Source organism: Hirundo rustica, chromosome 1 (genome assembly GCF_015227805.2).
Source record: "Hirundo rustica isolate bHirRus1 chromosome 1, bHirRus1.pri.v3, whole genome shotgun sequence".
NCBI classification, from domain to species: Eukaryota; Metazoa; Chordata; class Aves; order Passeriformes; family Hirundinidae; genus Hirundo; species Hirundo rustica.
The window spans coordinates 7,135,627-7,279,805 of NC_053450.1; the positions used below are offsets into that span (position 1 = coordinate 7,135,627).

The 144,179-nt window shown below is 43.3% G+C and overlaps 1 protein-coding gene and 1 long non-coding RNA gene across 4 annotated transcripts; both read left to right on the top strand.

Moving 5' to 3' along the window:
• The first annotated feature begins 30,530 nt into the window (after positions 1–30,530).
• ST3GAL1 (ST3 beta-galactoside alpha-2,3-sialyltransferase 1) lies at positions 30,531–104,831 on the top strand. 3 transcript variants are annotated; one of them, XM_040082151.2, is made up of 8 exons: positions 30,531–30,659; positions 43,992–44,132; positions 80,587–81,399; positions 91,413–91,609; positions 94,836–95,015; positions 99,782–99,827; positions 102,014–102,133; positions 103,540–104,831. In XM_040082151.2, the coding sequence occupies exons 3-8, from the start codon at positions 81,088–81,090 to the stop codon at positions 103,711–103,713; spliced, it is 1,029 nt and encodes a 342-aa protein (XP_039938085.1). In that variant the 5' UTR covers positions 30,531–30,659; positions 43,992–44,132; positions 80,587–81,087; the 3' UTR covers positions 103,714–104,831. The 3 variants fall into 3 exon arrangements, with proteins under 3 accessions (XP_039938085.1, XP_039938095.1, XP_039938105.1); XM_040082161.2 differs by lacking the exon at positions 43,992–44,132 and having other exon boundaries at positions 30,558–30,659; XM_040082171.2 differs by lacking the exons at positions 30,531–30,659; positions 43,992–44,132 and adding an exon at positions 80,296–80,382.
• Positions 104,832–135,454: 30,623 nt separating this feature from the next.
• LOC131378615 (uncharacterized) lies at positions 135,455–140,883 on the top strand. The gene is made up of 3 exons (XR_009208180.1): positions 135,455–135,899; positions 138,238–139,732; positions 140,682–140,883. It is a non-coding gene; the product is annotated as an uncharacterized LOC131378615 (long non-coding RNA).
• Positions 140,884–144,179: the final 3,296 nt, after the last annotated feature.

Below are 144,179 nucleotides of genomic sequence, written 5' to 3' on the forward strand. Positions count from 1 at the left end.
ATAAAATTGGACTTAGGACTAGAGGCATTTTCTTTATATTTTGAAATGCTTATGTATGAGCTGTGTGGGACATGTATCTAATGAAGGGAAGAGGGAATTTGCATAGTGATTTAAAAAATGAGCATGAACACTATACATCTGCAAGATGGAAACCACATTGCTGTCCCAAGTTCACCTATAAACTAAGACAATGATTTCACTGTCCCTGATTTGAGACTTCTCAGCACCAGATCAGCAGCAATGTCTGTAACCTTTGAGCAGTGGATGCACATGATCCAATCACTGAAACGGGGAAGGGTTATAGGACCTCATCCATTGACTTCAGGGGGCTTAGGAAAAACCCTCTCCAGCTTGTGTATGATTTTTTTTTTTTCTCCTAATTAAATTCCATGACAGATAAGATTTAGGATAATGAAAAAACTTAGTCTTCCACCCCCAAAGGATTATATATGACCCCACATATACATCAGTTTCAATTAATGTTACCAGGAAAGGCAAGCCCTTCTGAAAAACTGGCTCCGGAGTACTGATTTCTCCATAATGGGTAATGACCATGAAAGAACTCAGAGCTTACAAAATTGAAACAGCTCTTTTTCTAAGAGAAATATTTACAAAGTTCCTGCAGCTTTTAAGCCATGCAGGCATTGAGTGATAGCATTGATATCTTTGTTTCTCATGTCTACTAATCTTGCTTGCCTCTATCTGAGCCCCAAGATTATTACCAAAGGCACCAATGACACAAGATTTGGTGGGAGAGTAGCCTGAGCCACCACTTCAGGTAACAGAAAAGTGCTACCTACCTCCTTGTAGATCCTATAGACGATGAAAAAGTAGGAAAGCTTAAAACAATTCTCACTGTCACGATAAAATACGAAGCAGTCATCACATGCAGTACAATCCTTCCTTGAAGGTTATCAATCCAAGGTGATATTTTAAGAAGACCAGCTACAGAGAAACATTAGGTGTATTATTTCATCAGAACAGACTTCCACCCTAAGGGAGGTGTATTGTTACCAGTTGTTTGAGGAAAGAATAGCTTAATGCAAAAATAAATACTCGAAGGCCTTTTAATATACGAACATGAAATGAAGCTTCATCCTGCAATACTCTGAGTAAACACCAAACCATTTTCATTCCCTGTGCCCTCCAGTGAGAACTGAGGGCCTCAATTTCCTTGAGGAGCTTAGTGTGCATACAGAGGAAGGTTGCCAGTGTGAAAATGGATGTGCTCAAAACTGAATTTTGTTTCTCAAAAGCAGAACTTTTCCTACACAAGCAGGATTTACTTTGATCATGATTTGAAACCCACAAAGCAAATGCCAGTGAGATAAACTGGGAAGTTCTGTCTTTCAGTGGGACTTGCACATCTCACTGTAGGAAGAAGGGTGATATTTTGAGTGGCATGAAACTGCCTACAGACCTCAGATATACTTCTTTTTCACTGCATTATAATTTGTCTAGAACTGTTCAATTCAAGGAGTCACTTCACCATGCATAAGAACAGAGTGGTATAAATCAGGTTGCTTCAGGAGCAGGTCTGATGTGAAACTATGCTTGAGACCTGGGCAACAGGCAGGATGGCTTCTTAAAGCAATTGCAAATACTTAGAAACTATCCAAAGAAGAAAATTTACACTGGTGAGTACAAGTTGGCTGCATAGCAATCTTATTGCAGGCCTTTCTATGCAGAGCCCAGGCATTTGGTGAAGATCTATATGAAAACATCTGGCATCTGAGAAGAAACCTGCAGTAATCCAAGGCAGGGGGCTCAGCCCAGCAGGTCTCTATGTCCCTGTAATTCTGAACACACAAAACTCAAATTTATTTATTTTTTTCACTGCATCTGATCTTTGGTGTGAACCTCACAAAGATATTAGTCTCGTGGCAAGCAAGAGATTGGAAGGCTTCTAGTTTCAGAAATCATGGTTTTAATCCTAGCAGGAGCCAAACACAGTAAAAGCAATCCCAAAGCAGTTATAGCCAACAGGAAATTCCAATCATCCTTTGGCTATATCTATCAGCTCCTCAGGGGTCATAACCCAGACCCTGTGTGTATGTAACAACTCTAGTTGTCATCTTCCAAATAATTAGCACAGGATTTATGTGTTTTGCTCGTTTATGGGGACTTGCATTCATGATAAGCATTTTGTAAACTCTTAGAGTTTTAACTACCAAATTTAGAACTGAATTGAAGTTAATTCAAGACTGAAGGTTCCTAATATAATCAAATTGCTTTAGGGTCTGTATCTGTTTGATTTTAATACAAATGATTCCCTTTAGATTTTGCTCTCAGTGAGACTTTTAGCGCCAGATTTACATGAGAGTCTAAGGGATTCAGAGGGTGAACTCCTCAGTCTGTTGTTCTATTAATACAGTCCCTACAAAAACACAAAAGGAATGTAGAATGGAAAAGTAAGATGCATTCCTGCCTTCACCACTTATCATTAGTGCTTCTTTGAGGTGAGAATAGCACCTTACTTGTGCTATGCCAGAGAAAGGTGTGAAGCAATTACCAAAAGAAAGATCTTGTAAAATAGGACCATGCCATCTCCTTGCTAACATCTCCCCCAAAATCTCTTCCCCTGGTCTTGTTTCTCGGGAACACATCCTGATACAAGTACACCAACTGGCAACCTATTTACTTGGCACTGGCCACTCAATCCTCTTTTCTGTATATTTTCCCACCTTTGTTCCTACTTTAACCGGTTATAGCCTTCCCTTTCCCTGTCTTTGGTTTTTCCCCCAGCCTATCCCGTGACAGGTCTTGTGGAATCTCCAGCTGCTCTTCCTCCATATCCTATCATGTGTCCCATGCCCAGGCAGGGATGCCTCTCCCAGCTGTGAGGTGAGCTAGGGAGCTGTTTCCCCTGGGAAGAATGTTACCTCCTGCTCGTGAAGCTGATGCTCTCCTGGAACAGCCCCAGCCCAGTTTGGAATCTTGTGTCTCTGACTGGGATATTATAGTTCCCTGGCTTTTCCTTCTGCCTCTCTGTGTGTATAGATGAGTCTTTAATCACACAGCCTAATACAGTTCTTCCAAAATGCATCGCATAAGATGGAAGAAGATCCCAGGGACAATCCTCTGGCTCTGCATCTGTGCCTTGCAGCTTTTCTGTATAGTTTTGAATAAAACACTTTTTGGCCTGTACTATGGGACATAACACACTGGGTGAAGAGGAGGAGGGTGATGATGTTGGGCACTTTTTTAATGGTTGTGAGATACTGCCAAAGACTTGGTTGAGAAAAGGTTTTAAAAAGGGAACACAGAGGGCTGTACTTCATCCAGACTATGTTTGAAATGGAAAGGAAAGAGAGAAACAGGACTGTTCTGAGAGAAGGATGCTTTGTGGACACTTGGGACAGCCGTATTAATTTAAAGAGCACTGGAAAATCTTGGCTGTATAGAAGTGATCTGCACTCTCTGCATCATGGAATAAGCTTCCATGGGGACATGGGACAGGAGAAAAACAGAACTCTGGACCTGTGTTACCTTGTGCTACCACACATCCTTTATCCCATTCTGCACAATTTCCAACACCAGCCTTGCTGCCCTAGAGGGCTATAGTCTGTCCATCTTCCTCATCTGGGGCATTAAATGAAGGTATTAATGCTTGTTTCATCTTCTCCCTTGAGGCCAAGATAAAGCACTACTACACTTGCTGAATTCATCACTTTGTGCAAACTACATTTATATGACATATAATCTATATAACTTTCCTGTGTCCATTTACTCTGTTGTTCAGCTGTCAAGAAAAGGCAGCCCATCAGGTCCTTGCCAAAGGGCTCAGTAACTACCTCTTTCTCCTGGCTCAGTAGATTCTTGCCCTACATGAAGCCAGATACCAGAGCAGAAGCCTCCTTTAGATATTTCCTCCAAGATGAAACATAAACATAAACATAAACATAAACATAAACATAAATCAACAACAACAACAAAACCCACACAGATCTCTCTTCTACAGTCTGGTTCCTCTTTATATTTCCTCTTTTCTATAAGCCATAAACATGGCTTATGGAAATAACGAGGAAAATCAAAGGAATGGAAGAGGAAGATGAGTCCCAATGAGTCCCAAGAACAGGTACCAATGTGAGGGAGGGAAAATCTTGGTCTATCTGTGCCTTGTTCTCAGTCATGAGATGATGACAAAACATCACTGTGAAAATGGGCTTTGAGCCTAATGCTGTCTTCACAGGGCAATGGAAATAAAAGTTGCCCCAGAATAGAAATCTAAGAATGCCTGATAGGTCTAGATTGAGAAGAAGTCTGGTGGATCTCATATTAGACACCAAAGACACTCCTTTTCCTAGGGGATTTGCAATATCCTGGAAGATTTTCTAATTTCTGTAGTTGTTGGTGACTTTGGTCTTTCCATACCATAACAGAGACTCCAGAAGGATATGGCTTAGTGTTTTAAATCGGAAGACAATAAAGACAATGCAGTTTGTAGAAGTGACTTTTGTTAGAAAATGCTGATTTGAAATATCCATGGGAATGTATTCACTGCCATAATCTTCCATTAAACTCTAAACTTGCATGGTACCTTTGAGTTTGGGAGCCATAGGGGGTCCCAAGGCTATCCACTCTACTATTAGGTATAAGGATCTGTAACCAAGTATCAGTTCCCAAGTAGTCCCAAATCTTTAAAAACTTCATCTTGGATTTTGGTACCAGTCCCTGTCATAAAAGTTTGGAAATTATGGGCACCCCAGGCTTACAGGGGATTTTCAGCCCTTCTGTGTCATCTGAGGTGGATGGAGGAATCTGGAAACTAAGAGACAATATTCCAATGGGAAAGATCAGCAGCAAAATCCAATCAGGCTGAAGTTGATTAACCTGGACATTACCCTAATATTTACTTTTTTTTTTTTTTTTAATGAGGCATAACATTGCTGGACACTACATTGCTAAATCCATCCTATGCATAGATTGGAGTTATTTGAAACAGTTAATTTAATTATAATTCAGTAAGCATATCTTCACAATTTTTCTAGTACCGCTTTAAGGGAAAAGATGTTGGCAGGACAGTAGATGTTTGGTTGTGGAGTGAAAATGAACAGATGTGACCCAGCAGGCTGCTGATCCCTTTTTCCACTCCTTGTTATCTTGCCCGCGTCTCACAGCTCAGCAAAGAAATCCCACATGGATGAAATGAGGCAGAATTTTACTGGTGGCCAAATCTCTTCTTATGCAATGAGGAAGACTCAGAGACAGCTTTTTAAAGTTTTTTCTTCAGTGCAAATTTATTATCTAAACATCCTGAAAATTTGTCATAAGCTAGTGTGAAAAATGAGCCTTAGTCAATCTAAGTGTTAATTTTGGCTTGCTGCAACACACAAGGGAATAGCTGTAGGCTCCAGTTTTAAACAAAACAATACAGGAGTCCCCAAACCTCAGCTCTGCTCACAGTGTCCTCTTTACTCCTGGGTTTCCCATTCCACCCATTTTCATGATTAATTTTCTCCACTCACCTCACAACACTGTCAGGTGCTGGGAGGAAGCACATTTGCAGAAAGGCTACACAACACTGAAAGATGACAGCCCTAGTCGTCTGAGACCCAACAGTAGTGTGGAGGCTGCATGGGTTGGGACAGTCAGACCCTTCCCTAAAGCCCTTATGATTAATGAAAAATTTTTAGAATGTGTAAGCATGGTTTTTGTTGCTGTTGTTGCTGGTTTTGTTTGGGGTTTTTTTTTGTTTGTTTGGGGGTCTTTTTGTGTTTTTGGTTCTTTGTATTTCATCTCGGATTTACCATTATGGTGACCCATGAGCAATGCAGAATCACCATGCCAGGACACCCCATTCTTGCCTTCTTCCAGCCCATCCTTGTAACTATTATATGGCAAAAACCTCATTTCCACACCCACAGGAGGCACAAGGAATGTGGGGGAGCCCCAATACCCCAGTCAGAGGCAGGAACACCTGCCATGGCTGTCCAAAAAGAGTTTTAGCTCCATAGAGTGGCACCCCTGCTGGGGTCAGCAGCTCTCTGGGTCTCCTCATTGATTGAGGAGGGTCTCTGCATGGGAATGCATGGGAACAACATATTTGGATTGTGCAAGGCTTGTTAAGGGGTGGTGAGGGTATAACCAAAGCCAGGGAAAAGAAAGCATTAGCAAGGATTAGGAAGGAACAAACAATGGAAAATAGAGGGATAAGAGGATAAAGTGGCTGGTCAAGTGTAAACAGGTTGCTGGACACTATGCTTACTTGGCCATGCTCTGTGCCTCATGAATGATATCTGTCCTGTCTTCTCAATAAACACCATTTCAAACCTCATTTAAACCCCTTTTCCTGTGTGAGAGGCTATCTACTCTCAGCTCCAAGTGCAGCAACTGGAACAGGGCCAGGAGCCATGGGATCCCCATGTCGGTGGTGCAGTGGTCAGAATCTGTGCTCACCAGTGAAGCTGGAGCTGGACCAGCCAGGGAGTAGGTGACATGGCCTGGGAGCAAGGGGGTCAGCAAGCCTCTGAAGTCACGACCAAAGGAGGCTGGAGAGACAGGGGGGGTCCCAGAGAGCTTTCTGTGTGAGCAAGCTGATCTGTAATAACAACTGACATGGGGCAGTGATCGCAGGGACTGGCATCTCCAAGTGCCAGCACTGGTGCTTACTGTGTTCATGTGTGCGCTCTGTCTGCATTTATGTGTGTGTAGTGTCCAGGATTTATGCAGGTGTGTAAATATGTGGTTTGTAGGTGTGCCCTTTGTGTGTGAGTGTGCCTGCAGGGAATGCGTGCTCAGCCTGGATGCTGCTGGAACCCGGGGCATGGAGCTGCTCCAAACTCTCCTCCCTCTGCTGGATCCAGCCTCCCCCAAGAGCAACCACTGCCACTGCCATGACACCTCTAGGTACAGGTGGGAAATAATTTCCTACTCTGTCAGCCCAACATGACTGTCCCGGCAAAAAAGGCCAAGGAAAGAAGGAAAGGGAGAGCACAGCTATAAACCCCAGGATGTGGTAGCAGCTGTATTCATCAGTCAAGAGTCTGTCTGATCTGCGGATTCCATAGCCCCTCTTCCCTTCCTATCTCCTCCATTTACATCCCACCAATCTCGTCTCTTCTGAAGGGAAAATACGTAATTACTTCTCAAATCTAGCCAACGCATTGCTGCCTCCCTCACTCCTGCCTTCTCAAACCTAATCTGTGATCAAATCCACCCACCAAAGTCAAATGTCTTTCCAGGGATGAACTTTCACACAATCTTGGGAGCAGTTTTCTAGTTTTGTGGTTGGTGAGAATAAAAAATTAATGTGGGGTTTTGGGGTTTTTTCCATGTAGAAGCATCTGTCACGCATTGTGTGCACACTAAATTCACAGGGTCATAGAAATTAGAGACTGTACAGCCCAGGGGAGAGAACTGCTCCAGCTAAGGAGCTGTGCAAAATTGTTCTCTTCATTGCATTAAGGCGAGGAAGGTCTTTGAGCATTCCTGAACTGTCGTGTCATCCTTGTTTTCTTGTCACCTTCTTCCTGAAACACAGGTGTTGGCATTGTCTTTCCCAGAGAAAGTAGCTTATTAATTTTAATGAGCAAGGAAGATATGTGCTGTTGAGGAACAAGCTCAAATTAAAGTATTATTATTATGTAATCAAAAAATGGGCCTTTCACAGTGACATTTAAGGAGCCATGTCCTTATTTTTAGTTAAAACATTCTCTGAGCTGGCTTATGATCCATCAACAGCCCTGTCTGAGGATCTGACCCATATTAGATTTATTTGATTTTATTCTCAGGCTATTATGTACTCTCTCATTATGGATTGAGTCTTAATGCCAATCAAATGGTGTTGGAAAACCTCCAAATGGTTTCAGCTGTGTGAGAATGGCCCTGTTCAGACCATGCGCTTAAGGTCAGTGTCTGCTCTCAGGTATAAATCCAGCAGAATGTCACTGAAATCAATTGAGATATAGCTGATTTATGGAGATGACACTGGCAGTAGCAATTGACTGCCTCCAAGAACCTGTCTGTGGCCTCAGCTCAGCCCCAAGCTCTCAGGATCCTCACACAGGTGCTGAAGTCAATGCACTAGAGGACCTGCTGTCTAGTTATCTTCTGACTCATTTCTGAAAAGACAGACATTGGATGCACTGATTCTGGGGTGGAATATCATGATGTGATTGAAAAATGTCAGTTTTGATGTAAATTCATTGTCATATGTTCACCTATCCCTGTGCAAATGGGAGCAACAAGAAGAAAGTGTCCTCCTTTCCCCTGCCACCTCAGCTGAGGGGCAGCCAAAACATCCCTGAATTTCTGTGTGGAAACCAGGACTTACCCTGTGCTGTGCTGCTCCCACCATCCCACATCCTCCTTCAACCCCTGCAGAGGTCCTGGAGGTGCCCTCAGAAATTCCATCTAGTATGATGCTTCCTCCAGACTTCCCAGCATGGGGAGTGACTTTGCTGCTCACCTTGATCACATCCTGGATTCACCCCCCACTTTTAAAAAAGTTCAGCAAAAGGGCAGCCCTATACAAAGATTTAGAGGGTTCCTAAGATACTGCTGCAACAAATCTCTTACTCCCACTCCAAGCAGTGGAGGTCTGGACATAAGAAGAAATGCACAAGGAGGAAGAAAAAACCATTTTCATTAGCAGTGACTTGCTGACGATGTGGTTTCTCTGTCAAAACTTGTGACCTGAATTATCACTGCCTGTGCTGCCGGAGGGTTTATTGGAAAATGTATAGCTTTGCAGGGAAAAGAAATCAGGCTGGTGGACATGACATTTTTTTTTAAATAAAAGAAAATAAACCCACTTCCTTATACTGCATATAAGCAAAGAGGACATGATCAGAATACTCTTGATGATGAATCAGGCTGCAGCATTCATCTGGTCCATGTGAATCACAGGTCAGTGATGTTTCAAATGACCTTCGTGCCCTCTGCAGCTAGAGCACCCCAAAATGCATTGAGTTTCCAGTAAGCTGAAAAATAATCCCAACAAGCACTCAAAGAAATGTCATGGCTGAGGGTTGTCCTCACACCAGCTCCCATTTTGTATGAACATCATTCTAGTGGAGTTCTGCAGCCAGCAGAGGCTTAAGCCCTCCAGAGAGTGAAGCCTTCATTCTGATGATGTTCTCTACTCACTGTCAAAATACCAGGGGTGGAGGAGCTTCTTGGGGAGCTGTCAGTATAACAGCTGCCCAAGAATAGGATAATGGGGTATCCTGCCCCAGTTCTGGATGAATGCATTGGCAGGAGGACAGAGAAGAGGCTCAGCTATACAATCCCTTTGGTGGTCTAAAGGACAGACTTGCATAAACTCCTGGACAAACTCAAAAACAAGACAACACAGGGTGGCCAACAAGGCCAGGTGCAAGGTCCTGCACATGAGTCAAGGCAATCACAAGCACAAACACAGGCTGGGAGAAGCGTGGATTGAGAGCAGTCCTGAGGAGAAGGGCTTGGGTATGTTGATTGTTGGAAAGCTTGTTGTGAGCTAGAAATGTGCTGCAGCAGCCCGGGAAAGCAACTGTGCCCTGGTCTGCACCCCAGGCAGTGTAGGCAACAGGTCAAAGGAGGTGATTTTCTCCTTCTACTCCCCACCTGCAGTGCTGCATCCAGCTCCAGGGTCCCCAGCCAAAAAAGGGTGTGGACTTCTTGGAGTAAGCCCTGAGGGTGAAGGTCAGAGGCTGGAGCACCTCTGCCTATGGATAAAGACTAATATAGTTGGGGCTGTTGAGACTGGATATGAGAAGGTTCTCAAGGGACCTTAAAACACCTACCAAAGGAGGCCTACAGGAGAGCTGGAGAGGGACTTTTTCCATGGGTAGATGGAGATAAGATAAGCAGCAACATCTTTGAACTAAAGGAGAGTAGGTTAAATTAGACATTTTCAAAAGGTTCTTCCTTGTGAGAGTGGTAAGGCACTGGAACAAGTTGCCCAGAGAAGTTGTGGATGCCCCATCTCTGGAACCGCTGCCATCTTCAGAATATTTATTATTAATGCCAATACTTCTGTGTATCTTAATTCTTCTCAATGTTGGCTGAACACCAGGTGCCCATGAAGCCACTCTATCACTCCATCTTCTCAGCAGATTGAAAATAAGATGGAAAATAACTTACTGGTTGTGATAAGGTAATTTACTAAAGCAAAAGCAAAAGTTTACATTCACTGAAGCAAAGAGGAAAAAAAAAAAAAAATATTCTCTACTTCCCATCAGAAAGTGATGTTCAGCCACTTCCCAGGAAGCCAGATTTCAGCATGTGTGGCAGATTTTTCAGACAGCAAGTACTGTAAATAAGAAAAACACCATTCGTCCTCCATTTCTTAGGTTTTATTCCAGAGCTGACGAACAGTACGGAATATCCCTTTGGTGAATTTGGGTCAGCTGGCCTGCTTGTATTCCTTCCCAGGATCTTGCCCACTCCTAGCCCCTTGATGGGGGAATTCTGGGGAGACAGTGCTGATGCTGTGCCAGCTCTGCTCTGCAGGAGTCAAACACTGCTGTGTTACCAGCACCTTTCCCGCTATCAGTGCCCAGCAAAGCACTGTGAGGGCTGCTAAGGGAGAATGAACTCAATCTTAGACAGACCCAGTATAAATGCTTTGCTTCCTTCTGACTCCAGACTTCCTGAATTAGTCAGATTCTCCTTTTTTATAGTACTTCTGCAAACATATGACTAAAGGGGAAGTCAACGCCTGGCAGACAAAGATGAGTTTAGGCAGTCAGAGTGGCCAACAAGCCAAGTGCTTGATCGCTCCCCGCCCAGCCAGCCTGTGTTTAAGTCAGCTTGGATGAACCAGAACTTTGTACCAGTGTTTGCCCCTGGTGGGTATTTTTTGTTTCATTTTTTAAAGAAGAGTGGGTGGGCTTTTGGCAACAAAATGGGAATCCCAGCCCATCTTAGGTCAGTTCTTGCTTTCCTCATAAAGAAAAACTCATTCCCTCTCTATCAATATACAAAAGCTCCTAAACAAACATCACCAGTCAGCAAGGGAATACTCAAACCTGCTAGATTTTTGTATAGCAACCTCAGTTTTTGAAAATGTGCATGTTACTGTAGAATTTTTTCATACTTCTGGTTGGTCCTACTTGGCTCAACATTGAGTTGTATACATATACCCAAGTCATGTCTGAAAACATAATGTCAAATACAGAAAGCAGGCTAATCATATTAATGGAATCTTCCAACCAGACAATCAGTCCTCCTGAAAAGCAGGATAAAGAAGCCAGGAAAGTCTGGCTGCTTCATTCGGGACTGTTGCAGTTTCTTTGTGTGCTCTTGCACTGCTCTGCATAAATACCCCTTGCCTTACAAGCTTCATTTATTTGCTGAAATTAACGCAACAGCATGCAGTTTCTATGGTGATGTGGGCTCCCTGACTATCTTAAGCTGAATCCATACCCACGTGTGAGCTGGTTCTTGCAGTGCCTGAAGTTTGCTGGCTCTGGAGTACAACCAGACTGGAAGCCAAGGTGTGTCACCGAGACACACAAAGCAATCACACGCAGACAAGAGATTTTCGCAGAGGTTCTTCTGATCCAGCTCCCAGCTGAAAGAGTGGAGAGAAGAGAAACCCCTTTGTTTATTTTTTTACTTTTTATGCATTTGTGGGTCTAGCAGAAGACTGGCTTTTTGGGGTTTCCACCCCTCAGCCTCAGTGGCCAGACGAATTGTCAGTTACAATTGTTTTCAGGTTAGAAATATGCAAACAAAGGGCAGAGAATGAAAAACAAAGGATTTGTTTATATTACATCTGTGGGAAAGGTAGAAAACTGCTCTAATATTCTACAGTAACTAAAAGATCTGACTCCATTTATGAAAATCAAAAAGCTAATAAAGAAACTCAGAGAAACCAGGGTAACAAATGTGTAGGAATGCCTGGGTGACCAGGGAATGTGGATATCACTCACAAAAAGATACTGGTTCTGCAGCAGCTATGGACTTTGTTTGGGTGTCTCAATGTCCCTACAAGCTCCATGCATGGAGGGGAAAAGCACAGATGACCTTTAATATTGATGAAGAAAGCAATGACACAATTCATGTCTCCCAGCCTTGTTGCTCGTGTACTCTGCATGATGCTTTCCTTTTGCCAGGCTCCTGCCTTTAGAGACATGTGATAAGCATAGTTCTGCTTTATTCTCTTGATTGCAAATGACAAGACTTCAAAAGTAGGTGGAATTCATGTAGTGACAAGGTCCTCAAAATCTCTGAAATACCTTGAATGCTGTGACATCCTCTATTTCCAGGGCTTCAGGGCATTTCACAGATGCACAGTTCTCTCTCTGGTCTTCTGCATAAAGGGCTCCTTTTGCAATTACTAGAAGCAAGTATGGAACTTCCAAGAGCTTTATCAATTTCTCTGCAGCTGAAAAAGGGGCGCACTTAATCAAAGCTATGGTTTGCTGTGAATTACCCACTCATATGTTGATGGTGACTGGCTTTACCCTGCTGCTTGTTCGTGTTCGCTGGAGCCTCAGATACCTCTATGCTGCCATGATGATTTTATCTTGTTCAACCTTTTCTTTGGGAATAAATCTGTGCCCAGTGGTGTCTCAGTGGGCAGCTTTGTCTGCCTGGTGCAGCTCCCCATGGCACACAAAGTTGTGCTGTAGCATACTCTGGGAAAGAACAAAGTTGCTCAGATGTGCTATAACAAAGATGGTTTCCCTGCTAGGGTGGCACAGAAATGTTTGCTCTGTTGTGAGATCAAAGAACATCTGCAGAGTTTTCTGCTGACAGGAATGTGTCACCTCACAGCTGGTTGTTTGCATAAGTACCCTGTCATTACCCAAGCACCCTGTCTGCAGCTGCATGGTGCCCAGGGAAGGAAAGAGAAGTGGGCTCATTGCACAGTCTTCCTGGCAGATGACTTACCTACTGCTTGGAGCACTAATCAATGTCAGAACAATATGGACTACCAGGCTGGAAACGTGTATGGGTAGATTTCACAGAGTGTCTGTAGATGCAGAAATTTTGGCAAAATTAGGGGGGGAAAAAAGGAAGAAAAAAAGAAAATGGGAAAAAAAAAAAAAATAGAAAAAAAAAAAAAATAAAAAAAAAAATAAAAAAAAAAAAAGAAAAAAAAAAAAAACAAAAAAATAAAAAATAAAAAAAAAAATAAATAAAAATAAAAAAAAAAAAGAGGACGACTCAGGGAAAAGGGAATTTATTTGCCTAAGAAGTTGGGGATCTTAAAGCTCCGATTTTCTTAAGTAACTTTAAAAAGCACAACTGAGATCCATGGATGTATTTGAGCTCTTTATCTATGGAGGGTTGTATCTTTGGATGTTCTTTCCGTTCCCTCTGAGTCTGAAGCTCTTCAGGAGGTGTCTAACACCTGATGCAGAGAGAGGAGGGGGCTGTGAGCTGCAGAGATAGCTCTTCACAGAGACCTGTGAGGCTGACAAAATGCTCATCTATGGGTATTGTGAAGAAGAGTGCGTGTCTCAAGCTGTATGATGCCTTGAGAGGCTACTTAAAACACAGGCTAGACTGTTAAAGGAATAAAGTAAGTATTTACTAAAAAGGCCTTCAAAGGATATTCCTTGGGCAGTACAAGAACCTGGCTGAGGCTACACCCAAAATAGACAACAGGTCACACGTTTTTACACTTTTATAAGTTCTGGTGCATTTACATATTGGGGTTAATTGTCCAATTACATCTTCAGGTTACGAAGTCCCATCCTCCCAGATTGCTCTCCTGAATTCACTGTTATTTGCAGGTTTGGGGCCTGAAGCTGCAATGGTGTCCTTGGTTCTTGGGCTGGAAAAGGATTATTTTGTCTAACTAAACTGTGAAGAGAACTTGATAACACTTTATATGATGTTCAGAGTTATATACTAATGAAGTAGAGAATCTGGAAAATATGAAAGCTAAAAATTAAGGCATCAGTTTCAAAGGTCTTTCCTGGAGATGAGAGAACCATGAGAAAGTAGAAAGACTGCAAGAAGAGAGACTTCAACGTATCAAGTTCTCTAGAAACATCGAGGCAACAGCTTTAGAATAAATTTGCAGATTGTTTTAACCAGTCTAAAGCAGCACAGCTATCATGCAACAACAAGCCCAGTGGGACAGGCACTGATGCATCTGAGCTTTCAGCTCTGTGACACCTCTGCATTTTGAAGAGGACAGTCTCCCATGAAACTTCCATTGCAGAGGACAGCACAGACCCAGATGGTTAACGTCATGTTCCCTCACGCAGACTTTCCTCTTATCCTTCCTTGGTTTGTTTTTCTTGCAAGGAAAGAATTAATTTTAATGCCATTTAAGCTGAAGGAATCTGGCTGCTGTTACTGTGCACTGCAATTCTGGTGCCCTTCTGGCAGAGCACAGCCCTTCCTTCTCCATGGCAGCTAAAGGAAAAGGCAAGGGGAATGAGATCTGGGCTACACTGAGGTGATTATTTTAAAAAACTCACTGAGCAGGCAATTTGGCAATACAGATATCATCTGACATTAAAATGGGAAATGAATTTGCTCTTCTCTCTAGCACACAGCAGTGGGTTTTGCCTCACTGGAATGTAATCCAGGTAACTGCCCCATTCAGGATGTACTTCCAACCCTGCAGTTTGGGAGTTACAGTTCTGTTTGACTCCTTAGGTAAACGAAAACAATAAATTGTTCCCCAAAATAAATAGGAAGCAGAAGACTGTGCCTCAAAGCTAAAAAACATCCTGTGTAACTACGCAATGCCTCTCCCCTGATCTCTGTATGTCCACATTATCTTCATGTGATGTGCACAATCACCAGTCCACATCACCAGCACAGTGAATTGGGTAGCTGTGGTTTTTTTGTGTGCACTGGCCAGCTCAACCCACCCACATCAGAGAAGAAAACAAAGAGAGGAATTGGTCATTCAAAATACTTCATAGCCATGACAGTCTGAAATTAAATGGAAATGCTTTTCAAGGTGCAGGAACTAGACTACAGCTAGCAAGCAAGTAGTTAAAACCCAGATCCAGGCAGTTTTAAGGCTTTTCAAGGGTGCGATGCTTGAGAAACTAAGGTCAGAGGAGCCCTGTGTCGGTGAAGGCTTAGATGCTAGCAGGCATTATGCAGGCCAAAAGAGGGTAAATAGTGGATGCAAGGTCAGCAGGAGCCTTCGTGGTCATCTCTGCTGAACTCCTGCATAATGTCCAGCAGTGTTCCCTCAGTGCTTCCCACCAGCTCCTGCCTGAGCACGAGTCCCTTTACAAGAGCAGAAAGCCAGCCTAAACTCTCAGTCTTGGGTACAGATATCAAGGGATGGATAACACCTCACTGCCCTCAAGAAGGAGATGTTAGAGGAGGAGTTTGGATTTGGCCTGGAAAACCTCTCATCCCACTGCTCTCATGTTGTAACTAGGACTAACAGGCTCTAGGCCCAAAAATTGGCCTGGTTGCTTCCTCAGAGGGCAGATGTTAGGCCTTGAGCTTGTTCAGAAGTTGAGCTGTTGATGTCTCTTAGCTGAGAGAAAAGATTTCACACAGGGAACAAACCTCATCTCCAAGGAGTTAATCCTCTTGGAGGAGCATGTTCCAGAGGGGCAGCAGCTGATGGCCTCCTCTCACAGCTGCAAGGAGCTGAGTGCTTGTGTGGGTCACTGTCAGCATCAAAAGTGGGACGAAAGCTCCTTGGTGTTTACTTTGACCTTCCGGTGAAGCACTGCTCTCCTTTTTCTGAAGAGTTTCCAAGTCTCATGGGGGTGAGAGTGCTAAAACCAGCATCCAAAGATGCTTAAGTGCTGAGTGAAATATGAATCAGGACCCACCCTCTGTCCCAAAGGCAGCTTTAGCTGGCAGCACACCTCCCTTGTTTGTGCTGCTTACTCATTGGCCTTCTTGTGATGAACTTTCACCTTACAAATATATTTATATTATATTTATAAATATTAATTATATTTTCAGACACCATCTCTCATTGGATACAGTGAACTTGGAGTTGTGCATAGGAAGTATAAGGCAAGTTGTAACTCCAAAATACCCCATACCTGCAAAAGGTTGGTCAAAGGTGAATTCAAGAGCTCCATGGCAAAATCAGTTTGGGCTGCAGAAGCGTGAGGTACTTAGAACCCTGTGCTTTGTCTGGTTTCTGCTTCTTGACTTTTAACTGAGCATCTGAAGCCTCTCCTTAGACCTTCAACATGCTGTGATTTGCAAGCACAGAAACCTGCCTGTCCCATGGGAGCCCCAGTCAGCCCACATAGCTCCCAAATGCACTCAAGAGATCCTCTTTGATTTTCACAACAGTGCAAAATTCAAAACAGGTGAACAAGATCATCCCCAAATCCCCAAATCAATATTTAAATAGCATTCAATGTTGTAATAAAGTTTTACGTTACATTCTGATTTCTGAACTTTCAGGGCACATTCAGTACATGTTCCTAGCAAAATCTGAAATAGTATAAATATAAATTAGAATACAATTAATATACATATACATTTACATTTACATTATATTTAAGTATTACTATATAAACATCTAAGTACATAAATGTTAATGTAATTCATCAAAGCTAAAAATATTATTTAGAAATACTATTTTTCAAAATCATAAGATATTCCCTTGTTTATTTTTTTCTTGTGATAGTGTTAATTTTCTTTATAGCAGCTCATATGGTGTTGCTGGGGTTTGGATTTGTGCGGAAAGGCAATGTTTTCATTACTGCTGAGCAGAGCGGACACAGAGTCAAGGGCTTTTCTGCTCCTCACGCCACCAGGGAGGAGGCTGAGAGGGGAACAAGGAGTTGGGAGGGGACACAGCAGGGACAGCTGACCCCAACTGATCCAAGGGATATTCCAGAACATTTGGGGTCATGCTCAGTGTACAAAGCTGGGGGAGAAGAAGGAAGAGGGTATATTCAGAGTGATGGTGTTTGCCTTCCCAGATAGGGAGATGGATCCTGGCTTTCCCGGGGATGGATGAACACCTGCCTGCTCATGGGAAGTGGGGAATGAATTCCTTTGCTTGGGCATGCTGTTTTTGCTCTACCTTTTAAACTGTTTTTAACTCAACCCACAGATCTTCTCACTTTTAGCCTCCCCCTTCTCCCCTATCTCACAAGAGGAGATGAGCTGACTATCAGGGTTAAACCACAACACCCTCAAAAAAGCTATTTCCAGAAACGGGGGATTTCAGTGGAACAGCAACACTTCTGTGCACTGTGTTTGCTCAAATAGTGGCAGTGATTTTTCTCCCCTTTGGATTTTGTTAGGGATGAAGACTTAGCACAGATCAGTTCTAGAATTGCCACACAAATATTGCTTGTTACAGCCATAATTTGAATGCTGGGTATTCAGAAATGACAATTCAGCTTTCTAAAACTGAGCACTGAAAAGTAAAAGCTATTTCCAAAAGTCCATGAGTAACTTGCTTATGCAATCACATCCACAATTCCAGTGTCAGTGTTAAACTTTGAATTCCACAGACTTTAACTTGCAGAAACACAGTCTCTGCATATGCTACCTTGGGAGATGAAGATCCATCTGAAAAAGTCTATAAATTTAAAAAATAACTCTCATAAAAACTAACGTGATTTATGTAAGCACATTAACGGGAAAATACCCTGAACAGTTGGTTTAAGTGCTTAGACTTCTTTAACTTAGTATTTCCATATGGTTACTTTGTAATTTTAGATTTTTGTTATTGTTGTTGCTTCATACTCTTCTTTGTTAATTTTGAGAAACAAATCAAAGTACTGGCACAAAGAAATTAAGCAACAAAGATGCCTGCAATGAGTGCTTGATTGTTCCCATAGGAAACAATGATTCTTTCTACAAATTCCCTCAATCCTCAAGGAAACATCATTCCAATTGTCATGGGGTTGTTTGTGAACAGACAATTATATTTTTTTTTTAAATATAAAAAGCAGAAAAATAAGTGAAGAAATGAACTACACTTATTTATTTATTTATTTATTTATTAAAAAAAAAAAAAAAAAAAAAAAAAAAAAAAAAAAAAAAAAAAGAGGCAGGGTTACATTAGCTAAGTAAAGATTACTTTCAAAATGCCAGACATGGTTTGAATTCTTAGTGAATTGTTTCATGTTTTTTAACACTTTCACATTTATCCCACAAGATTTTGACTTTTGCCTAGGCTTTACTACCCCTGCAATGATCTTCCACTAAAAATACTCAGTTTATCTGGAGCTCTCAAACTGGCTTATGTGCTGTTTTTTTAAGTACAGCTTCCAATGATTATTGAAAATGATCATTTAAACCAGCACAACACATTGTGTAAACCTTCTCAAACAATGCAAGCCCACATTATATTGATTTAACTGAAGTTGATTCCTACCAACTAAAACTAAATGGATACAAATCGCTTTTAGAGCAACATGGAGCTGCAGGGGAGTGGTGTGACCTCACCTGCACATCTCAGCTCACTGACTGCAATATTTTACAGCAAAATTCAACATGAAAAATCTTCTCCACTGCAATTCATTTTTCCTGTCCCAAAAGAACATGGTAAGAGCAAGTGAGAAGACAAACTAATGCCATAATAAATTTGCTTTCATTATCTGTGTTGGACCAATTTATGGGTAAAGAGGAGGTTGATGTTCAGATGACAGAGCAAGTGTCGGCTAAAACTTGGTTCTCCAGCATGGCTTGAACATCTGTGGGGGCACAGACAGGACAAAGCAAAAATGTCAACACTTGTCCAAAAGTGCTGTTCATTTTCCTGAAAGTATCTGCAATCAGAACTAGTAAGCATGATGGGTAAAAAGACGGGGATGGAGAGAAAGAATGGCCAAAACAGAGGGGAGAGGGAAATATAGGGATAGGACTCAGCTGAGCTGCTCCTGCAGCTTGTGGTGGAAGGCCTCCCTAAGGAACAGCAGGATTCTCTTGGGAAAACTCCTTATTTCTCCCAGCCAGAAAGACTGGACAAGTTCCCCCTCAGCCCTACATGCCACCCATGCCAGTAAGCAATATATAAATACATCAATCATATTTATCATGTGAGAACATTCCAACCAGCCATTTTTAACACAGGTATAAGATGCTGGGCAGGAGAAAGGATTTTAATTACATTTCTTTCCTTCAGACCTAATAAGCCACAATGGATTGATGGTCAACACCCCAACACCTAACACACTTTGTATGAATAAAGAGAACCTGCTGAGATACACAAATCTTTCAGTATTTGTTGCAGAGTATGTAGTTCTTAGCATGTCTTCTTCAAGTGACAGAGGAAAAAAAAGTCATCAAGAATGGATTCATTGCTCTCTGCTTTATAATTTGACAGATGTAAGAATTTATTTAACAACAAAACACGTGGCAGCTGTCTGGCAGGGCTAGTGGCTGAACCTGGTACAAGTAGGTACAGCTGAATGGCTAATGCTGGAAACCAGGCTGGATGGGAGGAGCTGAAACCTGTGATGTGGCAATGCTTTTTAGTATCAGAAAAAGGGAAAACAGTTATGGAACAAAAATATCAAGATCAATAGTTACATAATCTGCTCTTTTTCCAAGGGACCATAATAATTAAGGCATTTTCTCATCTGAGCCATATGCAACTCATTAAAAAGGTGCAATCAATAGCAAGCACAGATTGTGGACAGCATAAGTATTGAAATCCAGCTCTATCTCCATAACCAGATTTTCAGTGAACTGCCCCTGTGTGCACCCCCAGCACTTGAGTGTGAGTCCTCTCATACACAGGCAATAACACTGTGCATCTGCAGGAGATCTGCAAAGCCTCATCAGTGTGAGGTGCAGAGGAAGATGCCAAGGAAATGATTCAAACCTTGGAAAATGCCTTAGCCCAAAAGTCAGATTCATCTTGCCTAAATAGAGAAGCCTGTAACTTAGGCTGTGATATGAGAGGTAGCCAGCACAGGGTTCCTTGATTGTTGCTAGAGAGAAATAGGAATGCTGTGAGGGGCATTTATCCTGTCCATTTTAAAGATTCACTTTGGAATGAGATGAACTTCACGGTGACAGGGCTCATTGCTCTGAGCTGACTCCAAGGGGATGGTGACTAGTGCTGTACAGCCATCTGTTGGGTAGTAGTGCACATCTGGCCAGATATATCCGTGTGAGAGACTGAAAAAGTTCCATCTACTTTATTCTTCAGAAGCAGATCACAGTCACAACATATCAAGGAGACCTTCATGTAAAGACAGTTTTGTTTCCAATGGGCATTGTAAACAGCAGACAGAAACAGGAATTAACAGGTGCAGGCTGAAGCCAGGTATGTGCAAAGAATTATAAACTGAAGGGTTTTGTACACTGAATGAAGCAAGCCACTGCTCAAGAGTAGAAGAGGTGGCTTCTTGATCTCTGGAAGCTTCCAATGTCTTCATGAAACTTCAGTGCTCCAGTTCCACTTAATGGGGATTAAAGTAATAAACCTATTAACCTGAATAAAACTGTGTTGCTCCATAAATCAGACCAGATCAGATTACTTCAGAACGCCTGGCTGGTCTCTGCCTCACATTTGCATAACTTTCTATACCTAACACTCTTATCCTCTGTTCTTCAGGGGAAATAAATAAACACATAGAAATACAGTAGGCTCTTTTGTCTTCAAAAGAGAGATAATCCTTTTCAAAAATAACTGTGTTCTACACAGTCATGGAAGTGAGCACAAGGATTTCATCTGCACAGACAGGAACAATTGTGCAAGCCAAATAGAACAAGTCACCTGAGCCGCTGCCCCCAGAATCAATGGTTCTTCAGTCTTGTACTTATTCCAAGTGACAAATGTAGGTTAGAGGGGCTAAGTTTGTTCTGCCCCCCTCTGGGTGGTACTGGTGTCCATAAGCACCTGGTTTCTGAGATAATGAGAAATAATATTGCCCTGAGCTCTGCATTGCTGGCTCAGTTTAGATCTTAGAGAATTCAGTAGAACATGTTCTATTGCCTCACATGAACTGCTGCCAGCTTCTCTGACTCCTTTGTGAAGCAGAGTTAGAAGATCACAGGGGCATCTGGGAGGTGATGTGTGCACTGTGCTGTGTTCACGTGTCTGTACAGGCATTGTTTCTTGCTTTGCACATTTTCCTTGCTGTAAAACAAGAAATAGTTTTGTGGAAACATGAAGCTACCATTTTTTATACAAGGAAGTGTAGGTCTAATGTATTAAGGCAGGTTATTTTCTCAAACAGGAAACCACATAACAAATTTGTTAGGAATGCATCAGGCCCCATATGCAAACTTCAGAGAATTTGTTCTTCCTGGAGGCTTTCTTGCATATTTTTGACTTTTGTTATAATGGTTGCCAACATTATTTTAATTAACAGCCTGAATACATTCACCTGCACATGATACTCTCTTCTCCTTCATCTGCTATACATCCCCCCCTTCCCTAGCATTTACTTCCCTATCAACCGACAGCAATAGGATCCCACCTCAGCTTTCCTTTCACAAGGCTGAGGAAATCTCATTCACCCATTTCAGGGCTTCATCCTGCCAGTGGCTTAAAGTCATCATCTCATCACAATCTTTCCCCTCCTGCACTGGAAGCAAGTAAAGAGCTCTTATCCCAAGGCAGATTGTTTTATAAATCTCTAAGGATGAGGTTCACTCAGTTACCTTGCCCTAAAGAACATCTTGACAGCTCCCTCAAATGTGTTGACTGCCTTCCAGCAGTTAATCTCTCAGTGCAGGTAACTCCTCCTACATGAATCTTGGAGATAGTTTCCAATCTTAATGATTCCATGGTCCTGTGCTTTATTTGGATACCTTCTCTTCCTGAGTGGTGGGCTTACCTATTATCTGGGGTGACGTCTCACCCTGCCTCATGGAGGTGTGCTATGCAGCACTTTGAGCTACACTGGATGTGAACCTTACTCCAGGGGCCTGTTTCTGCACCCTGGCTGCAGGCACAGCCCTGGAGATCAGTTGGGCTGCTGCAGTGGTGAAGGTGAACACCTCAACATCAAGAGAAAAACAATACATCCAATGAGATGGTAAGAGATTGGGAAATGTTCCCATGTATCTTTAGGAAAATATTTTGAATCCATCTTCACTAAAAGCACCAAAGGCTCTGTCTGCACCTTCATAGAATCATAGTTTGGGTTTGACTGGAAGGGAGCACCATCTAATTCCAACCCACCTGCCATGAGCAGGTGGCCCTACACCTCTCACTAGTTTAGGTTGCTCAGATCCCCATCCAACCTGGACTTGGACACTTCCTGGGATGGGGCATCTACCACTTCTCTGGACAACCTATTCCAGTGCCTCACTACCCTCACAGAAAACAATTCCCTTGTAATACACAATCTAGATCTACTTTGTCTCATTTCAAAGCCATTCTTCCTTGTCTTATCACTACATGACATTAGAAATAGTCCCTCTCCAGCTCTCTTGTAGCTCCTTTAGGTCCCCAAATATTACGTGAGGTCATTGGTCAGAGACACACAAACAACACAAACTCACTGAGGGTCATCTGCAAACAGCCTGTTTTATTGTTTGGAACTTCTTTCTATGGGGGTTTGAATTTCCCAGGTTTTAATAGCTGATTGGTTGGGATCTCTGCACCACTCAGATCTCTGGGCAGTCTACATTTATGGTTGCATTGGATTGGCTGGGGTCTCTGTTTGAGTTCAAATCCCTCCTATCATTGCTCACCCAGCAACTTATTTTATTTCTAGGCTGGTTGAGTTTGGGGGCAGGCTTCAGACCAGCTGCACTGTGACACCCAAAGGTGCTGTAAATTCTTTAAGCTGACTTTTCATGTTGGGGACCCCAGAGCTGGATGCAGTACACCAGGTGGGATCTCAGCAGAGCAGAACAGAGGGGTAGAATCCCCTCCCTCACCTGCTGCCCACGAGGCATTGGATGCAGCCCAGGACACTTTTGGTTTCTGGGCTGCCAGAGAATATTGCTGGGTCATGTTCAGCTTCCCATCCATGAGCACCTCTAAGTCCTTCTCCTCAGGGCTGCTTTAGGTCTGTTCATCCCCCAGTCTGTTTGTGCTTGGGATTGCCTCAACCCAGGTGCAGGATAGACCACGCTTAGCACAGATGAACTCTGCACTCCCAGTTTGATTCTACCCTTTGCCCCCAGTAACACAGCCGATTATCTGGGTATCCCTATTCTGCTTAATTAAAGTCAGATAAACACAACAATATTATATTGTTTCTTTTATCAATAAACTTACAAGGCAATCTTGTTTACCGTCTCTCTGACAAACACAGATTTGCATTCTCTGGTTTACTAAATATTTTTTTTTTCCCAATTTCTTAGATGTAGGTTATGCACTGAATGCAGCACCTGTCTGGTTTACACTAAGACCATTTTCAAGTCTTTGAAATCTTTTGTCCAGATCTCATACCTAATCTGTAAAACAATTCCTTAGTTTACACAATTTTGCTCTTCTGCCATTGGGGTTGTATACTCCAAAGTGGCTTTTGATGATAATATTTTCTCTAAAATGATTTGTTGATTTGTTAATATCTGATCTAAAACAGCACTGTGGATGACCTAGTGTTGCTTTAGTGAAGAATTCCTCTAGCTTTTGCACACAGAAATAATGTGACCTAAGTATTTTCCAGACAACATCTGGAGAATTGATTTGTAAACTCTTTTAGATTTTTTTTTTTCTTTAGCAGCATCTCAGCTGATCTGTCCTGTGTTGAGCTCCAAGCTGTGGGTTAACAGGAGATCTCCAGAATTATCCCTGCACAAGCACTCACCATCCCTCCTCTGAGGGATTCTGCTCATACTCTTTATCCCTTCCCAGCCCATCTCAATAGCTGGAATGGACTAAAAATTTATTTTAACCTATATATCTGGCAAGAAAGAAAAAACGTACAAACTTTTCTATCCTACCTGGGTTATTATATTTCTTTTCTACCATTCCTACCATTCCATTTCTACCAGGTGTGCTTCAGTGTTTTATTCACAATTTTCCCTGGGGTTGAATTCCACCTGCAATTACCATTTTGTGTTATTTGTGTTTAAGTTAATACAGAATGTACAGCGCCTGGTATGTGTGTGATGTCCTTTGAGGAAAAGAATTTATCTTGAGAATTACATGGTGGCACAGCTCGTGTACTTCTGTTATATTCAGGAGAGATGAAACTGTTAGCTGGTGCTGATCAGACAAGAACATAAGCCTGACTTTTAAAAGGTTCTTCTGCGTTACTATATTTATTTCGTTGGAGCCACAGAAAAATGCGTTCTTGTCAAAATGTGTCTTTAACAGGCTTTGCTTGCCATTCTTCTTGTGGGCTGGAAACTTAAACAGAAGCCTAATAGACACTTCAACCTAATCAACAACATTTATTTTCTGGGTCTAATTTCACCTTCTGGTTTATTCCTGACTGTCCTGAGGGACAAGTGAAATGAAATAAAATTACATGATGCTAATAACTTCACAATCACTTAATGCACATATTTTCAAGTCTGTGCTTGGGAATAGATGGTACTCAAGGCGCTGTGAGGTCCAGATGGCCAAAGGTAAATTAGTTTTATTTTACTTTTGTGATGTTCTGTAGCTGACATGTAAACTGCAAAGAAGGGTCATTTATATTGGAGAGATTGAAAATGCTACATGGTCAATCTGTGAAACACACAGAAAGTACACATGGCTGTCTCACTTTGCCAGGTAGTTGCTTACTTTTATCTTCATTTTAGGTGCTTATGCTATTTCTTCCTTCTGCAGTAAAATATTTATGGCCAATTGTTTTAATATTATTTTAATCTTCCTGTATCCTGACAGAGGTAGAATTATAGAATCATTAAGGTTGGAAAAGACCTCTGAGATCATCAAGTCCAACCTTTGAGCCTGCCCACCAAGCCATATTCCCAAAGTGCCATGTTCACTTGTTTCTTGAACATTTTCCAAGGACGGTGATTCTACTCCTACCTATGTTATGGGGTTTTTTTTGTTTTTGTTTTTGTTTTTGTTTTCTACTTTCATATCACATCAGTGCCTTTTTAATTTTTTTATAAGTGTTTATTATTCCTCTCAGGCTTTATACTGTCCTTATAGCAAAACTTGCATTTTCCTAAGAGTACAAAAGTGAAGAAGTATTTCATAACACAGAGAGGTTTTTATGAGAGTTTGTGCGAGCTCCAGGTTTGCTGCATATTTCTGCAATCCAGCTTTTGGTGTTTAGTGTGTGTTTTTATGTGCTGCAATACTGAAAGGTTTCTCTGACTTTCCCAGACATTTATTGAGAGCAGATTGTACCAAATCACAACCTTTACACATTTATAGCCAATGTCCCTACACTGGGGCACTAATGAGTCCTAGCAGGTAAAAACACATCTCTGTGTAATAGCTTGGCCTCACAAGAAATTTTTCCCTGATGTCACTGCTGTGCCTGATGTGGGCCCACACCCAGGTCCTGCGAAAAAGATGTTGAGACCACTGACTGCATGTCAGTACCACTGAGAACTTGCAACTCCTCGCCATTTAAATTCCAAGAGAAAACAAGCAAGGATGTTGTTTATTGTTTCTCTTCTCTTTGCTTTTAATGCACCTTGGTGTGAAGCTTGGATGCTGAGGATGTGATCTAAAAGCTGCTTTAAGCCTGCACTCTTAGCACTTGCTTTCAGAAGACTCTGGATCAGGGGAAGCCGTTACAGTCCTGTGACATCTGTCAGAAGTGTAGAGTGTGGTTTGAAAAAAAAAAAAAAAAAAAAAACACCACAGTGAGAAGACCAAGCCAGACATGTAAAAACTGAGTCAGGTAAGTCTAAGACCACCAAATAGCCTTATCATGTTTGTTAGCACAGTGTATAAAGTGCTCCTGTTGCAAGTTACACAAAATAAGGGCAGTGACTCTTACACATTTGAATACAGAACACAATGCACCTCTTCAGTGGAAGTAAGGTAGGTATACATATATCATCTGTCATGTGGATGGATATACATACATGATCTGTCTCTTCTGCCGGTCAGAATAAATAAATAGTGTACAGTACTTCTGTGGACAATCTTCTTAGTTTCACATCTATAACATTTGGAAGTATTTATTCTCTTTCACATTTAGTCATACTGATCAATAGGTGTGTTTTTGTATGGTGTAAAATAAACATGAATCATTAGCTAATATATAGATTACCAGTAAATCACTTTTAAAGAGAACTACCTGTGTGGAGCTTGGTCCTGACCTGGGGGCATAACCAGGAAGGTCAGTAACCCCTCCTGCTCAGTGGACAGGGACTATCCAGTGGCATTTTGGCCTGTGCAGAGAACAGTCCCATTCAACAGAAGGAGCAGGAGAAGCTGGAGATGGGGCACTAGCTGGCCACAACCCTGGACCCTCTCCTCTTTCCTCCCACTGGGAGCACAGTGCAGTGTAGCACTTAGCACATCTTTTAGAGCAAGCCAACCATTTTTGAATGACAATTTATTTACACAGGCAAGGAGATACAGCTTCTTGGCAACTGTGTACATGCCAAATGCTGATTTTCTATTTTAACTTCTAGACACAATGGCAATTGGCTTGTTTGAAAGATGATGGATTATGAACTGAAGGGAGAGCTAATGAGGGGGGAGCAAATATGAGCCCAAATCTGCATTTTCCCAGTGCACTGCCTCAATTTACACCCCGGTGAAACACTCAAATTGGGTTTGGGCCCAAGGAGCTTTTGAAATAACCAAACCAATTTATTTTTAGCTGCAAATATTTTATATTTTAAAATAGAAGAAAAATTTTAAAATGAAAAGCTGGAAAAGCCAGGAAAACAAGGAAGAGTGTGGGAACCAGTTGATAAGGTTGAAACCTAGGCTGCCTTTGAGCATCTTCAGGGTAGATGCTGCCTCCTTTTCTTGATGCAAGCAGTCAGGTAGGGACAAGAAATGAAATCCATACAAGGCTGTTATTCACCAGCAATTAGCTTTGCCTCTTAAAACTGTCAAGAATTACTCAGATGGCATTCCTAGCACAATATTTAGGGAGTTAACAGGAGGTTGTCAAAAAAATACTCCAGTCATCCCTCAAAAAATAACCCAAAGACAACATGTCTCATGGCTCCTTCTCCAGAACCACCTGGGTCCATCCCTTTTGCAGCCTTAAAGCAAACAAATCATAGCTCCTCTACCTTGGGATGAGGCTTCTTAAGACGGGAGAGTCATAGTTCTGCCCACATCTGTTTTAACAGTGTGTGTAAGAGGAAAAAACATGCTGCAATTACTTTATTTCTCCCCTTTTCTGATCAGTGCTGGTGATAATGGTTTCCTTGTTATGGCTTGTAGACTCCAGCATGCTGCTCTGTTGAAGCATAGGAGGGCTCAAATCTGACTCTCAAATAAAGAAAGGTTTTGGTTCCAGCACAGCATGTTTGTAAAATATCCACTGACAAGTCAAAAACTGTTCCACATGGCCTGTAAAGCATATGTTAAAAATTATGTATCATAGACCAGCTTTAAATTATTCATTTTTAATTCCTTCAGCCTTGAAGGGCCTTTAAACATTGACTGCTGAGAAACAATCCTGCCACTGAGGGAACAGCTATAAAATAAAAAACTGGCTACTTAAAAATACAGAGAAAAGTGCTTTACCTAGGCACAGTTTCTGAATTTTAAAATATGAGTAAAGGTCTGGATCCCCACGTGGTAAAAGCTGATACAGCTCCTTTGAAGTCTGCATAACTATCCCCCACCAGCAGTTGAAAGCCCTGGCCCAGACTTTAGAATAGATATAGTTTCTCTACATAAGACGACAAGCAAGATTTGCATGGTTAGTTCAAGCTATTCCATATTCACTGAGCTGTTGAGGAAATACTGTCTGTGAAACAAATGCTGGATTCTTTCCCAAAACCATCTAAACGACACTTGCTAGTGAAATGCTACAGCATGAGGGGGCTCAGATCCCACATGCTGGGCTGGACCCTGCTGTAATTCTGATGGCATTACCAGAGAACACTTGTTACCTCCACGCTCCTCGGGGTGCAGCAGGGAAGTTGAGAGCATCTGAAGGAATTGAGTGTAATGCTGATATAAAAAGGAGAAATAGGCTCCACACTCACTGTTTCAGGCACATTTGGTCTTGTTCTCTGCTCTTGGCTCAGCCAGGTGCTGGCAGAGACCTGTGGGTCTTCTCCATGCTCTGCACTTCTCCAGGCTACACCCGTATCACTGTGTCATGCCTCACTGAGGCATCCCTGGGGCAAACACGCTCCTCTTCCACCTTGCTTTACAGAAAGGAGCCTTTCTGAGCAAACCCAGCCACTGCAGAGCTCACTTCCATATCTCCTCCTTACAACTTGTGACCAAAGTTCATGTGACTGGAGGGGAGCACCATATCTTATTTCTTGTGTGCTCCAGAGAAATGGTGCAGAGACAGGACTGAAAACACAGAAAAATATATATCTATATCTATTTTTTAGAGAGAGAGAAAAAAATCCTTTCTTCAGTCACAGAACCGCAGAACAGTTTGAGTTGGAAGGGATCTTAAAGATCATCTCATCTCAACCCCCCTGCCATGGTCAGGGACACCTTCCACTAGACCAGGTTGCTTAAAGCCACATCCAGCCCAGCCTTGAACATTGCCAGGAATGGGGCATCCACAGCTTCTCTGGGTAACCTGTGTCAAATTGATTAACTATTAATAATTAGGACATTCTTGGCTGCTGGGTTAAGCTTTTCTTGATACAATCTAGTGAAACTTTATATGTTGTATGATGATAAATCAGCTGTTGTACTAGATACATACTTTCTTTTCTGTTGAACTCATTGCCAGACCAGGTGTGATACAACAGGTAGTGAAATGCAGAGTGCTCAGACTCCTCTTTCTCATCACTCTCACTCCCTCTTTCCTCCTGGAAATGCTTGGGAGAAATCTCCAAACCTGGTGCACAACCCGATTACTGGTGAGCTGATCCCCACAGATTCTTTTTCGTAAACAGTCCCACTAACCCACTATTATTGTGAAGCAAATAAAGCATCAAATTTAACCAGTTTGCCTGAAAGTATGAGTGTGTCAAGGCAAAAAGGTAACAGAGATGCTAACAGACAATCAAATTGGAGCTCCTCATCCCACCTCCAGCAAAGTGTCAAACAGCTCCTGCAAAAAAAAACCAGTGAACAGCTATTTAATAGATTGTTTCCACCACACAGTAATTCCTTGTATTGATACATTCCTCATAAAAGAGGACTAATGTGGTCATTTTTTAGTGCTCATTATTGTAAATTAAATCCCTTCCAAACCTTCTTTATGAGGGATATAGCACTATGCTGCTCTTCAGCATCCAGAGGCCGGATTTAGAGATGGGATGAGTCCCTCAAAGGGCTCATATGGGTTTATGCTCCCTAAGCAGAAAGCTCAGGCTGTCACAGGTGCTCTCACCCGCACGCAAACCTCTGCACAGTGTGGTACATGATGTGACGCCAGACTAAGTCCACACTCAAGCTTTTACTAATATAACTCTATGGAAACAAGCTCAGTGGTGATTGATGAACTACAGCTCCTACACAGCAGGTTACAGTTTCCAATGGAAGTACTTTGTGCTGGATTTAATAAACCAACAAGGTGGGCAGCTTCAGTAACTAGATTAATCACCTGTAAACTCATCTTGCTTCACAAAGGGAGCTGTGCACTGGCTGTCCAGTGTTACGGAACATGTTTTTCAGAGCTCAGGAATGCATTCTTCTCTCTGACATGTGCTGTGCATGTCCACTGTGCATGTTCACCTGCCCACGGAAGGGTGGAGGAGAGAAGATCAGAGATCATTTGCTTCGTTGGAGGTACTATAATCCCCCACTTCTAGTCATGGCACCAGCCTTTGCACATCTCATGGCTCCAGTCTTTACACATTGACACATTATGTTGTTAATAGTTTTAGCTGATACTTTATCACTTGAATGTATCTGTCTGGGGGATTCCTTAATGATGGTGGTTTTTTGTTGTTTTCCACACCCCCCCCCCCCCCCAAAGGGAATGTAGTGATAGGACAAGGGGGAATGGCTTTTAAATGAAAGAGAGTAGGTTAAATTAGATATTCAGAAGAATTCTTTCCTATGAGGGTGATGAGACAGGGGACCAGGTTGCCCAGACCAGTTGTGGATGACCCATCTATCAAAGTGTTAAAGCCCAGGCTGGATGGAGCTCTGAGCAACCTGGTCTAATACAAGGTTTCCCTCTCCGTAGCAGGGGGGTTGAAACTACATTCTCTTTAAGGTCTCTTCCAACCAAAACCATTCTATGACTCTAAATATCGACTATACAATATTTTTATTAGGGATGCCACATAGACATTCTGCCCTGAGAAGCACCGAATTTCTTTCCACTTTCCCTGCTGCGATCACCTTTGGGATCCACACAGCCCAATTTCAGACACAGCAGTTTGGGGTCTGTGGGGAGGACAGACATTCTTGGGAGGTGACCCTTTAGGGAGGACCCGACGAGAGCCGAATTACATCGCCGAGGCGCTTGGGAAGAGTCCGGGTTCGCATCGCACCTCTTCGCCGCGCAGCTCCGCTCAGCGGCCCGGGGGAGGGTGATGGGAGGAGAATGGGGGGAGATGGGGGGTGATGGGGGGGGGGTAATGACGGAGGGTGATGAGGGGGTGTTGGTGGGGGTCCGCCCCTCCCGGCCCGGCCCCGAGGAGGAGCCGGCGGGGCCCCGCGCCGTCCACGTGGCCGAGGGCGCGCTATATGAGCGGGCAGGAAGCGCCGGGGAGGGAGCGAGGGGAGGGACGGGGCGCCCGGAGCGGCTCGGCGGGCAGGGCTGACAGACGGACACACAGACAGCGCGGCGGCAGCCACAGCAGCGACCGTCCGTCCGTCGCCCCGGCCATGGGGCTCGGCCGGACCCCCGCACGCCGCCGTGAGTACCGCCGGACCCCCTCCCTCTCTCCCTGCCGCCCTCCTTCCTACCCGCTTACCTACAAATGCCCCGCTCCCCGCTGCTGCAGCGGGCGCGGTGGGAGCCTCCCAGCCTCCTGACTCCTCGTTCGACTGTCGAGTTGTTGGGGTTTTTTAAAAAATTATTTCTGTTATTTAGAAGCAGGGGTGGCCCCGGCGCTGGCGGAGCTCGCAGCATCCTCCGGTTCGGTGCCCCGGCACTCGGGAGCGGGGAGGCTTCTCCCCATCCAGCCGGGATTTCCCCACTGGAGGGAGGCAGAGGGGAGGCGGCGGGTGCCGGGGTGGGCTCCGGAGCAAGGGGACACCTTCGGGCGATGCTCGGGGGGCGGCAGCGCCGGGGAACCCCCTCCAGCTGCCCCGCGGGGGACCTGTCCTGCCCAGCACCGCCGCCGGGAGGGAGCAGCCCGGCGGAGACCTGCACCCTGGTGGTTTTGTGTTATTTCTTTCTCCCCTGGGCAGGCTGTGTGCCGAAAGAGTAAAGCCAGCCTTACTCCGTTAGAGGGCAAAAAACAGACTAGCTGTCTTAGGTATCCGCTCGCTCGTTCCTCCTCGCAGAATTATTTTCTAGAGGAGCATAAATAACTGATCTTCGAGGTCAGCAGTTTGTTTTGATGGTACTTGGTATATTTATCTCTGTAGCAAACATCCATCCCAGGTCCTTAGTGTGACTGTGTGTAGTCTTGTCACAAATGAAAGCAAGCTAGTAGGAGAGAGAAAAAAGAAAAAAAAAAAAAAAAAAAAAAAAAAAAAAAAAAAAAAAGCCTTGATGTATATTTACTCATTTGAGGCTCACAAGATTTTTCAACTCTTTGTAGCGGTTGGGCTTGTATGTATCCAATATACTGAAATAACTCGTTCACGTAATTGTAAGTCTGAATTATATATTTGTCTGCTGGGCACATATGTTGAAGGAAAAACCTCACTAATTATGGATCTTTCAGAGAGATTGGAAGGGTGACAAAGCCCTTGTAATCTTTTGGGTCAATTTTCATAAGCTCCAAAAGCTCTCTTTGAAAAGGAAATTAAATTTCAGTGTACAAAAGAGACTGAAGATTCAAGGATATAAAAAAAGAGTCTCTTATTCTACTTTGATCTTGTCCTCGGGAGTTTATTTACTTTGGTGCTCTTCAGTGACACAAGTTAAAATTAAGAGTTGCCTTTAACTGGAGTCTTCCTGCCTCTTGGCATTTTGGGAGGTACTCAATTAGCAGCACACCCCCCTCCTGTTTATTATTTACACAGCTCCAGCGGGAGGGGTGACTCTTTGGGAAGCATCTGCTTGGAAGCACTTGGCTTGTTACATGCACAGCATCCTGTGCCACCCATGCCAGCCAGTCCCTTCCACAAGACAGTGTGTTCATCCTCCTCAGTTCTGTCCCAGTCCAGAGCCGATGGCGCTCTGCCTGCTGTGTGGGACGTCTCGACAGAGCTGCTCTCTCGTGTTAGAAGAGTGGCCCTGGGTTCCCTTTCCTGCTCTCAGCAGAGGCAGAATGTTATCTGCAGGGCATGGCTGTGCTTAAGGTCCTTTCTGGGCTTATCTGGGAACCTGACAGTTTTTAATCTGCTTGAGCACATGTCCAGTTGGTAGCTGGGGGTAAAGGAGGGAATGATTGGATGTGAATAAAAAAATTGGAATTGGTTGTGAGTTAAGAGCATGTGTTTTCTTGATTATCCTGAGAATAACAAAGCCCCAGCATAGGTCTGTGGTGAACTTGGTACTCTGTTCCTCTGCTGATTTCTCACTTTGTCTGCTCTGTTTTGGTGTTGCTGTAGGGTAACATTTCCATGTCAGGAGGTTTAAATCCTGTGCCTCAACAAAGTCCCAGTCTATGGTTCTGCCAAATCAGCTTTAAAGTTACCACTAAGTTATTAAACTACAGTTCTGCTAATACATGTTTATTTTACCTTTTTGCTTAGCTGTGAGTATAGAAGCATTGTCTCTGAAAGTGCAAATGGAGAGAGAAATTGTATTACCTGTTCTTTTAGCTCACTCACTTGGTGCACAGTCTGATTCTGCAGGGGAGACAGCGAGTTGCCCTGTTTGTATGAGTTTGTCACACATCCCAGCCAGAAAAGAACTTGAAACCTTCTTTGCAGCTTTTCTTCCAAACTTGATTATGCTGCTAATGGTAACAGCCTCTCAATTGAGGAAGGTTGCTTTTCAAACTAAACATAATTTTATGTAAAACTTGGTATGTGCTTATCAATTTTCTTTTTTGTTTATGTAAAACTGGAAGCAACTTGAGAGGAAATTAAGGTCATGCAGGTGGCAGTTCCATCTTCTAGGTTATAAAAACATCTTTTATGTCAAGTGAGTTGCAAATGCTGCTGTTAAATGATAGTAGAAATAAATTTTTACTTGGAACATCTTTTGCACCTATTTTCAAAAGCGTACTGAAGCAGAAACCTGCTTTTAAAAAGCAAAGGAGAGAGAGCAAACTCAGCTCCACAGCATATTTCAAGTGCTGTTAATCCCACCACCTGGTGGAGCTTTTCATGGCTCCGGCTGAGGGAACTCTGAAAACGATGCATTTTTTGTCTTCTTTCAGCACTGTCACGTGCCACATATGGAGTTTCTTCAACTTTTTTCTTTTTCATACCAGACTTAATTAATTTTCTATGTCTTTTGTATCTTTTATACTTTGCAAAAAGCAGTATAGGACTATTGGTATCTCATCTGAAGCAGCAGATAGATGAATTGATGAAGTAGGGGATAAAGTTTCCACCTACTAGTACTTCTTAAGTGGAAGAATTATTTTTAATAACTCTCCCCTCTGCTGAGATACTCTGGTGGAACCTTTCAGTGCAAGCCCAGTTAGCTTTGTACTAATAATTTTTATATTTTTATATAAATATTACTATAAAATATTTTTATTTACTGTAAAATATTTGCTGAACAGCCTGTATTCAATCAAGCTTGCAGGGAGCAGAGAGGCAGATATATTTTGAACTGATCTGAGTTTCCTGATGTAGGTTATTAAAACATGGGAATGAATTCCAGGCATTAAGGTGAAGTATAGCAGACATACTTTGGCCCCTTCTGCCACAGTCTTGCCTGACTGCATCAAAGCCTGTCTGTTATGTTTATGGTGTGCCTCCTAACTGATAAATGAAAATCTAACTCACAGGTATGCAAGCTGAAAGGAAGCTCTGGGGTTATCTGTCAGCTCACAATTCAGAGGAATTGCTTACAACAGCGAGAAAGCTCCTTGACCCATACAGACATTTCCTGTGCAAGACGTGCAGCCTTGCGGGCAAAATGCCGCTGTGAATGTCTGTGTTGCTCTTTTTGCCACAGTGCCTGTGGCAGCAGCCAGCACACCAGTGGAGGCCATGGCTAGCCTAGGAATGTGACAGCTCCCATCTGCCTCTCCAGTCCCAGCAGGAATGGTGTACCTGGTGCCACTGGTGGGATGGGCAGCTGCCTTTGCAGCCCATCCAGAGCATGTCTGTATCCCTCTCTGGGCTAGCTTGGTGTCTGATTCATTGTCCAGTTCGTATCTGCTCCAGGGAGCTGGGAATCTCCTACCACCTTCACAGATCTTGGCTTCTCAGCCATAGTCTCTTAGCGCTGTTGGAACCGCCCTGGACTATCTGTCCTTGTCTTCTGGTGCCAGTACAGAAAGGTGTGGCTGTCTGACACCTGGTGTTGTATTTGAGACTTCAGGAGGGTGGGTTTGATGTCTGAGTGAAGAGAGATGATTTCTCTTCAGAGCAGTGAGAGGTTTTGTTGTTTCATGCTATTCATTTTTTTGTGTTTGTGGGTACTTTGTTTATTAAATAAATAGTTTTTTTCCACTTCTCTCTAAGGAGATGATTTTTTTTTCCTGGACCAACTGGGGTGAGGGGCCGTTTGGGTTTGCTTCCCGGATGGACCCCATTTGGAGGTTTCCTCCCAAATTTACCTTAAACCAGGACAGGTATCTTCAGTGGCACCTAAAATGTGTTTGGCAACTGAATTGACCCTGTGGGAGGTATGTGTGTTTTCTGGGCACAAACCTCTCTTATGAAATAGATAACCTTATCAACATAAGTGGCCTCTATTCAGGGTGTATGTCTGTTAGTTGTTCAAAGTTGTCACTTCTCGTAACCCCTCTTGTCCTGATAAGGGCTCTGGGCTGACCTGGCACTAATTAACAGCAGCCACAGAGGAACTGCTGTCACCCTTCTGGTCACCTTTCCCACTCTTACCCCAACCTCCTCTTCCCACTGGTGCCAAGCGTTCCATGCTCTGGTTTGTAAGTAACAAACTCAAGTCGCTTTGTGTAAAATGTCCTAAAAAACTTTGAAAAGCTCTTTTAAGTCAGGGCTGCACAACCCCCTCAAGCTGTGAAATAGCTGTGTAATGTGCAAAATGGGAGTCTTGACAGACAGGGAGCTCTTTTTAAAAGAAACTCCCCATAGTATTGGTATAAGCTTGCTCTGAAGCATGAGTTACAATTACGAATTTCATCAATTGTAAAGACTGTAGTAATTGTTAAAATACAGTTCTAGGGGAAAGGAGGGTGGAAAGCAATTCTTTCCTGGCTTTGCTTCACTTTGCACTGGCTGTGGTTTAATTGCTTCATTTGGACTGACATGCACATCCTTCCTCGGGGAGAGGAAGATTTGTGATGACCAAACCTTTGAGCAGAGAGGAGTTGTACTATTTCAGGAAGCCTGTTAACCTCATCAAGCCACATCTGTTTCTCTGGCCAGTCCCACAGCTCTTTCTGCCAAACAATTTCAAGGTATCTTAGAATGCAAAAGAGACACAACATAAGTGGTTGAAACCTGCACCTGGTGACAGTTGCTTGAAGTGTAACACGGTCTTTCTCTGAGGACATCATCTCAACAGAACTTTTTTGGGTGTTTTTAATTTTTTGTTTTGTTTTGTTTTAGAGCTTTGGTACACCTATACAAAACAAAGGTTTTTCCTTTTAAAGGATACTTCATTATTTTTAGATGCTGGATCTTCAATCAATGACTTAATCTTACTTATCTGAAATACTTTGTGTGCCGACACATCACAGTGCTGTACCAGCTTGAAAAAGAAATCTATTTCTATCAAATCTGCCAGCTCAGTTAATGTGACCCTGCCAGGGAAGCATAAGGCATCACCTGAGTTCTTTTAGGAAGGTATCAGATTCCCACTGCCAGCTCAAATTCGAAGCAGAGTGCACGTGGCCAGGTTTGGATTTTAAAAAAAAAAAAAAAAGAAAAAGTCTAAGGTACTTTTTGCATCCCGGCATGCAGAACCACAGATCAAATTGGGAGATGTCATCTGAATATTTGGGTTGAAACATAGCAGTTTGAGTCTTACTGACAGTCATTTGGGATTAGTCTTGAAGCAGAGACCTGTGTTACTTCACCCTGAGACTTCTACAGACTCGTGTGTAAAGAATGTGGTGTAGGGCTACCTGCAGCTGGAGTCAGAGCTGACCTGACAGTTTTTGTCAGTTTTTTGACACGCTAGGGTGCATCCAAAGCTGAGGGTGTAATAAGGACACCTGTGTGTGTATCTTAAATTGCTTTAGCCTGATGGGATATGATGATGCCTTCTATGGAAACTGCAGCCTGCATTACTGCAAGGCTTTCACTGCAAATGTTGTTGCTCCATGCATCTAATGCTTTCTCTTATGAGAGCTGCACAGTTTGTGCAAATTATCTGGCTTAGGTGTTTTTGGTGACAACACTGAGAAAAATACTCATTGCATTAAATTGAAGCAATTTTTAGTTAAGCAAAGACAGGTCAAAGTAATTATGGTTTTGAGAAAGTGATGCATTGTTGCTTTTAGATTTATTTTGTCTTAATTCCAAGTCCTTTTCAAACCTCTTAGGTAGTCAAAATTACTCATTTTGAAAGAACCAAATTAATTTAAAAAAATTAATTCAAATTTCAAAAGAAATCCCAGCCAAAACCAGAAGAGTTCTTCTTTTGAACATTCTTCCCCAAATTCTCCTTGCTCAAAAAGAACAGACCCTTTCTGCAGTACCAACCCCCTTCCTCTCCCATGCTTTGTTCTCTGCGTGCCAGGATCAGAATGAACCAAGACAGCAGGAGAGCCAGCGACACTTAAATTTTGCATCTGAGGATAAGTGTGTGGTGTTGGGAGGACACACTTATGGCAGAGAACTTGGAGTGAAGGACTGCCCCTTCTCAGCTCCCTGCTCCAGACTTTCCAGCTGCAAAGGACAGTATTGCAGTTTCCTAGGGGTTTAATTCAGCTTGTGAATGGTTGGAGATTCTAGTAAAGATGTAAACATTGCCCTTTTGACCAACAGCTTGATTTTTGAACTCCAAAAGTAAAGAGAAATCTACCACATGGAGAAAAGAGCTTTAGAGAAGGGATTCACTCTCTGCCACTCCATTGAGTGGTGCAGTCATCAAAGAAGTGCAAAAGCACCCCTGATGCAATATAAATCTTCTCTATTTCTGTTTTATTTACTACAATGAGGTTATCACCATAGTGCTACAAGGGTTGTGCAATTTGGTGCTTTATCCATGTTCATGAACTGCTTTTCCTTGCCTGGAACCTAAGACCTCACAGAGCAACATAGTGTCATTGACTCACTGTGGCTGTCACTGCAGATTTTCTGTTAAAAAGTATGCAAAAGTAAAAATTGCTTCAGACATGGAGTTATCAAGAAAAAGCCTGTATTGTGGTGGCAGGATGTGTGAAATGGCAGCAGCTTCACAACTTTGTGATAAAACTATGAGGATGCTGGAGCGCAGCTGTCCTGCATCCTGCTGTTAAATCCATGTGTCTCCAGTACAAAGACAAGGATGTTGTGTGGGACAGTGTGTCAAATGCTGTGTACAAGTCCATGTAGATGATGCCAATGGCTCTTCCCTCATGCCGTAGCATTGTAAGACCCTTGTATGCTCATTGTAGAAGGCCACCAGATTTGCCAGGAACAATTTGACATAACGCTCACAATTCAGACAGTTAATTACACTGACAAGTGTTGGGTGTTAATGTCCAGGTAAGACACTGATATTTGTTTCTCCAAAAGCTCTGTAACTATGTTGTGTAAAATGCCTAATGCTTCAGACAGAAATTACCTCAAGCAACTACGTAACTTGTTGTTAGGCCAAAGACGGAGGAGCAGGGTATGGATACTGGCTGTTGAAAAATACAAGGTTATTGAAAAACAAAAGGTGATACAGTAATTGCAGAAGTGGCTAAAACTCTTGGAAGTCACAGTGAAACAAAGGAGTTTAGGATAAGCTGCTTCTCCTCAAGGCCAAAGTATCCTGTCGATGCTGAGTTGAGTGTTGGCAGAGGATGTTGCTGTGTAATTGCAGTTGTTGAATTGCAATTCATTTTGGAATGTTTTTAATAGAGGAAAACAATGGAGGTCTGTATGTAAAAGAATCAGTAGGTTAGAATTACAAATCAACCCCCTTTGGAGGGGGGTGTCTCTGTTTCACAGAGCACCAGAAGAGGCTGCTTGTTTCTTCCTCTGTTGCCACCTGACCCACTGCTTCTGTGGGAGAGGGACTCATTTGCTGAGCTTTGTTTCTGCTGTCTTGGGAGGGTACACATTTTTCTTTGCCTGTAAAAGGTCTGGATGCAATTGAGTTGAAAAAGATGTCTAAGATCATCAAGTCCAACCATTTACCTAGCACCAACACCACATTCACCATTAAACCATGTCCTCAAGTGCCACATCCACAAGTTTTTTTGGGTTTTTTTTAACAATTGCAGGGATGGTGACTCCAGCACTCCCCTGGGTGGCCAGTTCCAATGCCTTACAACTCATTTCATGGAGAAAAAAAAAAAAAAAAATCCCAATGTTAAATTCTAACTTCTCCTGATTAAACTTGAAGCCATTTCCTCTCATCTTGTCACTTTTACTTGGGAGAAGAGACCAACCTCCATCTGGCTATAACCTCCCATCTCCCTCAACTGGTCCTCATAAGACTTGTATTCTAGTCCCTTCACCAGCTATATACAGCTAAAATTTTACCAGATTAAGGGAGATGTGCTCCCTGTGGCCACTGTCTACTTTTCCTTGGAGAAAAGCTTCCCACACTCCAGTGACAGTAGCCCTTTTTCTTAAAATACCCAAGTCCTGTCTGTGGTGACTGTCATCGCACTAATTGAGAAACAATGCTAAGAAATTTGCCCCATTTTCAAGTTTTTATCTTGCAAGAAGGATAGTTGTCTTGTGGAACAAACTGGACCAAGGGTTGTATCTTGGTGCAGCAGAAAGCAGTCCTTAGATCTTCCTCAGGCAAGCTGCCAGAGACTCACACACCCAACTTTTCTTCTTTTGTGTGTGTGAGTTTTTAAAGAACCATTGCTCAAAATGTCCTTTTTTTCTGACTTATCTTACCCCATGCAAACTTAGAAATTCTCTGTATTTTATGAAATAAAACCACCCGGCACAGCTCCATTTTGGAAGACAGCTTTTCATTGAGGCATAACTCTCCCTGCTGTGATAAACGCCTTGCTCTGAGCCGTCAGCCTTACTTTTGACATGTCCCTGAACTTGGAAATTTGTATAGTGAGTCTGGCTGTTGTCTGCCAGTACAATTTTTACACCATTACTGTCTTGCTTGGAAGTTTAGTGGCTCTGATATGCAGAAGATACCAGTGTGTATCTTCAGTGAGGAGCTTCTCATGGAACAGACTGGAGCTGGAACCAAACCCCAGGCAACTTGATGCACTCGCTATGGGAGTTTCGGGGTTGCTTGGCAGAAGGACACACCCAGAGGGTGGGATTATTAGGGTGGCATGTAACCCTTCCCACTCTTGAAAGAGACCAGCTGGCTTTACAAGATGCCTCTTCCACAGGGTGAAACTTGGTGCCATTGGGACTGGTGCCGCCTGCTGTGCTGCTGGCAGCCTCCTCGCTTAAACAGCAAGACATGGCACACTGCCACCCTGGCCCAAGGCTTAAATTAAGGGCAAAACCAGGAGAGATTTGCTTATTTTGAAAAGTATCTCTTTCACAGTGCCTCAGCTCTACAAAGGGAACCCACCCAAATTTGCCTTTGTTACTTTTGTATCTGATCAGGCTTCAGTTGGCAACTCTAGTTCTTGGAGCTGGAAGTGGTGTTATTAGGGCACTGACACTTTTCTGAAAATTAAAAGCCTCTTGCTTTTATAGCTGTCAGAATCAATCTTTCAGATCTCCCCCTCTGCTGCTGTGCTCTCTTGTGAGCTGATTGCTATTGCTGGGCAGGTAAGTGTTGGCATTGTTTTGCCTGGCACAAACAAGATTGACTTCCAAGGAAAGGAGGGTGTGTCTGCATCTCCTGTGTTTTGTTTACGATACTCTCTACTGCCAGAAAAAAATGCTGCATAACATTTTCCCCTTTCTCCAAGAGAAAATAGGGTCATGCTCAGTAACCTTGAGTACAGACTTGTCATATCTAGTGAGCTCATTAGAGCTTGATCTGCTCATTACATGGAGACTGTTGAAGGCAAGACCAAAATATTTCAGAAGTCAGCAAGGGCAGCATGCTTCCCTCTGAGTGAGCATGGGAATGTTGTTCAACACACGCATTTGAGTTGATTGCTAAAGCTGACATCTGCTTACTGTGGTTTACAAAACTTGTGGCTTCTCATAATCTGTAAAACACATGGCATTTGTATGAACTTGTCAATGGCAGTTCCCTTATCCAAAGCCAACAGGACTCTTCCATCTGTATAGCAGAGCCCTTTCCTTAGAGGCATCAGTCACCATTATCTAACAGTCTAGCCAAAAGTGAGTAAAAATAAAATTTTCTTTCTTACTCTTCCCTTCCCCAAGGAAATTCTTTCATAGGTGTGACAGCCTTTCCCAGTCCATTTACAGCTCCTATTGAATTTTAACTTCCTGTCCAAAATTGCTGGGATGTGAGATGGTTAAGAAGATGTTCTTCCTCAAAGGCCAAAGGACAAGGGCTCCTTATCAACAGTATATGGTGAAATATTTCAAACCTGGTGAGTGATCTTTAGGGCATGAAGCAGGCACCCAGAGAGTGTCTTGGGTGTTGAGAGAGTTAAAATTGCTTTGGATTTTTTTCAGGAGGTGCAGAACAAAGCCACAGCACTGGCATTAGCATTAAAGATGTCCTTCGGCCTGCCCAGGCTATTTAAGGAGGCATGAGTGACGTAAACATCATGGCAGAGAGACTAAAACACTTGCTGTGGTTTAACCGCAGCCAGCAACTAAGCACCACTCTCTCACTCCCCCACCAGTGGGACTGGGGGAAAAATTGGAAGGTTAAAAGCTGGAAAACTCATGGGCTGTGATAAAGACTGCTTAATAGAGGAAAGCAAAAGCTATGCAAACAAACAAAGCAAGGAAATAATTTCCTGCTTCCCACGGGCAGGCAAGTGTTCAGCCATCCCCAGGAGAGCAGTGCCCCATCACACGTAATGGTGACTTAAGAAGACAATTGACATCACCCCAAATGCCTCCCCTTCCTCCTTGTTCCCCCTACTTTATATACTGAGCATGATGTCACATGGTCTGGAGTATTCCTTGGGTCAGTTGGGGTCACCTGTCCTGGCTGTGTCTCCTCCCAACTTCCCATGGACTCCCAGCTTCTCGCCACCATGGCAGTATGAAAACCACCCAAAACACAGCCCCGTGCTGGCCCAAATCAGACACCACTCCATACCAAATGGGGGAGTGTTTGTGCAGGATCATGCTATCCTTCTCAGTGGGTAACTTCATAGTTCCCCATCACTTGTGGGATTTGTATCTTTATCTAAGCAGGATGGAGATTTGTCACTTGGCTTCTTTCACCAGGATTCTCTAGGTGCACACTAAAAACCAATATGTTGGGAGGTGCGCACCATAGCATCATGAATGGCAAAAGTGGCATCCTTTTGGTTTAGTTGAACAGAGATAAGCCTTTCATTGGTTTCTGAGCTTACCCAAAAATAAACAAGGTACTGACTGGCATGGTTTTATTTTCATTGCTTGACCTATCAGAGGAAACGGTGTCAGGGAAAGGACGCGAGTAACTTTCAGATGAGTTTGCATTAATTTGTGGCAATGCTGGAATTTCCATTGAGATGCTTCCTAAGGATGTTGCAGCCATCTGGCAAAGACTCTGCTTGTTCTTTCCTTTGATATATGCCCAGAACCAGAGACAGATAATGTTAAATGGAGTAATTATATGTGTTGATTTCTTGTAAAAAATGGTTGCTGTAGTTCATTTCATAGTTTGGGGATAAGGGGAATCTTTAAACATTCTTCACTCTGCTTGTGTAATTTGAAGGTGGCCTTTTTTTTTTTTTTGTGTTGGTTTGTGGAGGGTTTTTTGGGTTGGGTTTCATTTTTTTTTTCTTTTTAAAGCACATGGCTTATTTAAGAACTTTGTAGGCAAAAGTATTTTGCGATGCCAAACATCTTCTGTTGTGTGTTCAGAGCAAGACTTTCTTTGCCCTTCAGCTCAGAGTGCTTTAGACAGAATGGGAGAAGGACACGAAGGAGAATTGTGTTGTACTTAGCAGAATTAGAATAAGCCCACAAGCACATGGTTTGTGCTTGTTAATTCTGAGAGCCTGAATCTGATCTAACTCCTACTAATCTCTAAAGGGATTATTCCTGATTTACACCATCCTGAGTGAAATCAGAATCTGGTCCTGAAAGCCTGTTTGTACTTCAGACATTGTCTCTAGGCAGCTCACCTGCAAATATGAAAAGGAGCCCTGAGTTCCTGTGGGTTAACTGTTTACATTTGTCAGGTTAAGTCAACTACAGCTTGTTTAGCAGGAAAATGTTACTGCAAAACTTCAGGCTAGAACCCATTTACCTCTATTGGACTAATAGGAGGTAATCAGAGGATCCTCTTTGGCACAACACAGTGCTCTGTATTTGCATAGCACCTTTCATCTGAGGATATTAAATAACTACTTCATTGCACTTCTGGAAGCTGTTCAGCCAGACAAATCTCTTTAATGGCCTGCTGCGACTCTGGTTGCTAGCAGTGAAGCAAAAATAAGTTAGTACATTGAGTCTCTGGTCATGAGTGGCATCTGTAAGAAGAAGTCTGAACCTAGAACAGTGTGAAGCTGTTAGCTGAAAATACTGGGGTTTCTGGAGAAAAGGCTACATCATACTTAGGTGCTGAGAAGCAAACTGATTTTTATTAGCACAGGTTCAGTTAGTGTTCACTGAGACAGGTATCAAAAGCAAATAATCAGTTTCAGGGTGGGAAAGCACAGGTTGCCTTTAAGTCATCATGCCAACTCCTTTAGGGCTCCACACTAATATTCTCTTTGTTTATGGCTGTCGACATGCTCACTTTAAAGGCTGTGTTTACATTGCCATTAAGGGAAAGTTGAAAACACCTTTTCACGGGGCTGCTCTAAAGGAAACTGGTATATTATTATATACCTGTGCATATTCTCAAGTGACCATGTTTGTCATTCTGCAAAGCACAACTTTGGTGTGCACAATGTTTGAACATATTAAATGCAGCCGTACAATGGGAACCAGATGGGTAGCCTCATGCAGTAGCCCACCCATTTCCTTTTAGATTTTGTTCTTGAATTCTGTTATCAGCTCAGATTTCTTAGTAACTGTCTCTTTGCCGTGTCAATTTGAGATGCTCCAAGCTTTAGGCTACGGTAGTTGGATGACTGAGGAGGGTCCTGACTTTATGGACTGTAGGGTGCCTACTTCCCATGATTCACCCAACACACTGGACACTGAACTCTGGGACACTTACCAAAAAGGCCCAGTATAGGAAGAATTTGCTCACACTGGTTCAGTTACCCCATACAAACATCTGCTCCTGCTGTGGAGCTGAGCCGCTTTTTCCTTTCCAACCTAAAAGCATGGTTATGGTTGTAAACATATTGAACCAAATTTGACATGCAGAGTCATTTGCCTGGAAAATACCCTTAATTTTCCTTACCATAAGTAAGAAAGTCTTCTACTTCCTCAAAGGTGTATTCAGTTTTATTGCTAGTCACTCCAAGTTGTTAGCCATGGCTGATGTAAATCCTGCCTGTCTATCAGCAGAGACTGGATGAGCTAATGGCTGTATTCCTGGAGGTGAGACTTCATTGATTCAAGCTGAAACAGCTGTTGAGTGATGATCTGAGGAGCTGGCATTAGAATAAAAAGCCCCGTTGGCTTTGTGTCTATATGAGTAACCCAGAAAACTCTGTAGTGAGATCTCTGCATTTTTCTGTTTTCCACAATATAATCATCATCTCAGGTCCACATCTCTCTATTTTTCTATATTTACTTGATATAAACCATAGTAAGTGCCATATAAGCAAATGTGGGATTTACTGGGGGAATGAGAACTCCTGGTTAATCCCACACTCTTCAGCAAAGCTCTCCTTTCCTTCAGTTTCGCCTCTGCAGCAGTGTGTGCATCAACCTGGGTCCTCTTCAGTGAAAAAGAGTGATACTGGATCTTCCTTGGAAGCTTTTGCTGTTTTATTGAATCAAATTCTCTAAAAATTCTCTCCATCTATATTTCCACTATAAGGTAAGAGACATTTTTCCCTGTTTGTCTCTGCTCTCAGCTGGTCCCACATCTGTTGCCACAGCAGATGTGAAGGTAGAGAAATTTTAAAATACACCACATACCAGATATAAAATCTACTGTCTTGCTGAACTGGTTAATGTTGCTTAGCTGACTTTTCTGCAGTGTGGGAAAAGCTGCATATTACTGGCCAAGTGCTTTGTAATTTTCTGTTATTTCTAAAATGGGTGCGAGCAATTGGAAATATTGAGTAATTTTTAATTGAAGTGATATGATCAGGGGGTGATTAGTTTTTGGAGTGCCTTGGATACATGCTATGTTGTAGAGACAAGCCATCTGGAGCAGGGCTGTGGTTTAGCTGCTGTAATGAGTACCCATGGACTGCAGTGCCAAAATGACCAGGTTTATTACATCAATGAAGATCTTGAGTAGTTCAATTCATTTTCTCAGAACTAAATGAACTAAAATGAGAACATAATTTGGCCTGAAGTTTTAGTTTGATGCTCTTAATTATTAAACCAAGGATCATCAATGCATTTTCCACTATGCTTAAAATAACCAGCCACAGCAAATCAGGCTGTTGAATTCCTTCCTCTGCCTGCAGCTTTTACCAAATTTACCATGGCCAGGATTTCACCACATTTTGACTGGATGGCCAGTGTGTCTTCATTGGTGCTTCTTGTATTTGCTGCTCCTCTGACCTGCAAGCATCACATTCTGCCTCTGACCTTGGGGATAGGCTGACAGGGGAGAAGAATCATAGAACGACAGAATGATTTGTGTGGGAAAAGACCTTTAGAAGTCATCTAGTCCCACCCCCAGCAACATGCAGGGGCACCTTCCACTACATCAGAGCCCTGTCTATGCTGGCCTTGAATGTTTCTAGGTGTGGAGAACCCTGCTGCTCTGGGCAGCTGTTGCAGTAATACTCTCACTACTGGGGATTACTGGGCAGAGGAGTCCCACCGTAAATCAGCGTTAGTCACAAAGCTTGCAGCTTACATTGCTGCAGGGTACCTGCAGCAGCCCTGTTTGTGTTGCCAGGCTTGTGTAGCTGTTGGACTTAACTACTCTAAAACAGACTGATTTGTGGTATCACACCAAAATTAATCCTCCCTCTTCCTGAAATTTTCATTACGCAGTCTTTGTGCTGAAGTCTGATCAGTCATGGTGATGTACAGCCCTGAAACTTGAGTCTGAAGTGCTGCCTTGTATTCAATGTACCAAGGGGTGTTTGGAGCAGTGAGAGTTATTGGAGGAAGTGACTGGAAGTGGCTGAAAGACAAAAAAAAAAAAAAAAAAAAAAAAAAACAAAAAAAAACCACAAAAAAACACCAAGCAATCTCAGAGAATGCTTTGATCTGAAATCAAATATCTGCACCAAGGAGGCAGTGTATTTTTAGGAAGAGGGCACAGGCTGCATGTAAGTAGATGCATTCTATTTGATGTGCCGAGATCAAGGTGTCGGAGTCTTTAACTGCTCATCTGGCCATCTTATCTTCTGTTTTCCCTCTTAATTTTTCCCTTGTGTTTTAAAATTATTTTTCCCACTTGTTCTGTGAGACATTCTTATGCAAAGCCAAGTCTCCTGAAATTCAAGCAAGCTTGCTTGTAGCACAACAAGAGCAAAGAGGTGTCAGAGTTTTGGTTTTTGAATAAAAACACATCACTTATTTCCTTTTTTTTTTTTTAATTTCTCCCCAAGCTTGTTATTAAATGAGCAGTACTTAAATGAAGCATTTAATGGAGAAAACAAAACAACTTATATATCCTCTATATCGTTCCCAAATCCCTGAATGAAAAATTATTTAGAGATTAAAGCCCTTGCTGTTTCCTGTGTCATTGCAAAGCAATAATGAGCAGAACTTGAAAAGCTCTGGTCTCTCCTGGTTTGGAGTACCAGCCTCTATCACAGCATCAAACAGCCAAACACTTTTTCATGGCACCAGATGATTAAGTTTCATAGCAGATTCTCCCCCAGTTTAATGCTGCTAATGACTATGTGAATGAGACTTACAGTATAAGCACAAGTTTGAAATCTCAGCTTCAGCACTGGAGCTTAAACAATCTGTACAGGAAGAGGCTGTTGTGAATGTAAGCATCGGTTTAAAATTGTCAAGTTTTCCAATTTTTATTGCAATTTCCCCAAAGCCACACAGTCCACAGCAGACCCAGGAATAAATTGCAGGAATCAGGTTCTTGCTGTAAGCAGGGACAAGTGGCGTGCCCTGAGCACTGGCACATGAGGAACAAGGCAGTGGTCTCTCTCTCAGCAAGAGGTGAGTCACTTGTGTAATTCCTGTTTTAAACAGCACAACTGGATTCATGCTTCAAGCAGCCTCAGTCAGCCGAAGAGGAATAAACTTCAGGTTAAAACCTTGTGGTTTGTGTCATCACCTTCTCCTTCCTTTTTACCCCTGCAATGACAGTGTATCAGAGGGTAACAATGGAAAGGGGAGCTTTGCTGCGTTTGGGAATAATAAAAACCAACAAGGTCTCCACTGTGAGGTCCCAATCTGCAACAAGAGAAATAGAGCACTTGTCTTGCCTTCTGATGTGCAGGAAAGAAAAACAGAGGCAGGGTTTAGATGGAATTTTAACAAAATGGTTTAGATTTTGCAAGCTACAACCTTGTAGCCTTTATTGTACTGGATGAGAAGAGTGAGGGCTTTGTTTAGTGTGAGGGTGGTGAGACACTGGAAAAGGCTGCCCAGAGAAACTGTGGATGTCCCATTCCTGGGAGAGTTCAAGGCCGGGTTGGGTGGGGCTGTGACTAGCTCACTCTAATGGCAGGTGTCTGGAGCAGGAAGATCTCAAATGTCCCTTCCACCTCAAGCCATTCTGTTATTAACAGCTCTTGATACGTAGCAGACATGATTACAGATGACAGTATGTGATTGACAGTGAGCTGAGAGTAGATGGCCCTTGGCAGGATTTGCTGTCAGCGTGGCGAAGATGTGGGACACAGTTCGAGGTGTTATCCAGGTGGGGTGCTGCTGCCTGCCTGCCATGGGAGCAGAGGTGACATCCAGCCACCATGACCCTTGAGCAGAGAAGGGTGCATTGGTGCAGGAATGAATCAGCCCAGGTGCACAGCAGTGCTCCATGGGGTGGGAGTTTGGAGAGCTGCCAGGCCCAAAGTAGCTGCAAAGGTGTCATCCTTTTAAGAGGAAAGTCTTGGTGGCCCGAGGAATATCTGCTGCCTCCGTAACCCGAGGTGCTGTACGCTCTGCAGTGACTCTGGTGACCACTCAGAGATGTTAATCTCCTACTGTACTTGTCATGCAGTGATGGAGAGTGGAGGGAGCTTCCACTGTGGAACTCCTCTTCTCTGGCAGGATGATGCCTGTCACTGTTTTATCTCTGTCTCCTCTTGGTCCCAGTGTTGGGAAGGGGGGTTGAAATGTGCCAGTTACACCTGTGCCAGGGAAGGTGGTTTTAGGTTTTCAGGGCTTCCTGGACATTGTAGCTCCAGTGCATTTTGTCCCAGACATATCTTTATTCTTCATTTCTGTGACTTTTCAGGCAAGGTGGCTCAGAGCACTGTCCTCCCGGGTGTCCTGGGCTGGTGGCGAGGACAGAAAGGGACAGGAGAAAGCTGTCAGTTGGAGCCAGGGGTTAGAGGGGCCAAGAAAACAAACAGCTAGGGAAAACACCTGGCTTCTGGGACTTATTTCCTTAAGAAGCAAAGTGGAGAGCAAAAACATGTGGGATGACTATGATATGAAGGAAAAGCAATCTCATGTCTGGAGACAAGCCCTGCCTTTCAGCACTGACGGTAGAGCTTGGTTTCTCCAACTTGCTCCAGGGCTAGTAGATGTGTGGCTCTCATGGACAAGACTCCCAGTCCATCTGCCCCTTCTCCTGCCTGCTGGCTGAGAGAGCCACTGGCAGAACCAATACTGGGAATAATACCCTGCAGCTACCCCACAATGGAAAAACAATCTTGCAGAAATGAGTCTTGGAGGGAATAGGATCTTAATTTTCTTTTAAGTATACTCCAGTTTCTCTCAATCAGGAGAAAACTGCTCTCCTTGTGAAGTGAAAGGCAGTGAGTGCACGGAGGACAGGCATGGTACAAGTGAAAGCAGTTCATGTTCCTTTTGGAACAGGGAGAGTTTTCCTTTGCTAGGACTTTCCTAGAGTGCAGATCAGTGTTTGCTACATCTAACAGGGCACAAGCATCTGTGAAGCATCTGCTGCTGTCAGACCTGGTGATCTGTCCTCCTTTTATGTGTCACAGTGAAAAATAGATACTTTAATATGTCATTTGTGTCATTTAGAGGAGGTATTGGAAAAACAGGCTCTGGAGGTGGGACTTCCTCTGTGCTGACAGTTAAAGAAGGCTCGATGACTTGCTCTGGCAAGGTCGAGGTGTGAAGTGAGATCAGATGGGTTCTGCCCCAGCACAGCTGGGAGTGAAATCCTATTAACCTCTTAGCTGGGGATGCAAGTGCCAGAGGGCAGAGGCTGGGGTGTCTAAATGAGGGAGCTAATGCTGGGTCTGTGGTTACATTGTGTGGAGACCTGAAGCACCAAGGTAATGCCCATCTGGCCGCCTGATGGGAGACATTTGGAGCCCAAACAGCACGGAGTTGCCTGCACCTTAATGAAAGTCAGTGAGGACCATGCTGCCTTGCTTCTTGTATGTCACTAAAAACCCCCAAACCAACAAAAAACTGTATATGTGTGTGTGAAAAATATCTAATACACAGGTGTTCCTTTTAGAGGAATGTGGAAGAGATGGAGAACCTTCCTTATGGCCCAAAATGAACAGGATCTACTCTGCTTCCTGTAGGAAGAAATTTAAAAAAAAAAAAAAAAAATCACTGGCCTGGTTGACTGAGGTGTTCTGCAGAACTGAGGAGTCAGACTCTTTTTCATAAAACCTTAATACGTGAAACAGAGTCAAAACCCAAATACTCAACTGTGGTTAGATCCACGGCTCAGCTGAAAACTGGTTAGTGCCTTCCTGCTGCCTACACCCCCTGTACACTATCATGGATAGTTGGTCCAGGCTGACCCCATCCCAAGTGCCCACACATGCAGTGAGTGAACCCTTTTCAAAGTGTTGTTTTTTGATTTTTTCCCACATAAGTAAACAGCTTCCTCAAGTATTTATTACTTTGCCTTGTCCCCTGGTTGAAAGGGTGCTGTGAGCTCTCTGCACAGGGGAAATGTTAGGGTGTTCTTTTCCTCAAATGAAAGAATAGCAGCATTCAAGTTTCAGTGGAGCAGCGATGCTTCATCAAAGTCTAGCTGACCCTGAAACTTGCTATAGTGCTATGGTTTTGAGTAAGCCAGGAGAGCAGGGTTTCTGATACACCAGGTGCTGTGTCTCGTGTTTGGGCTGTATTGCTGCCTCCATAGGGTCAAGGAGGAAATGGCTCTTTCTGCCTTAAAGAGCCGTTCATGACGTCCTGGCGGTCCTTTGGGGAACACCAGCTGCTGGTGGTAACCTGAGGATGGAATTCTCCTGTACAACCATCTGAACAATTGTAATTTCAGTGGCAATTTCCCTTTGTTCACACTGCTCAAATGTACCTTTCTGATTATTTGTAGCAGAGGATTCATTAGCTCTTTTTTCAGCAGGACAGCTCTGCTGTGCATGCAGGTCAGTGTTGATATTATAACATATTTGTCTTTAATTTGATAGCCCATTGCTCTTACACTGTTCAGTCATTGCAAAAGTGTGCTTTTAGTTGGCTTTTCTTAGGAAGGGATGAGGGGATGCAGAAGTGAAATTTGTTTGGTAAGAAAACATCATTTCTGTTCTCTGTTAACAGTGACATAAGTAAAAGAATAAAGCAAGAAATACTGGTCAATCATGGACAAGTAAGAGATGCAATACTTTGCAAATGTAGCTGAGGGATGTGAAAACATGATTCATTTTCAGAAAATTTTGTATTGTAATTCTGCATCACACCTCTGGCTCTCAACACTGCTCTCTGTCTCTGTGTGTTCAGCTCATAATATTCTGATTATTTGTCACTAGCTGGGCAGCTCTAACCTCAGTTATGATGTGATCTAAAATCCCCTGAGACACCAAAATACTTGAAGACAAGGAAAGATGTTGCTAAATAAGACATGATACAGCTGGAAAATCTGACCACAGAAAGCCCAGATGTCTGCTAGAGGCACTGTTTTCTTAATTACCTAATTTTGGATTCTTAAGGAAGCGTGTTAAAAAGAAACAAAACTAAGTTGTGGGCAGTTCTTTTGCGGTCTGATGTGACTGTTATGGATGATCCTTAAACTTTCAGATGCTTACAGAAAAAGCAAGCAAAGAAACCTCTACTTTATTGCCATTTTAGCATGTTGATTATTTTATCTACTTTTAACTCTGGAAGCTTTTAAATCAAAAGTTACATTTCAGGTTGGGGAATACTAAGTCTGTTTTGCAATGATGCTTTCTTTATTTGCAAGGTTTTTGCTGAAACTTTTATGAATATTTGACTTTGCAGAAACCCTCAAATTACCATCCGCCCACGTTCAGCTTTGCTCCGAGGTGGCTCTCTGGTGCTCTGGCTGCCCTTTCTCAGTGCCAGGCCTCGGGGAGTCACAACTTCCCAGCACAAAGCATTTGCCCTGTAGTTCTGCTTTTGCTTTGTTGTATTCCATTTTTTTTTTTTTTAACTTTTCCCCCTCTGACCTGCTGCTGATGACCTTGCTGAACCTCTGTCCTGATCTGTATCTTATGCTGCCCTGAAATATCATGCACAGGAAGCATCTGGCTGTTCCCTTGCTGTATGGGGCATTCTTTCAGCGGATTATCTCTGTTTCACTCTGCTTCGTTCTGGCACAAAGCCTGCAAAAGTCATTTGACAAACGTAAGCCCTCTGCAGATCCAGATCATCCATCTCTCGCCACTCCTGAGACGCCCGTGATCCGCGCGGTGTCCACCTGCTCGGAGCTGGCTGCCTTGGGGACCTGGCCATTTGTCAGGTTTGCTTTTTCCCCCTTCTCGTTGCTTTGTCAGTCATAGCCCCTAGAAAAGGAACTGCAGGTTGCTAGGAGAAGGTGAATCAAAGTGTGCTTAACTTTGGGAAGTGAAGTGTGTGATGGGGACGGGCCTTTTAAACAACCACTGGCAGTATTCATGGTGGCAAGGAGGGGGGTATTTCTCAGAAGCTTCTGGCTTCTGCACCTGCAGATTTCCCATTGAGAGGGAAGTTAGCTTTGGTTTTGCAGGTGCAAGAGAATATAAGTGTCTGGCTTCCTTCCGATTTTACACTGGCTTGTCCTTTTTTAAAATTTGGCACAACTGCTTTGCACAGCCCTGGCAGGTACCCAGCCCCTGTCGTGTTTCTTTGTTTAGCCAACAATAAATCCATCCAGAGGAGAACAGCTTAATGGTCTGTAGTAATCATCCACCCAAAATCCGGGCTAAAATCTTCATCTCTCTAGCCGGTGTAGCTCCTTTCCTCCCAAAGGGGAACCATTTGTGCGTGTGGTGGGCTGCCAGAGGGTCCCTGTTGTGCCTTGGTGTGTGTTCAAGGCTAGGCTGGATGAGGCTTAGACCAGCCTGGTCTAGTGGAAAGTGTCCCTGCTTACAGCAGGGGGCTGAACTGGATGATCTTTAAGTGTTCTTCCACCCCAAATCATTCTGATTGTCAGGAGTAGTGCAGGTGACATTGATGCAGCATAAAAGGGCTGGGACCCCTGGGATCCCCACATCCCTGGTGATGCATGTTCCTAACATGTCCCCTTTTGGAAAATCAGGAGAACTTTCAGCTGGGATGTAATACCTTTTTCCAGGCTAAAATATAATCTGCTCAGTTCCAGATAAATGGGTTTCACTTAGATATTGCAGGTTTTAGTCTTGTGTGTTACTGCTGAGTTGATAAGATTAATGATGTTGTCATGGTCATCTTAAAGGTGTTTCACTAAAGTGCCTCCTTTTCATTTTAGGTAACAATGTGGGAATCTCTCCCTTCATGTTTTAATTTTTTTTTTTTTTTTTTCCCTAACTTTCCTATTAGCAAGGATAAGTGTTGAGGTGTGATTCCCAGTGCTGAAATCAGAAGGTCTATTCAAAGAATTCAAAACCTCATGGTTCCTGAGGGTCTATTGAAGGGTATTTAATATTTGGGGCCGCACCAAACCCCTCAGAATACAGCTCCAAGGAACAAAAGCTTCTGAGAGATGTACTTATTCATTACTGTGTACAGTCATACATTATAAAGTTTAATGCTTGCTTGCAGACTGGATGACAGCGACTCCATTTGTGCAGTGTTTGCCTCTTAATCATTATAATAATTTCTTATACATCATCTCTAAAAGGCAGATTAAGTCCAAGCATGACAAAACCTCCCATGGTATTGCTGCTGAGATCTGCCTAATAAAAGCAGCGCTGGGTTTATTTTAATTTTTTTTTTTTTTTTTTTTTTTTTTTTTTTTTTTTTTTGAGGGAAGGTTCTTATTAACCTATTATCAAACCATGCAATTACTTAAAGACATTATTCTTCTGCTCAGTGATGAAATAAGCCCCAAAGTCGCACCAGTGAGGTCACCCAGGTACCTGCAAATGAGGTGCCTGAGCTTAGCAGCAGTTGCTAATTGCAGGTGATGCAGTGCCCTGGAAGCAGCATGCATGAGCAGATGCACTTTGGCTGTGGCAGTTTCCAGCCAGGCTGCATTGAGTGCTGGTGGCTGTGCTGCTCTCAGCATTGTGGAAATCCTGAAGTGAGTGATAACTCTCTGGTCAGCACACGAGCAGAAGCAGGGCAGATATCCTGAGAGACCAGACAGTGCTGCCTGGTTCACAGCACAGTCCTTGTGAACTGCAAGAATTCATTTTCCCTTTCAGGGCCCCTGAGCTTGAGTTTCGAAACAAGAACCATATTTTGAGCTCTTGGTTCTGGCAGAAAATCAGCTCCTCTTTACTGCTGAAACTCTCTCAGTGCTGCAAAGGGGTAAAAATAAGCCAAGATCTGGCTCATGCCTTAAATTTAGTATTTTGTATTTGCCAGTTTGACTCTTTTGGTGGGTCCTGTGCGGGCTGTGGCTGAGCAGAGGTCCCAGAGTCCTGTCACACTGTGCTGAATGTGGCTGCTCTCGCTGCCTGCAACTCCTTCAGCTCATTTCGTGTGAGATGTCTCTCTTCCACAGGAGTAAACCACAGATGCAACTTTCTGCAAAATTACCAACTTTTACAGAACACTTATGGCTCCCTTTGAGGTCTCCTCCTCTGCTCCCGCTGTGCTGCTGCTTTTCTGAAGGCAAATTAAACAGATCTATTCCAATCTGACTGAAGCCATTGAGTTACTTAAACAGATTGACCTGACTTGGGCTTATCAATTTCTTTAATGAGGTGTCCTCTGCAACTTCTGCTTGGCTTTTTGCCATCCTTCTCATTAAAAAATTTATTTTGGAATCTCTTTGTTCCAGGCAGAGTCGTTGCCAAATAGTTGGCTGGGTATATGCCTGACCCTTACCCCCTAATAATGCTTTCATTTTCGTTTTTAAATCTAGCAAAGGCACTGGGAAGTTACCTTGCTTATAGATGTATGATTTGGAAAGTGTTTTAACTCTAAGTGAGGGGGAGCAGTGTGAAGAGGGTGCTTCTTCCCTCTGGCTCCATGGAAATAACCCTGCATAACAGAAAGTTTCAAGATTAAAATGCTGATTTTTGCAGCCCAGCTGAGATGTCTTTTTATGGTCACCTTTTGAAACAAGTGACAGATTACACCCAGGCTGGAGAGATAATGACTTCCTGTTGAAACTTCTTTATGAAATTGAACCTTCAGGATCAAATGGTGCATATCTGAAAGGTTTATCCAAAGTGTAGGGAATAAAATCATTGTTGATGTATGGAAAAACTGGTGTGCTTCTTTGGGATGAGTATGCATCAAAAACAGTTGGATTAATACAGATCTACTCCAATAAAACTGTACTCTGTCCGTGAGCATCTCTCCCTGGGCACGTCTTTCTTGATGCTGATGGTCCTTTCCCTAAAGTGTTGAATTGGCTGAAGTTAGGAGATTGTTTTGGTCTTTTTCCTTGAGCCATTAAGGTCATTTATGTATTGTGCATCAGTCAAGACCAGATGCTCCACATGTGCATGAAGTCACGCCTGTTTGAAGGCCTGGCTCAGGCGACAAGGAGAATGCCTGTTCTGTACTCTAGATCCTTCAACTCGAACCTTCACTCAAAAGTACCTCCCAAGTTCTTCCTCCTCTCCAGAAAAATAGCAAGCAGTGCTGGCTGTCTTCTTTCAGGTCACAGATTTTTAATACTTCAGGTGAAAGCCTGAGCAGAGCCCTCAGTGTTGGGAAGGGAGGATGTCCTTCAGTCTTCCTCTCAACAAAACTTTCTGCAAAAGCCCGTCTCGTCCATGTGTGTTGGGCACAACACGTACAATGTGGGAACTCCAAGGAAGCACAGGCAGAGAGGAATGAGTGATTTTTGGGTGCCTGTTGTATGCAGCCATGAGGTACAGGGCAAATGCTTGCTCAGTAAGGGTGCAGCATGCAGGGACATCACACCAGATACCTCTGGGAACATTACTGCTAGTACAACTTTATGTTTTCTTTTAAGACAAAGTCTCTGTAGAGTTTAGGTGCCAGTGTGGGAAGAGGGCTACTGACCAGAAGGGTTTGATGCGCAAGTTTGCACTCAGGCATCCTCTTGTTGTCTCTCTGACTCTTTTACACCGCAGAGTCCGGAGTTCCATCTGAGCTGACCAGATTTAGCAGGAACTGGTTTTGCCTTCATCGGCTGCATGTTCTGTCTATACTTAGTGGGAGCAAGTTCCCAGCTCTGCTGAAGTGTTTTGTTCTTTCATCCTGATAGAAATAAATACAATTTCATGCAAAGTTGCTGTGAAAGAAAAGCCTTCTGTTCTGGCAAATAAACCACCTCTGCTCCTGTCCCTCCTGCTTCAGACACCCAGCCTTGCTGCTGACAGTATTTTCATCTCAAACGCACAGTTAGAAAAGCAGGGCAAGGAAACTCAAGATGCATCGTGCAAAATAGATACTTTCTATGTAGAAATCCATCTCATTCCCAGACAGAGAGAGGATGAGGAAGAGTGTGTGTGTCTGTGGGCCCTGGAACCGAGTGGGATGCAGGGAAGTGGAGGCATCCCTGTGGGCAGTAGAGTTTCAGATCCCAGCAGCATGCTCCAGCTTCCTGGCTGCAGAGCACAGTCACAGTATTTATTACTGACTGCTATTGGATTTTTATAAAACTGATTCAGGAGAGCATTTGCATCTGCACTATTTAAGGGAGCGGGGAATTGACCATGTGGCTACAAAGTTAGACGTGTGCTTAAGTGTCTTGCTGAGCTGGTATTATTTTGAGAAAATAAATAGGTGCTTCCTGGCTTGAGTCTGCGGCCAGCATGTGCGACTGGTTAGATTTAGGATGTTTCAGTTCTGAGTGCCTAATTTAAGATAACTCAACATACTAGTTAATAAAAAAATTATGAGCACCCACCAGAAAAGCAGAGCCATAATGGCACTGACAGAGGATTTTCCAAGGTGTGCAGTCCAAGCAATTGGATAATAATGTAAAGTTGTCCAGAGGACCACGTCTATTGGATTTGCAGACAGTTTTGTTGAGCTGTGGTCAGACTGACCACAGATAGACCTGTTCTGACTCAAATAATCAGGTAGCAGTCTGCATGGAAGCCACAAGAGATTGGAGAAGGTGTTTTTTGTGTCCTGTGTGTGCCCAGTGGGCCTGATCCTGCATTCCTGTGCTGGTTCTGAGAAACAGACCATTAAAATCAAAGAGGATTTTTGACTGACTAAGGAGTTCAGACTGTATTGCTGTGGATTTTAGTTCCTTCCATTCATTTTCCTTTGATTATCAGTACAATGCTTTATTTTTGCACAGTGTAATATTTTTTTAAAGGCCCATTTGTAGCTAATAACATTTATGAAGAGGCAGCTTTGACTGAAACTGCATCTGAATGTCACTTGAATAATGAATGGGAATGCCATATATCCATTAAAATTTGAACAATGATAACTGTATGTCTGTTAGAGTCCCCTTTTTGATGGATATGGCCAGCAGCCATTAAAATACAGTGAGAATTCTTGTTCACAGTCCCACAATGGCTGATAATAACACTCTTGATAAGAATTTGCAGCTCAAGACACCAATTTTACAAAAGGGATTTATTGCAGCTAACAGCATCTCTGAAGATTAAAATGTAACTATCATTCAGTTCTACTTTTACTTTATTTTTTTTTAAGTCTCACATACGTAAAGAAAGGATTTTACTTCCCCATCACTCTCTGGAGTTGGTTTCCTGCTGGCCCTTATTAAAAGTTACTCACTTTTTGAATATAAAATGTTAGCTAACATCCCCACTGGTTTAAAAGAGAAAAAAACCCCAAAACTTTTCCTCCTATTTTTAACACAGAAGGTTTGTAGAATTTAGAAATAGATGTGGCCTACTGGGTCATCTAGTCAATTTTCTACACCCCTCCATTATTTCTTGCAAGCCTTCATGTTTCTGGGCTTTTTAACCTTTCTAGATGCATTGCTGCTGCAGCTGTTCTCCAGCTCAGTGACGTGCGGATGTCACTGGGCTCTAACAAGGAGACTCACGCAGCACTTTGAAGTTGGAGGAAAATAGGGAAAAAATCTTCTTAATAGAATCTATCCCAGAAAGTGACTTTGCTTAGCTTACAGTAAATATGCGGTGCTTCAAAAAATGTATTAACTGTAGAGTCTGGTAACTTTTTGGCTGGACCTACAAAGCTGATGCAAGCGGCAGTGTAGTACAGTGGCTGAGATACTGACAGATTTATATTTTGCTTTTTGACCTTCAAAAAGTCACTTAATCGAACTTTTCCTTTCCCCCCTCATCCCTCCTGCAGAGCAGGGTTTATCTGAGCAGAAAGTGCTTACTAAGCACCAAGTGAACACCTATTGTGCCAGGACCCTGAGCTTTATCTCTCAAGCGTGGTCAAATCCAAAATAATAGGTTGGTGTTCTGAAGAAATAGGTTGTTGAAAGAATCATGTAGGCTTGGGTTTTTTGACTGGCACAAAAACCTGGATTTCTTAAGGATTTGGCAAGGCTGAGTTTAGCTTTTCTTCTATAATTATGAATATAGTTTGTTGACTTTGCTGATTTTTTTACCTCCATTCCTGTGATCAGTTCCAATCTGGCAGCGGGAGCCGGAAGCCTCACGTCCTTGTACATTAAACAGGATGCAGTGCCTAATTATTATCTTGATTAAATTTGGTGATTAAGTGATCTGTAATTGTATGTAAGTTCAGACGTCCCAAGATATTACTCAAAGCCATGCTGACTGATCATTTGGTCAGGGTTGGGGTGGCACTGCATTGATTAAATCTTACTTTAAGGAGAAGTTGGTTCACATCTCTGCAAGCACTTAAAGCTCTGTGGAATTTTGCTACGTTTCTCTTTGCTGAGCAATATGTAAAAGTACATCAAGTGTAAGTCCAGTTAAGTAATAAATGTCAAGAAAGTATCTACAGAAGGATGCATTTGTAAAATATATTAATGGCTCCTAGTTTAATTTAAGAAGACAGAAAAATACCACATTCCTGATAAATTTCTGAAGTAAGTACAAAAAAAAAAGAGAAAATAAGTATATGCCAACATCATAACTTCCTCTTGATGACTAAAGCTATGGCATTTTTAAAGCCAGGGATGAAGCAATTTTAGGCGTGATTCAGTTGAAATCTCTGCCTTTCTCTGTCCTCTCGGAATAAACCACCCATGCATTTTAAATTTTGCTCCTTTCATATGTTATGGGATATTGATAAAAAATGATAATAATAAAAAAGCAATGCCCCTTATAGCAAAGAAAAGGCAGTCTGGTAGTCAAATGTTTTTCAAGCTTGGTGCAACTTGGACTGAAAGACTGGAACATCACCCAGTAATAAGTTTGTGGAGATGAAATCCACTTGGATAAAAGTATAGAGCTATGCAACTTGACAGGCTCAGTCCTAGAGGGCAGCAGTCTTGGATCCAATAGTCTCTCTCATTTTGAATAATTGCTGTGCAACACAGAATCAAACATTTATTGCTGAGTACAGGTGCATTTGCTCTCCCTGGTGACCCTCTATAAGCAAATGTGCAAGACGATTTTATTACCAGGAATGCAATTCACACAAACTGTTTGCTTTAGAGAATTAAATAAACCCAGACAAAGGACAGTCAATACCGTTGTTTTACCTTCTTGCATTTAAATGCTGCTTCCTGGATGGTTCAATAGCAAGCTGGAAGACAGAGGGGTTCTGTGTAATGATTCGCATGAAGAAATTTATCTTTGAGGAAAAATCAAGGGGTTACTTTGCTGTAGACAAATTCAGAGTATCACCTTCATCTGAGCAGGCTGCTGTGATTGATGACTGGTGGGAATTCAGTTGACTGGAGAAATCTTGGCTAAAAAATCTGTTTCCAAACTAGAATGGCCGAGCATTGGCAAAGCTTTGATTTTGCTGCCAATGCAGCATTTGAAGACTGAAACCATATTTGTGGCTGTGCTTGAAAGAGCTTCTAGGAGACATTTGAACCCATGCCATGAATTTTTGAAATAGGAGCATTTTTCAGTGCAAGGGAAAATGGCATCTCAGAGCGGCCCTTGCCTGGGGAGGGGCTGTGATCAGTCTTGCCTGTGGGCAGAGTCTTCCCTGAGACCAGTATCTCCTCAGTGCAATTAAAAATAAAGGCATCTGGTGCCTGGCTTGTAGTGATGACAGCACATTGCACGGCTGTGGAGGGACATTAGGATCCATTTAGAGTGCCAACTAGTGCCTTATTTGTTATTTTGCTGTATTTGTGTAGTGTTGACAATCCCTTGCTGGGACAAAATTAGGATAAGCGGAGTCAGAAAGGTTAATGCCTTTGGTCTTCTCCTTTCTGTCAGCTTTATGAGCACAACAGGGCTAAGGTATCCCAAGTCTTTGTTGTCTTCATAAACCCCTGAGAACTGCATTCAGAGATGCAGATACAGATCCAACACGACACCCTGGGCTCTCAAACCTTTTGCTTGCATTCAGATACGGGCTGGTGTTCTCTCCCCCAGCACTGTTTTGTGCAGTGATAAGGTGAAGAGAAGCACTATGAAATAGAAATTGGACGTGATTGATAGCACCTCATGGAAGCAAGAGTAAATACTGAAATGCTGATTTATCTTTCCAAGACCAACAGCTGTGCTTTTTAATGAGACTTGAACTAAGGAATATAAACACTGGGTGACAGCCACAGCCGGACCCACTATTCAGGCTATACCTCCAGTCTATCCAGTTATTGAGAGCCAGCACAGAGAAGTGCAGAGAAGCCATCAGAACATTGCAGGAAGTCCTCAGCTGTTGCAGATCTGTTTGTGGAGCAGGGATGAGATCTCCTAGGGCTCAATCCTAGACTGGGGTGTTCATCCTTTGCAGGGTTCAGGATCAACTCTTCAGCCCCTTGGAGCACAAACATCACAGGCCATCATGGACCATTTTCTGTGTGTTGAACCCAGGGTTTGAAGCAGCAGGTTTTGTCCTGAGCAAAGACAGATAGAAGGAGATGTGTCTTCTCAGCACTCTTGGGCGTGTGATCTGGCAGAGTAATCTTCTCTGCCAAAATTTTCTTTGCAATCATTTGTGAGATAAATAAACTGCAGGCGTCACACACAGCCAAGTGAAATGGAAGCTATGGCAAAGGTAGTCAAGGGGACTTTCTCCTTCAAAAGCTCCTGTAATGGGTGACCCAAACTTTCAAGACAAAATATTTGGCAAGTGCGTTTGAACTAAAAAAAATATTTTATTCAGTCAAAAGCTTTTGTTTCTCGCCAACTCAGTAATGTGCTGTTGGGACAGGTAGAAGGAGCTGCTTTCCAAAAATAAGCAGATATTATGCAACAAGCTTAGTTATATTAATAAGTGAAAAATGAATGTACTGTTCATTAGCTGCTTTCAAATCCAAGTAGACAGTCATACTGATGATTGCTGATTATTTTTTTTTTATTTTTACAAAGAGAAATGTTTGAGGAAAGGCAGAACTTGGTCCTTAGCATTCTTTTGTTTCCACATTGCAGCTTGGTAATTGATGAAAGACGTTCCAAGTGTTGAACACGTTACTTGAAACTTTTCTGTTGGCTTTGTGATCTGATCTAGATCTGACAAGTTGCATCAAGAGTCCTTCACAGGACACTCCCTCTGGCAGGAGTAATCCCCTTCTTGCAGGACCTGCTTCTGGAGTTCTCTTTGAAGTGAATGGACTTGATGTGGATAGACAGCATTTGTCTCTATTCTGTTATTTTGGGGGGGTTGTCCTGATTCTGTTGAATATAGGAGCTGTCCTTCATGTAATGTACACTGTTATAAATAGAAGCTTTGGTAAAATTCATCCTTAATTGTTTTTAAAAAGGGATTCTGGATAAAACAGCTGGTGGAAATAATTTGAAAGACTCAGCTGTCTTTGTGTGAAGTTGGAGCAGGCTCAAAATACACTGATAAGTCCAGCAGTGAAAAAAAATCTCTGTTGTCAGCTGATGTATCTCCTTCCCCTGCACTCTGCATTATTCTCACTGTCTCTCCTTAGTCACTGAATTTCAGTGTCTAAATTGGGAGCCCAGTAAATGAAAATGCAAGACTGTTGGATTTACATGGCAAGGTTTTGGCAGTGGGGGACTACAGGGGTGGCTTCTGTGAGAAGCTTCTGGAAGCTTCCCCCCATGTCCAGCTGAGCCAATGCCAGCTGGCTCCAAGGTGGACCAAGTCCATCTGCAGCACTGGTAGTGCCTCTGGGATAGCGTGTGCAAGGAGGGGGAAACGTTGCTTCTCAGCAGCAGCCAGGAGAGAGGAGGCAGTGTGTGAGAGCAGCAGCTCTGCACGCACTGAGGTCACTGGGTCCTGGGGGATTGCACCCTGTGGGAGGTCCCACGCTGGGGCAGCTCATGCAGAACTGCAGCCCATGGGAAGGACTCGCATTGGAGAAGTCTGTGGAGGTTTGGCTCCCTGAGGAGGAAGGAGCAGCAGAGACGACGTGTTGTGAACTGACCACAGCCCACATCTCCTGCAATGCTGGGGAAAGAGAAATCAGGAGAGAAGCTGAGCCTCAGAATAAGGGAGGAACGGGGGGAAGATGTTTTAAGGTTTGGTTTTTTTTCTCATTGTCCTGTTCTGACTCCTGAGTTTTGCCTATGATGGTAACTGGTGAGCGATCCCTTCCTGTCCTTATCTCAGCTCACAAGTTTTTCATTGTATTTTTCTCCCCTGTCCCACTTAGGAGAGGAGTGACAGAGTGGCTTTGGTGGGCATCTCACATCCAGCCAGGGTCAACCCAACACAGTGAGGCTGTCACACCATTTCCAGTGGTGGGAGTGAGTCTGCACTGTGATCACTCAGGGGAAGAATTTAACTCCAAAATTACAAGTGTGCATTCAAAGTGTGAGACTGAGGCTTCTCAGAGATGGGCTGGAACTGCACATCCTGGCTCTTATCCTGGGGAGTGACCTGAGAGCTTAAACACCCTCATTCACCTGCTCCACCATCACAAGGATACTTAAATTACCTCTCTGCATGAGCAATCTGCTGTTAATATCACACTAAGCACTCAGATTGATGTCTTTGCAACCTCAGTGGCCTAAAATGGGTTGTGCAAATGTGAATAGCTGCATGTGGCTTCTCTGACCCAGAGAAAAGCAGTATGTGAAATCTGGGCTTGTATGCCTAGACGGACATATATAGCTAGAAGAAAACAAATAAGAAATGAGTTGATAACATGTGCCCATGTCACGCTCAGAAATGCTCTTGAATCGGGTGGCTGACAATAGCATGGTGTCTTGTAGCTGCAGGTGAAGGCAGCAGATAGCTGTGGTGGCTGGTGCCAGGCAAACCAGCTCCTGCTGCCAGGGCCCAGCATGGAGCCCTGTGGCTCCTTTGCAGGCATCGCCATGGGTCACAGAATCACAGCCAGGGAACCAGCTGGTAGCTTTCTTTATCCCATAAAGAGTTTCAAATGCTGCCTCCCACTCCTTATTTTTTAGCAGATGACATTGAAGGACTTTCACTTTTTTCCCCCCAGTTTTTTTAAAGGCTCTCCCCGCATCATGTCATGGGTGACATCCCTGACAGCTGACCACTGACTTCTGCACCAGCAAGATTTTCATGGAATCATAGAGGCATTAAGGTTGCAAAAGACCCCTAAGATTATCAGGACTAGATGTCTTTTTTCCTGTCCAGAAACCAGTCTGTGGCAGGGCTGCCTAAAACCCCCTCCTCCCCCTGCAGGCACTAAGCCCTCACCCCCCATCAGGCTGCTCCATTCTCCTGCCCGAGGCATCAGGGCTGGGGCACATCCATACCCTGGGAACAGCCACCCTGCCTCCCTGCTCAGCTGCCCTTGCCCAGCAGCGCTGCAATCTGGGCTCAATTCCTGCAGCAAAACGCAGCTGAAGCAGCTCAGTGTTACCCTCTCCAGAGACCAGCTGCTCTCACCTGGCGCCTTGCAGCTAATCACAGTGACAGGAGCCATTGTTTATTTTCCTCCATCCTTGTCTTCCTTGTTTTATGGAAAATTAGAGCAGGCAGGCAAGCCATCCATCAGCCTGTAAATGCTGCGGAGTCTTTTGGCTTTGTGCTAAATAATTGTGCATTTTATTGCTATTTACACATTTATTTTCCGAGGCAATAAAATACAAACTGCAGTCCTTGAGACTTTATATTTTGCATCTGTATCACAGCAGCCACACAGGCTTCAGCAGCAGCATGCAGCCTGCTGCCATAAATTCACTTTTCTTATTTTAGTAGGTCTAACATTTATTTATAATTAATGTCAGAGACCTTACATAGGAATGCCAATTATTGATTTTTTTTCTTTTTTAAGAAGAAGAAATTACTTTTTTCTTATTACTGCCATAGCAGCACAATCAAACTGCAGAGGCTAATCTTGTCCACAACAGTGGAAGAAAAGGCTCTTAAAAACTGAGTTGGTAGTAAAGTTATAAAAAGCATCATTCAACCTCTTAACTCTGCAGTTTGTATATATGGAGATTATTGTGTGGGGGCAGGGGACAGTAATTCAAAATAGTAGCTCTGCTGGTGTCAGTGAAGGCATGTGGGAATGGGAAAGATCTACAGCAGGAGCCATTGTCACCGCTGCAAAATGAGAGCCTTTGGAAGTGGCAAGGGGGCTCAGCGTCCCAGTGCAGCTGGGGATGGGGGCACCCAGGGTCTCGGGGGGATCCCCAAACTCCACTGCTGTGATTGAGGAGGGACTGCTGTGCCTGCAGTTTGCACTGCCAGCAGTGCCCATGGGGTGCAGCACTTCCCATACAATGCTTGTATGTGGGACTCGGCTCCGCTTGCCACAGTCACATGCACAAAGATGTGAATTGGACCAAAGAAGCCTTGAAACATCTTTTCATGGTTTGAGTCTCCCGATACCTGCTTAGTGCTAAGATATCTACCCATGCATTTGTAAAAGGCTCTTACCAGTAGCCCTTGCACATTTGTGCTTCTCCTTCAGTCCAGCTGTGCCTGAAAGCTGCTGAGAAAGGCATCAGACTTGGCAAAGAGTGATGGGAACAGCAGCCAACTCCATCTTAAACTAATTTTTACCCCTGGCAGGGATGGCTGCCTAACAACTGTTCAGAGGCTGAAACACAGCCCTGGAAAAGAGGGCAAAGTAACTGCACCAGCTTCTCATTCCTGATGATTTACCATCAAAATGTTGAGCATCTGTGGAAAGGGAAGAAGTGGAGATAGGAGCAGAGTTGGGAGCCAGGGGTGGTTGTTACCTTTCTACCTCAAGCTCTGTAATGGTGAGAATAAGACAGATGCCTGCAGGCTCACTCACCCCTTCCACAGCTGCAAAGCAGAGCTGGCAACAGCATGTCTTGTGTATGGTGGTATTTGGAGGGATTGCCAAAAAAAAGGGCTTGTCACAGTTGTCATGGGGGTTGAATAACCTGCTTGTTTTGTGACACCTTCTGCTCCAAGAGCTTCTCCTCCCACAGCAAGTGAACCTCAGTGGGTCAGGAAATAAACCAGAGGCGATCAGTGCATCTCTGTGACATCTTCCCAAAGAGCTTCAAAACCAGCAAGGAAGCCCTGTGTCAGCTGGCAGGGGTGTGATTTCCATGCATGAATGTGGCAACAGATGCTGTCAGGGCAAAGCTGGATGTTGCTGAAAATGGAGATGAACTGTGTGATTCAATCTGAGGAGCAGCAAACCAATCCTGAAGGATTCTGCTCTGCCTTCCTAGGGGGCACTGAGTGGTTAAAGTTGTGGAAAACAGTGAGGGGTGGATTCTCATGATCTCTGGAAACTCATACCCCAAACATCACATGTGGAGTACCACAAATGGAAGCAATGAGTGCTTTGGCTGTTATTTGTTTGTCATGGCGCAGCCACAAATTCCACCTGAATTTTGTCACTTAAAGTCTGGTGGGTTTGTTTGTTTGTTTGTTTGTTTGTTTGTTGGGTTTTTTTGTTTGGTTGGGTTTTTTTTTTTGGTGGTGGTGGTTGTTGTTGTTTTTGTCTAGCGCTATTAGGATTTCTTTCTTTGCTTGCTCATCAGGAAGAGAGTTCTATTTTAATTTTTTAATTAGCTTGGTATTTCTACACTCATTCAAAGATGTCTGGCCAAACTTGAAGTAATGTGCAACACCTGCCAAACCAAAGACTTTTCACACCAGGACTGCAGATAGTCTGGAGACAGGAGAGGATGTTTTCTCACAGAGATGTATTGTCTGGGCTTGGGGCAGGTGTCACCCACAGGAACCTCACCTGCAGAAGGAGGGTGTTGCTGACAGGCATCTGAACATAAAAGAGTTTTATTCTTGACCAGTAGCACTGGTGGGGTTGCAAAAACTTCTTCATTTGCTCTGTCTGCTATGACAGTGCTGGAGAGCCTGGCCACCAAATGTGCAGTTCACCTCCATGGGTTTTGTAGAGTTGTTTCTGAAAGCAAATCCCATTTTTTTTCTGCTTGTGTTGAACAAGTTGAGTAATAAATCATGTTTCACCCCATGGATGCTATTGCAGACCCAGCCCTACTTTTTTGAGTTGGAGAAGGCACCAAAAGCATCCAAAGGCCTGTAAGAATGGGATAAGAGGTAATAGTTTTAAACTAAAAGTGTTTAGATTCAGACTAGTTATAAGGAAGAAATTTTTAAGGGGAGAGTGGTGAAACACTGGCACAGGCTGTTGAGAGAGGCTGTGGATGTCCCACCTTTGGAAACATTCAAGGCCAGGTTGGATGGGGCTCTGAGGAAGCTGATCTGGTTGAAAATGTCCCTGCTCACTGCAGAGGAGTTGGACTGGTTGACCTTTAAAGGTCCTTTCAAACCCAAACCATTCCATGATTCTAATAAAGGCTGTTGGGAGGAAGAGGGGCAATGTCTCTCTCATTTTTCATCCTTTGCTATAGAAGGGGTTTTTTTATCTCAGTGGGAGGTTGGTTTGGTTCAGACCAGCAGAAGTTTGGACATCCCTGTGTGCCTCCTGCCCTCCTTGCATGCAGCAGCATGACCCATATAAGGTTTAATTCCAGTAAGCCCTCTCAGCAGGTCAGTAAACCTGCTCCCAGACCCTTCCAGCTCCCTGCTAATCCAGGCAAATCCTCTTTCCGTGTACCTTCCCCCGTTTCTTCCATCACCTTGGAGTAAAAAGGTGAGGATGAAGGAAAGGAAGGAAAGTTTGGAAACACACTTTAGCCATTTTGGTAGGTGCATGAGACCAACATCAGCGTCCTTGAAGTGCAGTGTGGCCCCTGCTGTCTCTGTGGGCTCTGTACAGGTGTCTGTGTGCAGTCTGCCCACTCTACCCCCATGACAGCCTGGACAATGGCATCCCAGGATTTTGCCTATCTTTCCCAGCAGAGAGTCGTGTCTTGTAAATAAGGCTGAGCTTATTTCCCAGGCTGTATCTAAATCAGGGGGGGCATTTTTTTTCTGGGTTCATTTAGTCGGGAGAAAAGGAGGCTGAAGGAAGACTTTCTCTACAACTCTCTGAAAGGAGGTGGTAACCTGGTGGGGGTCAGTCTCTTCACCCAAGTAACAAGAGATAGAATGAGAAGGAACAGCCTCACATTGTGCCAGGGCATGTTTAGAGGTGTGTTTGGATTGGATATTAAGAAAAGTTTCTTCACCACAAAGACTGTTGAGCACTGGAGCAGGCTGCCCAAAGTAAGAAAATCTCCATCCCTGAAAATGTTCAAACAACATATGGATGTGGCACCTGGAGACATGGTTTAATGATGACTTGACAGTTCTGAGTTAACTGTTGAGCTCTGTGATCTCAGAGGTATTTTCCAGCCTGAGTGATTCTATGATTCTTGTCTCCTGCACTGCTGTGCAAGCCAGGGTGCAGCTTCAGCTCATAGACTCTGCAGGGGGATGCTCTGAGGTGATACCAAAGAGTTTGGTTTTTATTCAGGATCTGAAAGGATCACAGCGCAGTGTTTCATCTGAAGGCTGGGCTTCTTTCAATTTCTTCTTTCAGTCCTTTAAGACTATTCAGAGTTTGGGGAAGCACATTTTTTTGCTGCTGTCTTATGATCTGGTACTGATAACAAATCACTTAAGAGAGGCAAGAGAACTTCCTGTTCTGGTTGTTTGCGGGGAAGGAGTTAAAAAGTCATCTATTAGTTATGTGTGACTGGTTGGTACTGCCTTTGCATGGGAGGAAACATCTCAGCACCTCACCCAGCTGAGCCTCCCACGAGTCTATGAACAAATGTCCAGGACTGGAGCCAAACCATCCCAGTTTTGTGTGCCGGCCAGGACCTGCACCTCTCTGAGTGCCTCTGAGGGGTGAGCAGTCTTGTCTTTGGCCACCGTTCTGGCTGGTAGCTCCATGATCAGAAACGACTGCAGATGTTTGTTAAACTCAGGAGAGATCACTTTGCCTCCCCATGCCATGTGCTGTCACAGTGAGCCTCACTGCCGTGCGTCTCTCGCACTTTCCTCACTGAGGAAATGAGAGATGCACCAAATCTGCCATGCACATCAACCAGAGCAGGGGAAATGAAATTCAGAAGCAAGAAATACAGGAGGCTGCAAAATGAGAACAATTTCCATCAGCTGCAAGTTTGGAAACATCACGGCAGCAGTGATGCTGGGAAGGGGAAACTTGGAAACTTCATCTTTCAAACAAAGATCAAGCAATCCACTGAAGGACAGGAACCCCTGGTATCTGTTTTCTGTTCCTAAGGATGACAACTCTCCAACAACAGCAATTACCAGCTACTGGATCATCCCCCTGTAGCTGAGTCTGACAACACTTCTGGGGCTGGGAAATCACGTCTCATTTTAGAGGAAATTAAAAACAATGGTGCCCTTTAGCTGATGCATCTCCTCCATAAGAAGTCATAGGTCAGTTCTCCTGTGAGAATGTCTAAGTTCTGTTTGTAATGACTTCCCTTTGGATGCAATCATTATTTTCCAGCATTCACTTTTTGTTTTTGAACAAGAGAGGCATGGTGTAAAAAGTTTAAAAACTCATATTATCCCATTCAAAACCAAGCCAAGCAGAATAGTGCATTTCCCAGAGTTTCTTGGTATATATTTCCTCGCAAATCTTAGAGAGATTTTAATTAAAAGTTTCTTTTTTCTTTCCTTAATAAAAGCAAAACAGAAATAAAAATCTTGTAGCTGCCACTTTTAAAGCAAATTTTTGGACCCAAATAAGTGGCTCATTTAAGAGAAAACCCAAAACCCCAGGGCTCTGCTGCCTGTGGTCACTGGGGACTGTTAGTTTTTAACAGTGTGCCCATTAAAACGTACCAGGAGCTGTATTTCTAGAGCAAGTGGTGACATTTTCATAAACTCCATTTTAAAAGTTACCATGAAATTTTTCAGTGGAGAGCAGGATCCCACATTCATTTCAATAGTCATATGCACAAAACCTTGCAATCCCAAAGAAAAGCTTCCCTGTCCCAGTGAAAATGGAGGGATGATTTTGGTGGGGAAAGGATATTGCAGTGAGTGTGGGACTGTGGTCTCAGTGTTTGAATGGAAGGTGTGATCTTGAAGCCAAGGACAGAATTTAGCTTTAGATTTTGCCCTGCTGTGGGTTTGTGCTGACAAGGGGCTCTCACAGTTATGGTCACTTCAGGACAGTTGACACTGAGGCTGAAGCTGAGGTTTCTGACAAGCGCCAAACCAGACCATGTAGGACTGGTGTTTGTTTTTTGTTGATGCACAAGAAGTTCTTGGTTTTCTAATGTGTCACTAACTGGGTAGATGCTAGGTAGTATTACTGGGGAAGAGTCAGCAGCTGGGGCTTCCCCATCCTGATTCAATAATCAGGAGCCCAAAGGACAGAGATCTCCCCTCTGCCACTGTCTGTCATAGGTACAAGGGGAAATTCAGGCCGAGGTTTCCACAGCATCTGGCCTGCTACAACTTGATTTCTATGTAACATGCGGGCAGCACTGCAGAGGGCAAGACCAAAACAATACTGAAATGGTCACCACTTTCTTGTCTTAAAATTTCTCATTTTACAAAATCAATGATAACATTTTATAATTAAAAATTTAAGTATTAAATTAATTGAATTTTCTGCTAATTATTTCTATGTGGCTAAGTGATACTTTGAATTTCTCTTGAACCAGGAAGCCCTTAAATATTCAAGTATTGCGGGCTACCTTAGCAGGTTCCCTGTTTATGTTTTAGCCATCTTAGTAAGACAAGTGGAAAAGATGCCATAGTTGTGCGCATATCTGTGTGTGTTTCTCTAGCATTCAATTATCTGCATCCAGAACCTCAGTATTACCATTTTTAATATAGTTCAGGATGCCCAGCTGAGTGCTGTATGTGCAGCTCTGATGTATGCAAATCCATTTTGCATGCAGCTCTTGACATATTTTCGTATTTAGGATTATGGGAAGCTTTTTGTGTGCCACTTTGATGTATGCTAATCTTTGCTTCTCTAAAAACACTTTAAAAAGTCCAGACAAGCAGACAATATTTCTTCTTCACTGAAACCCTATTTTTTTTCTGTACCCAGGATCCCACATGGTTCAGAGCAAAACTTCCATCAGTGGTGTGCTGGAGGGCTGTATTCATGAGCCCTGTTCTGGGCAGCTGCTTGTACCCATCAGGTATCAGAGACAACCTGAGATCTGGCAGTCCTCTGGATGAAAGGCAGCCTGAACCATTCATTCCTTTCTTGACTGTCACCTGTGTCGTAGATGCAGGGCAAAAGCTGGAATGGAAACCTCACACGGAGGCTGGGTGATGCCTGGGCTGGCAGCAGGAGCACACAGTGCAGTTGGATCCAAATAGGTCAAGTACATGTATTAGGGACATAAATGATCACTCAGTTAAAGTGGTTGTCTCATGGCTTTGTAATTCTGGCTTGTAACACAATATATTAATTATCAAATGTATTATTTATATCGCTAAAATATATTACATTGTATCATTTATAGACTTCTTATAAACTTTCTGTGGCTGCCAAAATTATCATAGTGTGCACTGTAGATGAAAAACTTGGAAGTATTATTTTGTTCTTGCAAGGTTTGCAGGGGGTGCCAGGTCCAGACTATGCACAGATGCTAAAACACCTCTGAATTTAATTGTGGGTAGTTTGACACCTTTGTAGCACCATAAAGACTAAATGTAAATCCCAGGTTAATGAATTAGAAAATCCCTGTGGTGTCATTAAATCTTCCCCAAAGTGAACTCAGTCTGCCTGAAGAATAAATGTTTAATGCAGTGCTGTGTCAGATGGAGCCATCGATTGTGAGAGAAACGCTGTTGGTTTAACGAGGATCCCATCAGCTGAGCTCCAGTTAACAGCCCCACAGTGCCAGCAACTGCTTGGTATTGCTTCAGGGCAGGAATCCCAGCAAAGACAGTCAGACGTCCTCACATGGGCACAGAAACATTTTTCCTGGATTTTCCTAGAATTTTGGGATTATTGACAATATCATCAATATCATCATCGTTGTCATCTAATCTTCCTTGGTATTCAGAATTGTAATGCCATGAGATCCCCTGCAGTGCATTAATCACTTTCTTAATATCAGAAATTAATGTTCCTCGCAACACATTCTTTGAAGTCACGAACAGCTGTATTTATAGCCACATGCATTTCCCTACAGCTTTAACCAAGGAATAGGTTGGAGAGCATTTTTGAGCTGGATATTCACAGGTGGTGTAGCAAAACACTTGTGGTTGGGTTCCATTTTGTATTGGGATTGCATGGCCAGGTTTTGGTAGTGGGATTGGAGATGGGGCTACAGATGGCTGCCAGAAGCTGCCTCCATGTCCAGCATGGGCACCTGGCATCCAGACAGGCTCAACCCACTACACACCTTTAGTTCAGAGTATTCTACCTGAAATAATATATCCTATATCCTCACCTGTAATTATATACGGTTAAGACAAATGCAGATACAGGATTCACTTTTCAGTAGTTTTAGTTTGCATCTGTTTGTACTATTGCTATCGTTAATTAGTCACTTTGTACTTGAATTACATTAAAGTAGCTTTCTAACTGTCTTTGGTGAATTAGCAAGACTTTAGAAATAATCCATAGCCATCCTAACATCAAGCTAAAACCAAAAATAAGTGATTTTTTTTTTCCCTTTCTCTTACAAGGAGTAAAAGGAGTGCTTTGTATTTGGAGGGTGGTGGTGGTGTTTTTGTTTTATTTTGAATTTCAAAATATTTTGGTATCCCTTAATTACCAAAAGTTACACATTTTCTAGAAAAAGCTTTTGCAAAATGAAAAGTAGATTTCTTCATTTAAAATGTCAAAGATTGTTCTTTTTGAAAATTTCATAATAAAGCAAATTAAGATGAAAAATAGATTTAATTTTGACAAACTGATATGAAACAAGACAGAAATAAAAATAAATTGTGCTTGAGAAACTCCTTACCAGCTCCAATTCTAGACTTGTCCTATTATGAACCACTTAAAAAATTCTTCTAGGTGCAAACACACATAGGTGTCCTGGAAATCCCTTTGAAAACTCTTCTTTTCCAAGCAGAGGGTAGCAGAGCTTTGATCACAACCTACAAATCACGTAATGGCATGGGAAGGATGTGGAAATACAAGGGCAGTCTGTCCACCATGGACTTTGCTATCAAAGTTTGTCAACAGGAATCAAACAGCAATTTTTATGTGTCCAGTTGTCTGCTTGGATGTTCCTAAAGAAGTCTTTGAAGTTGAGCAATTCACAGAGATAGAGTGAATAAATTTTAGTGAGCAAGTGAATTTTAGTTTAGAATTTTCACCACAGAGTTATTCTTTTCATTGTCCCAGCTTTGGAGTCTTAGCAATGCAGCCCAAAAAATCCCATCCCAACCCCTGGTGAATATTGGCCCACCACAGAAAAGCTCTCATCCAGCAGGTTAAGCCTGTGTCTGTCCAGCATTGCAAACTACAGGATAAGGAAAGAAAACTGTATTTTTTAAGAACTTGTAACAATATATTTGCTATTTAAAACACCTATGTGTCTGTGGGAAAGGGGATTTGGAATATATAAAAGAAAATGAAGAACCACCAGGGAAGCAGAGGTGCCCTTTTCTGATTAATGGAGTGTGTGCAAAGAGGTAGGGCTCCTCCAGAATCACTTTCTAGAAAGACAGGGACTGTGGAAGACATTCTGATCAGCAGCTTATTTTTCCACTGTTGTTTTTCAACACATCCCTGGTTGACCTGGCAGACTCCGGCCTCTTGGCCGTAAATGCTACTGTTCACAACTTGGCTGGACAGTTCTGTCATTCCAGTGCTCCTATTTTGTCCTGAAAATATTTGAACTGAGGATTGAGCCAGAGGAATGGACCATAAACAGGTCAGCAGTGGAGCTGCACACTGAGTTTGAATTCATCAACTAATTCAGGCCTTTTCCCTGGCCTCTCCCAGTTTATCTCATGGTTGTTTCCTGGTACAAAGATGAGGCTGAATGCTCCCTTGGCACCATAATGACCTGGAAAACTTAAGACCAAGCTCCCACTGACAAGTTGTGGTTCCTTACCAGTGTGCTTTTCTTCACTGATCCTGGCATGACACCAAGCCTGGCTGCAGTAACAAAAGGCCATTATATGAACAGTGACTTACTCACATTGTAGTTCCCAGTGGAAATAAATTGATCGTGAGTTTATCTCCACGGTCCCAGACATTCATGTGTTTCTGAATGATAAGTGATACCCAGGTGAATGTCATCCTTGCAGAGCTGGTGCCACAAGTGGAGGGAGCTGGGCTCTCCCCACCCTCTCCCTTCACCCCACACCCAGTTTCACTCCTCTCTCAAGAAGTCAGGTGCTGTGTGAAGGGGTGGTGGTAGGGGACACGAACCACAGAATCATAGTGTGGCATTTCTAAGTCTGAAGAGATTTTAGCCTGCTAACAATGCTAACTGTTTCCCAAGGGAAAAGTTCTCAAGAAAGCTTCTTCTCAAAACAATCTTGGCAAAACAACCATCCTTTCTCAAAACAATCTTTCTCCAGGTGGTGTTTTGCTGTTTCTCTATTTTTCACCAATGGAATTAGAGAGGTGTTGCTCCTATTCACCAATTATGTTGTCTGTATTGGAGCACATTATAAAAGGTGGTAAGAATTAGACAATAAAGCTTTTCTATCCTCTTTGCTTTCTAAAATATTTGGAGTCTTTCATCTTTCTTTTGTGTCCTACAGCGACATCATAGAATTGGAGTTTGGGTCAGAAAGGACCCTTACAGGTCATCTAGTCCAACAGGGCCCCTCTGCCATGGGCAGGGACATCTTCAACTGGATCATTTTGCTCAGAGTCCCATCCAACCTGGTCTTCAACATTTTCAGGGATAGGCGTCTATCACCCTTCTGGGAAACCTGTTGCAGTGTTCTACCACTCGCACTGTGAAAAATTCTACTTTGTATCTAGTATAAATCTACCATCTTTTAGTTTAAAATCATTTTGCCTTTTCTTGTCACTACAGGCTCTACTAAAGAGTGTCTCCCAACCTTTCTTAGGCCCCCTTTAAGTTTTGGGAAACTGCTCTGAGGTTTCCCAGAGGCTTCTCTTTTCCTGGCTGAACAAACCCAGCTCTGAGGTCCTTCTCCTCAGATCTGCTCTCAATCTTTTCATCCTCTTGCCTGTATTGATACCTCAGGTTGCTGGTTTTGAACCTCATGAAGGAAATTTTGGAGCCAGATAATCTTTCACAACATTTGCAGTCCCATTCAAAGCAAAATTTCCCACTTGGCCTGAAGTCATGAGTACAGCGTGTAGCCCGTGGAGGACAGCACAATTAATCCTGGGTATTAACGCTGTGATTTCTCCAGCCTTTGCAGGAGTGAACTCTTGGAATGCAAGGGAGGAGGATGTGGTGGAGGAAGAAATGTCTTCAGCATGGTGGGAGGTGGCAGGGATGGCAGTTCTCCACACCCAAGGATAAGGGCAGACTTGTGACCTTTTCCAAGCCAGATCCTCCAGCCCTTTCTTCAAACACTCTGAGGGAGTTTTCTTTTCCAGACCACTCAGCAACAGGCTTGATTAAGTCTGTCAAGATAAATACTTATTTTGAGGCAACAGAATGAGAATTCCCCACCCAAGTTCCTCTTGTTCCCATACACATCTTGCACAAAAAGGTGCTTGTTTACCCTGATCACGCATGTAGGCAGGGCGGGCTGTGTCAGAGTACCAGGGAGATTCCCTGCTGACCTGGCCAGCCCCAGCCTGGTGCCACTGCTCACTGATGAGGCACAAGTGGGTAATGATTTTTTTTTCAGATCACTGGCACCTAAAATGCTTCACAGGTTACGCTCCATAAACCATCTCCAGTTTTACCTCTATTCGTTGTGATGGATGAAACACTGCCCAATAGCTGGCTTCACTTTAAAGAAGCACAGAGGAGCTGCTGCATTCTAATTTTTCTGAAGCTACTTTTTCTCATGGCTTAAATGTTCCTGGATGCTTTTGTTTTCCAGGCAGTGTTGATATGATTCGTTTGAGTTGTTCAGAGTGAAGACTTTAATAAATCTGAGAGCAATGTACCAACTACCTTGCCTGGTTTCAATGCTGCAATGCCACTTTACGGTGGCAATCAAACAGATTTATGCCTCTCATCATGGTCAGTGATGGGGCAGAAGAGTTACAGATCATTTTCTCCCTGATTAAATGGCAGGTGAGACTTGGGTCTGTCTGTGACCACACAGGACAGCAGCACACATGTCATCTCTGTGAGGATGCAATGATGGACAGGAAAACGGAGCCAGTGAGCTCTGAGAGACAAAACACAATCTGATCTTGATTAATCATAGAATGGTTTGTGTTGCGAGGAGGGGGGATTTGGAGATCATCTAGTTCCAACCCCCCTTCTGCTGTGGGCAGGGACACCTTCCACTAGACCAGGCTGCTCAGGACTCCAGTCAGACTGGCCTTGAACACTTCCAAAGATGAGGAATTGTATGAAATCCATAATGTAATTAAGGGATGAATGGATGGATGGATGGATGGATGGATGGATGGATGGATGGATGGATGGATGGATGGATGGATGGATGGAAGAAGGGAAAGGATGTGGCAGCTTGTGCTTTTCCAAAACTGTCATGTGGTGGCTTTTGGTACTCTGTAAGGGCAGGGCTCACCTTTGCCTGCCAGAGCATCGAACAGGCTGAAATGTCAGAGGCTGTGCTGGGGCACAGGCAGCACCCTGTCGTGTCTCCATGAGGCCTTCAGTGCTTGGTGAGACTGATCTGCTTGAGCTGAAGGACGTGGACCAGAGGTCTGACTGGGGTTCCCAACATCCTCTGGTTAAGATTCATACTCACTCCCTGTGCTCAGCTCTGACTGTCTGCCAGGCTGTCCTGTAATTCACATTCTGTCTCACGTAGCAAAAGCTCAGAGGTCTCTGGTGAGGTTCAGACCGGTGAAGTGTTTCTTTCTAAATGTCAGCCAGCTCCGGTCAGGGGAAGGTGGGCGGTGATGAGCCAGGGTAGGGCAGACAAGCCTGTGGTTTGGAGTGAAATAGTTCCCTCCATTGTTTCTCTCCAGGCCTAACACAGACCTGGGGTGTGAATTTATGTGTGTTTTTCCAGGGACATGCTTTTTGTTGCTCTAGAATGAGATCTTTCATGGCTGCTCTGGGCCTTTGTGGGTATAGTAAGGCAAGATTTAACCTCCCAGGCCAGGGTTTCGAGACCAAGGGTTGCTCGAATAGTTACTCACAAGAAGTGTGGACAGGAAAAAAGTCCTCAAATGACAGAAAGAATGCTTAGGGACACACTGTCTGTGCTGCCAAGCTTATAACAATATAGCTGTCAGTGGCTTAGCTGAGAAACTGCTTAATCTCTGTAGGTTTTACAGGGCAGGAATCTGAGCTGTGCTTCTGAAAATGGGCACTTGCAGTTCTGCTGCTGAGGTCTTTCTAGCACAGTACATTCTCTTGAAGTCAAAATTGTAGCAAAGTTTGAACTTACTCCTTCAAGTGTAGAGTTTCCAGCGGTAAAATACTGTGAGATGTCCAAGGCCACCACCAGTGTGAGCTGCAGCAGCTCACACTATCCTTTCCCAGATTCCAACAGGGCAGGTGGATACGTGTTTTGAGTCTAAAGGATTTGGGGACCTTTGAGCTGTTCAAGCCCTGCATGGAACAATGGCAATGCCTCTGTGCCAGGATGCTGCTGTTCCCTGATGCCTTCGTGCTCTTCTGCCTGACGTGCTGTGTCTGGAACATGCTGGCAACTTCAAACTAGAGAGTGCGTTTCACACCAGGGTTTTAATGTGAGTTACAGACCAGAAAAACTGGATCCTGAACCATCAGCATCCAACACAAGTTAACAAAGATCTCCTCAACGTGGTGCTGGTACTGTTAGGGAAATTAATCCATGAACACCAGAGGTTTATGTCCAAAAAGGAGACAGAGAAGTCCTTTTACTTTATTTGAATAAAGGGAGAGGCCATGGGGCATTTCCCCTGGGGTCTCTCAGATTTTCAGAGGACACAGCCTCCTTTTTATCCTGATTTCCCTCTCTCTTTCCCCATTGGCTGAGCTACTTGAGAGGTACAGACTTCCCAAAATGCCTAAGACCTCAGATTCCCCTTTTAATGTATAACCCCCATAATTTTTAATTCTTATGGGGTTTATGGGTTTTCCCCATTATTGCTTTCATTTTCCAATATTCAGTTTCATTTACAAACAAAGCTATGGTTTGTTTGTAAAGGCAAGTATATTTTCCTTCATCAATCAGTAGAATCCTTCCTATTGTTTCTCTTATCTCTCAGTGCTAGTTTTATCTACCAGCAAACCCAGGGCCTGTTTATAAAGACAAATCTTGTCATTCCTGTCAGTAGGAAACACTTCTTTGCTAGGAAAGCAGGCATCAAAAAAGGGCCAAACATCAATGTACCGGGACATTTACTGTGTGGGGGGATGAGTAGTAGTAGTATGGTGATTTTTTTCTCAATGTTTTTCCTTATTATTTTCTTCACGCATTTTGTCTTAGGCTCATCCATTAAAAGAAATAATAATAATAATAATAATAATAATAATAATAATAATAATAATAAAATAACCATTGTTTGGTTAATATTGTGTGGCTGATCACACAGATCTTGTGTAATAACCAAATGCCCTTCCCCTGCACCCCGTGTAAGTGTCCCATGCCCAAGGCAGCAACATATCTGAGTCCCAAAGGCAGAGTTGACTCACCTGGGTGAGTTTCATGCCTGGGGCTGAGGCTGTGCAGGGCCAGCCCTGGGAGGGATGCAGGGAAGGGTGTCCCTTCTTTTGTGTCAGGTTCCCACCTGCCCTTGTGCCCCCGGGCTCCTGGGATGGTTTTGGGAGCAGCTCCAGCAGGGCATTATTTAGGTTCTCCTTTTCTTTCTGTGCTCCTTTGTGGCTGTGCAGATGAGCTTTTGTCAGAGAACCTGACAAGCGCAGTGAGAATGGATTGCTTTTGTAAGTGGATTTAAAAAAAAAAAAAAAAAAAAGTTTCCTTAAGGTGTTATGAATTGCTTTATGTTAGTCCACTGAACCGATGGGTTTTTATCTTTGTTAACTACCAAACTGGCAGGGGACAGGGACACTTTTCAGATGTAAGTTTACAATACAAATAAAATCTACCTTGGAGGAGAAAAAAGGAAAAAAAATAAAAGAAAAAAAGGGGGGGAAAAAAGCACTTTTTGTTCTTTCTTTCTAAAACGTGAGAAGACGATGACAATCACAATTGACTGATCCTGGTATCTTTTACAACATAAAATGTAGACAGTAAATTAAGCTTGACTCTTATTTATGACCATTTGTTCACCCTGGTCCCACCTCTACACTCAGGACAGTTTGGAAGAATTTGTCTCTTCTTCTGAACCCATCTCTCTGGTCTTCCTGGGACATGACCCTTTGCATTTTCCCTGCACTGCACATCACTGGGTATTATCAGCATAAATAAACTGTCCCAAGGTGCACAAAGCTGCCTTTGAAAGAGGGGAGAGTGGGAAGGTAGCAGGCAAAATCCAGACCAGAAATAAGACCTTAAGCACCCAATCACTTAAGGTAGCTTAACCTGCGGCTTGCATGGGCTGAGCCGGGATCTCTGCACACGGGCACAGCTGCAGGCATGCAGTATTAACCTTTGCTTATCTCTCAGGGGACTGTAGCTGGGAGAGGGCTGGGCACTAAATCTCCCTGCCTTAAGTCCCCAGAAATTGTTTCTGTGTCTGAGGCCAAAATAGCCTGTTCACAGATGTGCTGATGCCGAGGTTGTGCCAGGGATGGTGATAAGGACTGCGGCTGGTCTCATGCTCCTTACTTGTAACGGCTTAATTTAACTATCGTAAGTAGTATCCAGGAGTGAAACATTCCCAACAGCTGGGGCTGGCATCCCTGCATGGTTTCCCACACCAGTCCCCGACCTTCCATTTCCCAGCACCTTGCTGAATCCTATGGAAACACTTTTGCAAAGGTTGATGCATCTTGTGTGAGCAGAGGGAGGGAGACAGACACAGGGATAGTCTGACGTGGTACAAGATGCTGTGAAGAATAAAAGTAGTGATGTCTGCTTTTGGGTTGGATCTTCCAGGTGTTTTAAGAAAGCCAAAAAAAAAAAAAAAAAAAAAAATCCTAGCCACACTGAACTCAAAAAAGGGTTTTACGTTCATTTCAGTTGTCCTTTTCCTTAGGCCCCAAATCAAGTATATAGTCCCTGGAGACTTTCTGTGTAAGTAGTAAGAATTAAAATCGAGTATCCAATGTTCACATCTACAAAGGAAAAGGGCCTTAGGAACTCTTCCCATCACATGCTAAGAAAGACACAATGATTAGGAATTTGAAGACATTGTAGGCCACTGTGTAGACAATGGTTTGGGTTTGGGTTTTTTTCCTCCCCAAATTATAAATATAAATTTAATCTTGGCTGAGTTACAATAAATAAATGAAAAAATCATTATGGTGAAATGGATGCTTGTTTTGGAGGCCAGAACTGTTTTATCAACAGTACTCCATTTTATAGCCTTTTCCAAGAAAAGCTGGATAATCCTGCTCCTTTCCTCTTACAAATATAACAGAAGAGCAGGAGCTGTGTTTACAAACACTGCCTTGGCCCAGTGCTGACAGCAGTGGGGGGCTGACCCGCCAGCATTACAGCTCTTGAATTATCCACTCCATAAATGGAAAATCAGTTTGCTTCTGGGATTCGGCGTGGTTTTGGGGTTATTAGAGGCTGTGTTTTTGTTTAAACTCACAGCTATATCCAGGCTAGGAAAGCAAAAGTGTTTGGGGCCGCGCTGCAGCACAGAGAACACCTGGTGTGGATGGGGCTGTGCACTGGGGCTGTTCTCCTGAGCTCCTTTTCTGACTCTCCAAGGCACAGTGGCAGCATCCTCATCACATCTCTGAGGCTGGGATTCCTGAATTTTACCCGGGGATACTTCAGAAGATTTCTGGTTAGTGTAAAAACTTCCCTCTGCAACATTAAAGTGAATGCAGGATGGTTCCGTGATTTACTGGTGCAAGGACCTCAAGCAGATGGGGTTAATAAAGCCCTTTGTTATCCAGCCTGACTCACATGTCAGCCCTCGAGCTCCTATAAATGCATGTGGAGGGGCCAGACTTAAAATAAATCTCCAGGCATTTGGCAAACAGCAGCTAATTGAAGGGCACATGCTGCCCATCACATGCTGAGGAGGAGAAACCTGGGGCAAAGGCTTAAAACCGAGGTCTGAGGCTCCTGTTTTCGGAATTAGCTGTGTGGGACTCTGTAAATATTTACACACCACCTCTAAAATCCAAGCTGTTTCCAAGTTGCTGTGTCAAACCCCTTGGAAAAGCGATTTGGCCTGGGGCAGCTCCTTGCAGATTCCCAGGAGAGGAGCCAGCAGGAAAGCTGGGGATGCTGCAGCTGCACTTCCCTCCTGTCTGCATAAACAGCACCCTTGGGTGATGCAGTGAGGGGGGTCCTGCATCAATGCTGTGCAGAGAATGGGTTAAAATTGTGAGGTTTCATGGTAATTGTAGCTTTGCTGGCTCTTTGCTGGTCTGAAGCCTGCAGCTGAGCAGTGAATGAGACTTCTCTCACTGGGCTTTCAATTGTTCATAAATTGCATATAATCTGGCATGGTTGCTTCTCTGATTTTTTTCCTACCTTAAAAAAAAAAAAAAAAAACAACAAAACAAAGAGTGTTATTTAAGCAATGGCACTTTGAAACTTTTTGTAAACATCTGAAGTTTTATAAACAATGTGTTTTTCTTCCCACAAAACAATGCCTGTCCCAGAATGGCATTCCCACAAAACACTGTGGGATGAAGAGATTCATTTTATGACTTCTAAAAACTTGTTTAAATCACTGCTGCCGGGCAGGGAACACCAGGAGCGGAAGGGAGAGCAGCTCTGGGTCCCTCTGTACCATCAAAGCAGCTCCGTGCCTCTCTGCCTAGGTTGGAGTCAAGCTGCTATCATCTGCCTTTCCTTTACAGAAAAAAGAGCAATTTTCCATGTGAAACAAAGGCCATTTATACTTTGATTTCCCCTGTTTGTCCCAGGACATATGAGCTGGTTTTGCTTGGCTTTCTCTAATCACAAATCCAACCCCAGTCCTTAAGAAATTAAGCTGGCTGGGGAAAGAAAGAGAAAAACACTGATTCATCTTCCTCCCTACCCTGCTCCTCCCTCCTTTGCCGGGTGCTGGCTGTTCAGCTGCTCTGAGTTAGGGATACTTTGCTGCTGCCTATCTTGTGCCTGTCAAGGTCAGTCTGAAGGAGGGAGGTGAGTCATTGTCATTCAAATAGCTACAAACTGTAATTCAAATAAGGCCAGAGCAGAAGGCTGATTCAATACAAAGAGACTCAGTGTCCACAGGCCTATGCTCTGCCCTTTCCAAAATTTCACCCTCATACTTCTCAGTGAGCGGATACCAGGCAGAGGAGCAGAGCTTGAAGCCAGGGCTGCTGTTCGGAGGGCTCTGACCTGATCAGAAGTCCTGGGATGGGGAGGGAAAAGCAGAGAAATTAGGTTGGGAGGAATAAAAAAAAAACAAAAACAAAACAAAAAACTCTCTCTCTCTCTCTTTTTTTTTTTTTTTTTTTTTTTTGTCTGTGTGTGTCTAGGTTGCAAACTTCTCTCCATGGCTTAAATGGACATCAGAGCGTGTCTCTCTGATGGAATGTACAACCCCAGATGATCTGATCCTTCAAGAACAAAATTCCAAGAAAAAGAATACAAAGAATACAATTCTTTCTACGATTCTCTTGTTTTAATGAATGGCTTGCTCTCACTCACAAAACCTGAGTTTTCATTTCTGTGCACAGAAAGACAAGGGTCTATCTTCTGTAAGCCCTCATCAGAAGAGGTTAGCAACAGGGCACAGTGAGGTGGAAAGAACTTTGAAGCACTATGAGAAGATAAAAGGAAGTACCCAGCTTGTCTTTTTTTAAGCCCATTTGGGGAAGATGAAGCTTCTCCCTTATGGCTGGAAGTAGTGGAGTCAATCTTTTCAGCCTAAGCCCGGGGTGGTGACTGGCAGGAACCTGCTGCAGCCTTTCCCTTTCACCTTCCTTGGACCCTGCGTTGTTCTCGGCCAGCGGTGGGACAGAACCCGAGGGGCAAAGATGGTTGTGGTAAGGAGGAGGAATGTGAAAATGGTCACCTTCATCTTTTTGCTCATCACGGCGACGTCGTTTCTGCTGAACTACACGCACCAGGTGACCACGACCACCTGGGACCCCAGGCATCTCGTCGTGCAGTTTTCAGAGCACGTCCAAAAGTTCTTCAAGCACCCCAGGAGACCTTGCAGTTGTCGCACGTGCATTTCGGAGCTGGGACATTCCCTCTGGTTTGATCAGAGATTTAACTCAACTATGCAACCTTTCCTGACCTCACAGAATGCCTTGATCCCAGAGGACAGCTACAGGTGGTGGCTGGTAAGTGGGGGGTGTGGATAAAGCCTGGACTTTGAGTGTCAGGCTTCCAGGGATGCCAAGCACATAGAAGGAGATGTTTTCTGCTCAAAGCATTTGCTGTCTCAGCTGACAAGGCTGAGGTGGAAGAAGTGGGTGTTTGTGCTGCTGTTTAGCTCGGGGGGCGGGGCTTGGATGGCACATTCACTTGCTCCAAGCTAGAGAAGTCCCTGACAGAGGTAGATGGTAGATGCAGAATTTACTAGTGTCAATACTGTCATATTCTCTCTTCTCTTCCAAAGACCAGGCTTCGTAACCCCTCTGTTTCTGCTTCAGATGGGCTTTTTGCCATTCATCAAGGCGGATAATCAAACTAATTGTGAAGTGTGTAATTCCCCTGGGGCTCTCCCTACCATAAGATATATAAATAATTAGCAGGATTGAATGAGAAATTATTAATTCCATGCATATGAGAACATTCTTTGCTGTGGCTGATGGTGTAAAATAGATCTGGGAAGCTCATGGGTGGCTGTGGGTCACTGGGAAGGAACAGCCCCAGGTGTATCCTTGAGCAGGGTGGTCCAGTTACCCCTTGAAGCCTGATCTAAACTCCATGAAAGCGAGCAGATGCCTTGTTCACAAAGCACAGAAGGGAAAAAGATGCATCCTGTTGTTTTGCCTAACAAAAGCCCCTTTTATGTTCACTTGAAACAAGACATCATTTGTTTGATTTACTCATGGCTGCACTGCTGAGGTGCTGAAGTGCAGGTTCTGCTGCAACAACCCCAGTGAAATCACAGTTTTATTGCACTTGTTTTCACCCTCTTCCAACAAAATAGTCCTCTGTGCCTTTCTCTGAACACACAACAGCCTGCAGCTTGGTGTCTTGCAGCAAGCACAGCCCTTGTTGTTGAATTCTGGGCTTTCAGGCCTTCTCTGGCACCGAGGGGGCCTCTCCAACAAGCATCCACTACTGCAGAGGAGACATTTGGGTTTTGGAGGGGACATCAACAGCTGTGGGAAAGAGGCTATGGGATCTCTTGGGCTTATCACTTCTCACTCCACTGACTGTTGCATTTAGTGTTAAAAAATAAATGCCTGCTGAACTCTGCCATTTTTAATTGTTGTGTAAATTATATCATTGTTTTATGATCTCATCCTGTTGCCAGTTCCCTGGGAGAAGAGACCAACCTCCACCTGGCCACAACCTCCTTTCAGGTGCTTGTAGAGAGTGACAAGGTCACTCCTGAACCTCCTTTCCTCTGGGCTGAACACCCCCAGCTCCCTCAGCCTCAGTCACCTCATAGGGACTGTGCTCCAGACCCTTCACCAGCTCTGTTGCCTCCTCTGGACTTGCTCCAGCACCTCAATGTCCTTCTTGAAGTGAGGGGCTCAGAACTGGACACAGCACTCGAGGTGTGGCCTCACCAGTATGTCAAAAATTCATCTCAACCTGAAGCAGATTATTTCAGAGAAGGTTTGTTTCTTTTTCAGCAAAATGAAAAAAACAGGTTTTCAGAACAGCCAAAAGTCTCCCCATCCCAAATGAAAGCTGTTCATTAATTTTCAGGGCTGTCTAACCATGTTTTAGTGTTTTCATTCTTGTTTTTTTTAATTCAGTTCAAGTTCAAAGGAAATACACCGCTTCAATACAAAATCAAAGTGACTTTTTTTTCAGATGGTAAAAATAAATCTTCTAAGGTTCCTAGACTTTTTCAATCTTAAACCAGGATGTGTGAAATATTTTGATGTCCTGCATAACTGCATTGTGTATTGGAAGTTTTTACTTATGAAAGTCTTTGCCCTAATGTGTAGTAGATGGAGAAAGTGCCCTGACTCCTCTGAAAGATGGTTTTGGGTATACCCCAGGCATGATGTGGCCTCACCTCCTCATTGCGACTGATTCCTTATGTACGTGTTGCTTTGGGTAAGCTTTTCCAAGACGGTGTCATTCCTCCAGTAAATAATTCCCAGGTGCATCCTGAGGGCAACTCCCTTTTTGCTGTTCATTTTTAGGATCATCTTCAAAGCAACTCTGAGATTTCAGCCAGTCCTTAAGAAAACATTGCTCATGGCCATGTTTCTCTCTTGTGTGCTTTGCCAACTCAGTAATTTGTGACTTTTTTGCTATATTTGTTCATAAAAAGGAGGTATGAGGAAACCTGAGATCACTTGAACTTCTGTTCCAGGGTGGGGGAATGTCTGTGTGTTCACTCTCAGGAGCCGATTTCAGACAGTGTGGCAGTTTTGTTGAGCTGTAACTGAGGCTCTGAGATGCACTGGAGCTCTGTATCACACAGCTGTGACATCCCTGTCATGGGGAGACCCATGTGATGTGCTGCCCTAAAAGCAGGCAGAGCCCTGGTATGCCTACCAAACCCAGTCTGCCCTCCCTCCCCCTTAACCCTGTTGCTGTAGATGTAAGTGCTATTCATCCAAATAGTCCTGCAGCATTAGTACCCAGTACTAATCAGTGAGGACTGATTTCAGAGATTAATGACCAGTATTGGAGACAAAGGCACATTTGGGACCAAAGAATGGGGTGGTTTTCCTTGCTTCCAGGGCTGCCAGGTTTTATTTGGAGAATATTTGGAGCTCCCACGGTTTATTTGGAGCTCCCACGGTTTATTTGGAGAAAATATAGTTGGAACACTTTCAGTCAGGTAGGATATGACCTTTAGACGGAAATATTCCTGCTTGCTCTGAATAAAACTGTTTGTATATACTGGATTTAGTGCTACCACCTGTGCAGGTGGGAAGGAGCAGGGAGGGAAGTGGGTTCCACCATCCCTGCAGTGGCTCCTCTTGCTGCATGAGCCAGGGCTGCGCCAGAGAAAGCCCTTGAAAATGTACCTGGCTGTTTCTTTGTTCATGGGAACAAGGGGGATGTTGTCAGGACTGCTCCCTGCTTCTCATTTGCTAAAATACACACAGCTGATAAACTGTCCCTTCATTATTTTAGTCAGGTAGCAAATAATGGCCCAAATTCTCCTCCCGCGTACACCCCTGCAGCTGCTCTGTACTTTTTGTGACTTAAAGATGAGTTGGAATCCTCTACTCTCAGGGAGGATCTGGCATTAATACCACTTCAGGCTGTGAACATTTTGTTAGAAAATCCTTCCTTCCTCCCTTTTCTCCGTCTCATCCTTCCTGTCTCTTGCCTCCTCCCTCTCTCTTTCTCCTCTGCCTTCCCTCATCTTATGCTCAGAGACTGTGAGAGTGTTTTTACAAGGTGGCACCTGGTGTTACATGATACATTCCTTTCTGTTTACATTTTCTTTCCCACCTCCCTGAGCCAGTTCACCTGCAAGTTTTCCATTGTTTTACCATGACACAAATGCTGTGGATGTTCTCACAGCAAATTTAGTAACCCGTATATAAAGAAACATGGCAAGAATGTTACATCCTGTAACAAAGCACAGCATTTATTTATAGTTTTCTTGTTTTGTTCTAAGAGATGGATGAATTGTTCTTGGTGGCCAGAAAGTATAAAAAATAGGAGATCAGAACCTGCTGTTCTAAACCCAAATGTTGAAGTTGACGGATTGAAGTTGTGATAAGTAAATTTAGGCTCAGAATTTCCTGGCAATATTCTCTGCAGCACATTGTTTATAAACTATTATGTTATAAAAACTTTTATTTCAAGTCTTACGATATTTGAGGGTTTTGCCTTTTCTCTGGAAAAAAGCTCAGATCTTGGGGCAGTGTTACTAGCATATCTAAAAGAAAATATTAGTTTAAACTCATCATGTTTGTAGGAAAAATGTAATATATGGCTTAAAAATTTGCTTTCAGCCGGTGAACAAAAGGGCATCCCCATCCAGCACATGTGCTGGGGAAGCTGGGGCAGCTGCATTGATTTCTAAGGCAGCAGCAGAGCTGCTTGGCACCTGAGTCATGCATTTTGAATGCTCTCTGAGGAAAATGTGTCCAAATACTTTGATCGCCAGAAGTTTCCTTTGAAACTGGGATGCTGTCTGTGAAAGCGATTTAGAGGGCTTCACTTTGAAGGTAGCATGTAGCTACCAGATCACTGCAGAAGGTGGTACCATATCCCAAATCCAGGCCAGGCCCCAGGCTCTGCTCCCAGTGCCTGCCACATGACCAGTCCCACCTGCAGTTGAGCTGCTTGGTTGTAAGTGTGACATTTAGACCAGATTTGGACATATGGGAAGAACCTGACCCTGGGCCACCTCTTCCCCTCACTGGTAGCCCCTACGTTAGTCCAGCTGGGCTGGAGCTGCTCCTCCTGTGGTAAGAACCGATGGGTGTGAAGGTGATCCAAGCTCACAGGTCTCTCTCAGCATGAGGGTCAGAGTAGTGTACAGGTGACCCATAACAACCATGGAAGTAAGAAATTCTACAGCTCAGCATATTATTGTGTGCTATTTACAAAATATGTATGCACTTATATATTTATATTTGAGAATGTAATTTTTTTTACTACACAGATCATTAAACAAAGCCCAAACTCTTGACAGCTCCTCTATTCTTCCCCTTCACCTCTTAAATGCATGGTAATTGAAGGACATTAAATATAACAAGAATAAAGCCATATTTTCCAAACCAAAGAGGCATTTTTAAAATTGATGATTTCTTTTAAATCTCTCCGCGAGTCTGTAGAACAGAGATTACCTGGATTTGCCCCACCAGACTGTTGCTAGGATTAATCTTGTAGCTGGCAAGTGTTGCATGAGTGTTAATGCCTCCAAACAGCAGCAGTGAGGCAATTAGTAGCTGTGCAAAAGAGATCCTCATGGAGCTTTATTTGCTCTTTATCTTTTAAAAACAGTTTAAAAATTTTAGAAAAGCCACAAACCCTAGTATTGCTGCCCCAGCTTCCTCCCCCCAGGCTGCCTGGCCTGGCTGTGTGTTGGCAGGGCTGCCTCACCAGTGCTGGCTGCTGCCAGGCCCACAGCTGTACCAGTCTGTCCACCACAAGGGTTCTGCCTTGGTCCATGTTCTATCTGCATCTACATCATACCAATGATTTCAGGCTAATCTAGTCTACCTGCTAATAATTCGGGAATTTGAAGTTGTGCTTAATACACAGCCAAACTCGGCCATGGGTGCAGGATGCACACCAGGAGAGCTTTCCTTTGAGGTTCTCCTGACTCCTCTGAGGCCCCAAGATAAGAAGGACATGGATGTCTTGGAGCAAGGCCAGAGGAGGCCATGAAGATAGCTGGAACACCTTTCTTTTAAAGACAGAATGAGAGAATTTGGGTTGTTGAACCTGAGGAAGAGAAGGCTCTGGGGAACTTTATTGCCAGCATTCAGTATCTAAAGAGGCTACAAGAGACTGGACAGAGACTTGTCACAAGGGCATGTACAGATAGGACAAAGGGGAATGGCTTTAACCTGGAAGAGATTTAAGATTAGATATTAGGAAGAAATTCTTTCCTATGAGGGTGGTGAGGCACTGGCACAAGTTGCCCAGAGAAGTGGATGCCCCATCCCTGGAAGTGTTCAAGGCCAGGTTGGATGGGGCTTGGAGCAACCTGGTCTAGTGGGACCTGTCCCTGCCCATGGCAGGGGTGTTGGAACGAGCTGATCTTTAAGATCTCTTCCAACCCAAATCATTTTGTGATTCCATGACCCACCTCTCCAAGCCATTAGCTCTGAGCAGCCTTGGCTGAATTCACACCCTCCCTTTGCAACCCCTTAGCTAAGTTTTGGGTATTGCTGCTTGGTAGTGCTGTCAATGTGATGGTATTGGAGAGCCCAGTGAAGCCTTCTGAGAAGTTTAAAAAAGCAGCAGATCCCTTGTCATCCTTAGTGGGGGCGTGCACAGTCATGAGCAGGGAACAACAGGCTCTTCCTTGGAGAGCCATTCATGGGTAAAGAAAGGGAGTGCATGAACTTTGAGGGTTCTTTTTTCTTGCCTTTTTTTTTTTTTTTTTTTGGCTGTGTCCTTCCACGCCTGGCAGGCGCTGGCCTGGCTGGCTCAGATCTGCACAGTGGCCAAAGCGTTTTGGTCGGGGTTGCAAGCAGGCGAGCAACCTCTTCCTGTGGGTCTCGGCTCCTCACCAGCGGCTGGCCTTGATTGAGTCGTGACTGCGGCGGTGGACAAAAGGTCAACTCTCTGCTAGGCAGGTTTAATGATGGTTTATTAAAGTCAGAGTGGCAGGAGCTCCGCCACTCTTCAAACTGCCCAGAGAGAGCCCCTTCGAATTTCTCTCCCTGAACTTATAAATGGGGGAGGATTTAGGGGTGGTAACAACAGGTCAGCAAATCAGGGAATACGGGGGGATAACAGGGGGTGTCCACTTTTAAACATCGGACCACTCACAAGGGGGGAAAAGGGGATTTCCCAGGCACCAGCCTATCACTCGACGCCTCTCCTGGGACTTTCCCAAGCCCAGGGAGGGGTCCCGAGGTGACAGACAGGACGCACCAGAGCCGGGGGGAGCGGGGATTGACAAGGATAGGTGGGGGGGTGGGATGATTGACATAAAACAACTTGCTATACAGCAAACTCACAGGGGAGAAAACGTTACAGAAAATGTGGGCACAGTGGAATGAACCATAAAATAAAGCTTCTTATAAAACTTACAAAATTACTTAAGAACTTGATAAAACAATTCTTGCACCGCCACATTTTTTCTTGCTTACTTTTTACAATAAAAAGATGCAAAACCGGCTAGTTCACTTCTGTATGCGAAACGGGGAGTTTCTAAGACACGGAGATGATTTAGGAAACTTCTGAATCTGAACACCCAAATATAGTTTTTAACAACCTAAGGTGGAGAGTTGACTCTCAAATGACGCACAAATGTTTTATGGAGGGAAGCTGGACAGTTTAGTGATCCAGTGATATTTTATATGTGGATACAAATGGGTTAAGATGCTTTATGATCTTGGACAAAAAGTTGAACTGCTTCTTTAGACACACATATTACTTTCACAGACGTCTGAGAAAAGCAGCCACTTCACTCAGGACACATGGGTGAAGTATTTCAGTGCAGTTAAGGCCACTTGAAGCAGCTAGATGCATGCACATATCCCTGTCACACATCTCCACCTTGGAGGGAGGATGCTGTCCTAGCAGAGCCTGCTGTGGCTCTGCCTGGCACAGCATAGACAGACTTTCACTCTGTGCTTTTGTTGATTTATGGAAAAGCCCAGACTGGTGGGAGCATGCTAAGGAGAGAGGGAAAAAAAAAGAAAAGAAAAGAAAAGAAAAGAAAAAAAAAAAAAAAAAAAAAAAAAAAAAAAAGAAAAAAGAAAAAAAAAAAAAAAAGAGACAATACTCAGGGGAAAAAATAGGACAAAAATTTGGTGTGGGAAAGTGAACTATAATCAGCTTGTAACTGTAATGCTATTAAAAAGGTCTTTTTGCAATAAGCCAAGCAAACATTGTGCAATAAGGAACTGGCTGCATGTTAAGTCTGAATATTACAAGCTGAACATGCCTCAGAGTTAACCAGCTTTGTTGCTTCCTCTTCTATGTTTTGCTGAAACGTCAAAGACTAACCAGTGTTGATAGAAGGTTAGGCCTGAAACATATAGTTCAATCAGATAATCACTAGGAAATCAAAATAGAGCACTTAAAATGAGTTAAGGACAGATGTCTTTGTATGGATGTTCAGCGCACAGTGCAATAAAGTCATCACCCTGTTTGAGGTCCCTGAGAGAATTTCTAGCACTAGTAATGGTCTTTCCTGTGGAAGTTGTGTACAAGAGAGGGATTGTAGGACAATGGTGTCCTGCTTTCAGGTTGATGTTGGTTCCCATGTTTCAGCTTAGTTGCAGTATAGTTACTCTAGACAGAAGCATTAAAGAATGGCAAATACCTGAACTCTGTAAATGGAGGTGCCTATCCAGGATGTTTCTTACTATTTTAATGCAGCAAAAATGCATCAATAGTCCTGATCTTTCCCTTTTCTGATGCTGTAAATCTGGGTGAAAAGAAAATTTAACTTAGAAAGGGCACCCAGGTATTTGCAATTTTCAGAAAATTGCCTTCCTGTTCTGAATTTTTTCAGGCAAAATCAGTTCAAGAATAACTTTTCATTTTCATTTCTTAAAGACAGTTAAGAGTCAGCTCATCTTTACAGAGGGAAAGAGTATATATGGGTGTATGCCAATGTGTGTTCAAAAAACTCAAAATAAGTTCCTTTTTCAAAAAAGATTGTATTTTACTACATTATACACCTGTTCTGCACTCTCAGACATCCTTGAAATCTCAAATTATTTTGAAGGCTGAAGGTCTTCTGACATTGTTTTTTCTCATATTCAGAATAAGATGAGGTTGGATTTCATTCATTAAGAACACACAAGAGTTTAGATAAGTGGCCATGTGTTTGTTGCACCACACACAAATTCAGAAGATGACCTTTTTTATTTATATAATTGAGCTTTGCACTGAATGGTGAAATACATGTTCATAATTAGAGTGCTTGTCTGGTCATCCTAATTACTTTGCATCCTAATCACCTTGTGCAGTCCATATACAAGTATATAGATTAACAAGGATTAGTGAGAAGAGTAAGTCCGTGTATGCATTTGTCTTCTTTGTTTCAAGTTCTCAATGTCATCTTCTAGTTCTGAGCTCCAGAGACCTGTTGTTCATTTCAGTGCAAATAAGGTCCTCTAAAATCACAGAGTTTAAACAAAAATTACAGTGCTGCACCTGTTTGTGTTTGTATGTGAGAGGGAGATAGCAGGACAAATTAACAGTTCCTGGTGCAGTCAAGGGAAACACATTGGAAACTAAAGCCAAATTAACCCAGGCCATTCCTGGGAGTCATGGGAAAAGGTGTTTCTCTTCTCTCCCTCCCTCTCTTTTCATGCCCTGGGCTGTCAGAGCAAGACAGAGCCTTTTTGGCCCATTTTGTGCTGGAGCCATTCTCCTTTTGTGAGCTTGGAAGCAAATGGCACCACAAGGGTGGGCGATGCTGTTTGTGAGCATGCCAGCACTCCCAGCCTCTTCAGTAAATCTCAGAGAGCTGAGCCCCAGAAAGGGAGTGTCTGACCATCACCTGCCCTGCACCATGCCTGCACTTTCCCAATCCAGCCATTGTTTCCACCATGCACCACAGAGCTGCAACAGAACAGTTTCCATCCATGGCAACAGACACAATGAAGGTCCGGGTGGTTTTCTTCATCCCGGAGATTTTTTTTTTTACATGGTTATACATATTCAGCCCACAGGGTTAACTCTAGTAGAGTTTCTTATTGCATGAGCAGGTAGTTCCTCCACAGTTCACTTCCCATTTCTCTCTCCCACTCCTGGCATATGCCAAAATTTGTGGCAGGGATATCAGCCACTTCTGTCTTCCATCAACTCCCCTGAGACTTTTCCATCATTTGTAGGAGAGTTGAAAGAAATCTTACACATATCGTAACAGAAGATACCTGACCCAGGGCAGGTTTAGGCTTATAAAACACCAGAGGAACATGTATTCTGCTAAGGCCAGCCTTGGGGAAAATGCTTGATCTGTCATGGCTAGATAGAAACTGAGGAAGTGTGGGGATCTGATGAGAACGAGGAGAAAAAGAAAGCCAAGTTTAAAAGGTTAAGGGGTTTTCTGTTGTATTTCCCCTCGAGAATAGATGACTGCCGATGTCAAAAGTAAAAGAGTCTGCTCTCTTTCACCGGGTGGGATATTACAGCTTTTATTCTTGAGTCCTGCCCTGCTTGGCTGGAGCCCTTCCCGATGGCTCACCGCTGCCGGAGAGAGCTCGCCAGTCCCTTGTCGGGGCTTTTTCCCCAGGGGGCAGGGCCCAGAGGCAGGGACAAGACACCACCCAACCAGGGAGAAGTGGCAGTGGAAGAGGTTAGGTTACAGATGAGTAAGGAAAAACCACATGATACAGATTACAAATCCGATAAAACACAATATAAACCAAATTAATGCATTACAACAGTTTTCCACTTGATTTTTTTCACACTTTGGCTCCCTGTTGTACTGCAGAAGGCAGTATCTGTGTGTAGATGCTGGAATGCTCTTTGAGGAGACATTTCAAGCCATCTCCAGCTCACAGAAAAGCTGCCTGTGTTGGTGACCTGGAGTGATTTTTCTCCCTAACAGAAACTGCAAGGAGAGAAAGCCCCGAGGAGTTTGAACGCCACGCTGACGGAGCTGTTTGGGGTCATCCCCGGGGACGGGGATCCGCTGCAGGAGCGCGGTTCCTACACCTGCAGGCGCTGCGCCGTCGTGGGCAACTCCGGCAACCTCCGGCAGTCTCAGTACGGCCAGGATATTGACTCCCATGACTTCGTGCTCAGGTGAGTGGAAACCACCTCAGCTACAGATGCCTTTGTCGTCTGAAATTCACTGGTATTTGGCAGGGACAAGTAAGTAAACAAGGTTTTAGGTTCTGTCTAGTGAAACCTGGTACTTAAGTCAAGTCTAAGCTTCAGGGGCATAAACTGTGTGTGTGTTGGAGATACGACCTCATGTTTTAGCTTGGACAAAAAAAATTTAATAGATATTGATACTGTAGCTTGTTCTGCACAATCCATAATTGACTGTGTTAAAAAATATAGGAGAAAAAAGATTTGCACTTGTGAGTAAAAGTTATTTCTGCAGCCAGTACTCACTAGTGATCTTTTAGACATTCAACTGACTGTATTAGATTTGACTTTCTTTCACTAGTTCATTTTTGGAAACCTTAAGCAGTGGTAAGGTGAGGAAGCCAAAGACACTTTTCAGTGGACAGAAGTCACCTGTTTGGCTACAGGTGACTTGTAAAGGATGTCATTGCCTCTCCCTTTCGAGGCAACAAGATCGGCTACTGTGGTCCACTGACAGGCAAACAGGAACTAGATAAGCAGAGCTTATCACCCAGAGGGCAGCCAAAATATCTGGCCTAAGTTCATCTCCAACGTGTCATCTGCCTTTCGCACCGCAGCTGCCAGCACAGTACAATTTGGAGAGCAATAAAGGGCAGGAAGGGAGAGACTGCTCTTGAAATGCCTCATGTGGGATTATTCTCTCAGAAGCAACAAAAGCTTTAGGAGGAAGCTGTGCACTGAAGTCAAGAATAAATTAACAGAAGATCAATACTGAACTGTTAAGGCACCTTGGCTTCTGATGTGGATTGAACACAGAATAGAGTCTTCAGGTGACATCTAGATCTTCACAAGTCATATCAGGAGTTGCTTCCTTCAGTTTCATGTCTTGCTCCCTGCCAAAACTACCTCTCCAAAGGCAGAGGCATCAACTTGGCCTTCAGATCCATGAAGGGAAAGGGAGAGTTCTCAACATTATTCCTACAGGTTGTAAATGTGGGACAGTTGTAAATGTGGGACAGCTGTAAATGTGGGAAGCTGTGGTGTTTTTATGCTTGACTCTGTCCTTCCATATGGGGACAGCCCTGTTACTGTGTGGACTTTCTTTTATTGCCTGTTCTATGTTTCCAGACTCATGCAGAAAAGATTTTGCTAGACTCAAAAGCTGGTAGTAATAACTAAAGAGTAACACAGCCAGGTGGATGTTTCTGTTCTGAGACCTTGCCCATCCCATAGCCTGCCATCCCTGGAAAGGGCAAAACTCTGACACTTAGTGAACCTTTCAGTCTCAGAATTTATATTTCAGCAATTTTAAGCCAGATCTGAAAGGATTGTACAAGGTTTTAGGATTCACCGTGGGAATTTGTACAGAGAAGGTGACCCCTCTGTGTGTCAAACAAAATCTCTGGTGACCTGAGATTCACTTCCACGTGCTCTGGCAATACAGCCAAGTGCAGGGGAGAGCCAAGGAGTCTCAGGGGGCACCTTTCCTTCCAAACAACGTGTTCCAGCCCACTTCTATTTGTCCAACTATGTACTTTTCATGACAGAAGGAAGTTCCTGCTTGGTCCTTCCTGCTGAGACTGGGTGTGAACGCTGCCTTCAGCCATGTGGCACCACCAACCCCACCACAGGTGGTAAGAAAGGTACATAGACCCAAGGGCAGATTGTAAGATGATCGACATGTGACCCTTGTCTTTGTCTTGATAGAAAGAAACACCCATATTTTATACCTTTGACTGACTAATCTCAAGGTAAAACACAGGAAGTCCTGTGCTTTTCCAGTATTTCTACACAGTATGGTGTGGCAGGAAAGACAATAATGGGGAACTCAATAACATCCACAAGGCTGGCAGGATATTCTAACTACACTAATAACTCCCTTGAAGGGAGTTAGAAGAAACTTAAGTAATTCACCTGAGGGAGAACTGCAATAGCACAGCCTGGCATAGACTTGATAAACAGATTTTACCTCTCCTGTTATCATTAACCAGGGCAGCATGTTGTCTGGCAATGTATGATGCTTCTCATTACCTCTTCAGATACATCCTTCCTGGTCCTCCTTGTGCTTCTGCCAGGAGCTGAGCTAATGTTATTGCAGGAAAAAAACCATATTTTACTCAGAGACAGCTGAGAGGTTTCTCCATGGTTTTTCACAGTACCATGGATTCATGCAAGTTGCTTCAGGGATTTCTAATGTGCACTGTGCTGCACCACAGAAATATGCAAATCTCTGCAACTGAGGAGCTCAAGCATCAGGGAGAGAATTGCTGATGTGCTCTTACCTTGGCTTTCAGAGGTGAACACAAGCATAGAGGCATTTATGTAGTCCTGAGTTCAGAAATCCCCTCTCCGTTCCCTGTATGGGCCACTCACTTAAGAGTTGGACTCGATGATCCTTGTGGATCCCTTCCAACTCAGAATATCCTCTGATTCTGTCAATCTGTGATACATCCAGCACAAGGCAGGGTAGCCATGTTAGTCAACATGTCTTAACTGAGCCCTGGAGGCCCTGGGCAGGTCTCCATGCACTGACCCCAGCATTACCTAAGGCACCCCATGTGTGTGCAGGGACCCTGAGTAACTGTGGACATTGGAGTACATACTACAAAGTAAGGTTTGAGTAAGTGAAGGGGCAGCAGCAGGTCCTGTATTTGTCACTGTCTGTGTCTATTTGGCACTGACTTTGGTGTCTTTATGTGGGAGAACCATAAGGAATATTTGCTGTTTCTCATCACACATAGCATAGTTTATTACCTTGACCCTAGACATTGAAATACACCTGCATAAGGGGGAAATGGAACTGCAGGAAGTCAAGCTGATGTACTTCAGGGCAATGTTTTTTTCACCAGCTGGAGGGTGCAGCTTTAGGATGAAGGGAGATGCGTCCTCATGGATCACCACTCTTTTGATGACTGTAAAGAGAACACAGGGGTGTGCTCAGAGATACACCTGCTCGGTAGACACTCCTGTTCAGTCCAAGGAATGCCGCACTAAAGCTGAGTTTTCATTTACTGTTCAGCCACATGGGTTATGATCATTCCAGCTTGACTGAGGACCCCTACACTCTGTCAGGGCTGTCTGAAGACCCTGCATATAGCACTCCCCTTACCCATGGGAGCATGTTCCTGCACCTCAAGCAAATGACTTGGTGAAAATTCACATGTACTTGTACTTACCTAATTCCTCTTCCCTCTCAATTCTTATTTTCGGGCTGCAGAATGAACCGTGCCCCCACTGCAGGCTATGAATCAGATGTTGGGAGCAAGACCACTCACCACTTTGTTTATCCTGAGAGCTACAAAGAGCTGGCAGCAAATGTGAGCATGATCCTCATCCCCTTCAAAACCCTGGACCTGCGCTGGGTTGTCACCGCTCTCACCACAGGCACCATCAACTTGTGAGTAAGGGCAGGCACAAGGGGTGGGAGCACCATACTCATGTTGATGTAGGAGATGATAGCTTACATGGGGAAAAGTCCTTCTTCTGATAAGGCCTAGGGTGCTTAACAGACCCTCTCAAATCAGAGTTCAGCCCTAAACACTTGATTTCTAGGAAAAGCTTAACATTATGATGCAGTTGTTGAGGCAAAAATTAAGTTCTTTGCATCCCAAGCAGCCTCAGAGAAGTAGAGGTTGTCTCCTGTTGCAGCAGCCCTCTTGTTAGAGGGTAGAAATGAGCCAAGACACAGACTTCTTGTTTATCACATCATGGAAAGGGTCCTGGTTTGTTCCTCTTTACAGCTCAGCCATCCTGATTCCAATTACTGGCTGACTCTCACTGACATACAGCTCCGGCTGTAGGTTTCCCTTGAAGCCTCTGGCTACTGGTTATTTCCCATTGAACTATGACTGCAGGTATCAGTTTGCTGACACTGAATGCAGGCTTTTACCTGGCTAGTCTGTGGCTACAGGTTCCAACAACAGGCTCTAGCTGTAGACCCAGACTGACGTCACAGCAGTGATTCTCCCTCCTCAGCATCCTTCCTCTTCTTCATGATCTCCCATTCATGATGATTTTCCACTCAATAGCTAGACTACGCCCTTTTATCACACTTATCTTTATTGGATATAGCTGTGACTCATTAGGGGTGAGGCTGAATTGGGTAATTAAGCTTTTACTTACCAGGGGCAAGGTCACCTGTATTCCCTTCTCCTACAGTCTCCTACTAGATACATTTGTGGCAGCCCCAGAATTAGAAATGTGATCAAAATGCATGTTTTTTCTGGAAGCCTGCTAGCAGATTCTCTTCCTTCCTGTAAGCTGGCTTTTCCTATTCCAGAGAATGAAAGAGGTGACATTTGTACTGTGTGTGAGGTTATCTGCTGGATGTGAAACCACAGCCTTGTGGGGTTGCTCGGTGACAATCTGCTACATATAGACAGCAAGAGCAGATCAGATTGCTTTACTCTGGGGAGAAATATTTCAAGACATTTCAACTTTTTTCCCAGTTTCAAAGTCTCAGAAGATTTAAACTTGGAAAAGTGTGTCTTGAGTCTGTTGACTGGGCATAAGACCCACTTTGCAATTTTAAGTAAAACACTTTGATGGAAAAGCAAACAAAGTTTTATTTCTTCTCTTCATTTTCTTTTCTCTCTTCATAGAGACATGTTAGATTATTTTAATTTCTTATTAAGATTCCCTTAACTTACAAATCTGTGTTAGCTTCCTTTTACCTTTTCTATCAGCAGCATTTACTGCATATAGTCATAAACTGGCTTGAAAAAAATCCACCTTTAAGACACCCTCATAATTTGGAAAAATCAATACACTTAGAAAAGTGTACCACTCACTACAAGAAAGTCATTGAGGTGCTCAACCTTGTCCAGAGAAGGATCATGGAACTGGGGAAGGGTCTGCAGCACAAATGTGATGAGGAGTAACTGAGGGAGCTGGGGATGTTCAGCCTGGAGAAAAGGAGGCTCAGGAGGGACCTTACCAGTCTCTACAACTCCTGAAAAGAGGCTGTAGCCAGGTGGGGATTGGTCTCTTCTCTCAAGTAACAAGAGACAGGAAAAGAGGAAATGCCTCAAGTTTTACCAGGGGAGGTTTAGATTGAATATCAAAAATAAATTTTTCATCATAAGAGTTGTCCAGAACTGTAACAGGCTGTCCATGGGAGTGAGGGTGTCACCATCCCTGAATGGATTTAAAAAATGTATATAGGTGTGGCACTTAGGGACATGGTTTTGTGATGACTTGGTAGTGATAGGTTAATTGTTGGACTCAATGATCTCAGAGGTCTTTCCAACCTAAATTATTCTATTGTTCTATAATTTACATGGACACACATTTTGCAGGCAGGTCTACTGCCTGTCCCTGCCCCAGGGACCAGCTCTTGGTACTTCCTGAACTCTGAGCCCTGCACTGATTTCAAGCGAGTCCTTAGCCTATTAGGAAGATAGATCACAATGCAGTCACAGCACATGAAAGGGAAAACACCTTTGCTTAATAAATTACAGGCTATATTATATATTTATAATTAGATTGTATACATGGGCTTGGTAAGCATCTGGTATAAATTAGTGTATATTTAACCACATGAAAGAAATGCCACTATTTTAAGATATTTGCCATACTCAAAACAGGGAAATTGCATAATTAATAAGCTGGAATAATAAAAGCAGAAAATCATAAGCATACAAATCATGGCAATGTATGTAGCATAATTTTAGCCTTGTAGAATTTTAGCCTTGTAGAATTAACCTACGAGCATGCATTAAACAAATGGTGGTAGATAACGGGTATAAGGAAATTGTTGAGTGTGCATTTTTAAAGGGGAGAAAGCATGAAATAAAAATAAAACACATTTGAAAGTCAGTATTTTAGAAAGGAAGAATTACTTATCTCCTTACCCCGTTCTGTTTGGGCATTGTTCCATGTGCACAGGCTATGTTCCATAATGTCAGCTGAGTTTAGGCTAATAAAAACCCAAGTGTACTCGTCTCTAAAAAAGATAAGCATCTTGTATTGGTTAGACTTTTCCACAGTGTTTAATTTTCTGTTTCAGCCAAATAAAAGAATTTCCAAAAACTCAGAACCTGAGTTACAGATATTCTTCTCTTAGTATTATAACTCTTGCAATTTTTATGATTCAAAACAAAAGCCAAACTTCAGTTTGCCTTAATATTAGCTTCAATTAATAGCAGAGTGATTCTCTCAGACATTCTCAGTCCCATTTGACTGATGTATTTCCATCTAAAATCATGTGTCTAAGACTAAACATTGTTCCAGAAAAGACTAAGAAATGCCTTTTTTGGGATAGGAAACTTTCAGGCTCTCATCAGCCATATATTTACCCTGGTTGCCTTCACTTGCAAGTCTTTTAGGAACCTATATGGTGAAAAAAGTCCACTTAGTTTGTCAAAGACAGTTATTGTATTCCTTAAAACATTACATATCTTGGGTCAAAGGTTCATTAATGTTTTGTACAAGGTGGCCAGGGACAATGACAGAGTTCACTAGAGCCCTGCAAAGTGGCTCACGGAAGATGTTTCCTGGGTGATATGTTGCACTGCCCGTAGCCACCTTCATCACAGGTGACACTGTCCCACTCCTGTGTGGTACCTCCTGGGTCACTCATTCCCCGGCTGCCCTGCAGCCCAGTTTTACAGGATCGTAAGAGCAGAGGTCTTAATTGGTGTGCCAATATTTTCTGTGTCATTATATGAAATTCTGCAGCTGTGTGACAGCAGGACTTGGGTATTTCTCCTGAAACAATGGAGTAGCCCTTGGTTAAAACGACTAATGTTACCTGACAAGAGTTACAGCAGTCTCCTGATTAGGTCAGAGATGTCCACAAATACTGTCATGAACACTGCATTCTCATCTCTTTGGTCTTCTACTGTATCTATACATGAAACAGAGCCCTCTTGTTTCTTCCACATCACCTTTTTACAAAAGATTAACTGTTTATTTACATGATATTAAGGAGATTCTACCAGCAAAGAAGCCCTTTTTGTCTTCATGAGCACAAAAAGGGCATGGGATCACCAAGACTATGTTTACTGATTTACTGATCATGGTCAGGCATGGGCTGCAGCTGCATATTCGCTGAGACCAGGTTGAGAAGTCTGCATGTGTGTCTCTTTCCCCAACAGCATCACCTCTTAGGAGCATTGGAACCACCCAAAACCTGTCTCGCTGCCTCCAGCCCAGAGCATGGGTTGCAGGTCAGGAGGACATTGCCAGGTCACCACTGGTTTGGGAAGATTTAAACTGAGTTTAAAAAGTGATGATGTTCATGGTTCAAAGAAAATAAAACCTTAATGACAGGAACCTTGTCACCAAAACCTAAGTGAAAACATTTCGACTGAACTAATGGAAGGCTTTGGTGATTTACCACAACCCATCTAAAAAGTATGCAGGATATATTTTGGGATATACTCCAATTACAAGGCCAGCTAACCCAATTTTTTTCACTTTAAACAAACTCAGAAGGTTTTTTTCTTACAGCACTCGTGATGAGCTGTACAATGCCAGCACACACTGTGCATGAGACATGGGAAATAAAAGTTTTTTTCATTTCCAGGACATGACTCGTGATTTCAACTCAGTCATAAGGTGTAACTTGGAAATTTTATGCTGTAAGCCTTCAGCATCACCGTGGGGAGGAGGGAAATAGCTTTATTTGAGGAGCTGTGTACTGGGAATGCCCGAGTTTCATATAACCACAGCACTGGTGGACTGCTGCCACGGACTCTGAAAATCATGTGGTGGCTCCGAGTATTATTAGGAGAGGAAAAGTCTCCCCCTGGTGGGAGAAGGTTTTTCTGCCATGAAATTAAACGGAAAGTCTTTGCCATCATCCGAGAGCAAAGACTGCAACAATAATGATCCAAAAATTAGAAGTCTCGAGCTCCACATAGTATTGACTCTATAGTGAATTCTCAACTAAATCTTTGGTGTCCTACTGTCAATAATTAACTTGAATATTTAAGAATGTAATAGTTTCCCATAAAATTGCTTCAGTGACAGCTCAGTTCTTTTCCTGCTGTGTTACTTAATTGCAGCCTCATTTTACAACAACTTCTTGAATTTACTACTTTCAAATAATTTGAATTTATTACTGTATGTTAAGAATATTCTTTCTTTGGAATTGCATGAAAATACTAATAAGTTGGGCTTTTGTTTATCATGGTGCTGTCTTTCTTTTTTCTTTAACAGCACATATGTTCCAGTTCCTAGGAAAATCAAAGTGAAAAAAGAAAAGGTGAGCAATTCTGGTATGTGGATGTGTTCTCTTAATTTATTTGTAGGTCTTTTGCCTCTTTGGGAGTCTGCAAGAATCCAAGCAAGCCCTTGACATTCATAAAAAGTTGCAGCCAAAATACAGATAATTTACAAGGCTCAGCTAAGCTAAAGATTTGGCTCCTGTGTGTCATTTAGGCCATAGAACAACCACTAAATAACTGTGGTTGGAAAGAAATTGCTTTTGTGGCTATGCCATTGCATGAACACTGTTCTGAAGGTTGCATGACTTCCTCTGGTGCTGCTCAGGAACATTAGAAGTGCAGCATTGACCTCCACAGCCCCGTTCCTGCCCATTGCAGTCATTTGCATGCAATGATACTGAGGAGAGACTTCTGGGGTTTTCTTAAATAATTTTAATATTTGAACCCCCAGGATGTTTCACACTCCCAGGTCTGTTCCTTGTAATAAGGAGCTAAGTGAACTCTGAACAATAAAGCTGTGTGTTTCCAAGTCAGTGGAGAATTCCTGGTGGTAGGCTCTTAGCCCACAGCTGCAGTAATTACCTGTACCCAATTAAACAAGCTTGGAGGCTGAGCTCAGGCCAAGTCCAGGAAGGTTTTGCTCCAGGTGTATTACAGGTCTCTCAGGATGTGTTTAAGCACAGTTTGCATGAGAGCACAGACAGGGACAGGCTGGAGGCAGGATTTGCCATGGGGCAGGATGCTAATTCCCATGTAGGAACTTTAGCCACTGTGCAAAGATTTCTGGTGTTGTAGTTGCATGGTTTGAGGATATAACCAAGGCAGGCTGTGTGGGAGAGGAAGAACCTCTTCTGTGGAGCTTCCAGAAAAATAAAGGTCTTATTCTCTCAGCCTTTGGAGGGGCTGATTTTCCAAAGAACTACAGATGCCTAGTCAATCAAGGGCTGTTAAAGTATGAAATTAGCTCCAGAACATTAAAATTACAAATTAAAGCACTCACCTGTTATTCAAGAGGGCAGGTTTTGCCAAAGCCTTCAGGTGAGACCATGAACTAGTGTTAGTTTATTTTCCTTTGCTTCAAACCGTGGATCTCTAGGGTGCATTAAATAATCCCTTAGCTCATCCTTACCTGTTGTGAGGTACATGATAAGCTCTGCAAACCCCCTGTGAGAAACACCAGGGCAGGCTGTTGAACTCACATCACAGCTGAGTGGCAGCAGCCCAGGGTACGGTGATATGCAGCAGCTTCCTGGGCACGAGAGGAGAAGCCTGTGTTTCTTCCCACACTGTGCAACGCAAAACACCCTGTGAGAAGAGATTACACACACATGCAATATCAGCAATTAACCTCTGACTTTGTAAAAGGAAAAGCCTTGCAGCTAACCAGATAACACTGAAATGCTGTCACTCTAATTACAAACACAGCGTGGAGGGAAAAGCCTCTGTTTGCCTCACTCAGGGGAGGGGGTTGAAACCAAGGGAACCTTCCAGTCCTTGGATTTACTGTACTCTCAGGTCTTATCTTAAGTGCTCTGTCTCTGTGAGATGACCTCTGTGAGATAAACGAATGCATTTTATGTAAGAAAAAAACATACAGCATAGAAAAATGGCATGTTTGAAAAACAGGATAAAAGAAGCATACAGGACCTGATAGGCTTCCTGACAGATTACATTTGGCCCTTGGTTTCCTTGGAGCTCTACCTATAGAGATACCAAGACATGGCTGGCACGTTGTGCAGAAGAGGCAGTTGCTCTGATGTTCCCACTCCAATTATAGTTGGACTGCCAATCGTAGGGGTCTTGTCCAACCTAAATTAATCTATGGTTCTGTGAAACATGTCATGGCTCATGCTTGCCTTGTTCAGGACTCCAGCTCCCCAGAGTTCACCTGCAGGGTGCTGCAGGGCGAGTTGAATGGCTAATGTCTAATTTCCATTTCACTTGGGCATTTTCATACAGTAGGAATCTCCAGGATTTACATTACTGCAAGCAGGAGGGATATCAATACCAAGGAAGAGCTATTGATATGTAATTGCACATGGGAAATATTCCTGAATGCACTTAATATGGGACTTATTTTTTGCCTTTCACCTCCCTTCAAGTAATAGCTATTATTCCCTTCTTACCCAGTCCCCTTCCCCAGTGTCCTTTAGGAATGATGTGCTACCATTGTATTTTTCCCAGGGTATTTTACTAATGAGTCTTTCTATCCAATTTTGCCTAGATCCTGGTTTATAATCCAGCTTTTATGAAATACATTTATGAAAACTGGCTCGAGCATCATGGGAGATACCCCTCCACAGGCCTTCTGTCTTTGATGTTTGCTCTCCATGTATGCGATGAGGTAAAGTCTGTCTGTGTTTGGATATATAGATGAAAAACCAGGATATTTCACACAAAAGCCAGGAACAATCCCTGGCCACTCACTCAGCCTCCGTTTCTTCCCCCCCCCCCACCCCCCCCTGCTATTTACCTCTTCAAACATATGCAGACTCCTCAGAAACATGCAGACATGCTCAAGTGACAGTGATGGATTTTTTAATGTCAGCAAATCGTAGGGTTTACTATGCACTCCAGGAGAATATAATTAAACATAAGCAGAGATTCCAGCTGGTATCAAAAGACATCTAAACATGAATGGTACCTGTGCCCATCTTGGTAGTGAAAGTTTATGTTTTGTCTCATATTTTCAAACTCAGGCTTGTGGATTTATACTGTAGGTTATAGTAAACGCCTTTGCTCCAGCAGTTACTTGGGAAAATTCCCTGGTGTGAGAGATGTGAGGTGCTCCAAGGTGACTGGAGACTCAGCTAGTTAGAGTAAGACCAGGTCAGCTCTACAAAATCCTGCAAGCATGGGCTTGTCAGCATGGGGGATAAAAACCACTTTGCTGACAAAATCCTGTTCCTGACACACATCTGCTGATGGGAGTTTTGGTCACCCAGGCCTGTTCTGCTTGGAGAGGTGATGGAAATACTCCTAAAGATACTGGAAGAAACTCCATCATAGTCACAGCAGGTTGGGTGGAGCCTGTTTTCTGCTAAGCAGGCAATGAACAGGGCTCTGACGTTACCAAAACCAACTTAAAAATAGTTCATATCTGAATGGGCCTGGGTGTGGTTGGTTTGGGGAGCTGCTTTCAGGCTATGACCCATTCAAATCCCATCAAACATCACCACTCTGAGTTTAAATAAATCACTGGTGTTGTTTGGACTGTTACCATCAGAGGAGACAGGCATAGCTTTGGGAGAGGAGAGGCTGTTGGTGGGTACACATGCAAAGAACAAAAAATCCACCTGCCTCTGAAGTAACTGCAAATATCATACAATCAAGCATATAAATGTGGTCACTGTGGGTCATTATCTGGAAGACTAGGACTAAACCATTTTTTTTTTTCCACTCTTTGTGGCTTAATTCACTAAAGAAGAGATTCCCATCCCAAGCCACGGATCTCCTGAGGTCAGTCACGCTTAAGGGATAGGAATGCATTTTCCTATTGCTAAACAAGAATTTATGGATACAAATTTCCTTTTCCCTCTGAGTTCAGGTCTGGCATGTCTCAGCACAGCTTAGGATGTCACGTGCCTTGGGCTGTTCTCTGTGGTCATGTCATGCAGCAGAAGAGCTCGGGACGCCACAGAGGACCTCAGTGCTGCTCCTGTAAATACACTAAGAATAAAGAGTTTCCTCAGCATTTCAGATGAAGACCAATTGCTTTCCAGTCCTTAACAGTTCTCCCTTCCATCCTAGGTGAATGTGTACGGCTTTGGAGCTGACAGCAGAGGACACTGGCATCATTACTGGGAAAACAACACTTCAGGTGGAGCTTTCCGGAAGACAGGCGTCCATGATGGGGATTTTGAGTTCAATATAACTTTGACTCTTGCCTCCATTGAAAAAATAAAATTTTTCAAGGGCAGATGACCCTGGCCACGGGGACAAGAGGGGGCTGCAATTTCCAGCATGCAGCGGAACAAAGCTCAGTGAAGATGGTCTGGGCGCCAGCCAGGTTTGAATGCGTGGGTCTGCGGTGGATTTGGAGCATCTGACACCGCAGGGAACGAGGCCGAGGACCGGCTTCAAGCTGCACATGATTTCCTATCTACAGAGAGCCGGGAGCTACCAATCAGTTCTGGGAATAAATTAATCTCTGCTTAGGCTCTATGTCTCGATTCTTGAATTACTGATGAAAGGTCTGCCTGTTGCAATTAGAGGAAGCCTGAGCACAGGAACTGCTGTCTGTGTGTCTGTTCTCTCCTTGAGCAAGGCAGGAGATCCTTGAAGAAGAGTGAAAATGACTTCTGGGACTTGAGATCCGCTAAGGCAGCTGTGAACATCATAGTAAGGATTACCTCAAAGAAATGAATTCACTTCTGCTGTTGATCTTCTTTTTGAACCACCTCTTCTCTGTTCTTATTACTTCTGTTTTCATGCTGTATTAAGGAAAAACTTGATGGAGTTGCCTGGAGGAGTAAATATTTCAACCATTGCCTCATTTTGCATTGGCAGTGTCTAGAAAATATGAATGAAATCATCTCATGTATTATTTAATATTGCTTCCTACACAGCCATAATGATGGAGAAAATAATACTGAAAACTCCAGGAAAAAAAAAAATGGCCTTTTTTAGCCACTTGTCTGTCTTGTTTGATTATATGTAATTTTTGAGGGTTTTGCTTGTTTGTTTGTTTGTTTGTTTCTGGAAAGTACTCTGGAATTTTATTTTATTTTTATTTAATCAGTTTAAGATTGGAAAGTGGATTTCTTCAAGTCATTTATATGTGCCTTTTATAATTGTGCAACAAATGTGATTTTTTTTCTGAGATGACAAACCCTAAATTAAACATTTTTATAAAAGGGGGAAAATTAACCAAAGTTTAGCTCCTGTCTGGTATGCTTTTGTAGTCAAAACCAATAGTAACAACTCCTATATTGTATTTGAACACACAAACAAAACAATTTTTAAAGGTAGTTTTTACCTTTTTATATGGGAAAATATTCAAGTCCCAAGGAAAATTCTCTCTCTCTTTTTTTTTTTTTTTTTTTTTTTTTTAATTAATACAAATTTTAAAAAATGTGGTATCTCTTTACAAAGTCTCAATCTGAAATGGGAAAAATAAATCATGGTTTGGGATATTAACTAGTTACACACTAAGAATCTTTTGTTCTGTAGCAACACCTAAAAGACACAATCTGCACAAGCTGATCTTAGAGCATGAGATAGACTTCAAAATCATATCCATCTCTGGAGGAATGTGTATATTCATGTCAGTACCTCCAGGCAGTGACAGGAGGGAAGTTACAGTGGAGGTTTTATATCCACAGATTTTTGCTGGAATCAATGCATTAAAGCTTCAAGGACAGATAAAGTATAAATCCAAGTTCAGGCAGTGAAGAATGGAGAACAGTGGTCTTTTCTTCTCAATATTATGAAAACAGGACTTGTGGATTATGGATCCACTTTCAGCCTTGGTGAAACCACAGGAGTTCTTGCCACAGACTTTGAGGGACTTTTGATAAGGCTTGGGAAAAATGGCATATTTAATTTCTTATGAATCACATTGGTTGGAGTTTATGGCAAAAGAAATCATCATCTAAATGTCCTCTCTCCTATGCACCAGTTGTGGCAGAATGTCCAAGCAGATGAGTATTTGAGATCAGTGGAAGCCCTTCAACAGTGATGTGCTTCATCCAAGGTTTATCCCTTTGTCTTTCTGCACCAGCTGGTACCAGTGAGGTGCCTCCAGGGCAGTAGTACATGGCACAATGTCATGGTCAGCTGGAATTTTGAGCCACAGCACCACTCACCGACATGAATTGCTTTACCCATGTGAGTATTACTGGACTCGTGGCATATGAAGAGCCCAGAATGCCAAATGTCTGTGTGGGAATGGAGCTCCCTCAGCTCGTGTGACCCTTCAGTTCAACAATATAGAAAGGGCAGGATTTTCAAATCCTCATGATGAGATGTGTTCACAATTCTCATGTCAAGAAGCCATTTCCCAGCATGGTGGCCAACAGATTTCACCTGCATGTCACAGGCACAGCAGATTTGATGGGCTTACTGTCTTCTACATGTCCTTTGTACAAGAATGAAGCATTACTGCCTGAACCATGTTTGTTTGCTTTAAACATTCCTGCTTGTTTAAACTGCTGTTAATCAATATGCCTCTTGTGAGATGCTGCAGTAATACCAACAAAGCAAGTTTAAGAGGTATAAGACTACGTGTAAGATGCCAGTGATAACTTCCCAGTGTGGCTGGATTTTGGAGCTTCAAATACTTTTCTTTTTTTCCTCATGAACAAATACTAGTAATTCAGAAACATTGACTGCTCATTTGGTCATTTTTTAGAAAGACTTGGAAGAAAACTAGTGGTTTATCCCCTTGATTTATTTATTTATTTTTTTAAATCACAGGGGTCAATTTGGAATCAAAAACAGTGGAAAAAGAAGCCAGCTATAGTCTAGCCTGTGTTGTTTTGAAAGTTTCCTTTTGCCGTTCTAATAAAATTTCCATTTTCCCCTGAACATTCTGCTTCTGACAGCACATATAAAACCTCACAGCCCATACATGCAGATAGGTTTAGTGTCTTCAGCATGGAACAAGCTGCAATTCCCATTTAATCGTGTTGCCAACAGTAAGCAGTAACTGTGTGCCACTGATGTCCATTTTTCATAGTGTAAGGAGAGCAGAGCATGGGTCTCTCCAGGTGTAGGATGAGGAATATTCTGTGCCATCACGTTTCTATTCCAGGGGAACTTTTTCTAGAGCCCTTTAGGCAGCTGGCTGTTGTGTTAGATTCTTGTCTCAGTTTCTCCAGTTTTGCTGCTCTTTCAATTGCCTTCAGAATCAGGAGATACCGACAGATGATGCTGAGGAAATAATTAATTCCCACTGGCATTGTTGAAGACTGTTTTCTTGCAAAAAAATTTTTGGGGTTTATTTGGTTTAAAAGAACCACGGAAAACATTTAACAACATGTCAAGACTTCAAACTCTTGGACTGTATTTGCCACCACTGCAAAATCTCTGAAGCACTCCTTGAGTGTGTGTTATGTTTTTTACCAAAGCCAAATCTCTTGAGCACTTTTTTCCTCCCATGACCAGGTTTTCTTTGTACTTTTCTCTGGCTACACAATCAAATATCATTTTTTTCTCTAATGGTGGGAAGTCTCACACAACCATTCATTGACATTCTATTTATTTAATTTTCAGTATGATATGAATCAAAATAAATTTTTTATTGTAATCAAATCAAAGTGTTTCTGTGCACACTTCTTCTCCACAGTATTTTGATTATCTCCTAGAACCTTCTGTGTCACATAACAGAGTAATGAAGTTTATTCCACTTCCTAACATCCATTCAGTTGGACTAGAGGTCCTTTCCTCCTAGAGGTCTTCTCCAACCTTTATGATTCTGTGATGCCTCGGGTGACATTGGCATGTTTCAGGCTGCTTGTGGTCATGGCATCACGCTGCTCACATGGCAGCTCTAGGCCTTTCTGGAGAAAATAAATTGAACTTAATATGCATGTGGGTCTCCTGATAGATCTATGCTCCATTTAAGAGATAAATAAGGGAAATTAATGCAGACTCAGAAATCAGTGACTTGAGAAAAGATTTGATTTGTCTGATCTGACTGAGATCTGAGGATCCCTGTTTTTGGGGCCTGATGTGGTCACACAAGCACTGCAGTCATGGCTGGCTTAGCTGTCCATTAGAAAAACCCCATCCAGGAGATGGATCCCTTTGATCAGGTATCACTTCAGCAGGTCACACCTGCACCTGCATGACCATGGCTCTACATGTGGAAACACCACCTTGGCTGCTTCTCATGGACATCATCCATTGCTCTCTTTCCTTATCTGTCCTTTCCTTTTCATTGTTTAAGGGACTGAGTAGGGTAGATGGTCCAGCAGTGATGCAAGCTGCCCTTTGAAAGGCAACCATCCTGATGGTAGGAGCTCAGGGTGTCATCAGAGGTCAGCTCAGGAAGCTCCTGTTCAGGCACAGGCAGTGTTAAGTTGGTCACAGTAAGAGCTGCTGTCTAGTGTGATCTTCAGAGGGTGAAGTTCTCAGAAACTGCTTGACACTTTGCCTTTCAAACCAGGCTCTAAACATACTGCATCAAAGAGATATTAACCACCATTAATGGATACAGCCCAGCCAGAATCACACTTGCTGAAAATGAGTGGGAAGTAGAGACACTTGTCTGAGGAGCTATTCCAGTCACTTCAGGTGCAGAGGGGAGGCAAAGCATTTGCTCCTCTGTTATCCTCAGCAAAGCAAAATAACACTAAGAAACATCTTTCTTGGAAATAATTTTGTATTTTCCTTCATGTCCATTCACAAGAGGTGCAATGCAATGCAGCTTCGAGGTCTGAAATGATTTTGTCAGGAAAGTAATTTGCATAAAATTACAATCTGGAAACCACTTGAGACTAGTAAGACATGCAGCAACAACAATGGCAGCATGCAGACAGATGGACTGACCACAGGACTTGGACAGAGGAATTTGCTTATACCATCAAATAAAGAACAAAAGTACCCACAGGGGAACTGTATGGCTTCAGTCCATGGCAGGAGTTCCTTTGATGGCTCACAGTCAAAATAGCAATTAAACCAAATGAATGAAAAGGCAAAGGAGTCCCTTGTCACCCTTAAAAATCTGGTTTCCCTTGTCTTTTCTATAGAATTTGAGGTAGTTGATCTCATTACATTTATTGTCTTCAGCCAATATGAAGTAAAACAGGGTTCACACAGTGAGAAATTCTTCACAGTCAGGTACTTGTATGCAGAGGTAAATTTCTGTGTTTTCAGTTAAATTTTCTACATGGAAATTTACCATGTTGGTCTACTCCTTAGTTTGTAGTTTCTAAGGTAACCTTTGGCTGGCAGAATATAAATATATCCATGTGGGAGTTTGTGTGTCCCCATGACATTAACATTTCCACGAAGACAGGACATTTCCCATTATAGTTACTATTTCCGCATAATCAGAGACTCCAGAGTTACACAGCAACTACCAGCTGGCCTCCCTGTCCACCCAGACACCAGATCTGTAAGGAAAGCATCCTGACCTGTGCCACAAACGCTGCGTCCTGTAGCACCATGGGTTCCCCCAAGGATGGCCCAAATCAAGGTTACATCAAGGAGCCCGTTTTGGCCGTGTCTCCCCACGTGCATTTTTGTGTTCCTCTCCTTTACTGGAGCTGGCCTCAGAGAGCTGCCACCATCCAGGGAAGCTGCACATTGCTCCCTCAGCCCCATCCCAAACCCACAGTCTGGGGCTGGGGGTGTGAATGGACTGGCCATACTCAAGCTGTGCTCTGAAGCGTGTCCAATTTGTGGCCACACGCCGTGTTCAGCCTGTGCAAACACCAGAGTGGGTTTCATGTGGTAGAAAATGGAGGAGTGATTTCATAGCATCAGTCATAGAATCATTGTGTCCTGGGGTGACTTTATGATGCTGATTTGTATGCCCATCCATCTGTTTAGCCCAAAAATAAGTTTTGTGCCTTTAAAACTAGATTCAAGAGCAAAGTGGGGGAGAAAGAAAAGCAATGGAATTTTTTCACAGCTGTATTCAAAACCAGAGATGGTTGGATAGAATGGATGGATTGGAAGGGACCTTCAAGATAATCTAGTTCCAACCCTGATGCCCTGGGCAGGGACACCTTCCACTAGACCAGGGTGCTCTGAGATCCATCCAACCTGGCCTTGAACACTTCCAGGGATTGGGCATCCACGTCTTCTCTGGGCAGCCTGTGCCAGTGTCTCACCACCCTCACTATAAATAATTTCTTAATAACATCTAATCTAAATCTCTGATCTGTTAATTTAAAACTGTTCCCCCTTGTCCCACCACTATTTCAGCTCCTCTTTCCCCTTTGAATGTTGAATGATTCAGCTGTCAGAGGGTGGGTAAGCGTGAGCAAGTTCCTCAACATGCTGATGAGGAACAGAGCTCCTGTCTGCAGTGGTAGAGCCACAGGAAAGAGGTATGGGAGAAACTGATAACTGATGGGTTTTCACTGGAGACACCAAAGAGTTGGCTGGAGGGAGTAATTCTGCAAGCTAACGGGCTCTATCATTTGAGGGTTTGATTTGAATAGGTAAGTAAGGAAATAGAAATAAACAGATTTAAAGGCGAAGACAGGATACATATAAATAAAGCAAATGGATCTTTTGAAGAACCTTTTGAAGAAAAGTAGGGTTTTACCAATTTGTTTGGTTCATCAAAGTGATGCCTTGGGAAGGCTGACCTGGAAGAGAGACTAGACAGAGCTAAGAGAATAAAGTAGGTATTTATTAAAAGGCCTTTAAGGGTACACCTTGAGCAGTACAGGAGCTTGGCATGGGCTACACCCAAGAGGGACCCAAAATGGACAGCCGGTCACACAGTCTCACACTTGTATAAGTTTTGTTCCATTTGCATATTGGAGTTAATTGTCCAGTTACAGCTTCAGATTATGAAGTCTCATCCTTCCTGTTTTCTCTCTTCAGTCCACCATTGTTTGTGCTTTTGGGCCTGAAAACTTGTAATGGTTGTCCTTGGTCCTCAGCAGGAAAGGATTTGTTTTGTCTACCTGCTCTGTGAAGAGAGCTTACTAACACTTAATATGAGGCTCAGAGCTACACCCCTAGGCAGCACAGAATCTGAAAAACATGAAAGCTAAAATATAAGGCATCAAAAACAGGTGGGCTGGGCGTGAATTAGGCTGGTGATGCTTTTGGGCACACATGTTGTGATTTGACCCTGGCCAGTAGCCAATCACACACACTGCTGCTCAGTCACTTCCCACAGCCACCAATCCAAAGCACAGCACTATGTGGGTGCTAGAAATAAATCTAACTCCATTCCAGGCACATTAAAATACACTAGATACTTGAGGAATCCTGTGGATTCCAGGGGATCTCTGGAGATCTGCAAACCTGTATGGCCAACAACACCTGAAATAAACGTAGGTCAAATTTACACCTAACTAGCTCAATTTCTGGATGGTTCTAATTACACACCCATCCCAGAGATATCCCTCTGGGACCAGGTGAGATCATTACTCACCACTAGCAGTAAAGACAGGAAACTAGCTGAAAAAACTACAAGCTGCTTCAGGAGGAATTCACCTGAGGCATCGGTGGCTCTTCACTTGTTATTTGTAGGGGCTGGAATAACATTTTAGACCAACAGCCAGGGCAATAAGAAATCACTCTTATGTGGCTGTGGGCACAGTGTTTGCTTCCTTCCTTGAAGGTGGGTGCCATTCCACCTCTCTGTGGTGGCTTCCTGTGGGCCAAGGGAACATCACTGCTTGTCAGCAGCTGCAGGTTTTGCAACGCGGCTTTACGGCTCAGCAGAAATCCAGCAGATGCACACAAATGAAGCCAGAATGGAGGGGTTTTTAATTTCCTATAATAAGCAAAGGAATGGGAAGCACCAGCATGCATACAGATTAATGGCCCTTTGAGCAGCGAGATGTGATTAACTCATTTTAGTCAGCGCTGGGGATCTCAGCACCTCATTAGCTTTTTCATTAATGGTTACAACTAATATCTGATTAGCGTCTGTTTTGCCTGTAATGAGTTCTCCTTCCTAATGGAGACAGAGTTTTCCACTGTGTGACAGTGAAAGGAAGAGGGAAAGGAGCTTGCTAATTACTGTGCTGATGGGGCACTTTGCCTTCAAGGTCTGACCCGAGTGTCCTCCCACGCCGCTCTTAATGGCCCTGCCACACTGGCACAGGCAAACGCGCCCTGTGCCAAGTGCACTCAGCCAGGCAGAGCGAAAAAACCCGATTCTGTCTTAAAAGACCCAGTTGGGCTTAAATCAGCCCAAGGTGTGTGCCAGTAGGTGGGACAGCCTTGGAAGGATTGTCCCCCTGCCTGGGCTTAGGGGTACCAGGGGCAACAAGTGGCAGGAGATGCACAGTGATGGGGGAAGGAACGCTGGATGGGGACGGGAAGCTGCTCTCACACGCAGTATTCAGCGCAGGTTGGGTTTCTGACCGACTTTAACAATTCCCCACTAGAGCGTGCTGTTTTCCCGTTCCCATGAGTTATCCCGTGGCTCCCGGAGCCCTCTCACAGCAGCGTGTCGCATCGCAGGCTCGGAGTGAGTTCCCTCCCGACACTTCTATCTTCACAGCTTCAGGGCTTGGGATTGATTTGCTGAATCTATCTATTTTGGCCTCTGGGTAATTACTAAATACAAGAGCCCACAGGCCATGAGGGAGAGCAAGATGGGAGAAGTTCTGCAAGGCTTCACACTTCACACCCGAAGAGGCAAAGTGCTGCTTTCTGTGCAGTTTTCCTTTCTGTTTGAAAGGGGACAGCACTCCCAGATATGTTGTGGTGGGGGTTTTTTTGTTTGTGTTTTTTTTTTTTTTGTTTGTTTGTTTTGTTTTGTTTTGTTTTGTTTTGTTTTGTTTTTTTAACTGACCTTTCGAAATGCTCATCGGAAAAAAAAAAAAAAAAAAAAAAAAAAAAATTCTTCCCTTGTAGCCTAATTTCCTGATAAGGAACAAATATTTGGGACCCTTGCCTGTGTTGTAGTGATACAAATCTTTTATTTGGGGATGTAAAAGGCTTTAGTTATAGCAGATCAAAATGTCCTTTCTGCACCATAAAGGCAATTCTGCTATTTCTAAAAGGACTTTCATGTTATGCTACCAATACCATCAGTTTGTGTAGTTTTGGATTTATTTGTTCTCAGCTGTAGTACCCAAATGTTAAATGAGGCACAGATATATTGTAAAAAACAATCAATGCTGCAAATTAATTATTTTGGGTTCAATGAAAACAGAAGGTCTATCTGTCTGCTGGCTGCCAGCAGTGTGTGAGCTGTTTGCCCAGTGCTTCCTTCATAATAATGGAAAGCACAGTAAGGCTCATCTCCCAACTCTAGACATCCCTCCAGCCAACTATTCATTCCTGTGGCTGCATCAGCACTGCTCAGACATCATTTTCTGGAGCTGGTCTCTCCCACAGTGATGAGGATAAGCTGTCTCCAGCTGACTGACCATATCTGTTCTGATTAGCACCTAACCCTGCCTCCCTTGTAGCCCCAAGTACTGTTCCTGTTACCTAAAATAATGTTACTCCTTTAACTCATATATATTTTAAGTAAAAGTATATGAAATAATGTAGGAGTACTGCACCAGCACCACCAGAGAGGGATTCCTGTGACACAAAGCTAAATGTCTACACTGTGTCCCCAGAGGTGGCAGGAAGAGAATGATGGACATTGTAAAGGGTGAACTGGCAGCTGGCACTTTAAACATGTGTTCTGGGACATGTTTATGTATGTAGATATATAAACATAAATTAGGATATAATAAGATAGATCATATCCCATTCTTGTGACTGAGGGCATGGAGTATGACTGTACAGGTAAACCTCAGTGTCTTAAAAATACTGGGTGGCTTCATCTCAGCTGTCTTTGGGAACAGTTCTTGGCTGATGCTGTCAGGCTGATGCTAAGCCTGGGAACAGTCTGTGGGGGGATGAATAGCCATGAGCTAAAACAGTGCCAGGAAAAACACTATGGACTAAATAACATCAATGATATCAGGTCCTAGTTAGTCCCTAGCCTGAATGTGCACCCTGAGCCTCTTTTCTACCATGTGAGCAAACAGTGTATTAAAAGGCCAAGAAATACTGTCTGGCTTTGATGTCCTTGCCCTTCTGTTAAGGGGAGGTGGAGATGGCTGAGACACGTTAATTCTGTACTATGAAGTGGCAGTAGAAACAACAATGGCCAGGCATTGCAGCTTGGGAGGTTCAGGATGGGCATTAGGCAAGACTCCTTTCTCATTAGGAGGGTGAGAAGGAAACAGGTGAGCCAGGAGAAGAAATGGGACCTCTGTCCCTGGAGGACATCAGGCTAGATAAAGCCATGGCTGGCCTCCTACAGTACTGTGGGTCCTTTTTTGGGTCAGACACCTTCAGAGAGTCCTTTCAGCTGAGGTTTCTAGGCAGCTCTGGTGAGCAGGGTTTTCCTGTTGATTTGCAAGGCTGTGGTTACAGGGTTATGGCAGTGAGCACTCCAGAAGGGGAATGGCTCTGGTGAACCAGCTGGCACTGCAGGGTTTGGAACAAAAGACAGAAAAATTCCTTTAAACTCATCAGCAAAAATCTCTGTCATCCAGGATTTTTAGGAGAGGCTCTATTTTGCAGGAAGGACAGAGAGATTACTGTGCTTACAGCAACAAATGTTGGCCTCATGACTGGTACAGAACAACTTTATTTCTTTGTGTTTCAAGTATTTACTTCCTTTGATAATGGTGCCCTTCAGACCCTCCTCTTCTCTGCAGTCATACAACACAGTAATGCTTGGCCATGTTCTCATGGATCATCTCCCAGAGGTCCAAACTACATCAATTTGCACCAGGCAGTACTTTAGTAGTCCCAGAAGAAATAAAAAAGGATTAAAAAAAAATCCATTTCTGTAATCACCTGTACCCTCTCCTTGATTTAACTTTCTGGATCTGGATTTATGGAAATGCCACATGGCATTTATAGATATGCTATACTTGATATCCATTCCATTCAACTCTTTCAGGTTGTCTTTTGTCAAACCTCTGCCTGGAACTTAGCACAGGAAGATCTGGGCCTTGACCAGACCATTTTATCTGCTCAGCAGCCATGAAAAAGAAAGCCTGGCAAGGCTTGTCCATCAGTCAAATGTTTTCCTGTACCTCAACAGGTTCCCAAAAAATTCTATCACTGAGTGGCATGCAGCAGGGCCACAGGTTGTCTCTAAAATGACAGTGACATGGTGAGTCCTTGTTGCTGCAGCAACAAGTGTTCAGTGTCTCCATAACAGTGTCTGTCCTCTGGAGCAGACATACAAACACAGAACAAAAAGGATTCCTATCCCCAAGATACACAGGCTACATAAATATTTCATATATCTACCGTGCTATCAAAAATAATCAAGAAATGGAATTAATGACTATATAATTTTCAAAATCATCTTAAACCTTATTTTTATAATGTGGGTTGTATAGAAATATGCATATATGTACACAACAAAAATCTAGCTATCCTTGGAACCTAAGTTTTAATTTTCTTAACATGTTATCCAAATCTCTTTTTTCCCGCCTCCAAATTTTTAGGAGTTGCGGAGTAATTTTGAAGATCAGAGAAAAGAGTAAAAATCACCTGTGTTTACAATGCAGCAATAAGTTCCAGAACAAAGTGAAAATTTTCCTTGGAAAAAATCAGTAACTTTTGAAGTCCCATTCTGTTTTGAAAGAACCAACCCTCATCTGTGGAGGGAGAGTACAGCATGGCTGCTTTAGGCATGAAGTTCACAGATTTCACCTACAATAATTTATTCTGTAGGTCAGTCATTAACCATTATCCAGGCCACTATTCTAAAATTTACCCTGGCTGGACTTGTCATGCTCACAGTCATAAACTCCTGGACCTGGCAACCAACATCCATCCTGGCTTTGAGGAAGCCCTCACCCCTCAGCACCAGCCCTGCTGCTGAGAATTCACCTTCCACTGACATCAGCCTAAAGCTGCTTAGGCAGTGAGGTTAGTCTGATCCCGTGTTGGCCTGAATTCAGTTTAGGACATGACACAGAGGTTGCTGAAGCCACCAGGAGGTCTTTCCATTGTCTTTAGTGGGTTTGGATGAGGACTCAGGTGATGTCCGTGTCAGAAGTCACAAACCTTTAGCACAGTTCACATCCACCCAGCTGGCTGCATTTAGAGGCATGTTCCAGGTGTTGCCTCATGGGAATGGCCCCCAAAACCAGGCCAGCAAGTGTGCAAACAACCAAGCAGAAAGGACAGGACAGCTGTGGGGCAGGGTTTAATTCTGTGTTTATCACTATGGACCCAATCTGAGTCAGCTCAAAGCCAGGTCCCACCAATGCACTCCTAAGCAGGAGGAAATTCCACTGTGCCAGGGACAGCTTGAGCCATCCCCATGTTCTTTGCCATCTCCATCACTGTTCCTCCCCGCTGCCAAGCAGGTGTTGGGCACCCACCGTTAGCTTTGACTCAGAGACCAGGTTTGGCACTTCTCCTTTACCAACAGGAGAGATGGCAATCAAAGCCCATACATGTTTTCTTTTACACTTGGCAGTTGGACTGGAACAATGGAAAGTGATTTATGCTGAAAAAGAATTGTACAGAGAATGATGCCAATAATGCAGTCTCTACCAAAACGGGAATGGGCAAGGGAAGGGAGTTCACAGCACACAGATCAGTAAAGTAACTTGTCCTGGTTAAAAGGTTAATTGAGTTGTGTGTCCTGATACTGTGTGAAGGACAGAAATGTCATTTCCTATGGAAAGAACTTCTTTCTCTTGGAAAATTGTAAGTTAATTTCATAGCACAGTTATCTGTGGAAAGACATCCCTGAACTGGCCCAGGGAATGGAGAGAGTTCAAATGCCCCCTATTCTACCCAACCCCAGTTAAGCCCATGGCTGATACCAGCCTGCTGTCAGGAGGTGACAGGTCCATCATCCCTTCCCATACATTTTCTTCCCCATCATCACCAGCGCAATCAGCTCAGAAAGGAACAGGCAGCAAGCCTATCAGAGGGTCCTGCTGAGTCAGCCCTCTGTTCTGCCCGAGTTGGGGTTATTAGTGACCTTGGTAAGACAGGAGGTAGTGAACTGAGAGCTGGAAAGACTCCTGCTCCATTTCTCATCCCATGCTCCATGAAGTAGCCTCAGGAAAGGCTCTGGCTCATCAGTTTGTTATTGACCCGTGTCACAGCAGTTGTAATTGCAGGGATGGGAATAACAATTAAAGCAGTGGAAACAGTGAAAGCTGAGTGAGTTTCCAGAGGAGGAACATCTCCCGTGCAGGAGCGGGCAGAGGTGATCCAGAGACAGCATGGTCAGGAGCAGCGCACTTGGTCTCTGATTCTCACTTTGCAAACCTGGATGGAAGCCACCCCATTTTCCTCAACCCACACCTGATCATATATGCATCTACCTCATTTCTCCTGGCCTGAGGACAAACAGACCACTTGACCCCTTGAGAGTTGTTCAAAATCCTGGAGGGCAGAACTGAACATCTCTGATGGGCACATAACATTTGGACAAGGGGACCCCACTCGTGCAACAAGACATACAGCACATTCCACTAACCTTGAAATGATCTGCATAGTCCATGTGTCCTGCTGCTCTGTATTGGATTAGAGAGCTCAACATCTTAAGATCCCCCCTTTTAAAGAATAATTAAGCAGATTTTAAGCCAGAACAATTTCACCAAACAAGAACAGATTAGGATCTCCACTATTTAGAGCTAACAAACCCGGATTTAACACAGTAGACTTACTGGGGAAAAAAACCAAACAAACAACAAAAAGTTTTACAGAAACTAGTAAAGCTCCAGCCCTGTTGATGCTTATTTTTTACCCTTCCCATCCAAGCTACAGCTTGTAAAAGAGAGCAAGACTTCACTGGTGCAACGGTAGGGAGGAAAGGAGAGAGGCAAAAAATAGGGAGCGAGATCTGTCCCTTCCAGCAGCCAGGAGATGCCAGACTGGCTCGCCCATTTTGTGTCACAAGGAAGAAGCTGTGCAGATGCACAACCACATCCCTGGGCACAAGGACAAACAGCAGCACCCACTGCTCATGGGGACGAGCCCATATCTCCTTTTATTTTCTCCCCTGGTAAATCCATACTGATGTATCAGCTGCTCTGGAGTGGCTGTCCCACACAGCGATAGGAACCAGCAATAACCAAAAAACACAATTAACAGATTACATCATCCAGCTTCTGGCAGAGAAGCCTCCCCACTTCTTTATGATCTTTTACTAGAAGAGTAAACCAGGACATATGACATACGTACAGCTTCACTTATTGTGTCCCTGGTCTGCATTTTAGTCCTGATTCTAGTCTCTTCTCTGCTGACATCAAATCCCAAAGTGGTCTTGTTCTGATTTTTCCCACCCCTCCCATCACTCCCATTTCTGATTTCTGAGATGTTCTGAAAATAATTCTGTTAGCAGGAAAACAAACAGGACATTACTCTTGATGGCATTCAATTGTATTTTCTCTTTCCCTGATGTCAGGCCCTGGCAGAGGGGGGTAAGGAGGAACTCAGGGCCATCAGAAAAGCTTTTCTGGCACAGATGAGAAACCTGCATGCTGCCAAACCCTTTGCTATTGTTCAGAGTGCACCCTGCTGTTTGTTTGGGACCTGGAAAATAGAGCCTTACTGTGAAAGTCAAAGTGGAAAATATTAAAGCTGGGCATTGCAAAGCAGCAGAAGGAGCTGGTCCAGCAAATGGGCATTTTTGCCTTCTGTGACAGCTAATGGTGAGAAACAAGAGTTTGGGTTTTTTAATGACTATTGTTCTTGGCTTATAGATGAGGGGTTTTAAAAGAGACTGAGCAGAAGTAAGAAAGAACACAACACAGATATTTTCAGACTCCATTCACAGGGCATCCTTTATCCCCAGAGACATAGCTAGGCCCTCCTTGGCTCAGCTCACCATTGTCTAGCTCTCACTTTCAGCCTGATGGGCCCCCTACATCCTGCTCATTCAGCAAGCCTGTGTCCATCTCTACTGAAGCTGCTGAGTGCTTCTGCTTATTTCTTCACATTTCCCACCTCAGAGTGAAGCAGAGATTGGAGTGTTGCAGGATCAGTTCCTTGCCAGAGCAACTTTGCTTAAGCACAATCTGTGTGAGTTAAATTGCAGTTATTAAACTTTGGAAGGAGTTGCTCTGCACCATGGCAAAGCTGCTCCTCTTCAGGGACTCACATCTTCAGGAGTTTCCTCACATCCCTGCAAGGTCAGGCAGCATAAGGAAGAGCCAGCAGCTGAGGAGGTTCAGCTGAATCCCCGATGGCAGTGAGTGCTGCCACCTCACTTCTCAGACTTCCCTCCAGATGGCAAACAGCTTGTGCTCAGTCAAACCCGAGTGACAGGCTGCAGCAACAAGTGACAACATCAAGACTAACAGCCAGGGAGAGAGATTGCTTGAGGCAACACTCCAGACTGAATGCAGCTGGTTGGGTGCAGGAGGGAAAACAAGATGCTTCAGGTGGAAGCAGGCATCTGAAATCACCCTTTTTTTGACTCACAGATGAGCATCAGCCTGTTCTCCATCCTGCCAAGCACGTTGCGCTGCTTTCACTGTGATTGCTCCTGAAATGTCTAAGCCTCCACTTTCCTTTTCAGCCCTGACTTTTCCCTGAGAGCTTAAGCCTGGCCACAGAGTGACACACCAAAGGCTCAGCTGCTCCGGCATCCCATCTACAATGGATATCCTGAAGCAGATGCCTGAGGATGTGCACACACAGCAAGTCAATTATTCCTTCTTTTCCCTTCCAACTTCTGGCATTTGACACTCCAAAGAAGAGGTTATACTGCAGTCCACCCTGTCCTACATGGATTTCTTTGGTTGTTTTGACCCACATTGAAAGGCACTGCAAGTGTTGAAAGAGAACTGAACTCTTCCCATCAAGAGAGGGCAGTGCTGTCCTCACTGTCACAGCCCAAGGACACCTGTGCCAAGGAGAGATAAAGTTCATTACAAGTTATTAAAGTGGCACAGCTCTGTGTTTTAGTCTCCCAGTAAGCCAACTGAAGAATTCTGGGGGTTACAAAAGCCAGGAGTTAATCAGTAACTCAGATGTTTATCACCTGCATGTTTAACTATTTTTTTCCTCCCTTGCAATACCTGCTGGTTTGGATTATTTTGCCTTCTTTTAATGAGTAACTACTGGGAAGGGGATTAAATACACCTGTTCTCTCAACATATTATAATTTTTGGTTGTGGTCATTTTGACTGTAAGCAGGTGTTTCCCACAGTCATTAACACACAGAAAGGAAAAGTTGAATGCTTCTAGTGAAGAAAAAAAAAGAACCCCTTCAGTACATACCATAGCTAGTCTGGCATGTTCCCAGTCCAGTGCTGTTCTGCAGGCACCTCCACGCACACCCCAGTATTACTTTACCCCTTATATGCTCTCTCAGCATCTCCTATTGTCCTTTCCTTTCCACCTGTTCACTCAGAACCACAGAAACATTTGGAGAAATGAAATCTCTGAACTTTTGTGTCGCACATATCTTCCCTCTGCTCTCTGCCAGTGCTTGCTGGGAGAGGAGCAAAGAGGTGAACAATTTTTCCTTGTACAGTGAATTTTGGATTAGGTACTTTCTATACTTTTGCCACTGCTACCTGTGTAGATGAAGGCAGCCAACAACTCTGCCTGCTCACATGTAACCTGAGGCAATGTTGTCCATGAGCTTTGCAATGCTAAACCAGCAGAGCATGAAGGTTTTGACATCTATGAAAGTATGCAAAGGCAGCATTAAGCATTAATATCCACTTTTAAGGCAATTCTTCCTCTACAAAGGATGGGTGGATCTCTCTGCACCTCTTCTCACTCTATCGCTCTGATTCCTTCTAGTATTTAATTTCTTCCCTGGTCTTCACTGTGTTTGGTTGCTTTTCTCTCTCTCTTTCTTCAAAATACTTTTAAAGTATTAAAAGCAAATATAGAAAATCTTTTAAAGCAGCTGTTTAAAAAGTTCATAGTGTCAAAGCTTTGTTCATGCTCATAATCCACTCTTCTCACTACTGATAACAACATGCAATAATCCAAGTTTAACTCCTCTCTGCCCACCAGAAGTGCTACAGCTGCTCTCCTTAGCTCATCTCCAGCTTCCTGATGGGGCTGTCTGTCCCAGAGTCTTTGCTCACACACATGACCTCCAGCAGAGAAATAGGCTGTGAACAGCCTGAGCTCACTCAAAATAAAAGCCTAGGGTATATAATTAAATGAAGGCACAATGCTTCTGCAGCACACACTCCTGGTGATGTTGTCAGAGGCTGAAAGCACACTGCTGGTTGCCAACAGCCTAGGCAGCATTTAAAGCAGTGGTACTGAGAAAGGAAGGATGGATTGATAGACATATTCTTCCTTTAAACTAGAAAAATCTAAGCACAGAAAGCCAGAAACAAAAAATCCAGAAGGGCACAGGGCAAATTTCATGGTTGCTTTTGAGAGAAGAATGCTCTCTTGACCTGGCAATGATGTTACTAGCTTCCTAGCATTGATTCTGAAATCCCCTTTTCTCTTTCCAGCCTACATTAAACACTAATTAAAGCCACCTATTGCAAAAACAGCCCTAGGTTCATAGTACTATTTATTAAGCTGCCTGAAAAGCCCCAGCTCCCTAGTGAGATAAGAGAGAGCAATATTTTTGTGTTACCAATTTATTAACTGTTTCAGTTATATGCAGTGAGATGAAAGAGGCAAAAGAGAGGAGAAAGCAAGAGGTAGAGATCTCAAAAAATAATAATAAAAAATAATAAGAAGAAAGTCAGTAATTTTCCATTTTCCTTCTGCTGGAGGTAGAGTAGTAGTTTGGTCACAAAGAACAGAACAATACAGAGCAAGCAGAGGTCCATGCTTTGCAGCATGAAGAGAGATCAGCCTCCACAGAACATGCCAAGAAAATCTGTGACCTCAGTGAGAGGCTAATGGTGCTGCAGAATTGGTTTTCCATAGCAGGTCTCTCGTTGAACATGAAAATGCCATACAAAATCATTGGTCAGGCTGAGGAGCTTTGGTCTTATGAAACACAAGCTTCACATGAAAGCCAGAGTCATCCCTAGACACAAAGAGTTTTTGCCATTTTCTGTAAGGCTCCAGGCAGTCACGGTAGTCAGCCTTCTGCAGTATGAGGGACTCAACTGTAAATTACTAAATGGTCCAGGTGTCAAATGCAGTATGGGCTCCCAAAGTGTTTAAACCTTAAAATCTTCACTGCCCCCATTTCACATAGTTACCTACAAATCTGAATTTATGGTGGTGAGGGACAGCAGTGAGCCCATACACATTTATCTTAAGTGCAGTATTTCACATGCCACTGAGAACCCCCCAGAGCTCTTCACACAGCTCAAATGTGTTTGCTAATTACATACCCGGGGGAACCTCCCTGAGCTGAGACATCCAGGCTTGAATTGGTCAGGGGCTGAACAACCACTATATTGCCCAGTTTTTTATTACTCAGTGATCGTTAACAAGGAAGGGGTAACTTGTTACATTTCTATCTACATTCAGCCACTCCTTGTGCAGCCAATTTATCTTTTCTGCTCAGTTGCTGATGCATCATCATTTCTGGCGGGTACTTTCAGTCAAGTGGCTGCAGGTGAGGGAAGGACACAGGGGCTGTGCTGGCAGTGGAGGAAGGAGAAGGGTTGGATGGCTGCAGCAAATAAGGGGCAAGACAGAAAATTCCCATAGCTGCCCACTGATTTCCCACTAAGTTTTCCAGAGCAGATGTCCTTACAGTGTAACCTCTCCTAGAATCTTCTGATAAACAGTGTTCATGGCAGAACCAGGCATTATAGGCACGTATGACCTGTGAATCAGGAAAGGCAATTTTCTCTGTTTGTAAAGCTTTTCTGCAGTTTGCCTTGCCTGAGGACAGACAGTCTTTTTTATCTGCATTGCAAGAGAAGGCCTTATCTTTCAGAAACATATCAACATCTTCACATGGAAACAAATCACAACCAGACCTGTAGTCAACGGATATGAGCAGAAGCACTTTTTATGACCGCAGACCTTAATTCTCAAAAATAATTAAGAGAAGAGGGAAGATGAAAGAGAATAGCTCATCAGAAGCAACGACATGCTCAGAGAGCATGCAGGTCAAAACATGCCGGGCAGCACTGTTCCTCTTCTAGCACCAAACTCAGTCACATCACTTGGAAGGTGTATGTCCCAGGAAGAGGTATCACTCACTCCTCTGAGACGTGATGGACGTGCTTGCCGGGCTGTGATGTTAGAGAATTGGTTGCTGATTCACCACTGGGATTTTTGTCTGAGTTAAAATGTTACTTTACTTTCCCAACACTACACGGCCCAGCCTGGAACTCACCAAACCTAGCAAGGTTTATAATCTGCCAAACTTCAGCTTTGCCTGCAGTTTTCTCCTTGCTTCCTCTCCTGTGCCACTAATCATTACTTTATTTCTGGAAAGTGGAATCCAGACATGGGGGAAAGTGACCAATCAAGCAATAATATTCCACTTATGGCCAATGCCAGACACAGAACTTCCTAACTGTGTGCTTACATGTACAAGGGTTTGGAGTCCAAGAGCAGGAGACTGGAGATGACTGCTCCTTATAACCACCTTGAAGGTACTTCTCGGTCCAGTTTTATTCCTCTAGCCCAGATCTGACACTCAAAAGATCCAAGGCACTGCCAGGACTTAGTTTCATTTAAGCTAAAGTGGATTCTCAGTGGAAATTCATCATCAGTCCTGCCTTGGACTCTGGGCACACCTGGAAATCCTAACACAATCTCAGCATTTGTACCTACACCAGTTCACATGCCTGAGAAGGAGCTCTCAGACTGCTTCACACATTCAGTGTAGCTTTCACCACCATTGCCATTCTGGGAGGTGCACAGGGGAGTTTGCAACACAAAACACACCCAGGCAAGCAAAACAGCATGCAGGAATCTGACAGAAGGTTTCTGAGTTCATTGTTTCTCTTCAGGTATCAGTAAAACCACAAACTGAGACGCAAAGGAAATGAAAAGTTGGGGTCTTCAGCTCATGTCCTCCAAGACAACTCTCCATAATCTCAGGTGCCTTTCACCTTCTCTGATAATGGTTCTTTGCCTTGATAAAATGTCTGTCTCTTCCCACTACTGCTAAGTGGTTTCCATGAATCTTGGCATTTTTTTCTGTTTTAAAACACCCTGTATTTCCCCCAGCTTGTGTGGGAAATATTTCAGCCTCCAAAATACCTTCCAGCACACAGGAAAGGAAGGAAAAGAGGTGAATTTCACCCTGCCTTGCGCTGTGGGAAGAATGAAGCCATCATTTGATGAGTCACCTTGCTCCTCTACACAAGGTGAGACATTGTTTTGTCATCAAGGGTGGCTACAAAGAAAAATCTTGATTTACAAATCAGCTTCCTCATACCAGAACTATGCCTGTGTTCTGTGTGGTGCCCATGTGCTGATACTCAAACAGCACAGCATGCTCCATCTCAGAGCTATAAGATTAAGAGAGTCAGGATTATTCAAGATATAAACTCTTACTAAGTCACTTCTGAAAATCCTATCCTTGAAGTCTGCAGGCCTAGGGTAAGGAGAGGAAAAAAAATCAGTCCAAACATATGACAAAGAGGAACAGAGGTGATGGCTTTAAGGAAATGAGTGTGGACCAGGATATAAGTCTCTTAGTCACACACAGATTGTACAGATGCCAAGAGCATCACCTTTCACACACAGATATAGCAGAAACCTCTCCTTTTGGCTGCCATTTATAGTATCAAAAAACCCCAACCAATCAATCAAGAACCAACCAAAAACAAACATACAAAAAGAAAAACAAACAAAAAAACAAGCCAACCAAACCAAATAAAACAAAACCCTGTCTTATATTTAATGGTCTGAACACTCCTGCTAAGAGAAGCCAAGATTGGACCTGCCTAGGATTTGAATGGGAAATCCCTGCTGTGGGTTCACAACAAAGAATGAAAGTTGATCAGTTGGTAGAAAAACAGTAGAGCAAAACTGAAATGTTCTGTTTGGTACCATCTTCACAGAACAGCAAAAACATGATAATGGTGATGAGAACCCCCCCACAAACTGTTCCTCCTGACAGGTCATCACTAAGAGGAGGAGCTTGCATTAGCAGCAGGGAGACTGAGTATGGCAGAGGAATAAAGGATTTATGAAGAGCCTGAGGAATTATTAACACACTGTAGATTTGATCTTAGAATTTTAGGGGCTCTCTGAGATTGGGATGGATCAGCTGTGATGCCCTGTATGAAGAAAATACTGTTTGGGCTTCTCCAAGGTTTGAGTACGCTCCATCCCCAGACAAATCATAATGAAATTATTGATGTTCCAAACAGGGACCATGAAGATGTGTCTGTTCTCACATGCCCAGCTCTATGTTTTTGTGTGCTGAAAGGAAAAGAGACATTCCCCGGGTGAAACTCGTGTTGTTACCACTTGTTCTGCACTAAAAATCTTTTTTGCTGAAAAGCAGAGATCCTGGGTGAGTTGGGATGGGGACAGATTAGTTGAGTGACTGGATGTTAATGCAACTGAAAAATGTCAATATAAAACTGAATAGCAGGCAGTGGAGTTCTGGTTGAAACTTAAGTTTTCCCTTTGCTCTGAAAGTGCTCAAACACATAATGGATGCACCAACTCGAAGAACTGCTAAACTCAGTACAGCCCAGGATGAATCATATCCATTCAGCATTTGGCATAAAATTTTGTTTCAGTAACTGATTTCTGAGAAGCTCATCAGTTGTTATGTGTTTCCTTTCCTTTCATTTCTTCACTTAAGGACTGCAGGGCCGAGCTCATTCCCCCCTGATCAGACAAGCCCTGCAAAGCTGAAAACCAGCAGGTGTGCTGGAAACTGGTGTCAGGAACGTCACTGTTACACAGCAGTGTGATTTCTTTAAAATATGCAAGTTGTTCCAGGGTAAATTATGCCTGAAAAGGGTTTGTTAGAGAGGAAAGCACTTAGCCAGGCTCTGGAGAGCAGTTCTGGGCCAGCACTGCCAACACTGTTTCTGGATGCCAGATTTTCCCAAGACTGCTGCAGTCTCAATGCCAACCAAAAGTCCTTTCAAGAGGAGAGAGCTAGGAAGATCTTTCAGAGGATCTAGCTGAGGGGACTTCAATATATTCCCTGTTTCACTGCAACGCATTTGAGAAATACACCCTTAATCTGTGGCAGAAATCAGGAAATACTAGGATGCAAAGTTCTGCATATGTAGACTGTAGTTCTTTAAAGGACTTGTGAATATGGAGGAACAGATGCTTCAGGGAATTACCATGTGAGTTCACAGCATGCACAATACCATACAGAAATGCTGTTTACACTGCTTATGTCATTTTTGTGAAAACAAAACATGCAGCAAATAGGCTAGGAAAGCACTATTCAAATATTTCAGAAATGCAAAGCTTCCCTAGTTGTAGTTGTTAGAACCCTGATCTTTCTGCAATGTAAATACTCTCTAGGAGGATAGAAGTTATAAATATGGCCCCCAGTCTCTCAGTTTGTACTGAGAGTCCAATCTAGGATTAAGTGGTGCACCAGTAAATTGAATTTCAGGGACAGACAGAGAAACGTTTAACCTTCACTATAAGGCAGGCTGCAAATTACTGGCACTAGATGTTATCTAGTAAATAAATCTAGCCTACAGCATGCTTTCTCACAAGTTTTCTGGCAGCCATCCTATTTTCACCCTTCCTAAGAGCTCCACCCAAAGAAATTGAAAAGTCATGTGAGGAGAAGCAGAAATCCTCTTTCCCTCTTTGCAGGTTTGCCTTCCATCCAGACTCTTGGAGGTCCCCCACACCCCAGTCCTATTCTGCACCAGCAAGTAGGTCCTGCCACTGCTTCTGGCATGGAGCATCCTGCTGCGCCCAGCTGTGACAGAACAAGTCACTTCTGTGGACACCATGTAGTGCACTGAAAGGGATTCTGTAATACAAAATCCCGGGGGGTTTTCCATCCCTGTCAAAACTCCAAGAAAATTCAAGAGCATTTATCTCCCTGCAGTGAGGCAAGAATGCAACACCTTACCCAGATTTTTGTAAAATATGTAGAACAAAGGTAAATTCCTAGAAGATATTTCAAATCTCCCTTTCAGGTGTTTAATTTTCTATCAGAACTTACAGGATTTATCTGCTAAGAGCAAGTCTTTTTAATTCAGGATAATGTTCTCTTCAGGCTCCAGCTCCTTGGCCTCCTACCCAGGGAACTGTCTCACCATTTTTCCCATTAAAAGTAGGCTGGGCCTCACCTGCTGAGGGCTGGGCTGCTCCCTGCAGGATCCCAAGTGAATTCCTGAAATAGTTGCTGGGTGGAAACTTATCCTGGGGTCCATCCTGCTTGAATATGTAAAGGATTCCAGTGTTATCTGGCAGGTTTCCTGCAGGGTACTGCCCTGTGCTCTCCTCTCTTAACTTATCTGGGGTTTCCTACTCCTTGAGAGCAGCCAGGAAGATGCTGGTGGTGCCCATTACCTACAGAAATGCCTCTCTCCAGTGGGTTCTCCCCATGAATCCCATTGCAGTGGAAGGTGTCCACTTGCACACACTTCTGTTCCACAAGCAGTGTACACAGGGTTTTTTAAGTCTAGTCCCATCCTCATGAAGACATGACATTAAATACTAATTATTGATAATAAATAATATATTAGTATTTATTTATGTATTTATTTATTATTAATTATTCATTTATTTGTGGTGTATAGGAGAAATACCCTTTCTAGTGTTGGTGGGACAGGGGTGTGTGTGTGTGTGTGCATGTGTGGGAATTCTGAATATACTCTGCACCTGCAGCACACCTCAGGTACTGTGTGGTTGTGATTACAGACTGCTGGTAATCTTCCGAGAAATCTTCATCCTTCGTGGGAAAATTCAGATGCAAATAAACTCAAAATATATCCTAGGAAAGGGTGATTAAAGAATTCATCATTTCAGACAGAAGTGTCAAGAAAAGAAACAACCCACCCAATCAACACCTCAAGTGGAAAAATCTGTTCAATCTTGCAGTGAAAAAATCAGGATTCCAAGTCACAAATGGCCTTTTCTTTCATAATTTAGAGTTGCTTGGTGGAGCTGGGGTTGCTTTTTGCAACACCTGGGCAGGAAGAAGTCTTCAGCTGGTTTGTTTGCTTCCCACATTCTGGTTTTATTTATTTTTTTCCTTTAAAACTCTAAATTACACCTGAAAAATCAAGTGTCAGAGGTATACTTTAAAACACAAAGCGTCCTGTGCCTTTGTGGGAAACAAGTGGCAAACAAGGCAAAAAAGAGCAAGTCTGTGACTCAGTGTCGAGTCATCCATCTGCCACCACTGCAAATGATAAATCCTCATTTGGAGGAATACAAAACTTGAAAGATGGCTGTGGCTGCAGCTTTGCTGTTCCAGATTTGGGGATGTTTTTAAGAGGCAATCAAACAATCCATCTAGTTAGTAAAACTTGTGACTCGCTTTCTCCCACTCACACACCCCAGAGCCAGCACAAGGTATAATAATGTCCATTGTTTTGATTACAAGGAACGTGGGGGAAGTAATACTTCCCTTTAACTGAAGCAGTCTGAGACAGCATTTTAAAGAATGCTGAATCGTGTTACAGGACATTTCAACTTCTGAGAAATGCAGCGCAAGGTCTGGATAAATGCATATCTGCTCCCAACAGGCCTCTCAGTAAAGGTCAGTGGGCAGACTGAGTAGCTGTCTGAGGTTTCAAAATACTGGTGTCCTTCAGGAAAGTTTATCTTTGGGCAGACCCTGACAGGTTGGACAGGACAGTGCAGCCTTTGGAGGCAGCACTGCCCCAGTCCATGGTGCAGCTCAGCAATTTGCTTGGGTGTGCGGTGCAGGCTTTCAGCTACAGGCTGGGATTTGTTTATGTGGATCAGGTTCACAGTGGCCAGTGTGAACCTGGCTTTTCCTAACATTGGGGTCCATCTGACCTTTTTCCCTCTCTCATCCCTTCCCAGCTTGGGTGCCAGGTCCAAGTTGTTGCACAGCAGCTGAGCTGTGGCAGTTCTATCGAGAAAGGTTTCTTTTTCTGCCGTCTTGTTCATCCCTCTCAGGGTTGTAGTTGTACAGCCCTATGTGTCTCACTGCTGAAGAACATGCTCCCTGCAATAAGCTGGGTGGTTGCTATTATGGCCACTATTAAAACATAAAAGAGAGATAAAGACATGTTTCAAAGTGACAAAGGGACAGAAAGACAGATACACACAAACGGCTGAGGAGTTAACGTGTATTTCTGGGTAAGTCTTATCTGAAGTCAGAATTTCATGTTTACATTTTAAACACTTCATGAGAGAGCAGAAAGCAAAGTACAATAAAGCAGTACTTAATTTCAGGATTGACCAAGCTTTACCACAGTCCCCAGCAAATCCCATCGAGTGTGTCGAGAGCTGCCTTAGCACAGTAATCTATTACAAACGCTAACGAGAATTTAATCAATAACTGATATTCGGGGGGCTTCAGCAGACATCACAAATCAACACTGATCTTTGCTCAAGCACATGACTGCTCTGAATAAACACATGCAAGAAAGTGAGTGCAAGTGTGCTAGGAAATAGTGCCTCCAGAACAGTAGCAGGAGCAGTAGTTTATCTCCTGGTTGGTATCAAGGGGGCAGCTCTCAGTTTGGAGGTGTGCAAGGTGAAATCAGCAGATACCGATCTCAAAAGGAAGAGGTTTAAGTCTGTAATTAGCATTGTGTCCTTCACAGGTCCTTCAGTGATCTCAGTTAACTCCTATTCCTTTGGCAGGGCCCTTTGAGTTGTGGCTACAAACACACATCTTGAGAAAGAGAAAGTTTCCTCCCTTAGATACATGAAGATAAGGGTACATTTAGGGCCCATCAGAGCTGTTGATTTCCATCACTGATGAAGGCTCGTTTTCCTTGTGTGGTGTTGTTTCTATGGCTGATGACTCTTCCCATGGTGCTCTTCCAAGCTGTGATCACTGTGTGCAGGTAACATTTAATCTGTCTCAATTTTCATCATCATACAGTGGAGAGGGCACCAGGCTGGGGTCAGAGAGGCACAGGGAGCTGCTGAAGAAGCTTGGGGCTGTAACCACAAGTAGAAGCCCCAGCTCCTGCCACTGCTTGTGGAGAGGGGCTGTGCATTTGCAATGGTGAGTGCGGCAACCAGAAAGGAGTGGAGAGATGCTGGAGAGCCCTCTATACAGAGTGTGAGTTTCTGAGCTCTACCATATGAAAATAACTGACACCAAGTAAAAAAGTGTTAATTTTACAAAAAACTAAAACGAAAAGGAACCTTAAACATAAATTACATTCCTCTACCCCCCCAGTCCCTCCCAAAATATGTTTCCATAGTGCTACAGTGATTTCTTAATTTCTTTATTTTACTTTAAAAAGCAGGAAAGGTGTTATGTAAAGCAATAAACTCCAGTGATTCACCATCTTGGTGAACATCACATTCCCAAGTACCAGCCTCCAACAGCAGAAAATCAGTGGTAAATTGAATAAGATAATTTACAGCAGTACCTTGCTCCACCATTCAAAATGTCTCTTGCATAACTGACTCTTTTGATGGCATCTTTACCTTGGCAAAGAAAACAGATGCATGCATATATTCTGTTGAGAAGGTGTAACATGTTACTACTGGCTTTACCAGACAAGTTTGGAGAAATGGAGGATGTGCTCTGTGACATCGATGGGGGAACAAGATCCTATTCCTACCAGAGGTAATCAAAGTTAAGGGCAGCCAGAAAAGAAGGGATGCAGATCCGCGCTTGCCTTTCAATCCCACCACTCGGCCCAAAAGGATCTGTCTCCTGCACTTTCTTTGAGCCACTGTATTTGGAGCTGTAGATATTCTTCTGTTCCATCTTTTCCAGACCTTTTTATTTTACTTTTTTTCTCATATAGCAGAACCAGGAGAACACATAAGCCCCTTTTTTCATGTGCTGCATACTTTCCAGCTATGCAGATGGTCCACTTCAGTCATGTGGCTCTCACAGGACTGCTCCATCCCAAACCACAAACCCGTGTGGAAGAGGGTCAGCTCTCAGGTTACTGGGGAAAATCATCTGCACGATCAAGGCTGGTTTCCAAACCTTTATCTTACAGTTAATACTTTTGGCCTTGAAAGGTCGCTGGGAATGGCTCTGATATGGCCTCAAGGGCTGGGGAAGAAACTCCCCACTCGCCCTCCTGAAGGAGTGCAACCACTTCTCACTGTTATCTTGAATGAGCATTGCCCAGCCCGTAACACTGCACATTATCTGACAATATTGGGCAAATCTTGCTCAATTCAAACACTCAGCATAACTCCTGATGTGAGTGGGAGCCCCCCCAACAGCACCGAGGTCATTACTGAAGCTTTTTAAACACTCCCCACTCCCCTCCCTCCTCCTCCCTCTGCCCACTTCTCCATACTCCAAACCAAACAATTTCCCCTTTCTGTGCTATATTAAGATAATATGCAGAAAATCCAATACATTATCCTCAGGATTAAGTAGCATCAGCAGGGCGTATTCACACGTTGCTGCTGCGCTTATATCAGGGGCACATTTATTCTCAGCAGGCACTAAATGTTCCCAGCTCTTCCCTGGGCAGGGAAGGTGGGTAGCATACCAAAGCCACACATTTAGAGGCTGTGAAACAGTTTAACTACAGATATATTAAGGAATTTGCCTCAGGAATGTAAACAGATCCAGAGTTTTGTGTGCCAAGGCAATTAATTTTAAGAGTTCCCTTGCATGCACACACATGAGTATGCACACGTACCTGCTACACCCTTCTGCCTGTACCATACATAAATATGCAACAAAAGCAACATTTCTGAGGCACTAATAATAGTAAGTGCTCTTGCCACAGAGATAAAAACTTTATACTTATTTGGGGTAATGTTGGAGGTCATTCACTGGTCACACAAGGAGTTGTCCATTCATGATACAATATTAAAGGATGACTTGGGCTTAGCTGCAGTGCATGGAGAGTGTACATAAAATACATCTTTGAGGAGCTGAACGTGATTAAATAAATTTACTGGAACAAAGAACAACTCGACCTCAGGAAAGAAAAATCAAATTTAATCTTGTCAGGCATTTGTTGGAGCCTTGGGTCATCTTAATCCTTCACTGCAAATTGTTTATTCCCTGTGTTTTTGTGCAGCTCTCAGACACCGAAATGAAATGTTTGTACATGCTCTGGTCAGTCAATTCTAGGTTCAATTGCTGTCATGGTCTACTTTTAGGCATGGACTGCTTCAAGGATACACTCAAAACGCTGCACCTAAAATTCTTCATGACCCTTTGGCATGGATGTTTAATAACACTCAGTCACCACCCAATTAATCAGTGTACTCCTCAGCTTCTGCACACGCACTCAGCTGCCCTGTCCAAGCCACCAGGGACCTGTTCCTCATCTTCACTCACTTTTGAAACTGTGTTGGCCGCTAGCTCACTCCCTGAGCATCCTGTTCCATTTTTTGTGCTGATAACACCATCTTCCTGGAAAGATCAGACCCCTCTCAAAACCAAGTGTGGTCACCTCTTTTTAAAAGTGAGCTTATCGCTCTCCACAACTCTCTGAAAGAAGGTTGTAGTGAGCTAGGGGTCAGTTTCTTACAGGTAACAAATTTTCTGACATAAATGATTCTATCATTTTATGACCCTAAACACAAATTTACTTCAGTCTAAGTGTTTGGGATATAAGAGTCCTTCAAACATATTTAGGTCAAGGAATTAAAATTTCAGAGTATTTTCTCTGAGGCTTCTCTGTTGAAATAAAGGGTCAAAATATTTACAGTTCATGTCCACGTTTAATTTTAATATGGCCATTTGGATTCTTAGCATGCTTGAATTTTCCTGGGTTTTTTGTTTGCTTGTTTGCTTTGGCCTGTGGACTTGAAAATTCGGTGTTCAATATACTTAAAATGAAACAAAATAAATATTAAAACAAAATGTATTTAAGCAACGAATTCTATTGTAAAAAAAAAAAAATCACAAATTATCGAACTGCCATTCTTTCTTGTTCGAATTTGTTCACCTCTTTGAAAGTGTGAAGAAAATTCTTCTTTACAACTTCAGATGAGATAGAGAATTCAGTCTAATTATATATATAGGACTTTGTCTGATTTTATCCTAATAAAAGTTTACTTTTTTTCCCTCTTTCTTAACTTTTATTGTGTTTATAGATAGTGTTGGGTGATTTTTTAATATAGGCAGCATCTAATAAAACCCTCATCTGAAGCATCCATGCAAATACCATAGAGTGGGAGTGGGAGGAGAAGGAAATTCTGTGCTCACTGCAAAAGGAAGGGACACAAAAATACTTCTGAAGGACTCTGAGCAGCCTAATTCTACTCAATATGACCATGGTAGGAGGTTTCCCCAACAGATCCTTCCAGGAGGAGCTGCACCAAACTTTTGGCAGCCCTTCACACACAGTTTCTGTGTGACACTGTCCCCACAGAGCTCAGAAGACACTGGAGGTGGCACTTGGAGGAACATGTTGGTGTGAGCTGATGCTGCACCTCCAGCACCTCCACGGCATCCAGGTGGAGCCTCCAGATGGACATCCCTTGGTCAGGACACAGAACTCACCTGCTGATTCCTGAGTGCAGGGCACCACTGCACCTACAAGGGCAACTGGAACAAGCTGGGGCTTTTTGAGAGTGAAGTTGAGCTTTATGGAGGATACAAAAAATCCACACACCTCCTTGATGCACGACAGAAAACAGTCCAAGTGCTGCCAGCCTCATGCAAAACCCTCAGATTGTTTTTCTTGGCAGTAGCAAAACAGGCACAAGCAAATATTACCGTAATCACTGGGGCTTGCCTTTATTTTTTGTATTTTAGTGAAGAGATGCTTCATTGCTTTACAAGATATTTGGAACTTACAACTAATTGAATCCTGATTTTTAATTAGTTCTGAGGTCATGCCTAGCAGTCCCAGCCACAGCCCCGTGATCTGGCTTTCCCAGGAGTGACAAAAGTGCTGGAGGATGGCCCCCTTTGGGTGGCACAGTGCAGTTCTTCCTGTGGATGTGCAGAGTGGGATCTGCTTCCCACCGAGTGGGATGCTTGGACGTTTCAAGCAAGAGCAGGGAAAGGCTTTCCACAAACCTCTTATAAGCCAGGTGTGAGGTCTCACTATATCTACTCTCATAAAAGGGGCTCAGATTATCTCTTCCTGTTGTTCTTAAAAGCCGTTTCAAGTATGGGATTGTCTAATTTTGCCCACCTAAACTTATGATAGGTAATGTAAACTGATTTTATACTCTCCCTCTGTAACCAGTGGAGAAAATTAACACATGGGAGAACAATCCCCCCCTCTTAGGCACTTCCTCTGAGGATGGGAGGGATGATCATGCATAGGTGCTTCTGCATTGCCTACAAATGATAGCTGTGCTTTTTAGTAGAGAAGAATTCCACTTTTAAGTCACACTGAGGATAAAAAAGAGACAATGTCCAGCTACTCTGGCTTTTCCCAACTCTGCATTAGAAATCAGCTGACTCATCAGTAAATGGGAAAAACACCTGACTCTGTCAATTGTCAACATCACAACTCGCCCACTTCCTAAGCCTTCATGTGAAATTTTTCTATGTATATTTATAGCTGCTTTTCATTGAATAGACTCACCTGACCAGAGGGCTGTCACATTGCTTCACTCTTGACATTGATTTAAAGGGAGGGTTTATAATAACCTACAGTAAAAGCCTGTCTTCAGCATTGTGCAGCCACAATTTAGGGTGGCTACTGGTGTTTTTTAAAGATTAAAGGTCCTTTCCATGTATTGGTGATAAGCACAAGGGGAAGAACAGTCCAAGAGCCAAGAGAAGCATCAAAATCATTTTGTTGCATCTGAAGTCACAAAGAAGTTTTGGCACTTCAAGCTTTTCATGGATATAACATTTAAATGCTGTCCCATTTAAATTTCTGCTCAGAAGCAGCTCAATGTCATTTGAAATCCAAAATTCATCAAGATTTACATTGTGGGCAGCTCCTTGCTTTTCTCAGTGGTGGGATTTGGCTGTACAGGAGACACTCAGAAATCAGTTTCATTGAGACTGGCCAGATCAATGTCCTTTGTGTCTCCATGGCTCATCTTCTTTCTTCACTCTGTTTTTCTAAAAACAAAAACAAAAACAAACCAAACCCCAAAAAATCAAAAAACAAAAACAAACAAACAAACAAAAACAAAACACACACAAAAAAAAAACAACAACAACAACAAAAACCAAAAAAAAAAAACAACCAAGCCAAACCAAAACAACAAAACAACCCCCACTATATTGGGGGAAAAAAAAAAAAAAGGCAGCATGAATCATCACCTTGAAATTTCTTTCTCCTTTGGCTTGCTTTGACTGGATGCCAGCCTGAAATTAATCATTTCCAAGCTGACTTTGCTCTTTAATCAGAAGCTCACTGATTACTGTGATCTAGTCTTCATCCCTGTTTTCTTCAGAGGATTTTAATTAGTAGCCTACAGTATATTCCCTTGTACAAGTGCTCCAATTATGTTTAATCACTACCACTGTACATACAATAATTAATTAATGTTAAACCAGAGAGAGCTTGGAGTTGTGATTCATTGGTTTGGTAATCTCTGGTCCATTATTTGGCTGTTTTGTATTCTATAGTCTGTGGAGCAAATCCCTTAGGAATATGGTTCAGTGTGCCAGGACTCTCAGGTTCTGTTCCAGTGTTACCAATATGTAGTTTAATATCCAACATCTCCATTTGCCAGCACCCCAAGTCTGTTGTGAAGGTCTTCAGTGGTTGCTGAAACCAAACGAGCTCATCTGGGGTAGAAGGTGACGTGTGATGGGGTTGAGCTGCTGAGCAGCTGGAGGAGAGGGGAGTTTTGCTAGACAATGTCAACATGTCACCAAAGAGAAAATCAAGAGACATCACAGGCTGTGCAAGCACCCATCCTGCTGAGAAGAAAAGTTTTGCCTTGCCAGGGCACAGCAAACACCCCCAAATAAGGGCCAGTGACAGCACCCCCTCTCAGCTCTGGTAAAGGCCACTTCCAGAGGGAACACAGATAGAGATAGTGCTGAAGGCAATCTTGCCTCCCATATATTGCAGCTGTGTTAATTACCAAAGAGTGGGAACAGCCTTACCTTCACAGATGTAAAGAGTGTGATGAAGAGTGAGATTGCTGGTAAGGAGTCATTTGGAGTCTGCTGGCTCTGCTGTGAGGTGGAAGGGACAGGAGCTTGTCCAGGGGACAGAAGGGATAAGCTGCCATTCTAGAGACAGATAGGGTTAGGTGGCTGTGCTAGGGACAGGAAGAAGTGAGTTGGAACTGCAGAAAGAAAAGAGAAGAAGAAGGAGAGAAAGAGCTAGAGCTGTGTGGAGCTGCCCATGGGAGGCTACATAGAAGAGGTATGAAAGGCTTCTAGGTAACAAGGTGCTGATGCTTGAAGCCTTCTGAAGTTTTACTAAAACACTCTGAATGTTGTTTCCATCTTTACAAGAACAACTTCTTTCACTGCAAGTGTTGCTCCTGGACTTAAAATGAACCTGACACTTGACAAGAGGCAAAGCAATGGACTTTGATTATCTGTGCCTGCTTGAGAAGCCTCCACATCCAAAGACACAGTTTTTGCATAAAAGGTAAATTTCTTTCTATCAGCAAACTAATCAGTGCACAGAAATTCATGATGTGAAAGATGAAGTTTTTCAACAGCATGTCCAAAACTTTTTGTTATCCTGTTCTGAGAAATGACATATCAGAGGACAACTTTGTAGTTTGAAAGTGGAAAAAGTTTCCAAAGCCCTCAAAGTCCACTTTCTCTGTGAAATCTGATATGGTAGAACACTACCTCACTGTGAACCCTCAGCATGTAGCAGGAAGATAGAACAAAATAATGGGCTTTAGCCACTTTCCGAAGAAAAATATCATGTGTGATAGGGATTTTTTTTTTTTCTTTCATTAAACAAAATACTTAAACCACATTTTGCCAGGAAAAATAATTTCAAACTTGAAGGGAGGACTGGGATAAAAACAAGCATCTCAGATTTCCTGTGGCCTGGCTAAAACAATACTCAGTCCCCTATCTTCATTATGGACAGTATGAGGAGCAAAATTCAAAAGAAATATAATTATATATTGATGGTTCATGCAACAAAAGGAGTTGAGTGAGCACAGGTTTTGGTCTTCTGGCCAGTACTGGGCTGCTGTGGTCCTTCCCCTAGATATGTTCTCATGACCGAGCTAAGCTCAAATATTTATATGTTTAAGAAATGTAAAAGTAAAGAGCTCATCATGTCCTGTTGATACATCATTTAGTGGCTGCTTGAGTCTTGCAATTTCTGCTTCTGGAACAGAGAGAAATTGCCTGGAGTTGGCTACTGCTTGGGGCTATTCTTGCTTATTTCAATAGAGACACAAAATATATGATCCTCCAAACAGAAGCAAAAAGCAGTCCAACCCCTTGCTGAGGCACTCCCTCACCCAGCAGCCTCTGTGCAGGAGGAAGCCCACATCTGAGACCCCCCCAGAGCATCGCCTTGGCCTGGGGGGTTGCTCCTGAATGCACAGCCCACAGCAAAACACCACTGGAAACTCTCAGCACCAATTTACAGACTGTTCAATATGAGAGCTACACCCAGCCTCCAAACCCCTGACTTCTGGCAAGTGAAGGGCTGAAGTCCAGGATCAAACATCTAAGCTGGGACCAGACCAGTCAAGGCTTGCATCCAGGAACAACAGGAAGCATCACTGCACTCCCCACACTTCCAGCTTAGGGCAGATCTGAAATACAAAGATTTACTGGCACTACTGCATTGATCTGGGGTGGGAAAGTATCATAATGTGAACTAAAGTCCCAATATCTCAAAACTCTCCACTGAGAGGCAAGATATACACAGAAAAGGAGTTTATTTATACATATTTTTACAGCTGATGCAATCTAAAAGGAAATTTGATCAAATGCTTTTGTCAACGTGAGCTGAGTCATCACTGGCTAAATGAACTGAGCCCATGTGCATAGCCTAGTCCTGCCTTTCTCTTGGAATTTCTAAGGATCTCAAAAGTATGAGCCTTAGAGTTGCAGCTGTATGTCTTCATAGTCACATGTGGCTTTTGAGGTTGAGAGTGGTTATTATATGGTGCAATTGTGCTGTAAGAAAATATTATTGTTGTACTCCCCTAGCTCAGTGACTAAAACTGTAACCATCAGATAATAAATCTGCCATTAATACCTATATTTTTTCCTGTGGTCTTTGAAACCTCTTTGCCTTGTCTGAAACCTGAGGTCAGCAATTGTGTTCTTTGTATTATTATTAGTACTTCTTAGGCAACATATTTTGTACTCATTTACGTCCCCTTTAAGCGCTGAAGGTTGTAGGAAGGTGGGTAATTGTCTGAGAACTTTACAGACTCAACCTGCCAGCAGCAGCCAGCCCTGTCCACTCATCTCTGGCTTAGAGATTGATGTGATCCACACCTTCACTGCATCCATCATGCAAGTCCACGTAGCTGGACAAGCCTGAACAGCTCTTAATCGTGTCACATTGCTCTTTATGCATTTCTTCACTCAAATGAGTTTTGTTAGCTTGGACCTTGATATCCTGCTTTCAGCAGCACTGCTGTAATCATCTGTGAAAGAGCTTAAGTGGACTGCCAGGTTCAATCCTCAGGCTGATCATAAACTCACTCTTGTAGGACAGATACAACATAATCCTGACAAGCAGATCTGGGCTCCAAATTTATCTGTATTTTTTATTATGTTTGGTTTAATAATGCTGTGAAAATTGCTCTCTGGAATCCCTGAATTGAAAAGGAAGCATTTGCTATTAAAAAAAAAAAAAAAAAAAAAAAAAAAAAATCAAAGACATGTGAAGGGCGGGGGGGGGGGGGAAGGAAGTTTTTATGGAACCTTTCAACTGGAAAAAATGCAGTTAGCTTTACTAATAATAATAACTGGACACACATGTGATCCCTTTTCAGGAGCTGCCACTGGGAAGAGAATGGAATAAGACAGCAGGAGCACAACCAGATCTCCCCTCCCTCAGTGGACAGATTTCTGTATGGTGGCAGGTTTGAAATGCCCCAACAGGGCTGGCCGTCACTCAGAGCACCAGCTGCCTCCTCCTAAGCACATAAACAATCATAACACTGCCACTCTTAGTGACAACTTGGCAAGAAGAGCTTGGTGGAGGATGAGCGAGGCTGAATTGTCCTGTTTGCTCACAACCCATCCACAGCCTCCTGCCTGCCCTGCTTGAGGTGCTCATCGAGGGAGGGGATATTTGCCCCCCTGTCCTGCTCTGCTGAGACCCCACCTGCCGTGCTGCTTCTAGCATGGGAAGGACACTGACTTGGAGTGAATCCAGAGGAGGGATCCAGGATGATTATAGGGATCATGGAGCACCTCTCCTTTATAGAAGGGCTGGGAGAATTTGGATTACTCAGCCTGGAAAAAGATAAAGTTTTGGGATAACCTGATTGTGGTCTTGCAGTACTTGAAGGGAGCCTACAATAAAGGTGGAGAGGGACTTTTTACAATGGCCTGGAGTGACACAAAAAGAGGACATTACTTCCAGCTGGAAAGGAGTATGTTTAGATTAGGTATTAGGAAGAAATTCTTTACTGTGAGGGTGGTGAGTCACTGGCACAGGTTCTCCAGAGAAGCTGTGGATGCTCTGTCCCTGGAAGTGTCCAAGGCCAGACTGGATGAGACTCTGAGCAACCTGGTCTGGTGGAAGGTGTCCCTGCCCATGACAACAGGGCTGGAACTGGATGATCTTTAAGGTCCTGTCCAACCAAAACCATTCTGAGATTCTGTGCTGGAGTATGGAACATCATGAGGGAGAAGCCCATAACTTTGGCCTAGGATGTGAAGTTTAATCATTTGATGGAGGATGGGAAAGATATGAAGACCCCCAACACACAAAGGCTTTTATGGCAGAAAGTATTTTCTGACTGAACTCCATGTGCACAGCCTGCTTTTACGATGTGCATTTTGTAGGGACACAAGTGTTTTCTAACAAAACACCACTGCCTTCTGGACTGGGAGTTACTGTGGTTCTCCAGGAGACTTAGGCAGGATCTTTTTCTCCTCTTGAGGAGAAATTGTGGTAAAAATATGCACTGTAAGGGAGGCCTAGAGGCATGTTGACTTCAGATGGAGGCATTTTTTCAAGACTTAGCAGGATCTGCTTTTCTGCTGTGTACATGCATCTATATACACTTAGGAAATATGATCACAATATACGTTAAAGATAAGATCCAGTTGATTAGCTCTGACTGGTTAATGAGTGCCTACAATGGCAAACATCAAAGTCCAATGGAAAGGACTGTTATATTTGAAAGACATCGATGCTATCGTTAAGTCCAGGTTAAGAACAATAAGGTGCTGAAGAAACCGTCACACTTTCTGCTTCAGCTTCCCAAATAAAATTAGGCAACTTGTGCTGGGTGATCAGACCCAGGAAATAGCCAGGTATTTCCATCAAACTCCTTGGGAAATAGTGATGGGTAAAGCTGGGACCTCTTCTGTTTTTTCACATTGACATGCTGGCTCTAAAGCCTTCTTTTCAATAATTGGGAATGGTGCTAAATTTGAAAGCACTGGACTGCAATTTTCCATGTTGTTTCCATGCTTTAAATGAGTCTGAACCTCAAGGTTTGAATCTTAAGATTTTTGGTTTGCTTTTCTTGTGAGTTTAGGTTTGTTTTGAGTTTCTTGTAAAAGTATTCTGCCAAAATTGTATTCAAAGATCTCAAGGAAGGAAAGAAGGAAGCAGGAGTAGAAAGAGGAAGGATAAAACTGCCATCCACAGAAAGTGAAGAGATCATAAAAAATCAAAAAATAAGAAAAGTGACTACACTGTAGCAAAGGATTTGATGCAAGAAGAGGCTGAGAAAAAGCATGGAATGCCATTGAGGCAGGGCAAGAGTAGGTTCCCCATCCTGCAGCTCTGCCAAAGCAACAGGGAAGATGAAGTTCGTGAAGAATTGAAATGAACTGTCCTATTTCTTTTTAAAAAAATCAATATCCAGTTGCAACATTCTCTTAAGCAAAGATTGCTTTGGATTAACATTAGGAAATAAAGCTAACTAACCTACTTAAATTGGGAGGCAAAAAAATGTGTGTCCAGAGTCTACAGCGAGAAGCAGAACATGGGAATAATAAAACCTCTGTTGTCTGTCCAGCATGAATGTGTAAGATGATCTTGAGAAAACCATCTGCAATAAAACACCCCATGACCAAAAAAATTTCAGTATCTCTTAGGAAGACTGTCAGGCCATATAGATGCCAGTTTTCAGTTAGTATCATGTTAAATTCCATAGGAAAGTTTAAACAATCCTTAGTATCATGTTAAATTCCATAGAATAGTTTAAACAATCCCTTTTTTTCTCTATACATTTTTTTTTTTTTTTCCCCAAAGGTGCTTTGAATGTTGCCTGACCCCATGGCCTTCACATCAGATCAGCTCTGTGATCCTGATTTCTATCAAAGGATTCCTTTGGTAAAAGCTGTGGTATTGTGGTATTTCTGGAGATCTAAAAAGGTGACGTGGATTCACAGAAACCCTCCGTGACAGCTTTATTACAGGCCTGATCACCCACCTCTGCCCCAAAAGACCTCGCCAGCATGTACCACCTGCTGCTTATTCTGCAGGAATAAAAGCTGCAGCAGCACAAAGAACTGCAACAACTCTGCAGCCTCTTTTGCTGGACCTGTGAGCTTCTGACAGTGACCATGGGCTTGAGCCACTTCACCAGCCTCTTCTTCCCTGGTAGTAAGGGCAAGAAGCCCTGCTACCCAGGCCAGAAGGACACACAGAGGCAAATCGACCTATCTGGATCTTCTACAGGTGTGCTTTAGCCTTTCCCTCTGCCCAGCAAGTCCTGCTCCCCCTGACACCACTCCAGCTTGGCCAGGTCGCAGGTGCTTCATGCCGGAATGCAAACCCCTCCCTCGTGGGGTGTGCTGGGTTACACAGCCCAACACATGCCTGCATCCAGGCATGGCATTAAGACACCAGTGGTACAAATGGACCTTTCAGATGCCCTCTGCACGGGATTTTGCCTTTCCTTCCTCACAAGCCAGCTTGAGTTCAATCCTCCCTGGGGTGGCTGCCCATCCCTTCCCACTCCCGTTAGAGCAGGGCCCAGCCCTTCCTTGGAAAGGCATCGCTGGTGATGAGATTTCCAGCCGAAAGTGGGAGTCGGCCCCTTTGTTTAGGAACAGAAACGAAACATGCTTCACTGCACCTCACGAACTCTTCCAACGCGAGCATCTTCTGTTACATCTTTCTGCAGCTGGACGTGTGTGCCTGTCACCACGGCAAGGGAGAGAGGAATTTCCACCAAAGGGAAAGTGCGGTGCTCACTTTTATCCTGCTCTCATTGTTAAACAGATGAGCTGCCTTTAAAAGCACTGCAACATCCATTGGTGCCTCCAAATGAGGTTATTTTCACCCCGTCCCTGTTTGCACTTTAAGTAGCAATATTCTTTTTACAGGCTCTGTTAATTAAGGGAAATAGTCTTAATTTCAGTTAGTAAAATTGTTTTGCGTGCATGTGGGTGTGTGAAAGTAATACAGTATCTTATTTCAAACCTCATGGAGTTTCAGCAATTACTCCTTTGACAGAAAATCTCAAAAGTCAGCAGCCTTATAATGCCTAACTCCTGGGAACCAGGGTAAGGGGAAATTAAACATCCATCTTGGAGTTTAATGGTGTAAAAATATGTCTGTAGATAACTGCCATTATGTGCATAATTCCCTCCTGCTGCAGTGCAGGGTGCCAAAGGCTCACCTGGCCCAGCCCAGGCTAAGCCAGGCCCCGCCGCCCCTCCTTGCCCGTGTCAGCCTGCAGGGGAGCCTTGCACGGGGGGAGGAGAGCGGCCGTGCCCGCGCAGGCATTTCCAGGTGCAAACCAGCACGTCCCAGGTGAGAAAAGCCTCACCCACTTGTGAATATGCCTTTCTATTATTATTATTATTATTTTGCTCCTGATCAAGGGTATGCAAACGCTGCTGTGAGTCACGGCTGCTGCAGCAGGAGTTTCATCTCCTCAGCAGGAGCAGCACAGGGTGAGTGTGTGCATTTCTGCTGTACGTGATTGTCTGCACGCCCCTTGGCAGGCACCAAGTATGTCTCCCAAACCACAGCTCACGTCTAATCACTTCCACTCCAGACTCTTGAGGCTGAGTTAGAGACAATATAATAACCAGTTTCTTGCAGGCAACTGGGCAGTGGTCCAGGCAAAAAAGTTTAGTGAATCTGCTGGCTGACATCTAACTCATCTGAAGTTCAGGTCCACAAATAATCTCCTACAGGCTCTTGGAAGAGGTGAGATTCTGAGAGACCTGATCTTCTTGTGATTTCTTGCACTTGGCTCTGTAGGAGATCCTGCCCCAAATTTTGAAGGGAGTTAGGGTTTGCTATGTGTTAGGAAAGGGAATCTGCACCCTTCTACAGACTGAGGGCTTGTGTTTGTAAACCAGACCACCATCATTTGAAATTCATGATTCATTGGCAACAGAGAGCTTTGGATTCAGGTTGGCAGGGATTTAAAATTCTTCTAGTCCTGAAACACTCTGAGATGTTCATAAACAGTCCAGTTTAATGGGATCTGGTCCCAATTAAGGCCAGTTTAAGTGCACATAGGAAATAGCCTGGGGAAATGACAGCAAACAAGACCTCTACACGAGAGCCACTGAAGTGAAACAGCACCATGTAGACAACAGATACATTGAGACAAAGACTGGTCTCACAGCCCCATTTTTACCCAGATCCTGTCCGTCCTTCCTTCCTTCCTTCCTTCCTTCCTTCCTTCCTTCCTTCCTTCCTTCCTTCCTTCCTTCCTTCCTTCCTTCCTTCCTTCCTTCCTTCCTTCCTTCCTTCCTTCCTTCCCCATTCTCCATTTCCTGGTTTCAGAAGGTTTCAGGTCCAGCAGAAGGCAAAATCAAACCTTTGTCCAAATTTGGCACATTGCCTCCAGGAAGATTTTATCTGAGAAGGTAAAGCAGGGGTGGGACCAGTGATGCACCTTCCCATTTCCAATCTCATGTTCACTGCAGTGCACCTGAAGCAGGGGGGTGGGTCAGGTGTGACAGGTTTGTGTGTCATGACATGATTTGTGACTTTTAGAGCCGCCCATCACTGAGTGTTTCTAAGAAGAGGGTGTGAGGCATGACAGACTCTTCAGACACTTCAGCAATTTTTTACAGTGCATGCAATGAATCCTCCTCATACTATTCATGTCAAGGGTTAGTCTGTTGCACACTATATTGTGCTCTAGAGTGCACTTCTCTACTAGCCTTGAAAAAGAAATTCATTAATTCTTTGTGAGCAATATCTTATCATGTAAATAACAATTTTAGTCATTTTATAATCTTTCTATTAAAATGTGGCTTAGTATTAAAGCTTTTTCTCTTTGGTTTTTTGCTTGTTTTTCTATTTTCTTAGTTTTGTCATTTAAAAATTATTGCTCACTTAGGAAGACACTTCATGACTTTTGTCTGAACCAGGAGAAACACTCAGACCCTAATATGTCTCTGTCAGTAGTGAAGGGATGGAGGAGGAAAGATGGAGAGGATTTTTCATTTTGCTTTGGCCACATGCTGCAACAGTTTGCAATACCTGTTTACAGGCAGAGCTGGCCAGTTTGCTGGCACATATGAGTCATAGGAGCCAGAGCAGACACCACTAACAGCTGTTAACCAGTGCATTACTCTGACAGAGGCAAGGAGGTACAGGAATTGGAAAGTCCTGTTGGGATAAACCTGAGAACAGCCATAAGTACAATAAAACTCAGAGAGAGTTGTCTATAACTCACGAATTAGCCCAATACACAATGCAAAATCTTGGGCTGGAGCAACAGCATGTTGGAAGGGGCACTTGCTCCAGCTTCTCTGAAATGGAGGCAAATAGACC

Bases quoted from the DNA above. Each gene is read 5' to 3' on its own strand.
- ST3GAL1 (XM_040082151.2), top strand. From the start codon at position 81,088: ATGGTTGTGGTAAGGAGGAGGAATGTGAAAATGGTCACCTTCATCTTT. The intron at 81,400-91,412 runs GTAAGTGGGGGG...TCTCCCTAACAG, and splicing joins ACAGCTACAGGTGGTGGCTG to AAACTGCAAGGAGAGAAAGC. The intron at 95,016-99,781 runs GTGAGTAAGGGC...TTTCTTTAACAG, and splicing joins ACCACAGGCACCATCAACTT to CACATATGTTCCAGTTCCTA.